The sequence below is a fragment of the Arachis stenosperma genome, chromosome 9 (genome assembly GCF_014773155.1).
Source record: "Arachis stenosperma cultivar V10309 chromosome 9, arast.V10309.gnm1.PFL2, whole genome shotgun sequence".
NCBI lineage: Eukaryota > Viridiplantae > Streptophyta > Magnoliopsida > Fabales > Fabaceae > Arachis > Arachis stenosperma.
This window is the reverse complement of record NC_080385.1, coordinates 9,004,189-9,148,367: the sequence shown is the minus strand read 5'-3', so window position 1 is coordinate 9,148,367 and position 144,179 is coordinate 9,004,189. Positions and strand designations below refer to the sequence as shown.

Genomic DNA, 144,179 nt, shown 5'->3' with positions numbered 1-144,179 from the left:
AGATAAAAAGAAGCTTGTTGTTCATTCAGAGGCAAGGAGAGAAAACCAGAATGTGAGAACAGTGTTCTGTAAAGAAGTTCCTCTACTTGGATAATGCTTACTTTCAAAGAAGTATTCGGCCAATACTGAAGAACTGTATCTGAGGTTTGCGAATCTGGTTATGCACATAGCAAAGAGGCTGCTGATGAAGTCAATCTCCTTCATGTTTTACTGATTGTAATGTACTTTTCTATGTTTATCTTTCTGTAATTTCTGTGAGAAAAGGCATTGTGAGAAAACTCAAGTAAAAGCCATGAGTGGAAAAAGGCTGAGTGAAACACTTGAGCTAAAAGCCTAGAGTTATTTTCTGATTTCTTTAGGTTGGTTAAGTGTCTTGTATCTTGTACCTTTTGGTACCCCTTCTTAGTTGGGTTAGCACTAAAAATGAATAGTTAGGTGTTAGCATAGCCAATGTCAAGTTAGGTTAGAACTTGAGAGTGAAATTGGTGTATGTAATACTGTTAACTATAGTGAAATTCTTCCATAGTTGTGGAGGAGACTGGATGTAGGTTGCATAGCACAAGGCAACCGAACCAGGATACATGCTGGTGTTCATTTTTTTTTCTGCTGAGTTCTATTTTCTGATTTTCATGAGACAAAAATAAATTGTCTCATAAATTTTCGCTGCTGAGTTCAAACAGAATCAGAATTGTAACTTCGTTTAAAAGGGTCGTAACAGCAACCATTAAAGGAAGGCATAGATTCAACCCCCCTTCTCTAAGCCTACCACAACCTTCAGAAGCAATGGGCCAGCATCTGGACATAGATCCCACCTCCAGAAGGCAGGGGTTACACGAGAGAAATTCTTCTGGAGACTTGCAGATTGGCCAATCTTTCCAGACTAAGGAGGAAGCAGTGTTGAGCGTTAAGGATTATAGCATCCGTCATGGAGTTCAGCATCAAGTGATGGAGTTAGATCATCTTAAGTTTTATGGGATATGCAAGGAGTTTGGGAATGGCTGCACGTAGTTGATTCGCATCACACTTCGACAGCGTAAGGGTACTTGGGAGGTTAGAAGGTACAACGAACCTCACATTTGCTTGGCAACTTCGATTTCGAGCGACCATCGACAACTCGATCACCATGTCATATGTGCCAGGATATTTCCTTTGGTTAGGGCGGATGCAGCGGTTACGATAAAGGTGTTGCAAGAAGTTACGGAGGCAACGTCTGGATTCAGGCCTAGCTATAGGAATGTGTGGATGACAAAACAGAAAGTAGTTGCACAGATATATGGAGATTGGGAGGAGTCGTATGCCGAGTTGCTACGTTGGATGCTAGGGGTACAAGCCACGATGGATGCAACCGTGGCAGTGTTGAAAACTTCTACGGTGCGTGTTGGTGATCAAGTTAATGAGTCTACGAGGTACTTTTATCGTCTTTTCTAGACATTCTATCCCTGCATTGCAGCATTTAGACACTGCAAGCCACTAGCATTTAGGCATTGAACCCCTACCACAGTTTCTTCCCAAATGCTTCATCAATGTAAACCGTGGAACCCCTCCAACGGTTTACGTGTATTTCAAATCCGTGGGATCCCTTTCACGGTTTACATAAATTTGTAGAAAGATGTATTTTCGTATCCAAATTGCAAAAGTTGCATTTCCATAATTTGAAAGCCAAATATTTTATTTTCGTAAATTGCTCAATAATTAATTACTAAAAAATATAATATTAAATTATAATATTATTTTTTAGTATATTTAATCTTTTTTATACTTCTTTTAGTATATTTTTTATATATTATTTTTTATAAAACTTTATTTTAGTTTGTTATAATTTTTTATTATTATAATAAAAATCAATATTCATTTATTAAATTAAAAATAACATATAAAATAACATATTTTAATACTTTTTATGAGTACTCTCAATAATCTTATTTTATTTACTATTTTGGATTCTAACTCTTTACTAATTATATTTTTATTATTATTTATGATTAATTTTTTATTTAATTTATCATTTTCAATAGGAATAATAATACATATTATAACAAATTAGAATAATAAACAGCGAACAAGAATTACAATAATAAATTTTATGTCAAACAAAAAGATATTCTATAATTTGTTTAGTACTCTTAGTATTTTTTATTTAGTATTATTTTGAACTATAAAATTTTATTACTTATGATTCTATTGTTACTTATGATTCTATTGTTATGTATGATCAATTTTTTATTTACTTTGTCATTTTTAATAAGATCAACAATTCATATTATAACAGAATTATGATAATAAATTTAATAAAAAAATCAAAATATAAAAAAAATACTAAAAGTTGAAATTTTTTTTTAAATATTTGAAATGGCTTGAAACAAACCTTGAAGTGAATGCAGAAGCAACAATTTTTTGCTTCTAGTAAGTGCACTTTTAGGTTGCAAAATCGGAGAAAGGTTACCAAATCTTTTCTAAGTGATAAGACTCGAGTTTATGAACAAATCACTGTTTGTTACTTGTTTCTACAAGACAATCAAGTTCATATTAAGAAAATAAAACAATAAAATGCTACTCCTTCCAAATTAAACTTACGTGTACGATCGTGTTGGCTGAACATTATATTAATAAATAACGAAACTGGTCCAATGCCGTGTCATGCTTAATCACACAAGGACAGCTTATGCAACAATCAATTAAAAGTTAAAACTGATAATTACTAGAACTCATTTGATAGTGCTTCACATAAATCTGGTCTAGGTATAGCAGGCAAACATGTTGCAAATTAGGGGCTTCGCCAAACGCAATTAACTAAAGCCACACCCAAATACCTTATTAACGAATTACATCATAATACAGTTATTTGAATGCATTTACAAGCACAATACAAGTGCAACAAAATTGCCATCAGTGAGATTCATCATTACAAAAGCAAATCATGAACCTTGATTCACAAAAACAAGTGATAACGCCAAATGAAACCAAAAGAAACAAAATATAAAGCTTAGTAAACTTCACATAACGGACAGGAATATCTTGAGATTACACCCAGCCGTGCAGCAAAAGGGACAAACTGGAAACTGTAATTTTAACAAGTCAGTAAACAACATCCCTCACCAAGTTTAAGAAGAATGAATCGTATCGCAAGCAGCAGCACAAGCAAATGAAACCTACTTGACACCAACTACCTACAATCAAATTGATATACCTAGTGTTTTCCATGAGATGAATTTCGTGTGGCAAGAGAAGAGAAGAGGTTCAAACTATAGCTGTGTGTTCTTAATCCTCAAAATCCCTCCCCTTCATCCCTTCTTCCCCATTAGATTAAACTCCCAAACACACCCTAAGAGAATATTGGTGGAATAGCCATCTAAATATCAAGGAAATACATGGAATAATGATATGAATAACTCCTAAACTCTAGCACTGCTCAGAAAACATCAGCAATATAAAAAGCTTTATGATTTTAAAGACACTTATTGAGAATCAAATTCATTCAATGCCCTCCAGACACCCACCAAGTTGATCAAAAGGGCATTTATGATAAATCCATATCCGTATAAGCATGCGGCTTCAAAAAATTACCGATTTTAATTGGTTCAAGTTCCCCTTTGCGGTAGGTGTTTTTCTAAATCAAGCAGTGTATGACGGGCACATAGAGTGCCAACTTCAATATTCATAAGTTATTATCCGCAAGTCATCTTCAATCCATGTAGCTGCTACCTTACCAGCACTTACATGCATTTCCCCATAACAATGCAGAGGCAAATGGTCTTCCAAGGCCATGCCACAGGTGATAAACTAATTGCATACAATAATTTCATTGCAAAATGGAAAACCATGAAGTCAACTAGTCAACAAGCAAAGAAAATATATTAATTCTGCTTTAGCACTGTCTCGTACTTCCCCTCAGTAGAAATTTGTAAAGTAAAATTCACTCTGGCAACAGATATTACCAGTATGATGCTGATTAAGGGTAACATCACAAATCCCAAGATTTCAAGTGACAAATCCCAATATGATAATCTTTGACTTTAATTACTGTTGTGCATATTACTTCTAGCTCAACAATTAGTTCACTTCAGTTCTGACCATAGCACTCTAAAGAAAGTAATCCAGCGTAATTGAACATCTTTTGGAGATATAAAAAACAAGTACCAACTTTGATAAATCCACTAAGCCTTAACCAAACAAGTAGGCATCTCTAGCCATGGTCTCTGTCCAAATGAAAGCTAGATGGAGCAGTCTTTAACATTATCCATCAGGTAAGGTATAATTACACATCACTGCTCACTACTCTTTCCATCTCTTATTTACTTGTCCATAAAGTACAAATTCAAAAACTGATAACATCCCATCCAGAGGATAACCAAGTGCTTGAAATGACACAACCATATCGAGATAAATTCCCAAACTATGGTATAGTAATTAGCAGAGGTCCTTTCTCCAAATTGTAGACATCATAACCTGCATAAGCTTCAAAGCTCATCCTATGCAGCCTCTTTAGTATATCAGATCTGTTCATAGACACGTACACTGGTGACCAGTGTGAAGCCTTTCGCCAGTCCTTGTAGAAAAAATAGAGATGCCATTTTCGAGGAAATAATATTCTCTCAGACATAAATTTACTTATATGTAGTATCCTCATGTACTCAACAAAATGCAATGCCAAGAGATTTCAGATAAGTTACCTAATAATAAGAGCCAGAGCCACCTCCACCACCCATGTAACTGCTACTACCACCCACACCCCTGCCAGAATACATAGTTGAGTATGAGCTGCCTCCAACCTGCACAGGCACAATAATGGTCCATAAAGAAATGCAGACAGACAGACATATGTAAGATACTTCCTATTGAGAAAGGTCAGGAACATTACATCACTTCCTCGTGAAATGTAATCACCACCATAACTTGATGAGTACATCCCACCAACATCATTATTACCAAAGGAACCTGACATGGAACACACAATATGTAAGGAGTTAGGACCGCATAAACAAAATCCTAGTGTTGAAAATACTGAATCAAACTATTTACAACAAAACCCACCTCCACCATAACCCATGCCTTGTCGACTGCTATACATCCCATGGGAATCCTGACTAGACATTGAACTTCTGCTGCTTCCACCATACCCCAGACTAGATCTTCCCAGCCTACATATCAGAATGTAAAGATTGAATTACAAAACCATAGCATTCAGCTTAAGAGAGGAGAAGAGCCACATTTAAGATGAAACTAACCTGTCACCATAAGCATCTCCATATTGAGAACCACTACCACCATATTCATAGTCCAAACGAGCTCTTGATTGACGAGCACTAGTATCCGCATATCGTGAAGGAACATCATCCTAATTAGAAATAGAAATAATATTATTTACAAAGTCTTTTTATTTAGAACTGAAGATTATTCAGATTAAAGAATCAATGCTCAGAGATAATACTAACAATGGAAGCATAAGAACGTTTTGAGCCAGAGAGGGCATCATAGTCGCGGGGTCGTCCTTCACGGTAACTCATGTGTGCAGACGGTGGCGGAGGGGGAGGCCTCTCAAATCTTTGGCCATAGCCATCATCCACGTAACCTCTCCTTGGTGCAGCACGAGCCGTACTTCTTGGAATATCAGAATATGCAGGACCACGGGCTGGATAATCCCTGTATGATGGACGTCTTTCAGAGGCCATCCTTGAACCATAATCTGTAGCAACTCTACTTCTAGGAGGCGGTATGTCCTCACGTCGAACATAATCTCTCTTCGTACTAACTTTAGGATATGTAGGAGCTAAAAAGAAAATGTAGCACTTAATTAATCATCAAAAGATAAAACTGTAGATACATATCTTCAAAAATATAAAACCTTGTACTACATACGAGGAGGTCTCCTCTCATAGGATCTGGCTGGAGGAGGCATAGGCCTACTTCTTACTGGCACTGACATGATAGGACGTCTATCTCTCACACTAACTGGCCTGACTGGTGGAAGACGACTTCCAATTCCCCTAACCGTGCGAGGGGGAGGAAAACTACGTGGTGCAGGTCGGCTCCATGAAGGTCTGGCCATTGTTGCAGAACCACGACCAGGGCGGTAGTCCCCACGACTGATATGTTTTCCACGGCCTCTCTGAAGTGGTCTTGACAACCTAGCCCTAACTTTTGCCTGAAAGAAGCTGAGAGCATTATAAAAAGCCCCACATAACTGTTGAAATATCCAAACATAATTAAAAGCTAAAACAGACCTTCTTGTCACCTTCACCCAACTCTGTACCGCTAATACTTTCAGCACATCTTACTGCAGCCTCATGTGTGGCAAATGTAACAAATCCATAGTCTTTCCTACGGGCAGCTGGCATGTTCCTGGCAAGTTCAATCTTTTCTAGGTCCCCAAATTTCTTAAGAAGATCCCGAACATAATCTTCATCCCATGAAGGAGAGAGTGCATCAATAAAAACAGTTTTGACCTGCAACTTAGACATACTCGATGAGTTTCCTTTGTGGAGCACGACGGGCATATTTATTGCAAAATAAAGACCACTTCAAAGTTTCTCCACTCGAAAAACACCAAAGTGATATTCAGTCAACCCATCTAAGTACAGTTCAATTTGAAGCAATAACCAATTTAACAATCGAATAACATAATTACAATGTTTATAATATAGAGATAAAAAACTCAGGCTCTTGGCATTTGAAGAAAACAGAAGTGTCTAAAAGAACTGAGAATATTTGGCACCCAAAAAAAAAAATCACAATGGTTCCTTTAATATCCCTCATGAAACAAATGAATCTAGATTTAGAAAATACCTGTGCCATAATTTCATCACCCGGGTCAATAAAGGAATCTGCAAAGGAAACCTTTGCAGGCTTATCTACTCCAAACACAACATCTCTCTTTTGAAGTCGTTTAAATGCATCCATAGCATCTGACCGAGAGGAAAATTCCAAAAATGCAAATCCTCGGTTCTTTCCTTCATCATTACTATCTTCTACTAGTGTTATATCCTCAACATTTGTAACTCCATAATGCTTTAACTTTTCCTTTAACTGAATCATAAGTTGCATTTTATAGTCAGAGACTCATCAAACTTCTATAAAGAGGTAATCACTAGCAAATACAACTCAGGCCACGAAGGTCAGAAGGTACAAAAACTATGCCCAAAGGAATTGAACTTACAGCTTCCTTTGTCCATGTCTTGCATATGTTTCCCAAATAGAGGGTATCACTATCCTGACTTGGTGTTACACCACATTGTTTTCCGTTAATCTGAAATTGCAGTGATTAAAACATATGATTCCATACAATAACAGATTTAAATCCACTCTAACACTGAGAAGATCAACAATTACCACTGGATTTTTAAGCTCTGCTACAGCTCGTTTAGCTTGTTCCACGGTTTCAAAGCGCAGGAATGCAAATCCCTTATTTTTTTTAGTCTGAGGATTCATCATCAGCCTGACTTCAGTGACCACCCCAACTTCACTGAACACCTTCCTCAGATCATCTTCAGTAGCATCCTTGTCAAGGCCCCCAACAAATACTTCAAATTCTTTCCTCTTTTTTCTCTCCTTTACAACTTCACGGTGTTCCTCTTCCTCCACATCAACCAAATCAGCATGCTCATGCTCCTCATCTTCTTCACCCTCAATTTCATCATGAACATCTTCAACTTCTTCCTCACCTGTGTCACCCTCTTCTTCACCGGCATTATCCTCTGCTTCTTCCTCTACTTCATCAACCACCTGATGAACCTCGTCTTGTTCAATTTCCTTCTCATCATAATCAACTGCAATATATTCCTCCGGTTCATATTCAGGATCATTATCCTCCAAATCTAACCGTTCATCTTTTTCATATTCATCTATAGACTCCTTAACCTCCTCTTCCTCGTCTGTCATAAAATAACGATTTCAGATTATCCCATCAAAGCATTCTTAACTTTTCCATCATAATTTTTGTCAATTAGGGGTTTATGAATCCTCAGCATTGCTAGTCACATGGCGCACATGTAGTATAGCAGAACGCACAAGTCAACTGAAAAACAACTTAAACCTAGAAAAAAAATACTCACAGCACAAGCAACCCATGAACTACAACTCTCCCACAAGCTACCAAAAGGATGACTATGACCAAATTGCCAGTAACATGAAAACATATCTATCAGCCAAATGTTTTTCTCCCAACAACCATGGAAACATAAGCCTTACAAACATTCAGCAAGCGCAGGGAAAAGAAGTGATACATAAAAATAAAAAACACTCACAATGTTTTTCCCAAAAAAAATAATAACACAGAGAAGACTAAGATATTCCCAACAGAACTAATAAACAAAAAACTTGACATGCAAAGAACCCCAACACCACACTCATGACCAACTTTAAACTCAAATACAATCCAAAACCTTTAATCTTAGCCTCCCAATATGCGAATAAAAATGTACCAAAGAAATCTCATACATTTACAACATCAGCCAATTATTTTCAAATTATGTGAAACTACCACATATATCAAATTTTAACTAATTTTCAAAGGTATAATCTTCAATTTTAAAGAATTTCGGAATTGATGATAACAAAGAAATAAATCAGGCACTTACTTTTCGACACAGCTGATCCATTATGCACGTGTGTTGTCGCTGCTTCTTCTACAGCTTCAGGAGCCATTTGATTCATATCAATCGCTTGTTCCTCAACAAAGGGCTTCTCCTCTTCAACAACGACAGGTTTCTCTTCAAGAACAGGGTTCACTTCGGCTTTTGGCTCATCCTCCATAATCGGCTTCTCCTCGAGCTTCCCCGCTTCCTCCACAGCTTCAGGGTTCGGCTGCTGCTGCTGCTGCTGATTCTGCGCGGCCTTCGAGGGCCCCCGGCCTCCTCTTCCACCCCTTCTTCCCGGAGTGCCGCCACGCTTCACCGTTCTCGGAGGCATTGTTGAAAACCCTAGTTTTCACAATCGGGAAATTGATTCCCTTTATCCTTATCGGATCGGGAAAAAAAAAACACCCTAAACTCAAAATTCCTAATTAAACAATTGGAAAAATTATCGGTTGTCTTCAATCGACGTCAAAATCGAAACTTCAAGGGAAAATGAGTGCAGAGTATGAGAACAGCGAGGAAATTAGGAATTGAAAGGGATCAATAAAAACCCTAGTGTGCGAATCAAAGGGAAAATATGCAAAGTTGAAAAAAAAAAACACAATAAATAAAAATAACCTGGATAACAGAAACAATACGGAGTTCCAACCTGGATCCCTAGTGTCATATTTATAGTAACGATGAATTGCATTGTAACCCCATAAGTTTTGGGTTTTTTCGTTGCAGTCCTTCCTAAACTTATGTGATTTACATTTAGGGTCCGTTTGATAAAAAAAATTAATTAATTTTTTTTTAAATTAAAATATAAAAATTTAAATTAAAATTTAATTTTTTAAAATTCAATTAAATGCTCTTTACAATTCTTAGAACATCAAAACTCAAGAAAGTTGTATTTTATTTGTTTTTATTATTATTATTTGTATTTATTTTTGTATTGGACAAGTATACTAAAAACAATCGAATTTGGACCAAGGATTTTTTATGTTTTTGTGTGGTAAAAGAATCTAGGCAGTTGCCAAATTAGATTATATTACTTTATTTTGAATTGATATTAGATTATCGTAAAATTATAAAAAAATAAAAAAGAGAAGAATATTCTTTTAAGATTAATAAAAAATTAAAATATCTTTTAAAAGTAACTGAAAATTTAATTTAATTTCAAAAAGAATAAAATAAGTTTGTAATAAATTTTAAAAAGATAAAAATATTTTTTTAAGATTAGAGTTATTTAATTATTTTAAAAATTATAAAATTTATATTAAATTTAAAAAGATAAAAGCACTCTTTTTGAAGAGTAACGTTAAAACTTAAAAGTCTAAAATATTTATTTAGTATTAATAGTCTTTTCAAATGCTTTAAAAATTAGAAATTTGTCCTAAATATTAAAAAATAAAAATATACTATTTAAGATTAATTTAAAAAAGACTAAAATATTCTTTTAAGATTATTGTTGTTTAATTAAATTATAATGTTAAAATTAAAATTTGATTTTAAAAAGATTACAATACATTTTTAGATCATTTTAACATGACAAAAATACTAATTATCCAATCAAGGTTGTTTTATTCATTTAAAAGAAGAAATTTGTATTTGATTTTAATAGATCCAAATATATTATTTAGTATTCATTTTAAGGTTAAATTACTTTATTAGTTTTTATAGTTTCACTAAATTTGTAGTTAAGTATTTATAGTTTAAAAATTTTTAATTGAATTCTTACACTATTTTAAATTTATCTCGTAATTAGGTCTTTTCTGTACCAAACTCAACAAAATTAAAATCTAATCAATCTGATCTAATTATATTAAATTTTGTACCTAACGAATAATCGTGTCAAATGAGATTTTACTGATTATACCCCACCTTAATTGGTTTAGATATCGAATTTAAGGTTCCACAAACTCAAATTGACTTGATTACCTTACATATTAAAAAATAAAAATATAAAATTTATATAATTTTTTCTAATCCTAATCTCACTTCAACCATCATTCACCTATTTTTTTCTTTTATTTATTTATTTTTTGTTCGTTTTAGACTTTTTTCCTACAAAAATTATTTTATATTTAGATAGCTTTTTTTAAAAAAAAATTTAAGTATTAAAAACGTCTTTCGCTTTTACTTTTTTTAAAAGCAAAATATTGTTAATTTTTAGAAAAAGCAAATAATTTACTTTTTTTAATAAAAATATTTTTTAAAAAGACATTCAAATAGATTTTAAATTGAATAAAAGTATTTTATTTTAAATATATAAAAAAATTAAAAGACCTGAAATTATAATTATACCCTTTTAGAGTTAATTTTAAAAATTAAAATATCTTTTAAGATTAAAGTAATTTATATTGAATTAGAAATATGATATAATTTTAAAAAATAATAAACTATTAAAACAAAGATATAAATTTAGAAAATTTGAAAATACAATTATACCGTTGTAAAGTTAATTTTAAAATTTAAAATATCCTTTAAAATTAAAGCGGTTTATTTTAAATTAAAACTATGGTGTAATTTTTAAAGGAGTAAATTACACTTTTGTAAATTTTAAAAAAGATAAGTCCTTCGAGAATTAGAATTGTTAGATTATTTTAAAAATTCAAAATCTATATTTGAAGTTAAAAAGATACAATTACCCCCTTCTGAGATTAATTTTAAAATTCTAAAATATCTATTTAAAAGTTAATTAAAAATATAAAAATATTTAATTAGTATTACTGTTTTTAAAATTTAATATTAAAATATATAATTTTGAACTAATTATAGAAAGACCAAAATATCCTGTTAGAATTAATGCTGTTTAATAGAATTAGAATGTTGAAATTTAAAATTGACTTTAAAAAAGTTACTTATACTTTTAGATAATTTTAAAATGATAAAAATATTCCGTATACAATTAAGATTGTTTTGTTGAATTAGAAAAAAGAAATTTAAATTTAGTTTTAATAGGTCTACGTACAATATTTAGTATTAATTTCGAATAGTAAGAGCTCTTTTAGAATTAAATTGTTTAAATAAACTAACTATAGAAAATAAATTTTTTATTTTAATTTTAATTTAAAATACTTAAATATTGTATTAGTTACTTTTAAAAAGACATAAATATATTTTATTAAGACGAATGACAAATTTATAAGTTTGAACAACTAATTCAACAATAAATTATATAATGGTTGGTTATAATATTTAGTGTCTAAAAAAACTTTTCTTTAATAATTTTAATTTTTAATAAATTTTAATCTTTTCTTCGATAATTTCAATTTTTTTAGGATAAATAATTACTTAATTTATTTTTTAATTTTGCTCTTAATAAAAAATAAATTCAAAAAAATAATTGAATAATTATCTACCGTAAAAATTTGATATTATTGAATATTAAAATTAAAAATAAAGTTTAACTAAATTAAACATTAAAGAATTTCGATGCATTAGAGATAAAAGGTACAATTTATACTTCACTATATATGTATCATTTTTTCTTTTTCGCAAGTTTATGTACTAGTCATTCTACCAATATTTCATGATGAATAAAAATTTTTAAGAGTAGAATTATAAAAAAATAAATTTATTTAGAATGAAAGTAACGTGATTAAAATAATTAACTAACTATGTATCATAAAAAATTGATATTATTGAATGATAAAATTAAAATTTATTTCTATGTATCGTTTTTGTCCCAACGTTTTTGTCATATTTAAGTCCCTAACGTTTCAAAATCGCCTTAATTTTGTCCCACCGTCAATTCTATTAACAATCCCTCAAGGCCTCAATCCCTCAAGGTAGGATAATATTGAGCCAATTTTAAAACATTAGGAACTTAAATAAGACGATTTAAACATTAGGGACAACTTTAGGACTTACACCAAACACCGAAGAAAAAAACCATCCTTTATTTCATTTTTTTTTCTCTATTGTATCTTTGTTTAACACAAAAAAATGGGAAAAGAAACTATTCTTAAAAGGTAGATGTTACAATACTCCCTTAATGTTTGGAGTTTTAGGGTTTAGGGTTTAGGGTTTATATCTTTTTAATTCTTTTAAATTTTTATTTTTATCATAATTTTATAATAATTTAATATCAATCTAAAAATAAAATAAATTTAAATTAAACCAAAAAATTTAACCCAAATAGAATTTAATGCTAATTCTTTTTTCTTTCTTTAATAATTAAATGATGATTCTTCTCTCTCTTTTTAATTAAGGAGTAGTAAAACTCCAAATACGTTAACTTTTGTTTAACTCTTTAAAAAGAGTTTTAATACTCCAAACCTTTCAGGAGTATTGAATCAGGCACCTAGATAATTCCATTAATAAAGCTTTTAATGTATATGGACAAAATTATTAATTAATTAATATATTTTTTTTGTAAAACTACTAATACATTAATTATAACTTTTAAAATATATTTTTAATAAAATAACAATTATGATTATTACAGAATTTTTTATTTTGATGACATACTATTGAAAATTTAATATATTCTATTGGTATATAAATTATTAAAATTATTAAATTCGTTTATAAATTCTAATTAATTAATAATTTTTATTTTTATTTATTTTAATTATTTGTTTGATATTATAACTTATATCATAAAATTTGAAATTTTTTAAATAATAATTTAATTATTTTAATTACCAAAATAAATAATTTGTAGCGTACTTACCAATTTACACTATATTTATTTATTTCATTTACATATGTGTATTTTTTCAATTTTCACATGTCTTGTTTACACATAAAAAATTATCTCATTTATAGTATAGAACGATATATATGTATTTATAAATAATTAAATATAATTTTTAAAAATAATAAAAAATATTAATAATTTAAATTAGACCAAATTTTGTAAAAATGGAATGTTTCAAATAATAGAAAAGATAAACGATTTTAAATAATAGAAAAGATAATCCGTGCATTTTAAATAATAGAAAATATGGACACGTTAACACATTTACTGTAAAAGCACATAAGTGCAACGTTAACTGCCCATTGTTGACACAGTTATTAAGATAAAATTAGTTAGAGTTTACCTAAAGCAATTCAGATAATATTTCAAATTTTTAAATGACAAAATTTTTAAATTTTTTATGCACTCTCTTGAATATTAATTTTTAAATTTAAATTATATATATTTCAAATTTTGTTTGTCACATGAGAGTGTATAAAAATTTGAAATATAATTTAAATATAGGTGATTTATTTGATGACACAGTTAATGAAGATCACGACTCTATTGGCATAGAATATAAAATTTTTTCTATTTAAGTTGGTTGTACAAAATTTGTTACAAAGTTTAATCCAATTTAAATTATTAATATTTTTTATTATTTTTAAAAATTATATTTAATTATTTATAAATACATATATCTCGTTTATACTATAAACGATATAATTTTTTATGTGTAAACAAGATATATAAAAATTGACAAAAATATACATATGTAAACGAAATAAATAAACGTAGTGTAAATTGGTAAGTACGCTATAAATTATTTATTTTGATAATTAAAATAATTAAATTATTTATTTAAAAATTTCAAATTTTATGAGATAAATTATAATATCAAATAAATAATTAAAATAAATAAAAATAAAAATTATTAATTAATTAAAATTTATAAATGAATTTAATAATTTTAATAACTTATATACCAATAGAATATATTAAATTTTCACATGTTATTAAGCTGATTCTATCACTAATCGGATAATATTAATTGCATTTTGTTCCATCAAATGATCAAAATCTTGAACATGATGAAAAATGAAAAGGATTTCGTTATTTGATGTGTCTCCAAATATGACTTGTTTCAATAGATTGATCTTCGAAGAATCGTCCGAAGAACTCGAGGATAATAACAATGCAAAAATATACGTGTTTTTTATTCTTTTAGAAAGATTAAAAGAAATAAGCTGCATATTTGTGTTAATAAGTTAAGAAAACTTGTTTATGAAAACATAACATAATCTCTTAAAAAATATACCAAAGAATCGTAATTTCTACGAAAATAACATAAACCTCAACGGTTTGAAGACAAATTTGGAGTTTCACTTCCCTAAACAACATAATATCTATTCGTGAAACCATAAACACATCCCTATATAAAATTACTTTCATCAATAAATTCTGACTATTTCTCGATCCTAAAAAGGAAAAATCCAAATATTCCATGTCCGGCTATCAGTCACCATCACAAGCAAAAAAATTGCACGACTACTGGAAGGCATAATTTAAGCAAAATTCATAAAAAAGTAATATGACAAGCATCAATATAATCATAGACCAGATATTCATCGATGCAGAGACAAATAATTCAAGTACAACAATCTCCGGATCAAAACCAGAATAACAAAACTTAAGATAACAGTTTTTTCATAGTTAGAAATTCAACTAAGGCCACAAAATAGAATGGCAGAAAACAATTTAAAGCTTGTCCTCGTACTCGGAGAGGGGGGTCATTTGCTCCTTCAAACCTTTCCTCTTGCGGATATCCATGACCAGTTGTGAAGCTTGGGATCCGGACTCCAATGGATCAGAAGACATCATGTCCCAATGATCAAAGACACATTGTGGGAAAGCTTGACCAGAAGTTGCAGCTCTCAAGGTGCTGGAGAATCCGAAGGACTCAATGACAGGGAGGTAGGCCTTGATATTGTAGAGCGGGGTACCAGGCCTCTGCATTTCCTCAAACACATGTCCACGCTTCTGGTTCAGAACACTGTAAATACCGCCAAGAGCTTGTTCAGGAGCTTGGATTTCAACCAAGTAGACAGGCTCAAGAAGCCTGGGCTTGGCGGTCAACTGGGAAGCATAGAAGACTCTCCTGGCAGTAGGAATAATCTGACCACCACCTCTATGGATAGCATCAGCATGAAGGACAACATCACAGACTTCAAAGCAGATAGCTCTCATGTTTTCTTCGGCCAGAGCACCTTCCTTTGAAGCCCACTGGAAGCCTGCAACCACGGAGTCCTTGATTTCATTCAAGTACTGGACTCCCTTACACATATCAACCACCATGTTGGGTCCAGTGGTTTCAGGGCCAAAACACCAGATTTTCTTGGCAAGATCCTTGTCCCAACCATACTCTTCAGACAAGATCTTGGAGCGGACTTTGGGATCATCTCTTGGTCCAATCTTGCCATCATCAATGGCCTCTGCAAGACCATCCTCCATTGGCCTAGCTTCCATATAGAGACGGTTGTGCTTGTTGGGTGACTTGCTCATGACAGTGCGGCATGACCTCTCCAGAACAGTCTCACGGAAAGACACAACAGGGTCAGACTTGATGATCTCAGCTCCTCCCATGAAATCTTCTTGCAAGTCCTTCAAGCAAATTTCTAAATGAAGCTCACCAGCACCAGCAACAATGTGCTCTCCTGACTCCTCAATAGTACAGAGAACCATAGGATCTGATTTGGCCAACCTCTTGAGACCTTCAACAAGCTTAGGAAGATCAGATGCAACCTTACACTGAACAGCAACACGCACAACAGGTGAGACAGAAAACTTCATGGCTCGGATCGGATGGGCATCCACTTCCTTCTCATTTGTCAATGTGGCATTCTTTGTGATAAATTGATCCAAACCAACCATGGCAACTGTGTTACCACAAGGAACATCCTCCACTGTTTCCTGCCTCTTTCCCATCCAAATGACAGTCCTCTGCACACTTTTCACGTACAGGTCTTTCTTCTCACCAGGAACGTAATTTGGTCCCATAATTCTGACCTTCAGACCGGTTGACACCCTCCCAGAGAAAACACGGCCGAAAGCAAAGAACCGACCCTTGTCAGATGCAGGAATCATCTTAGAGACATAAAGCATTAGAGGGCCTTCAGGATCACAGGCTCTAATTGCAGCAGCATATTGATCATCCAGGGGACCCTCATACAAATTCTCAACACGATACTTTTGGGCCTTAGCTGGAGAGGGAAGGTGAAATATCATCATTTCCAAGAGTGCAGTACTTGCTGGGAGCCAGGTTTGCATGACACGTTTCATCAATGCTTTACCCATCAAGTCCTTCTCATCAGACTTCATGGTAACTCCCAACTTCTGCAACATAGGCCAGAGTTTATCCTTCTGGTCATTCATACAAGTGTTGATTATTTGCTTGATGGGCTCATAACAGAACTGGACAAACCCACGTTTACATGTAGCACTACCAGTGTTCTTGCTGGTCCATTTCTTTGTAGCAGGATCAAAGAAGTTTTCACCCCAGAGCCTTTCCATCATCTTTGATTCATCAACACCGAATTTTGAGGCATACATTTTTGCGAAGTTCGTCAAGGTAAAAGCCCAGCCGTGCAAACCAGCAGAGAAAGCAACTGTTCCTTTCTCTGGGTATACCTGGCAATCACCAAGCAATGGATCTTCATATGTAGCCATGATCACATTGGCATTCTCAATAACCCTTGAGAAGGTCTGGTAAGCCTCCTCTCCATCCACCTGGAGCTCCAGGAAGCATCTGTCCATCTTGTTGACAGTCAGAACAGGCCTAATCCTTTCTCCAAGGGCCTGTCGCAGCACAGTTTCAGTTTGCACACAGACACCTTCAATACAATCCACCACCACTAGAGCTCCGTCAGTAATACGGAGAGCAGCAGTAACCTCTGATGAGAAATCGACATGCCCGGGTGAATCAATGAGATTGATGAGATACTCGTTTCCTTGGCGTTCTCCTTTGTAATTCTTGAGGGCTTCATCAGTCATTTCATAGTAGAGAGAGATACCAGTAGACTTGATTGTAATACCACGCTCAGCTTCATCTGCCCGGGTATCAGTCATTCGGACATCACCTGCCACTTCTTGTGCAATAATTCCAGCAGCAGCCACCAGAGAATCGGTGAGAGTTGATTTTCCTGCATTTAGTTTCAAAAGCCATATAAAAGTGTTGTTCAATTAGATAAACCATAGAAGCTAATATAGTAACACAAAACATTACAATGCAACTCTGATAAACAGGAAAAACAGTAGTAACAGTTGTAACAAAAGCATTTGTTGATGTTAAAAAAATAAATAAATAAATGTCAGGAGCATTAATAGACTGAAATAAATAATCAAAACAATTTTCTCTATCAAATATCCAACAATAAAACGTTAAAAAGTGTCACTACATATGTTTGTGTTTGCGACAATATGTTTTAGTTAAAAACTATATTCCTTACTTTTTGTAGAAAATAATATTTTTGGTAAAACAAGCCTAAAATAGAAACTCTTAGTGATTTCCGCATGAGTAATAGAATAACTTCGTAAAAAAAATGGACAAATTTCATATATCATGAAAACAACTTTTTCAACTTCATCAAACACAAAATACCAATACATGTTACATACAAATAGAGAGAACATCATGGAAATCTCGAAAGTGCACTACAGAGAATGTAAACAAAACAAGGTAAACTAAAGTCTAAACAATACATACCGTGATCGACATGAGCAATCACAGACATGTTACGGATATTATGCTTGTAGTCCATAATACGACGGAGCTCTTCAGCTGTGAACTTCACCTGTAAATACATAAAAGAAATCACACATAAGATATTAGGCAAACTCATCTGAGAAAATAAATAAACTGAACGTAAAAACACGTTAGTAATCAACTTACCATCTTGTCTAGTCTTTATTTCCACACACAGAAAATCCTTCAAAGCTGAAATGCCAAAATCACCAAATCATTAGCTAAACAGTAAGACATCAGAGGCAAAATACCAAAGAATACATTAATTTATAGAGAAAGAAACATCAAAAAGAAATTACAGGAAAACGGAAAAAGTTGATCGTTCACTGCTGCAATCTAACAAAACATATTATACGCTTAACACAGATAAAGGAACTATCCCTAGTTTCAAACATATACGAAAAAAAAGTCATCGATTCAAAAAGCGCGAGTAAAAATACTTTGTCAAAGGCAACATCGAAGCTCATATAGTATATCGAACCACAATCTATCACTCAAAATAGAAAAAATAAATAAATAAGAAAAAGTATTACTAATCAAAAGAGTGAAATTACAACAACAAAACCAGATCTTGAAAACTACAGAGAGCTTTTAAGAACGTCACATCGGAAAAACAAAGATAACAACTGAATCAAGAGAGACAGGTCAATTTAACACGCAAACTATAATCAAAACAACTCGGAAGAGAAGAAGAACAATAATAAGAAACTCAGAATAAATCGAGTATTGGGCTAAAAGCACAGATCTGTAGCAAACCGAAGAGAGAATAAAAAAAGCAACAGAGAGAAACAACGTATACCGATCTGTTTGGATGAAAACAAGTAACAGAAATAATGGAGAAATTTTGAAGGGAATAACGAACCTGAAAGAGCAAAAAGGAAAAGGAGGAAGAAGAAGATAGTGTGGCGGCCAAGGGTTACGGCTTGGCCTCTCTCTAAATTGGGTTGAAAATGAGAGAATACTAGAATAGTGTGAATTGTGAAGTGAGGCGTGAGGAGGCTAAGATAGCTAATTTAATTTGCGAGAAATGATAGAATGTGATTCCAATTTTTTTTTTTTTTTCAGACAGTTCTCTTATTTATTGTGTTTACGTGTCGTAGATCTTTCGAATATTCGTTTGATAGGTATATTTTTTATGTTAAATTTTGTCTTAAAAAATTTTATTTTATTATAATTAAAAAAATTCTTGTTAAATATACTTTATTTTGGTGTATTTATATATTTTTGGAAACGATAATAATAATTGTCATTGTTAAATATGACTTATTTTTTAATTTATAATTTAAAAATTTTTTTGAAGAAGTTATACTTGTTATTTGTGTATTTTTGTGTATTCCTATGTACTATTTGTAGATCTATATACTATTTGGAGATGATAATAATAAATTAAAAACGCGAGATTGAAAAAAATTAAAGAGAATTTGCGGAGTTAGATGAACTTACTCTAAAAAAAATCGTATTTGAGAAATTAAAGTTCAAAAATAATTTTGGGGAAATATAAATTTTTTTTAATTCCGAACAAAAATTCTTAAATATCATTATATAGCGGGATATTTAACTTTATTTTTAATATATATTTTAAAATAAGTTTAAAAATAATATATATTATTAAAATAAAAATATTTAAAATATTATTATAAATTATCTAAAAAATACTGTATATATACGTTGTGTGCCCGTATCTTATAAGAATTTTAAATTTAAGTGTCTATGTATAATGTTTTGTGTCGGTGTCCGTTACATAGATTTTTGGCCATTATTTTTAGAGTTTAATTTTTATGTATAGATAATGTAAAATATTTTAGACAACAACTCATTTTATGCAATTAAATGCACATGTAAAAAGATTTTATAATGATAGTGAATCAAAATTAAATTCTTATTTATTTTTAACTATTAACTTAATTTTTATAGTATGATAATCTAACAATATATTTTAATTCATACTTTTAAATATTAATTGATAATGGCCCAAAATAATAAATTATGATGACGAGGCTTGCTACACATACAAGTCTTTTTGACTTACAAGTTTTACAAGTTGCTACATATTAGAGTCTTTTAATGCGTTATTTAATTTCCAAAGCGCTACACTCACCGTGAATTATGAACGACTCCTCTTCCTCTTCCTCTTCCTCTTCCTCTTCCTCTTCCTCTTCCTCACCGTGAATTATGAACAACTCATCTTCATCTTCCTTTTCCTCTTCCTCTTCCTCTTCTTCTTCTTCTTCTTCTTCTTCTTCTTCACTCACCGTGGATTATGAACAACTCATCTTCCTCTTCCTCTTCCTCTTCCTCTTCCTCTTCTTCTCCTTCTTCTTCTTCTTCCTCCTCCTCCATGTATTTCTTCGTTATTCTCTTTGCCTTTTCATTAGTTGTTTTATTTGCGTTTATTACTGGTATTCTTGCTTCGTTTTTTTTCGATTTTCATGGTTTCTGAAATCAAGCTTTGAAATCGTTTTGAAGATAATGAAACTTCAGAAATACACCCAAACGATTATAGAAAATACACCCAAACGATTATAGAAAATACACCCAAACGATATTTCTTCGTTATTCTCTTTGCCTTTTCATTAGTTGTTTTACTTGCATTTATTACTGGTATTCTTGCTTCTTTTTTTTCGATTTTCATGGTTTCTGAAATCAAACTTTGAAATCGTTTTGAAAATAATAGAACTTCAGAAATACACCCAAACGATTATAGAAAATACACCCAAACGATTATAGAAAATACACCCAAACGATATTTCTTCGTTATTCTCTTTGCCTTTTCATTAGTTGTTTTACTCGTTTATTACTGGTATTCTTACTTCTTTTTTTCGATTTTCATGGTTTCTGAAATCAAGCTTTGAAATCGTTTTGAAAATAATGAAACTTCAGAAATACACCCAAACGATTACAGAAAATACACCCAAACGATTATAGAAAATACACCCAAAGGACACTTATGGATAATTCAGAAACTCTTCTCTTTCTCCTCCTCATATTCTGCTGCTTCTTCTTCTTCAAAATGATTTCAGAGCTTGATATCAAAAAATAATGGAAATCAAGAATAACGAAAAAAGAAAACAAAGAGAAAAGCACGTAAATGAAGAAGGAGAAAGAGAAGGCAAAAAACGAAAGAAAAGAAGAAGAAGAAGAGGAGGAAGAGGAAGAAGAATTGCAGCAAGAAGAAGAACGATGCAGTGAAATTGTGCAGTAACGGTTGAAGAAGGAGAAAGAGAAAGTAAGAAACGAAAGAAAAAAAGAAGAAGAGGAAGAGGAAGAAGAACGTGCAGTAACGTTCAAGCGCGTTAATATAATAACTTGTAAAGACTTGTATAAAAAAATGCTTGTATACGGAGAATTTCTAACATTTTGCTTAATTTATTATGAAATATGTTAGGGATTATCAAAATTTATTATTTTTTGTCATCATTTAGTCATCAACTTAATTCATTTAGTCTAATTTATTTAATCTAGTAATATAATAACATACTTTATCCTATACTTTTAAGTATTACTGACTAATTAGTGGCCAAAAATAATAAATTTTGATGATTTTTTAACATCTTTCGTTTATTATTTATTCATAAATAAGCTTAATCATAAAAGAATAAACATAATTAATTAAGTTTTAATTAGTTCATATTTTTGTATTAATATTATTTTAGTCTCGCTTTTTAAAAATTAGGGATTTAAAATAAAAAATTAAAAACAGTAACTAATATTGTAAATACAAATATTTAACTAAAAATGTTATAGATAAAAGTATTAATCTAACAATAATAAAAGCAATTTTATTGGGTGAACATCAAATAATTTTTTATTTATAGACATTTTTATAATAATAATAATAATAATAATAATAATAATAATAATAATAATAATAATAATAATAATAATAATTTTTGAATAGAATTAACTTGAATTGTATTTCATAATTATATAATTGTATTTAAAATTAGGATAAATCACACATTTAAAATAATTTGGCTTTAATGTTACATAATTGTCCTATTTTAAATTAGGTTACGAATTTGTCTTATATAAATCATTCTGAAGTAGTAAATACTTGTAATATTTGATAGACATCTTAAAAATATAAGACAAATATATGATTTAATAAAAAAAAATATGGTAATTTTTTCGTATTTATAACTTCAATTGCCCAAGAGATGCATTTATTTTAGGGTTATGTATTGTTTTTTATATATTCGACAATCATAAACTTTACTTTGTTGAGTAGTTAATTTTAACGGATTGTTTTATTATGATTTTACTATTTATTTATTTTTATTATGTTACGTGTACATTAAATTTAGACACTAAAATTAATATTAATATAAAATATATATTAAAATATAAATACATATTAAAAATAAATTATATTATATATATATTATATATAAATATATTAGTGATTGATTTTGGTATTGAAATAATATTTTTATTTTTTTACACTCCATTCCTTTTGGATCATTAGATGTTGAGTATCATAATTTTTTTTTTAAAAGAATCTTAGCATAAATCAACATCTGTTGTGATAAAGATATGGATGATCACGTAGACTAACCTTTATTCTCAAGAGAATGAATTTAATAAAGATTGAAAAGTGATGATAATTTGTGTGTATAAATAAGAAAAGCATCCATATGAATAAAGTAAACACACAACAAGTAATAAAACAATTCTCTCTCTTTTCTTAGGTTACAAATATTTTTCTCTCTCTCTTATTTCTGTGTGGTTTTAAACTACAATAATTATAATATTTATAAATATATAGATTACTTATTATAATGAGATAAGAGCATATTTATATTTCTCTATTTTATATTTATCTTCCTTAATTATTTTACAACATGTTATCAGCACGAGACTCTGGTCTAATTTTAGGAAGATTCAGGTAACAAATTTTCATTATGTCGAAACTCTCTCATCTTAAATTCAATGCTTTTGATATATCTGGAAACAAGTATTTATCATGAATATTAGATGCTGAAATCCATCTTAATTCAATGGATCTTGGAGATAGCATTAAGGTTGAAAACAATGCATCTCAGAAGGATAAAGCCAAAGTCATGATTTTTCTTCGTCGTCATCTTGACGAAGGCTTAAAAAATGAATATCTTACATTAAAAGATCTTGCAGATCTTTGTATAGACCTTGAAGAAAGGTATAATCATCAAAAGACTGTGATACTTCCTCAAGCCCGATATGAATAGATGCACTTGCCTCTACAGGATTTTAAATCCATAAATGAATATAATTCGGCAATGTTTCGAATCACCTTACGAATGAAATTATGTGGGAAAAAGATATCTGATAATGATATGTTGGAGAAAACTTTCTCAACCTTCCATGTCTCGAATGTGCTCCTGCAGCAGTAGTATCGAGAAAAATGGTTTAAAAAATATTCTGAGTTAATTTCTTGCTTTTTTGTTGTTGAACGCAACAATGAGTTGCTTTTAAGGAATCATGAAGCGCGCCCAACTGGCACCGTCCCATTTTCTTAAGTAAATGCGGCAAATTACCTCAGAAGAGGTAAATGACAAGGTTTTAGTAACAAGAAAAATTATGGAAAAAAAAAGAATTATGTTCAAAAAAAAGGATCTCACCAGAAGTGAGATAAAGAAAGAAACTCTGGGCAAAATAAATTAACAGAGGATAAATGTTTCCGTTGTGGTAGAAAGGGACATTGGTCACGTACCTGTCAGTACCCCAAGGCACCTAGTCGATCTTTATCAAATATCTTTGAAAAAAGATGACAAAGGAAAGGAAACGAATTTTGTTTCAAATGATGCAGAAAATTTCACCACTCATTATGATGTATCTGATTTCTTTGAGGATCCTGAAGGAAATATTGGTCATTTGATCAATGATGGAATAATTTAATATGTGAGATTGTTAGTATTCATGTAAATAAATAATGTAAAGAACTTATTGTTAAGTTCTATTTTCTATGTATTTAAGTTTTAAATATGATGTATGTAAATAATGAAATATTAATGTTCATAAATTTTGAAATCATTAAATGTGTCAAATTTTAAAATAAAATTTTAGTATATGACATTATTTTTATGTACAGTGTTTTTTAGAAAAATAATTTCGATCAAGTATTTAATTTAACTGTGCATATTACTCATTTTATTATTATTATTTATCTTTGAAGAAAATGGTAAGGATATATAATGAAGAAGTATGCCTTGCGGATAGTGCAAGTTCGCACAGCTATCTCAAAAGTGATATATATTTTACCCACCTTGTGTCAAAAGAAGAATACATTAATACTATTATTGGCTCAAGCAATGTGATAGAAGGCTCCGGAAGAGCTATAATTTTGTTTCCTGGAGGTACAAAATTCATAATAAATAATGCACTATTGTCTACCAAGTCTCTAAAAAATTTGTTGAGTTTTAAAGATATTCGTCGAAATGGATATCATATTGAGACTATGAATGAGGGAGATCATGAGTACTTATATATCACAACTCATGATTCAAATAAAAAGGTTATATTAGAAAAGTTACCCTCACTCTCATCTAGGTTATATTATACCAAAATTAGTGCAATTGAATCACATGCCATTATAAACCAAAAGTTTACTAACCCAAATGAATTCATAACTTGGCACGACCAATTGAGTCATCTGGGAACAACCATGATGCGGAGAATTATTGAAAACTCCCATGGATATTCACTAAAGAACCAGAAGATTTTTAAATCTAGTGAATTTTGTTGTGCTGCATGTTCTCAAGGGAAGTTAATTTTATGGCCATCACCAGTAAAGATTGGATTTGAGTCTCCTGAATTTCTAGAAAGGATTCAAGGTGATATATGTGGACCTATTTATCCACCATATGGATCTTTTAGATATTTTATGATCCTGATAGACGCATCTTCAAGATGGTCACATGTGTACTTATTATCTTCTCGCAACCTGACGTTTGCGAGATTAATGGCTCAAATTATTCAATTAAAAACACAATTTCCAGAAAATCCAATCAAAATAATTCATCTTGATAATGCTGGTGAATTTACTTCCCAAGCCGTTGATGCTTATTGTATGGCTAATGAAATAAGTGTTGAACATCCAGTATCCCATGTTCACACAAAAAAATGGGTTAGCAGAATCACTTATTAAACGCCTCCAATTAATTGCTAGACTCTTACTTATGAGAACAAATCTCCCAACTTCGGTTTGGGGGCATACTATTTACATGCCGCAGCACATATTCGATTGAGGCCAACGAGTTACCATCAGTTCTCTCCTATGCAATTAGCTTTTGGCCAGCAGCCAAATGTTTCCCATTTAACAATATTTGGGTGTGCGATATATGTTCCTATTGTACCACCTAATCGCACCAAAATGGGACCCCACAGAAAATTGGGGATATATGTTGGATATGATTTCCCCTCTATAATGAGGTATCTTGAGATACAAACTGGAGATGTATTTAAAGCCCGGTTTGCGGATTGTCATTTTGATGAATCAAAATTTTCAACATTAGGGGGAGAGAATAAGCTTCCTAAAAAGGAACTCAATTGTAATGTATCATCCTTGATGCATTTAGATCCTCGATCAGGGCAATGTGAATTAGAAGTTCAAAAGATCATACATTTGCAAAGAATAGCAAATGAATTGCCTGATGCATTTTCCGATACAAAGAGGATAACCAAGTCGTATATTGATGATTAGATTTTTGACGGTTTAGAATTTCACTAATGAAATCTCGTTGTAAAGTATAGTTTCTAAACCAACAATAACCCTTTCATACAAAAGATTGTTTGTCACAAGTAACAAACCCCTAATTTTATAAACCGAAGTATTCAAACCTCGGGTCGTTCTCCCTAGGGATTACAATAAAGTGTCTTGTTATTGGTTATGAGTTATTTTGGGGTTTTGGATAAGAAGCATGAAAAGTAAATGACAATGAAAATAAACTAACAACTAATAAAACTCTTGGTAAGATATGAGAACTCGAAATCCTATCCTAGTTATCCTCCTCAATTGTGATGAGAATTGTTCATTGCTACCACTTAGTTAACCTCTAACCATGGGGGAAGTCAAGTGGATGAATCAATTTGATTCCTCAAGTCCTAATCAACTCCTAGAGGAATGACTAACTTTAGGGGCATTCAAATCAATTAGCAACTTCTAATTATCAATCAACAAAGGGATTAGATAACTCAAGAGTCACTAATTACTCTACCTAGGCCAAGAGGAACAAAACCTACACTAGAACCCAACCAAGCATTTCATCAAACACTTGGAAGGCATAAAAGGAAAGCATAGTAATTCAACAACAAGAATGAAATCTAGCAACAATTATTGCAAAGAATTAACAACAACAAATCAAGAAAATCACAATTATCATGAATTACCTCAAATTGCATTATTGAAAGAAAACAAATGAACAACAATCTATCCAAAACAAAATGAAGAATTACAATTATTAAAGTGCATAACTAGAAAGGGGAAGAGGAGAAGATTAAGACTTGATGAAGGAAAAGTGAATTGAGGCCAGAATTAAACCTAGATCTACGAAGAGAGATTAATCTAATCCTAATCCTAATTCTAGAGAGAAGTGAGAGCTTCTCTCTCTAAACTAACTCTAAACTAATCCTAAGTATACTATATGCTAGAGTTCATGCCTTCCCCTCAATCCTTGATCCTTTTATTCCTTTCTCTTAGCAATTGGCGCCAAAATGGGTTCAGAAACCCTCTCAAATCGCCAGGCACGTGTTGCATTAATGAAGTCATGTGCGGTCATCGACGCGTGCGCGCACGGTACGCGTGCGCGTCCCTGGCCGATTCTGCAATGTGCGCGCGAGCGCCTTGTGCGCGTGCGCGTGCTTGGTCGAGATCAATTCTTTGGTTTTTGTGCTTCTCTCCACTTGCATGCTTTCTTCTTTGCTCCTTTGATCCATGGCTAGCCTATTTCACCTGAGATTACTAGCAAACACATCAAGGCATCTTATGGAATCAAGGATGAATTAAAATTATCAAAATAAGGCTTAAAAAGTATGTTTTTACACTTAAGCACAAATACGGGAGAGATTACAAAACCATGCCAATTCATAGGTTAAATGCGAGAAAAGGTTATCAAAATACTCTAAATTCAATATAAGATAAACCCTAAAAATGGGGTTTATCATATATACCAGCAAAAAATGCCTTAATTCGAATTAATGTCCCAGTTGGACAAATTGCCACTGAAGCAAATACACGCCAAAAGCGTTGCAGGCCTGTCGGTTCCAAAGACAAAAATTCTCGAAAAAGAAAAGAGGTAAATATTATTCCTGTTGAAAACGATATAGTAAAGACACCTGCAGTTGTCCAAAATTCTGATATAATTTTAACACCAGAAGACGTTCAGGTACCTAAAAATTGTGAAAACGACGAGATCTTGATAAATTATGTCTTTACAGGAGAAAAATGAGACCAAAATAAGACAATTGTCAATGAAATATTTGCATATAATGTGGCATTAAATACCATGCATAAAAATAAGGATCTTGAGCCAAGATCAGACAAAGAATGTCGACAAAAAAATGATTGGCCAAAATGGGAAGAAGCCATGAAGACTGAATTAGACTCACTTGCAAAACATGAAGTCTTTGGACCTGTAGTCCGTACACCTGAAGATGTAAAACCTGTTGGATACCGATGGGTATTTGTGAGAAAACGAAATAAGAAAAATAAAGTTGTACGCTACAAAGCCCAACTTGTGGCATAAAGTTTTTCACAAAGGCCCGGTATAGATTATGAAGAAACGTATTCCCCTGTAGAAGATGGGATAACATTGCGTTATTTGGTCAGTTTATCTGCATATCATAAACTGCATATGCATTTAATGGATGTGGTAACAGCCTACTTATACAGCTCATTAGATCAAGATATCTATATGAAAGTCCCTGAAGAACTAAAGATGTCTAAATCATTCAATGAATATTCGTAGGGGTTATACTCAGTTAAATTGCAAAGATCTTTATATGGTCTAAAGCAATCTGGACGAATGTGGTATAATCATCTTACTGAGTATCTAGCAAAAAAAGGATTCAAGAATGATGATATCTGTCCATGTGTTTTCATAAAGAAATCTGCATCGGGATTCATTATAATTGCTATGTACGTTGATGATTTAAATATCATTGGAACTCCTAAAGAGATTCCAACAATTATAAAAACTCTAAAAGAAGAATTTGAGATAAAAGATCTTAGAAGGACTAAATTTTGTCTCGACCTACAAATCGAGCATACAAAAAAATGGGATTTTTATTCATCAAGCGACATACACAGAGAAGATCTTGAAAAGATTTTATATGGATAAGTCGCATCCATTAAGTACTCCAATGATTGTAAGATCCTTAGATGTGGAAAAGGATATGGGATTATTTTATCCCTATGGATCCAAGTCACAACTAGTTGGCTATGCAGATGCTGGCTACTTGTCTGATCCACATAAATGGAGATCTCAAACAGGATACCTGTTTACATATGGCGGAACAGCTATATCATGGAGGTCCACGAAACAGACGATTGCTGCAACATCCTCTAATCTTGCCAAAATACTAGCGATTCATGAAGCAAGTCGCGAGTGTTTTTGGCTCAGGAGTTTGATCCAATATATTCTGTCATCATGTGGACTGATTGATCATAAGATAGCTCCAATTGTCCTGTTTGAAGATAATATATCATGCATTATTCAACTTAAAGGTAGATACATCAAAGGTGATAGAATAAAGCATATTTCTCCCAAATTCTTCTTCACTCATGATCTTCAAAATCAAGGGACAATTGATGTCCAACAGATCCGCTCAAGTGACAATCTGGCAGATTTATTCACAAAGTCACTCCCAAAATCTTCCTTTGAAAGATTGGCACATGAGATTGGGATGCGTCGATTTCGAGACATTAAATGATGTCGACAAGAGGGGGAGACTATACTCTTTTTTCTTTGGTCAGGTTTTTTTCCATTGGGTTTTTCTTGACAAGGTTTTTAATGAGGCAGTTCCCATCACTAAGGATTTTGTACTCTTTTTCTTTCACTAAAGTTTTTTTTTCATTGGATTTTTATTTAGTAAGGTTTTAATGAGGCATAATCCCAAATGGTCATCTAAGGGAGAGTGTTGTGATAAAGATGTGGATGATCACGTAGACTAACTTTCTCAATATTAAAGGAATCATTCTCAAGAGAGAATGAATTTAATGAAAATTGAAAATTGATGACAATTTGTGTATATAAATAGGAGAAGTATCCATCTGAATAAATACACAATAAGCAATAAAACAATTCTCTTTCCTTTTTTACGTTACAAATATTTTTCTCTCCCTCTCTTTTATCTCTGTGTGATTTTAAACTACAATAATTATAATATTTATAAATATATAAATTATTTTTATTATAATGAGATAAAAGCATATTTATATTTCTCTATTTTATATTTATCTTCCTTCTTTATTTTAGAATAAGATGTAAGGTGCATGATATTTCTCAACCTGATAAACACAAAAATAAAAAAAGTCATCCTAATATTCTTTTTTTACATTTCAAACTTTAAACTCGAACACATAATATCAAACTTGAATGAGATATGTAATGTAATAAATTATGTTTTCAACTGCTAACTAAGGTTTTTCAAATTAATGTTGCATGTTGACATCAGAATATATTCAGAGGGTGGAGTGGAGTTGCCAAGGCAAAACTTGCCTTTGTGTTTCAACACGTATGCTCATGGTTGCGTATACATTAAGCTGCTTTGGGTCACTCTCATCAACTTGCTATCCATGTTTTTCTGCTTCTTTTTTGGGGCATCAAGCATCTGTATCCTATTCATTTACCAAAGAAAGAAAAAAAGAATTGGGATTGTTATTGGATTTCAATGGGCACTTACGTTTTTTTTAATTTAATTATTTTATTAATTTTTTTTATTTTTAATTAAGTTTTTACGGTGTAAAAGTATATAATTAGATCTTTATGTTAAATAAAAATATGTAATTAAATTTGTACTAGTTGTTATTTTTTCAGAAAAAAATTATACTAATTCTAAAATATGTTATCTTTAGAATATTTCATAATATATCTTACATTTAACACAAAAATAAATATTTAAACAAAATTGTACTTTAGAAAAATAATTATAAAATACTTAATTGAAAGTTAAAAAAGCTTTGGTCTTCTAATTTCATAGAACAAATTCGAGTTAAACTCTATTTTAGTCTCTAAAATTAGTGAATTACACTTATTTAATTTTTGATTTTTTAATTGATATAGTTTAGTTTTCTAAATTAAAAAAAATACATTAATATAATCTCTTGCGCCGTGGTCAGAATTTAATGTCATTAGTGATATGGCTCAAATTTTGTTACAACCGGATATATTAAGATAACGTCATTTGAGAATTTAAACAATTAGTATTATTCAAAAAGGAGGGATATAAAATTTTAGTATTGTTCAAACCAGCATCTTTTAGTACCCTTTTTAATTTAACGCCAAAATACATAGAACATCGTTTTAATATATCCAATGTAATAAAACTTGAGTCATGTCATTAAGTTATGGCGATAAAAGCTATAAGAAACTATATTAGTATATTTGTTTAAATTTAAAAAATCAAATTATAGTAATTAAAAAATCAGAACTAAATCAATACAATTCACTAGTTTTAAAGACTAAAATAAAATTTAATTCTACCAAATGCTGTAATCATGGGATAGAAATTTAAAAAAAGTGATTCGAAAACTCGATTAAGGCAAGTGGATTATCTATTCTAGCAAATCTGATTAGCAAACAACTCTTTAATATTCAAGAGTCATCGAATAGATTTTGAAAAAGTTCTACTCCAAACTCTCAAACGGTATGAAGAATTTAGAAGATTGGTTACTATGTCATGGATGATGTTTTTTTTGTGTCTATGTCATAGATGATGAAAATGAAAGAAGCACTTTTTCCTTTTTCTTTTTTAAGACTTTATCTCTTAAATTTGTTATTGTTATTTATTTGGGAGTATCTCAATTTATGTCTTATTAATTTTGATATTGAATTGATAATAGTATTTTTTAATAATATATAAAATTTGGTGTGTTTTTTTATATAAAAATTATAAATTTGATTCTCTAATTTATAAAGTTTGACTTTTTTAAATGTTTTTAAAACACAAAACTGACCTTTTAATTTGTAAACTTTTACAAAATCAATTCTCTAATTTGTAAACTTTAATTTTTTTAATTTTTAAAACACAAAATTCATTCTTTGATTTGTGAACTTTCGAAATTTAAATTTAACTTTTCTCAAATTGTACTATCAATTTTTCTCCTCCTCTAATTCAATGTCTCCGATTTATATTTTGAAATAAAAAGAAGTCGGTTTTATATCAATTAAAAATATACGAATTTTCCATAACTATGAATAATGCATTCAAAAAATCCATATCTAAAAAAATGAGCTAATTTATATTTGTTGCTAGTGCATCCCTTTTGTGGGAATTAGAATCCAACCCTTTTGATTGCAATAAAATTATTACCTACCTTGACAAAAAGAAGGTATTTAATTATAAGTTTTTAAAGTATAAAGACTAATATAAATAATAAGGATAAAGAATAATTAAATCTTTCTTTTAAAATGTCACTCTACCAAAAATAAGAAGAAATAAATGAGTTGATATTTAAAATGAATAAATAATCATTTTTAGTTATTAAAAATTTGGATGTCCGACAAAACTATCATAAAAAAAATTAAATTAAAATTATATCTGTTCATACCCTGACCCAATGTTAAAGGCCCAGGTCCAATCGAAAGGCCTGATCCAATAGATTAAGCCTAGTAAAGCACCGACCTCCACTTAGGAGGTCGGTGTCCACCACGACTCAGTACGAAGAAGTCGGTTATGAGATTAGCTGGCAGATAAATACTCATTCAAATGAGTAACCGCCCCTGAAATCTCTCTAACCACTTCATAAAGCCATATCTTAACCTCCCCAAGATAATGGGACGGTTATTATCCTAAAGATACGGCACTACTCCAACGGTGGTTATTGGCTCACCACTATAAGTACACTGACACCAATCAGGTATTTCTAAGCCCAATACTCTCTAGACCTGCTCACACCCTTGCTAACTTAGGCATCGGAGTGTCTTTGCAGGTACCACCCCCCATTCCTGCACGCGAGCAAGTCGGACGGAGCCTCCCGAGTTGCAGACACACCCGGAGTTCTCCTCCTTCATACACTTGGGCCATCAAACGTCATCCATCTTATTAATCTCCGGTTACCCACCGTAACATTGGCGCCGTTGCCGGGGACCCGAGAGATCATCCATCGATGGCGGATAGATCCCACGAGGAAGTCCGTGCGGAAACGGATTCCGAAGAAGAGAATCCGAACGCGGGTAACGACAATGTGGATTTAACCTTCCACCAGGAAGTTAATGATCAACATGGAGAAGGCACCTCCGGGGTAAAAAACCCGAAGGCAAACCCCTCAGATGAGCGAGAATCGGGAAAAGGTGGACCATCCCACGTAACTGAACTAATGGGTTTAGTCCACAGTCGCTTAGAACAATTGGAGCAAGAACGGGAGAAGCAGAAAGAAACTGAAAGGTACCTTAAAGAGGAGATGGAACGGCGAAAAGAGTTAGAGAGAAAACTCTTACAGCTAGAGTCCTCCCTCAAGGGTCACAACTCCCGTGACGACCAAGAAGATCAATTCCCGGGTGGAGAGGATCCCTTCAGTGAGGACATCATGAGGGCAAAAGTTCCGAGAAACTTTAAAAGCCCTGATATGGACCTCTATGACGGGACCACGGACCCAAAGCGTCATCTAAGCAACTTCAAAAGTCGGATGTATCTAGCCGATGCCTCCGACGCTACGAGATGCAAAGCTTTCCCGACCACTTTATCAAAAGCGGCAATGAAGTGGTTCGATAGCCTCCCACCAAGATCAATCACCAGCTTTGAAGACCTCTCAAGGAAGTTTTTGATGAGGTTTTCAATTCAGAAAGATAAGGTAAAACATGCACCGAGCCTCCTGGGAGTAAAACAGGAGGTCGGAGAACCTTTGCGAGCCTATATGGAAAGGTTCAATAAGGCGTGTTTGGAGATCCAAGACCTGCCCACAGAGGCAGTCATAATGGGGCTAGTCAATGGGCTCAGAGAAGGTCCTTTCTCACAGTCCATATCTAAAAGACACCCCGTTTCTCTAAGTGATGTACAAGAAAGAGCCGAGAAGTACATCAACATGGAAGAGAATGCAAAATTAAGAGACCTGAGCTGGCGACCTGGACCCACTTCCTCATCTAAGGAGAGGGAAAGGGAAGTCAAGAAGAAGGAAGAAATCGGTCTCGAGAGGCCCAGGAAATATCACTCTTATACTCCGCTAAAAACTTCTATAGTGGATGTATACAGAGAGATTTGCCACACTGAAAGGCTGCCACCCCCAAGACCTATCAAAAATAAAAAAGGGGGAAGCCGCAGTGAGTATTGCGAGTACCATAAAATATATGGTCACTCCACCAACGACTGTTACGACCTCAAAAATGTGATAGAAAAGCTGGCTAGAGAAGGTCGGCTTGATAGATATCTCATGGAGAGGTCGGATACCCATGGGAAGAGAAAGCGAGATGATATGGACAGGAGAGATCCGCCACCACAGACCCCAGAGAGACATATCCATATGATCTCAGGAGGATTTGCGGGAGGCGGGATCACCAAATCTTCTCGCAAAAGACATCTCAAAAGAGTTTACCAAGTCGAGGAAGAGACACCCGACTTCCCCACTATCTCATTCACAAAAGAAGATGGGCAAGGAATAATCCCCGGGCATGATGATCCCGTGGTGATAACTATGATCCTAGCCAATGCCCATCTCCACAGAACCCTAGTGGACCAAGGAAGCTCGGCGGATATCCTTTTCAAGCCCGCCTTCGACAAGCTAGGGTTAGATGAAAAAGAGTTGAGAGCCTACCCCGACACCCTATATGGGTTAGGGGACACGCCAATAAAACCACTGGGATTTTTACCCCTTCACACCACTTTCGGAAAAGGGGAAAAATCAAGGACTTTGAGCATAGACTTCATAGTCATCGATGAAGGGTCAGCCTACAACGCCTTAATCGGCAGAACTACCCTTAATCGCCTGGGAGCAGTGGTATCGACTCCTCACCTTTGCATGAAATTCCCGACTCCAGGAGGAATAGCAACGGTCAGGGGAGATCAGAAATTGGCAAGGAAGTGCTATAACGAAAGCCTAAATCTGAGAGGAAGGGGCAAAGAAGTCCACACCCTAGAGCTAGGCGGCACGAGGACCAGAGAAGAACTGCGACCCCAACCGGGAGGAAAAACCGAGGAGATACAAGTCGGTGAGGAGGAAGGAAAAAACACTTACATAGGAGCCAACCTAGGGGAACCCTAAAACAAAGGTTGGGAGAGCTCCTAAGAGCTAATTCCGACCTTTTCGCATAGAAGGCTTCCGACATGCCCGGGATCGATCCCGAGCTCATGTCTCACAAGCTCTCGGTTTTCCCAGGGTCCCGACCTGTACAGCAAAGAAGACGCAAGCTCGGCCCAGAACGAGCCTCAATAGTAGAAGAACAAGTACAGGCGCTCTTGGAAGCCGGCTTTATTAGAGAGGTCAAATACCCAACGTGGCTAGCCAATGTAGTGCTAGTCAAGAAACAGAATGGTAAATGGAGAATGTGCGTCGACTATACCAACTTGAATAAGGCATGTCCTAAGGACCCTTATCCTCTACCGAGTATTGATACCCTGGTGGACTCCAGCTCGGGGTACCAATACCTATCATTCATGGATGCCTACTCGGGATATAACCAAATCCCGATGCATGAACCCGACCAGGAGAAAACATCATTCATCACGCCAAAAGCCAACTATTGCTACGTGGTCATGCCATTCGGACTAAAGAATGCAGGAGCCACGTATCAAAGGCTGATGAACAAAGTGTTTTCCCCCCATTTAGGGAGCCTAATGGAGGTATACGTCGACGACATGTTAGTAAAAACCAAGCAAGAAAACGACCTCTTAACCGACCTCTCACAAGTCTTCAACACTATAAGGTTGCATGGGATGAGACTAAATCCCGCAAAATGCGCCTTCGCAGTAGAAGCGGGGAAATTTCTAGGCTTCATGCTAACACAAAGAGGGATTGAGGCCAATCCCGACAAATGCAGAGCCATCCTAGAAATGAAAAGCCCGACTTGTTTGAAAGAGGTTCAACAGCTCAATGGCCGACTTGCAGCCCTCTCCAGATTTTTGGCGGGATCGGCACTAAAATCCCTTCCACTATTTTCTTTATTGAGGAAGGGATGCCAATTTGAATGGACTTTGGAATGCGAGGAGGCATTCCAAGAGTTCAAAAGATTCCTAAGTCAACCTCCTATCTTAACACGACCAGTACCGGGAAAAGACCTTATCCTATACCTATCCGTGGCAAACAGGGCTGTCTCATCAGCTCTGATCAGAGAAGACAAGGACGGGCAACACCCGGTTTACTTTACCAGTAAGGTCCTACAAGGCCCTGAACTAAGGTACCACAAACTAGAGAAGTTTGCCTACTCCTTAGTAATAGCCTCACGAAGGCTACGACCTTACTTTCAGGCTCACACAATAAGAGTCCGTACGAACCAACCCATGAAGCAAATCCTCCAAAAGACGGATGTTGCAGGGAGAATGGTTCAATGGGCAATAGAGCTCTCCGAGTTTGATTTGAGATATGAAACTCGGACAGCAATTAAAGCCCAATGTCTCGCCGACTTCGTCGCAGAATATGCAGGAGAACAAGAGGAAAAGACGACTACATGGGAACTCTATGTAGACGGATCCTCCAACAAAACAGGGAGCGGCGCAGGCATAATACTGGTAGATGAAAAAGGAACCCAAATAGAGGTCTCCTTAAAATTCGAATTTCCGGCTTCAAACAATCAGGCAGAATATGAAGCCTTGATAGCCGGATTAAAATTAGCGGAAGAAGTTGGCGCTACAAAGGTGATGGTATACAGCGACTCACAGGTGGTGACCTCCCAAATAAGCGGAGAGTATCAGGCAAAGGACCCCAATATGAAGAGGTACTTGGAAAAAACCTTGGAGCACCTTGGGCACTTTGCGGAAACCGAAGTTAAGCATATAACTCGGGATCTAAATAGCAGAGCTGACGCCCTATCCAAGTTAGCAAGCACCAAACCCGGAGGGAACAACCGAAGCCTGATCCAAGAAACCCTCCGAGAGCCCTCGGTATCAAAAACAGAGGATGAACAAGAGGTACTTGAGGTAGCCGGCCTAAACCTCGGATGGATGAATCCCTTAGTCGAATACCTGAAATTCGACATCCTCCCCAAAGAGGAGAAAGAAGCTAAAAAGATCCGAAGGGAAGCACAACATTATACTTTGGTGAGAAATATCCTTTACAGAAGAGGGATATCAACACCATTGCTGAAGTGCGTACCGACCTCAAGAACCACCGAGGTGTTGGAGGAAGTACATAGTGGGATCTGCGGAAACCATCTCGGAGCAAGGTCACTGGCCAGGAAAGTAATCCGAACAGGATTCTATTGGCCGACCTTGCAGAAAGATGCCACAGACTTTGTGAAAAAATGCCAGCCGTGCCAGATGCACGCAAATTTCCACGTAGCTCCACCAGAAGAGCTCATCAGTATCACTTCCCCCTGGCCTTTCGCAAAATGGGGAATGGATTTGTTAGGTCCTTTTCCCCAAGCACCAGGGCAAGTCAAGTATTTGATCGTGGGAATAGATTACTTCACAAAGTGGATAGAAGCAGAACCATTAGCTTCTATCACCGCTCAAAGAAGTCGCAGGTTCCTCTACAAAAACATCATCACAAGGTATGGAATACCTTATTCCATCACCACAGACAATGGAACCCAATTCACCGACGCCACCTTCAGAAATCTAGTAGCCAGTCTGAAAATCAAGCACCAGTTCACCTCGGTAGAACACCCACAAGCCAATGGGCAAGCCGAGGCAGCTAACAAAGTCATACTGGCAGGATTAAAGAAAAGACTACAGGAAGCAAAGGGAGCTTGGGCTGAAGAGCTCCCTCAAGTATTATGGGCTTATAGGACAACTCCCCAATCCGCCACAGGAGAAACGCCCTTCAGATTAGTCTATGGCGTAGAAGCCATGATTCCAATAGAAATCAATGAGCAAAGCCCAAGGGTAATTCTCCACGATGAGGTCGGAAATATACAGGGGCACAAAGAGGAGCTCGATTTGCTCCCCGAAGTCCGAGAGGGAGCCCAGATAAGAGAAGCTGCACTAAAGCAAAGAATGACTACAAGATACAACAAGAAAGTCATTCGAAGAACATTTGCTACAGATGACTTGGTCCTAATCAGAAATGACATTGGAGTCAACAAATCGGGAGAAGGAAAATTCGCCGCAAATTGGAAGGGACCATACAAAGTCAAAGAAGTCTTAGGAAAGGGTTATTATAAAGTAACCGACCTAAATGACACTGAGCTACCAAGGTCGTGGCATGCTTGTAATATGAAAAGGTACTACAGTTAAAGGCGAACTCTACTCCCTGATGTACTCTTTTTCCAACTTCACGAGTTTTTTCCCAAAGAAAAGGGTTTTTTCTGGAGAAGGGTTTTTAATGAGGCATCATAGTAGAGGCTAAGGGAAAATAGGCTATCAAGACCCTTAGTAGCAAAAAGGTACCTTCCAAATTAATAAAGATCTTTTTCAATATCTCTTATAGCATCCTTCTTTATTCTAAGTCTTTCTACGAAACGCGCCGACTTAAGCTCGACAAAGCGTAAAAATCCCATGAACCGACCTAGATGGTCGTCAGGATAAAACGACGAGGTACAAGTCGGCGTAAAGAGGTTATATGAGTTGATCGTAAGAATTCAGGAATCATCCGACTCTCAAGTCGAAATAAAAATCCGAGTAAAACGAACTCGAAAGAGCTCCGAGTAAAAGAAAACCGAGCTCCGAGTAAAGGAAAAACGCATCACAAAAATAACCTAAGTCATAGAAGCTCACTAAAGTAAAGTTGAGTACAAAGGATAACAAAAGAGATAGGAAAACCTGGAAAAAGTTTAAAGGCTGCATAAAAGCCCTTGAACGAAAAAGGCTCGAAAAAAGCAAGCCAACAAAGAGGTTTCTTCAAAAAAAAAAAAAAAAAAAGATCAAAAAATATATCAAAAAAGCATGCACGCACGAAGTGACTTAGAACCCTTATCCAAAAAAGGGCATTTATTTTTCTACGCCCTTGTTTAAAAGGGGCAATCGCCATAAATATTTTTGTTTACGGCCTTAAAAGGCCAAAAAAAAATTGTTCATGACCACCAACAGAGAAACAAAGTTTAAAAAAGAGGGGACCCACAGGCCGGGCCCCCATATAGCCATAAAAAATAAAGAGTCATTTCTTCAAAGGAGTCGAGGAATCACCACCGCTAGGCTCAGGAGGGGCGCCACCAGGACCGGCCGGAGGAACGGAGGAAGAACCCGAGGCATCCTTAGGACGAGGAGGAGACTCTATAATCCTCTGCCCCCGAGTCTTCAGGTCTGACTCGGAAATGACCTCGGGGACAGGAGGATCCACGATGGCGCCATCAATAACTACCTTGTCGGGATGTAAAGGAGAAAGGTCCAAGTCGGGAGCAATAACTCTGACTTGTTCCAAGAAAATTCTCCAAGACTCCTCGGCACCATCGGCGATAGAGTCCTCCAACTCGGCGTATGCGTTCCGAGAGTTCAGCAAGTCCTTCCTCACAGCAACAATATCTTGAAATAAACTGTGGTAGCTGTCTTGTGCTGTTTTCCTCAAATTTGCCTCCAAAGTGCATTGAGCCCGCAGCTTACCTACCTCCTCCCTAAGGTGATCCCTCTCCTTCCTCAATTTATCCCTCTCCTCCTTCAACTCCTTCTCATGTTTTTCAAAAAGAAGAAGCCTCCCCTCCAACTCCTCAACTTTTGAGGTTGCCCCCAAAGAGCTGAGGGGAGTCTTCTCAAAAATGTCCAAAAGTTTGCCACAAACACCCGCCGTCCTAAAACTCTCCTCGGCCATGGTGGTAAGGTGGTTTCGAACAGAAACATCATCCATATTTATAAAAGGATAAATGTTCTTTCGGACGAATGCAAGAGCATCCGCCTTAACCCCACCATCAAAAGAAGAAGGGCCAGACTCTAAAGTCTTGCGCTTCTTCTTCTCGGGCTCGGAGAGAATTTGGGCATAAGGGGGTGGTCGGGGCAAACTCGAGGAAGAAATGACAATGGGTTGAGAAGGAGTGCCAGTGTTCTTAGGAGGAGGAGGAGGAGGAGGAGGAGAGGTGATCGCCCTGGCACCCCCGGACCTGGCCCGGGACTTCGCCTTGGCTTCCTGGACCCTTTGGTAGGCCTCCTGAGCGTTCCTTTTTGCCATATCTACAAAAGAAAACAAATAACAAAAATTACAAGTCGGTAGAATGCAAGTCGGCAGAAACAACTCGGAAATTAGGAATACATGCACTACCTAATTGAGATTGAACAAAAGTCGGCGTTCCCTGGAGGATTTTTCGGGTATCCAAGTATGGGGATTTCCCCCACGCTTCTCGGAAAAACCCCACAATAGCCGCCTCCACCTCGTCCAGGTCATCTGGACCATACTTTTCACAAGAGGAAGGCGGCGACCAATAAAGGGGGAAGCGGGGAGAGGAATGCTCATCCAGGAAAAAGGGGTGGTAACCCTCTACAGCTTGAAGTTTGAAAAAGAAGTTTTTGAAGTCGTGAAAAGATTCGTCGAAAAGGGTGAAAATCCTCCGACCTTGTATGGCTCGGAAGGATACCCACTGCTGTTTGTTGTTTAGCCCACTAAAGGGCTTGGTCATATGGAAAAGAAAGAAGAAAATCCTCAAAGAGGTCGGAAAGTCCAGAGCATGGCTAATAAACTGGTAGATCTTCAAAAAACCCCAAGAATTGGGGTGAAGTTGAGTAGGGGCAACTCTACAGTGATGCAAAACAGATATCTCGAAATCGGAGAAAGGAAGAAAAACACCCAAACGGGTGATCATGCACTCATACATAAAGAAAAAATGAGGGGCCACCTCATTTTCTCTCCCAAAACAGACCCGGTCTTCAGGACCCGGGATTATTAGTTCATATTTTGGCTCGTCCTCCTCCGAAGTGCAGAGCCTGTGATGAGTACGAAGATGAGTGATGAACTCAGCATCGACCAACGGTTCCTCCCCAAGGACCGTAACGTCAACCCACTGAGAAAGAACGTCTACGGAAGCCATTTTTTATATAAAGAAAAGTGGCAGAAACCTACAAAAGGAAAAAAGAAAAAGAAAAATCAAAAAACACGGCCCCTAAAGAGGAGAGATACGAGGCTAGAATCTACAGGCCAACCTATCCACTCACGAAATAAAACATGCAAACATAAGGCATGACATGGAAGAAATAAAACTAACCTTTATCCAAGAAATGAAGGTTGGAGAGAGCAGAAATCTTCGAACACAAGAATGCAGCACGAACAAGGGAAGAAGAAGTTTGAAAGTTTGCAGAAACGGAAAAACGAAAGAGAGGGAAAGCATTTATAAACACGCTAAGGGGCATAATGGTAAAAACGAGGCTGTCATTAATGCGATTGCACCGTTACCAAAGCCCTCAATCCCTAAACGCTTCCCCAACGGACACGACGCTTGAATTGACGTAACTGTCAGAAACAAAAGGTCGCGAAAATCACGTCGGTTTCAAAATACGTGAAGGTCGGCTACGAACCCGAGTTAAATACTTGAACCCAAGCCTTAAAAGGATCTCGGGCTCAAGTAGGGGCACTGTTCATACCCTGGCCCAATGTTAAAGGCCCAGGTCCAATCGAAAGGCCTGATCCAATAGATTAAGCCTAGTAAAGCACCGACCTCCACTTAGGAGGTCGGTGTCCACCACGACTCAGTACGAAGAAGTCGGTTATGAGATTAGCTGGCAGATAAATACTCATTCAAATGAGTAACCGCCCCTGAAATCTCTCTAACCACTTCATAAAGCCATATCTTAACCTCCCCAAGATAATGGGACGGTTATTATCCTAAAGATACGGCACTACTCCAACGGTGGTTATTGGCTCACCACTATAAGTACACTGACACCAATCAGGTATTTCTAAGCCCAATACTCTCTAGACCTGCTCACACCCTTGCTAACTTAGGCATCGGAGTGTCTTTGCAGGTACCACCCCCCATTCCTGCACGCGAGCAAGTCGGACGGAGCCTCCCGAGTTGCAGACACACCCGGAGTTCTCCTCTTTCATACACTTGGGCCATCAAACGTCATCCATCTTATTAATCTCCGGTTACCCACCGTAACAATATCCATAAAGATAATTTTGTCTCACAAAAATATCTAATAGTTAATTTTTTATTGAATCTATTAAAAATACATAATAAATGCCTAAATCACCGCTATAATTATTATCAACTTTTGAAAAATTCAGAAAATTATTCTCTTTTAACTCTTTTCTATTATCACTACTTTTAACATCACAATTATCATCTTCCTCTTCTAAAATTCGCTAATAATCACCACCATTAGCATCACTATTATCATCTTTTTTTACATTTTTCTTACACTTTATTTAAAAAAAATAATAAAATAAAATAAAACTCTATGCTAACAATTATCATCAATTTATTAATATTTTAATCAAGTTTTAACCATAACAACAGTAAAAATTAAAGGTTACATTCATTGAAAATTTAATTTAAATTATCGGTAGACGAGTTACCATCTATAAATATATCGAATATAATTAATTTTAATCATTTTTCACTAAAAAGCTAAAACGGATTAAATTATAGTAGAAATAATAAAAAGAAACAAATTCAAAAAAATTAGTAAAGATTAGAAAAGTGTTTTAAATTTAGCTTAAATCTCTTAAGAGCTCAAGATTTCGTATGAATTTGACAAATGTGTGTTCACTAAGTGCACATCAATAACATTGAGAGTTGGAGACTCCAATGAAAAATAAAAAACAAAGAGATCCTAGAAAAGAACTAATCTAGAAATATAGAATCAGACAAAAAAAATAGTGTTCTTGCCATTTGTGCTCTTCTTCTTCAGGCTATTAACGAGTGCAGTGAAACGTTGATGCTGTTCGGGAGATGTGTGAACAGTGTTAAGGTCTAAATGTTTGATGTCTTAGACTCAGATTGTTAATCTGATTTGTAGCAGGTAAGATAGGGTGGATAAGATTTTTATGTGAGTTAGGTAGGGTGATGGGTTGAGTCTCAGTCTTACCCAACCAACTCGCACTTTACCCAACCAACTCGCACTTTATATATAAATGTTATATATTTATATAAAAATATATCTTTATATGTTGAATTAAAAAATTTTCACTAAATGCAAAAGATTTTTAACTAGTAAAAAAAAATTATTAATTGATAATTTAATACTTATTTTTTTAACATAAAAGTTGGTTCTATTTTAAATTATTATCAAGTTATATAATAATATTATATCTTTTCTGTAATCCATGAGTTGAATTAGGTATCCGCAAATTAAGAACAGTAAAATTAGGGTTAGAATATTCTCAATCTATAAATAAAATATGATTAAATTTATATAAAAATTTCAACCTACAAATAAAATTAAGATTGACTCTAAATTCTATCTTACTATATCCATTGCCACTTTTATCTATAAAGAATTTCAATACAGGTGAGAATGAATTGAAAAAACACCTGAAATATTTATAGAATAAGAATAGTGGAATTAGTCATTTCTTGAAAAAGACTTGAAAATCATGGATGATTATTCCCTTGTAACGTGGGGATATAACTTGAGAGTAGATTTTTTTTAGTGAAAAAAAAATTAGATGGTGTTTAGTATTAAATTTAATTCTTTATTATTATTTTTTTATTTTTAATTTTGATCCCACTTATAAAATTAAAGATAAAAGATCACACTTTATTATCTCAAGTGTTAAAAAAATTAGAAAAGATCCATTTTCGATATAACTTCAGGGCAGTTATCCATCAGGGATGGTAACCGAAGTAGTGGTCTCTGGGGGTGATTGGGCCGGTCTGGGCAAACCCAATTTTAAATGCAGTCCGTATGTTGATCATGAAGTGGGCTGGACAAGTAAAGTATAGGTCCAGGTATGCACAGTAACTCACTGTCAAGACCTTCATTTCCACTATCCATCGTGATACAACAATTAAAGAAAGAAATATTTATGGATGATACGGGAACTAATTTAATTGTTTTTATTTTTCTAAAACTAATTTGAAAATCAGATAATCGAGTATTTTGAATATTAACACAAAAACAAATACAATTCAAACAATATATTATTACAATTTGAATTTAATCTAAATTTTGAATCAAAGTTTATGTGATCCAACCTCATTCAGCCATCAAGGACATGGAGATGTATACTTGGATTAGCTGTAGCACCTGTCATGGTGCGATTGCTGCTAATTTTTTCTTTCTGAATTACCTGTTGACTCTACTAAAAGGGAAGGAAGATGAAGCAAGATTTATCAAGAAGAGAGTTTGGTTGATTTGAAGGTATATGATTTGTTTGGGTGAATTTTTAAGATATTTTTTTGAGTTATCTCTTTTTAAAATATTTTATAGAAAAATAAAAGTAATTTTATGTTTGGGATCTCATGTAAAAAGATTTTTTTATCTATTAATTATGTTTGGGTATAATAATATAAAAGTACTTTTTTGTTTATTTATTGTATAAAAAACATCTTTTTTATGAAAAAAAAAGATATTTAAAAAAAAGATGTAAATTATAGATTTTTTTATTTTTCTATTACTTTTACTTTTACTTTTACTATTAGAAATTTGTTAAATACGTTAAAAAATAAAAAAAAATTTATTAAAATAATGACGTCTAAACAAATACATAAATCTTAAGAAATTAGTTGAATTGGAAGAGACTACATTTAAGGGATAAATTTAAAATTTTAAATATTAGTCTTAGAAATGTAAAATGTATTAAGTTATGTTTAAATATTATGTTTTGTTTAAAATAAATATAAAGATGGAGGAATAAATTAAAAATTTTAAATTTCAGTTTTAAAAATTTTAATTTTCACTTTATGAAATAAATTAATTTAATTGATATTTATTTATAGAGTATATTATTATTCAAATATATATACATATATAACAACTTTATAGTTTATATAATACATTTTTTTAAAGAATTAAAATTTAATTATTTAACTTTTATCAGGATTTGCTTGAATGAGAAATGTAATCAATTATGTAATGGGATATGATCTATATTAGAAGAAGGCACAAAATTTTGTTTTTATAATTATTTCACTATAAAAATGATCTTAGATTTCATTTCTTACTTGGTTGTATTTAAAATATAAGTTTTATTTTCGTAAATAGAAATACCTGAATATCTGATAATTTTTTATATATATAACTTTAATTACGTAAATTTAATTTAGAGCAATGTCATTTTTTAAGGACTTCGAGTTTATACGTTATTTCTTATATATTTGACCATCATAAATTTTATCTTATTGAGTAGTTAATTTTAAATGATTATTTTATTATGATTTAGTTTTGTATTTTTTTATATTTCGTTTTTTTTGGATGTTGAGTATTAATTTTTTTAAAAAAAATTAGAAAGAATCAAAATGGGCAATTTATACCAATAAAACAATTAAAAAAAAGTTTATGCAAATACAACTTTACAAATTATCAGACGCAATTGCAACATTTCAATTTGTATGTAATTTGCTGTATGCCGCGAATTTTATAAAATCGCTACACTTTATAAACGAATAAATGCACAGGTAATCCACGATATCCTGTAGCGGATTATGAAGGAGTTGTCTCACTATATAAACCGCGATACCTACAGCGGATTCTTTAAAATGTGACTGCTTGCAAAATGTCTATGTGTTTGGTAAACGTGTTAGAAAAAAGAGAAGTGATTCCACCTCTAAATACATGTTCTCGTGAAGCTAAAATTTGTTGCTTCTGAGTTTATGTGCATGGTGGATGATGATTACTGTTGAAAAATTAGATGAAAAATTTAATTTATAAATTATATTTACATAAGCTTTTTTCTTAATTATTTTATTTGCGTGAATTGTCCAATCAAAATCTAAGATACATGATATCCTCAACCTAAATAAAAAAAATAAAAATTTGCATGTAATTGTGATTGTGTTTATGTGAAGTTGAGATCATCTAATCTAAATTCTGAATCAATTATTTAAACAATGGCAGTTTGAATTAGATTAGTTTAATTGATCTTTATTTATAAACTATAGTATTATGCAAATAAAATAAATATACAACAACTTTAAGAGTTAAATTTTAGCTAGTTATTTAAATTTGATCAGGATTTGCTTCATAAATTTACGTTCATCTATTTATAGATTATTTTGATCATTCAAATTAATTATTTATCTTAATTTTATCTTTTTCATCTCATTGAAATTTTGTTTGGTTTAAATTAAAAAAAAAAAAGAGAGAAAGTATGTTGAGTTCTTTTAAGATAATGTTTTATATCATATGTCTACAAAAGCTAGAGGATATGAAAGATAAAGTTAAGATAAATAATTAAGAGTGAATTGAATTACTAAAATAACCCATAAAAAGTGGAAATAAATTTTATTCAATTTAAATAATTAAATTTAAACTCTTCAAAATTGGTTGTTGTTGTATAAAGTTTAAAATGTCACAAAAAAATGTTTAAATTGTGGTTCACTGGAAGGCAACATTAGAGTTATCTTAGGCGGATTTTATACCCTTTAATTTTATTTATATAATAAAATCGAACGTTATATTAATTTTTAAATATATTACTTATTTTTGTCAAATTTAATTATAAAATAATATTAAACTAATTTAAATATTAAAAATTAAAATAATATTTTACTCTTTTTTATGAATAAAAAAATTTGATGTTGACATAATATGATTATTTTTTATTGTTACATTAATACTTTTACCTATAACAATTTTAGCTTTGAGTTTAATTTCCTACCCTATTCATTTATCCCAAAAAAAAAAAAAAATAGCATGTTCGATTTTCATATAGTAAGGAATTATCATATATTAAGGGATTTTCATATAGTAAGGGATTATCATTGAAAATAAATCCAATCCAAGCAATGTGTGGGTTTGGACATAATATTTATTTAATCAATTTTGAATAATTACTCAAACAACAGCAGTTTGAATTAAATTAGTTTAATTGATACCTATTTATAAATTATATTATTATTCAAATTAAAAATATATATATACAACAACTTTATACAAAAAAAATAAATAAATTTAAGAGTTAAAATTTAGTTATTCTTTAAATTTGATCAAAATTTGCTTCATAAATTTACTTCTATCTATCTATAGATTATTTTGATAATTCAAAATTATTTATCATAATCTTATCTTTTCTATCTTATTGAATTCTATTTAGTTTTAATTTTAAAACAAAAATATTAAATTACTAAATAATCTTTATTTTTTTAGCTTTATAAATACACTGAACATAACATAATCTCAACATAATACAAGAAAATTTTAGAATTACACTACTATCAGTGCTATAGAGTTCGAGCCACTACTACCACTCTACCAGTTAAGCATCAGGGATGATCAACCAAGCCTCCTCCGAATTTTATTTTCGCTCTTAGTGCAATTTTGTTTCTTAGTCTTTGGAATGTTTTCTTCTGTAGTCTTTCTTTCTTTTCTTTTTAATCCTTTTCAAGCTTCGTTTGGAGTCTCTCTCTATTACTATTTGGTTAATGAAGGCGGCGATCAATTTATCTTCAGGCTCTGATTTTTTTTTTTCCCTTAGAAAATTGTACGACTTGTATTGCTATACATTTTTTTGTTAATTACAGATGAACATTGTTTCTTGTGGCTAGTTAGCTTTGTTTCCTTGGGCCTTTGAGCCAATTGATTAAAAAAGAATTATTAGTTTCTTAATATTTGACTTCATTTTAAATCCAAGAAATATCATAATCGCGCTTTTTTTTCAATAATAAAATAAAATAATTATTATTTTCTCAAATATGATTTTTGGACTTTAATTTTTCAAATACAATTCTTTTTTTTGACATTTAAGTAAATTTGTCGGACCTAACAAATTCTATAAAAATGGGTAAATTCGCCTAACCCCGGCCAACTCCACTCAAGTTTTTTAAAACACGCACTTTTAATCCATATTATTGTCTAGAAAATAGTATATAGATCTATAAATGATATATAGGAGTACACAAAAATATACGGACAACAAGCATAACTTCTTCAATGATTTTTTTAATTATAAATTAAAAAAAAGTCATATTTAACAATGGCAACCATTGTTATCGTCTCTAAAAATACATAAATACACTATAATAAGTCATATTTAACAAAAAAAATTTAATTATAAATTAAAAAAATAACTATTTCTCAAAAATAATATACTTCAAATATATCAGATTAAAAAGTTAACAATAATAACCATTATCATCGTTTTCAGAGTACATAAGAGTACACAGAAGTATACAGGAATAACAATCCTTGTTATTTTTGAAAAATAGTTATTTTTTTAATTTATAATTAAAAAATCCTTGAAGAAGTCATACTTGTTGTCCGTGTATTTTTGTATACTTTTATATACTATTTATAGATCTATATACTATTTGTTGGATAATGATATGGATTAAAAGTGCGTGTTTCAAAAAATTTGAGTGGAGTTCGCCGACTATATAAAATTTATAGAATTTGCCGGACCAATTTTTATAGAGTTCGAATTGCTTAAATGCAAAAAAAAAAGAAAAAAAATCATATTTGAAAAATTAAAGTCCAAAAATTATGTTTGGAAAAATAATGTTGTGATAAGGATGAATGATGTGGATGACCATTTTTCATGAGACTTAGTTTACCAAGGGTGATTGTATTTAATATAGTTTGAAAAAGTAAAGCCTTGCACATGTATAAATAGGGGCATAGGCTGAAGCTTTTGATACACACACAATCAATAAACTATTCTCTTTCTCCCTTACGTTGCAATACTTCTCTCTATTTACATTTCTTTATTTTATATTTGTTACATCTTCCTTATTTATTTATTTAGTTATTTTATAACATGTTATCAGCACGAAGCTCTAACAAAATTATTAGGAAGATTTCAGGTAACAAATTTTTATTATGTTGAAACTCTTTCATCTTGAATATAATGATTTTGATATATCTGGAAATAATTATTTATCATGGATACTATATGTTAAAATCCATATTGATTCAATGGATCTTGGAGATACCATTAAGGTTGAAAATAATACATCGCAGAAGGATATAGCCAAAGCTATAATTTTTCTTCATCGTCATCTTGAAGTATGATTGAAAAATGAATATCCCACATTAAAAGATTCTATAGATCTGTGGAAAGACCTTAAAGAAAGGTACAATCATGTGATACTTCCTCAAGCCCGATATGTTAGAGAAAACTTTCTCGACCTTCCATGCATCGAATGTGCTCCTATAGTAGCAATCAAGAAAAAGGATTTAAATTTTTTTTGAGCTAATTTCTTACTTTCTTGTTGCTGAACGCAACAATGAGTTGCTTTTAAGAAATCATGAAGCGCACCCAGCTGTTGCCGCCCCATTTTCTGAAGCAAATGCGGTAAATTATAACCCCAGAAGAGGTAAATGACAAGATTTTGATAACAAGAAAAATTATGGAAGGAAAAGAAATTATGTTCACAAGAAAAGATCTCACCAGAAGTGAGATAAAGAAAGAAACAATGGGCAAAGTATATCAATTGAGGATAAATGCTTTCGTTATGGTGGAAAGGGCCATTGGTCACATACCTGTCGTACCCCAAGGTACTTAGTTGATCTTTATCAAACATCATTGAAAAAGGATGATAAAGAAAAGGAAACAAATTTTGTTTCAAATGATGAAAATTCTACCACTCATTATGATGTATCTAATTTCTTTAAGGATTCTGAAGGAAATATTGGCTATTTGATCAATCATGGAATAGTTTAATATGTGTTTGCTAAGTATTCATATGAATAATTTTACTGTGCATGTACTTCTACTCATTTTATTATTATTATCATTTATTTTTTTGAAGAAAAATGGCAAGGACATATTTTGAAGATATTTGTCTTGCAGATAGTGCAAGTTCGCACACTATTCTTAAAAGTGATATATATTTTACCCATCTTGTGCCAAAAGAAGAGTATGTTAATACTATTATTGGCTCGGACAATGTGATAGAAGGCTCCGGAAGAGCTATAATTTTGTTTCCTGGAGGAACAAAATTTGTAATAAATAATGCACTATTATCTACCAAGTCTCTGAGGAACTTGTTGAGTTTCAAAGATATTCGCCGAAATGGATATCATATTGAAACAATGAATGAGGGAAATTATGAGTATTTATGTATCACAACTCATGATTTAAATAAAAAGGTTATATTAGAAAAGTTGCCCTCACTTTCATCTGGGTTATATTATACAAAGATTAGTGCAATTGAATCACATGCCATTGTAAACCAGAAGTTTACTAGTCCAAATGAATTCATAACTTGGCACGACCGATTGGGTCATCCGGAAACAATCATGATGAGGAGAATTATTGAAAACTCTCATGGACATTCACTAAAGAACCAGAAGATTCTTAAAACTAGTGAATTTTGTTGTGCTGCATGTTCTCAGGGAAAGTTAATTTTAAGGTCATCACCAGTAAAGATTGGATTTGAGTCCCCTGAATTCCTAGAAAGGATTCAAGGTGATATATGTGGACCTATTCATCCACCATGTGGATCTTTCAGATATTTTATGGTCATAATAGACGCATCTTCGAGATGGTCACATGTGTGCTTATTGTCTTCTCGCAACCTGGCGTTTGCGAGATTACTGGCTCAAATTATTCGATTAAAAGCACAATTTTCAGAAAATCCAATCAAAGCAATTCGCCTTGATAATGCTGGTGAATTTACTTCCCAAGCTTTTGATGCTTATTGTATGGCTAATGGAATAAGTGTTGAACATCTAGTAGCTTATGTTCACACACAAAATGGGTTAGCAGAATCACTTATTAAACGCCTCCAATTGATTGCTAGACACTTGCTTATGAGAACAAATCTCCCAACCTCGGTTTGGGGACATGCTATTTTACATGCTGCGGCACTTATTCGTTTGAGGCCAACGAGTTACCATCAGTTCTCTCCTATGCAATTAGCTTTTGGCCAGCAGCCAAATGTCTCCCATTTAAGAATATTTGAGTGTGCGATATATGTTCCCATTGCACCACCTAATCGCACCAAAATGGGACCCCAAAGAAAATTGGGGATATATGTTGGATATGATTCTCCCTCTATAGTGAGGTATCTTGAGATACGAGCGGAAGATGTATTTAAAGCCCGATTTGCGGATTATCATTTTGATGAATCAAATTTTCAACATTAGGGAGAGAGAATAAGCTTCCTGAAAAGGAACTTAATTAGAATACATCATCGTTGATGCATTTAGATCCTCGATCAGGGCAATGTGAACTAGAAGTTCAAAAGATTATACATTTGCAAAGAATAGCAAATGAATTACCTGATGCATTTTTCGATACAAAGAGGATAACGAAATCTTATATACCAGCGGAAAATACCCTAATTCGAATTGATGTCCCAGTAGGACAAGTAGCCATTGAAGCAACTTCACGCCAGAAGCGTGGCAGGGCAGAAAATGTCCCAATTCGAATTGATATCCCAGTAGGACAAATAGCCATTGAAGCAAATACACGCCAGAAGCGTGGCAGGCTTGTCGGTTCCAAAGATAAAAATCCTCGAAAGAGAAAAGAGGTAAATACTATTCCTGTTGAAAAAGACATAGTAGAGACACCTGCAGTTGTCCAAAATTCTGATATAATGTTAATGCCAGAAGACGTTCAGGTACCTGAAAATTGTGAAAATGATGAGATCTCGATAAATTATGTCTTTACAGGAGAGAAATGGGACCAAAATAAGACAATTGTCAATGAAATATTTGCATATAATGTGGCATTGAATATCATGCACGAAAGTAATGATCTTGAGCCAAGATCAGTCGAAGAATGTCGACAAAGGAATGATTGGCCAAAATGGAAAGAAGCCATGAAGGCTGAATTAGACTCACTTGCAAAACGTGAAGTCTTTGGACCTGTAATCCGTACACCTGAAGATGTAAAACCTGTTGGATACCGATGGGTATTTCTGAGAAAAGGAAATGAGAAAAATGAAGTCGTGCGCTATAAAGCCCGACTTGTGGCACAAGGTTTTTCACAAAGGCCCGCTATAGATTATGAAGAAACGTATTCCCCTGTAGTGGATGCGATAACATTGCGTTATTTGGTCAGTTTATCTGCATATCATAAACTGCATATGCATTTAATGGATGTGGTAACAGCCTATTTGTACGGCTCATTAGATCAGGATATCTATATGAAAGTCCCTGAAGGACTAAAGATATCTAAACCATCCAATGAATATTCGCAAGGGTTATACTCAATCAAATTGCAAAGATCTTTATATGGTCTAAAGCAATCTGGACGAATGTGGTATAATCGTCTTACTGAGTATCTGGCCAAAAACAGATTTAAGAATGATGATATCTGTTCATGCGTTTTTATAAAGAAATCTGCATCTGGGTTCATTATAATTGCTGTGTATGTTGATGATTTAAATATCATTGGGACTCCTGAAGAGATTCTAACAATTATAAAAACTCTAAAAGAAGAGTTTGAGATGAAAGATCTTGGAAAGACTAAGTTTTGTCTCGGCCTGCAGATCGAGCATATAAAAAGTGGAATCTTTATTCATCAAACAACATACACAGAAAAGATCTTGAAGAGATTTTATATGGATAAGTCACATCCATTAAGTACCCCAATGATCATAAGATCTTTGGATATGGAGAAGGATCAATTCCGTCCTAAAGAAGAAAATGAAGATATCATTGGTCCTGAAGTACCATATCTTAGTGCCATTGGAGCCCTAATGTATCTTGCTAATAATACACGACTCGATATATCATTTGCTGTGAATTTACTAGCAAGATATAGTTTCTCTCCAACCAGAAGACATTGGAGTGGAATCAAACAGATCTTTCGATATCTTCATGGAACGGTTGATATGGGATTGTTTTATCCCTATGGATCCAAGTCACAATTAGTTGGCTATGCAGATGCTGGATATTTGTCTGATCCACATAAAGGGAGATCTCAAACAGGATACTTATTCACATACGGTGGTACAGCTATATCATGGAGGTCCACGAAACAGACGATTGCAGCAACATCCTCTAATCATGCTGAAATACTAGCGATACATGAAGCTAGTCGCGAGTATTTTTGGTTGAGGAGTGTGATCCAATATATTCTGTCATCATGTGGACTGATTGATCAGAAGATAGCTCCAACTGTCCTGTTTGAAGATAATACAACATGTATTGCTCAACTTAATAGCGGATATATCAAAGGTGATAGAACAAAGCATATTTCTCCCAAATTCTTCTTCACTCATGATCTTCAAAATCAAGGGACAATTGATGTCCAACAAATTCGCTCAAGTGATAATCTGGCAGATTTATTCACAAAGTCACTCCCAAAATCTTCTTTTGAAAGATTGGTACATCAGATTGGGATGCGCTGATTTCGAGACATTAAATGATGTCGACAAGAGGGGGAGACTGTACTCTTTTTTCCTTAGTCAGGTTTTTCTTCCCACTGAGTTTTTCTTGACAAGGTTTTTAACGAGGCAGTCCCCATCACAAAGGATATTGTACTCTTTTTCCTTCACTAAAGTTTTTTTTTCCATTGGGTTTTCTTTAGTAAGGTTTTAACGAGGCAATAATCCTAAATAGTCATCCAAGGGGGAGTGTTGTGATAAGGATAAATGATGTGGATGACCATTTTCCATGAGACTTAGTTTACCAAGGGTGATTGTATTTAATATAGTTTGAAAAAGTAAAGCCTTGCACATGTATAAATAGGGGCATAGGCTGAAGCTTTTGATACACACACAATCAATAAACTATTCTCTTTCTCCCTTATGTTGCAATACTTCTCTCTATTTACATTTCTTTATTTTATATTTGTTACCTCTTCCTTATTTATTTATTTAGTTATTTTATAACAAATAATAATTTTTTTATTTTATGATTGAAAAAAAATCCTATCTTAATCATGTGAAATCAAAACAGAGTAAAACAATTGTGCTACATGTGTTTTTCTTTTTAACTAGATTTTTATTAACATGAAAAAACCTCAGTCAATAGATTAATAAATTGAGAATGTAATGGTTTAATTACAATTTAATTTATATAAAACAGTACAATTGTTGAAATAGTAAAAGCGAAAGTAGTTCTAATATTATGTAATTGTAGATGTTACGGTGGGTAACCGGAGATAAATGAGATGGATGGCGTTGAGTGGCCCAAATGTATGAAGGAGGAGAACTCCGAATGGGTCAGCAACTCGGGAGGCTCCGTCCGACTTGCGCGCGTGAATGAATGGGGGGTGGTACCTGCAAAGACACTCCGATGCCTAAGTTAGCAAGAGTGTGAGCAGGTCTAGAGAGTATTGGGCTTAGAGATACCTGATAGGTGTCAGGGTACTTATAGTGGTGAGCCAATAACCACCGTTGGTGTAGTGCCGTATCTTTAGGGTGTTAACCGTCCCCATTATCTTGGGGAGGTTAAGATATGGCTTTATGAAGCGGTTAGAGAGATTTTAGGGGCGGTTACACATTTGAATGAGTGTTTATCTGCCAGCTAATCTCATATCCGACTTCTTTATACTAAGTCGTGGTTGACACCGACTTCTTAGGTGGAGGTCGGTGCTTTGCTAGGCTTAATCTATTGGATCAGGCCTTTTGGTTGGACCTGGGCCCTTAGCATTGGGCCAGGGTATGAACAGTGCCCCTACTTGAGCCCAAGATCCTTTTAAGGCTTGGGTTCAAGTATTCAACTTGGGTTCGTAGCCGACTTTCACGGGTTTTGAAACCGACGTGATTTTCGCGACCTTTTGTTTCTGACAGTTACGTCAATTCAAGCGTCGTGTCCGTTGAGGGATCATTTAGGGATTGAGGGCTTTGGTAACGGTGCAGTCTCATTAATGACTGCCTCGTTTTTACCATTATGCCCCTTAGCCTATTTATAAATACTTTCCCTCTCTTTTCGTTTTTCCGTTTCTGCAATCTTTCGAACTTCTTGTTCCTTGTTCGTGCTGTATTCTTGTGCTTGAAGATTTCCGCTCTCTCCAACCTTCATTTCTTGGATAAAGGTTAGTTTTATTCCTTCCATGTCATGCCTTATGTTTGCATGTTTTGTATTGTGAATGGATAGGTTGGCCTTTAGATTTTAGCTTCGTATCTCTCCTCTTTAGGGGCCGTGTTTTTTGATTTTTCTTTTTCTTTTTTCCTTTTGTAGGTTTCTGCCACTTTTCTTTATATAAAAAATGGCTTCTGTAGATGTTCTTTCTTTGTGGGTTGATGACACTGTCCTTGGGGAGGAACCCCTGGTCGACGCTGAGTTTATCACTCATCTTCGTACTCATCACCGGCTTTGTACTTCAGAGGAGGACGAGCCAAAATATGAATTGATAATCCCGGGTCCAGAAGACCGGGTCTGTTTTGGGAGAGTTAATGAGGCGGCCCCTCATTTTTTTTCATGTATGAATGTATGATCACCCGTTTGGGTGTTTTTCTTCCTTTCTCGGATTTCGAGATATCTGTTTTGCACCACTGTAGAGTTGCCCCTACTCAACTTCACCCCAATTCTTGGAGTTTTTTGAAGATCTATCAGTTTATTAGCCACGCTCTGGACTTTCCGACCTCTTTGAGGATTTTCTTCTTTCTTTTCCATATGACTAAGCCCTTTAGTGGGCTAAATAACAAACAGCAGTGGGTATCCTTCCGAGCCATACAAGGTCGGAGGATTTTCACCCTTTTTGACGAGTCTTTTCATGACTTCAAAAACTATTTTTTCAAAGTACAAGCTGTAGAGGGTCACCACCCCTTTTTCCTTGATGAGCACTCTTCCCCTCGCTTTCCCCTTTATTGGTTGGCCGCCTCCCCTTGTGAGAAGTATGGTCTGGATGACCTTGACGAGGTGGAGGCGGCTATTGTGGGGTTTTTCCGAGAAGCGTGGGGGAGATCCCCATACTTGGATACTAGGAAAATCCTCCAGGGAACGCCAACTTTTGTTCAATCTCAGCTAGGTAGTGCATGCATTCCTTATTTCCGAGTTGTTTCTACCGACTTGATTGTTACCGACTTGTAACTTTTGTTAGTTGTTTTCTTGTAGATATGGCAAAGAAGAATGCTCAGGAGGCTTACCAAAGGGTCCAGGAGGCTAAGGCGAAGTCCCGGGCTAGGTCGGGTGGTGCCAGGGCGATCACCTCTCCTCCTCCTCCTCCTCCTCCTAAAAATACTGGCACTCCCTCTCAACCCATCATACTTTCTTCTTCGATTTCATCTCGGCCACTCCCTTCTGCCCAACTTCTCTCTGAGCCAGAGAAGAAGAAGCGTAAGACTGCAGAGTCTGGCTCTTCTTCTTTTGATGGTGGGGTTAAGGCGGATGCTCTGGCATTCGTCCGAAAGAACATCTATCCTTTTATAAGTATGGATGATGTTTCTGTTCGAAACCACCTCACCACCATGGCCGAGGAGAGTTTTAGGACAGCGGGTGTTTGTGGCAAACTTTTGGATCTTTTTGAGAAGACTCCCCTTAGCTCCTTGGGGGCCACCTCAAAAGTTGAGGAGTTGAAGGGGAGGCTTCTTATTTATGAAAAACATGAGAAGGAGTTGAAGGAGGAGAGAGATAAGTTGAAGAAGGAGAGGGATCACCTTAAGGAGGAGGAGGGTAAGCTGCGGGCTCAATGCACTTTGGAGGCAAATTTGAGGAAGACAGCACAAGACAGCTACCACAGTTTATTTCAAGATATTGTGGCTGTGAGGAAGGACTTGCTGAATTCTCGGAACGCATACACCGAGCTGGAGGACTCTATCGCTGAGGGCGCTGAGGAGTCTTGGAGAATTTTCCTGGAACAAGTCAGAGTTATCGCTCCCGACTTGGACCTTTCTCCTCTACATCCTGACAAGGTGGTTATTGATGGCGCCATCGTTTATCCTCCTGCCCCCGAGGTTGTTTCCGAGTCAGATTTGAAGACTCGGGGGCAGAGGATTATTGAGTCTCCTCCTCATTCTCGAGATCCTCCGAGTTCGTCCTCCGTTCCTCCGACTTCCTCTTCAGCTCCTCCGACTGGTCCTGGTGGTGGTGATTCCTCTACTCCTCTGAAAAGATAACTTTATTTTTTATGGCTATATGGGGGCTCGGCCTGTGAGTCCCCCTTTTTTAAACTTGTTTATATATTGTTGGTTGTGTGAACAATTTCCTTTTGGCCTTTTAAGGCCGTAAACAAAATATTCTGCTCTGTGCCCTTTTTTTTGGATAAGGGTTTTTAAGTTACCTTGTGCGTGTATGCTTTTCTGAATTTCCCTTAGCTTTTTCTTGAAAACCTTTCTTTTTGGATTGCTCGTTTTTTGTTAAGGACTTTCGGGTCGTCCTTTAAACTTTTTCTTAGGTTTTCCTATCTCTTTTTGTTATCCCTTTGTACTCAACTTTGTTTTTTGATGAGTTTTCACGACTTAGGTTATTTTTGCGATGCGTTTTTCTTCTACTCGGTTTTATACTTCGATCTACGGATCGAAGTGTTTCCAAGTTTTCCTACTCGGGGTCTCGTTCCGACTTATGAGTCGGGTTGGTTCCCGAGTTTTTACGATCGACTCATATAACCTCTTTACACCGACTTGTACCTCGTCGTTTTATCCTGACGACCATCTAGGTCGATTCATGGGATTTTCACGTTTTGTCGAGCTTAAGTCGGCGCGTTTCGTAGAAAGACTTAGAAAAATAAAGGAGGATATTGTAAGAGATATTATAAATGAAAAAGATCTTTATTGATTGGGGAGGTACCTTCCTTTGCTACTAAGGGTCTTGATAGCCTATTCCCTTAGTCTCTACTATGATGCCTCGTTAAAAACCCTTCTCCAGAAAAAACCCTTTTTTGGGAAAAAATCATGAAGTTGGAAAAAGAGTACATCAGGGAGTAGAGTTCGCTTTTAACTGTAGTACCTTTTCATATTACAAGCATGCCACGACCTTGGTAACTCAGTTCCGCTTAGGTCGGTTACTTTATAATAACCTTTCCCTAACACTTCCTTGATTTTGTATGGCCCCTTCCAATTTGCGGCGAGCTTTCCTTCTCCTGATTTGTTGACTCCTATGTCGTTTCTGATTAGGACTAAGTCGTCTAGGGCAAATGTTCTTCGAATGACTTTTTTGTTGTACCTGGCAGTCATCCTTTGTTTCAATGCCGCTTCTTTTATTTGGGCATCTTCTCGGACTTCGGGGAGCAAGTCGAGCTCCTCTTTGTGCCCCTGTATGTTTCCGACCTCGTCGTGGAGAATTACCCTTGGGCTTTGCTCATTAATTTCTATTGGAATCATGGCTTCTACGCCATAGACTAGTCGGAAGGGTGTTTCTCCCGTGGCGGATTGGGGAGTTGTCCTATAAGCCCATAGCACCTGAGGGAGCTCTTCAGCCCAAGCTCCCTTTGCTTCCTGTAGCCTCTTCTTGAGTCCTGCCAGTATGACCTTGTTAGCTGCCTCGGCTTGCCCATTGGCTTGTGGGTGCTCCACCGAGGTGAATTGGTGCTTGATTTTTAGACTGGTTACTAGACTTCTGAAGGTGGCATCGGTAAATTGAGTTCCATTGTCTGTAGTGATGGAATAAGGTATTCCATACCTTGTGATGATGTTTTTGTAGAGGAACCTGCGACTCCTTTGAGCGGTGATGGTGGCTAGTGGTTCGGCTTCTATCCACTTTGTGAAGTAATCTATTCCCACGATCAAGTATTTGACTTGTCCTGGTGCTTGGGGAAAAGGACCTAACAAATCCATTCCCCATTTTGCAAAGGGCCAGGGAGAAGTGATACTGATGAGCTCTTCTGGTGGAGCTACGTGGAAATTTGCATGCATTTGACACGGTTGGCACTTTTTCACAAAGTCTGTGGCATCTTTCTGCAAGGTCGGCCAGTAGAATCCTGCTCGGATTACTTTCCTGGCGAGTGACCTTGCTCCTAGATGGTTTCCGCAGATCCCACTATGTACCTCCTCCAACACCTCGGTGGTTCTTGTGGTCGGTACGCACTTTAGTAATGGTGTTGATATCCCTCTTCTGTAAAGGACATTTCTCACCAAAGTATAATGTTGTGCTTCCCTTCGGATCTTTTTAGCTTCTTTTTCCTCTTTAGGGAGGACGTCGAATTTTAGGTATTCGACTAAGGGATTCATCCATCCGAGGTTTAACCCGACTACCTCAAGTGTCTCTTGTTTATCTTCTGTTTTTGCTACCGAGGGTTCTTGAAGGGTTTCTTGAATCAGGCTTCTGTTGTTTCCTCCTGGTTTGGTACTTGCTAACTTGGATAGGGCATCCGCTCTGCTATTTAGATCCCGAGTTATGTGCTTGACCTCGGTTTCTGCAAAGCGTCCAAGATGCTCCAGGGTTTTTTCTAAGTACCTCTTCATATTAGGGTCTTTTGCCTGATATTCTCCACTTATTTGGGAGGTCACCACTTGCGAGTCGCTGTATATCATCACCTTTGTAGCACCGACTTCTTCTGCTAATTTTAGCCCAGCAATCAAGGCTTCATATTCTGCCTGATTATTTGAAGCCGGAAATTCAAATTTTAAGGAGACCTCTATCTGGGTTCCTTTTTCATCTGCCAATATTATGCCTGCGCCACTCCCTGTTTTGTTGGAAGATCCGTCTACATAGAGTTCCCATGCAGTCGGCTTTTCCTCTTGTTCTCCTGCATATTCTGCAACGAAGTCGGCGAGGCATTGGGCTTTAATTGCTGTCCGAGTTTCATATACCAGATCGAACTCGGAGAGCTCTATTGCCCATTGAACCATTCTGCCTGCAACATCCGTTTTTTGGAGGATTTGCTTCATGGGCTGGTTCGTGCGGACTCTTATTGTATGAGCTTGAAAGTAAGGTCGTAACCTTCGTGAGGCTATTACTAAGGAATAGGCAAACTTCTCTAGTTTGTGGTACCTTAGTTCAGGGCCTTGTAGGACCTTGTTGATGAAGTAGACCGGGTGTTGTCCGACCTCGTCTTCTCTTATCAGGGCTGACGAGACAGCCCTGTTTGCTACGGATAGGTATAGGACGAGGTCTTTTCCCGGTATTGGTCGGGTCAAGATAGGAGGTTGGCTTAAGAACTTTTTGAACTCTTGGAACGCCTCCTCGCATTCCGGAGTCCATTCGAATTGGCATCCCTTCCTTAATAAGGAAAATAGTGGAAGGGATTTTAGTGCCGAGCCTGCCAAAAATCTGGAGAGGGCTGCAAGCCGGCCATTGAGCTGTTGAACCTCTCTCAGACAAGTCGGGCTTTTCATTTCTAGGATGGCCCTGCATTTATCGGGATTGGCCTCAATCCCCCTCTGCGTTAGCATGAACCCTAGAAATTTTCCTGCCTCGACCGCGAAGGCGCACTTTGCAGGATTTAGCCTCATCCCATGCAACCTTATAGTGTCAAAGACTTGTGAGAGGTCGGTTAAGAGGTCGACTTCTTCCTTGGTCTTTACTAGCATGTCGTCGACGTATACTTCCATCAAGCTCCCTAGGTGGAGGGAAAACACTTTATTCATCAACCGTTGGTATGTGGCTCCTGCATTCTTTAATCCGAATGGCATGACCACATAGCAATAGTTTGCCCTTGGTGTGATGAAAGATGTTTTCTCTTGGTCGGGCTCGTACATCGGGATTTGGTTATATCCCGAGTAGGCGTCCATGAATGATAAGTATTGATACCCCGAGCTGGAGTCCACCAGGGTATCAATACTTGGTAGGGGATAAGGGTCCTTAGGACATGCCTTATTCAAGTCGGTATAGTCGACGCACATTCTCCATTTACCATTCTGTTTTTTGACTAGCACTACATTGGCTAGCCATGTTGGGTATTTGACCTCTCTAATAAAGCCGGCTTCCAGGAGCGCCTGTACTTGCTCTTCTACTATTAGGGCTCGTTCCGGGCCGAACTTGCGTTTCCTTTGTTGCACAGGTCGGGACCCCGGGTAAACCGAGAGTTTGTGGGACATGAGCTCGGGATCAATCCCGGGCATGTCGGAAGCCTTCCATGCGAAGAGGTCAGAATTAACTCTCAGGAGTTCACCCAACCTTTGTTTTAGGGTTTCCCCTAGGTTGGCTCCTATGTAAGTGTTTTTTCCTTCCTCCTCTCCGACTTGTATCTCCTCGGTTTTTCCTCCCGGTTGGGGTCGTAGTTCTTCTCTGGTCCTTGTGCCGCCTAATTCTATTGTGTGGACTTCTTTGCCCTTTCCTCTCAGATTTAGGCTTTCGTTGTAGCACTTTCTTACCAATTTTTGATCTCCCCTCACCGTTGCTATTCCTCCTGGGGTTGGGAATTTCATGCAAAGGTGGGGAGTAGATACCACTGCTCCAAGGCGATTAAGGGTAGTCCTGCCGATTAAGGCATTGTAGGCTGACCCTTCATCGATGACTATGAAGTCTATGCTCAGAGTTCTTGATTTTTCCCCTTTTCCAAAAGTGGTGTGAAGGGGTATGAAACCCAGTGGTTTTATTGGCGTATCCCCTAATCCATATAGGGTGTCGGAGTAGGCTCTCAACTCTTTTTCATCTAACCCTAGCTTGTCGAAGGCGGGCTTGAAAAGGATGTCCGCCGAACTTCCTTGGTCTACTAGGGTTCTGTGGAGATAGGCATTAGCTAGGATCATAGTTATCACCACGGGATCATCATGCCCGGGGATTATCCCTTGCCCATCTTCTTTTGTGAACGAGATAGTAGGGAAGTCGGGTGTCTCTTCCTCGACTTGATAGACTCTTTTGAGATGTCTTTTGCGAGAGGATTTAGTGAGGCCCCCTCCCGCAAATCCTCCCGAGATCATATGAATATGTCTCTCTGGAGTCTGCGATGGTGGATCTCTCCTATCCGTATCATCTCGCTTTCTTTTCCCGTGAGTGTCCGACCTTTCCATGAGATATCTATCAAGCCGACCTTCTCTAGCCAGCTTTTCTATCACATTTTTGAGGTCGTAACAATCGTTGGTGGAGTGACCATATATTTTATGGTACTCGCAGTAGTCGCTGCGGCTTCCCCCTTTTTTGTTTTTAATAGGTCTAGGGGGTGGCAGCCTTTCAGTGTGGCAAATCTCTCTGTATACATCCACTATAGAAGTTTTGAGAGGAGTATAAGAGTGATATTTTCTAGGCCTCTTGAGACCGAGTTCTTCCTTCTTCTTAACTTCCCTTTCCCTCTCCTTGGATGAGGGAGGGGGTCCAGGTCGCCAACTCAGGTCTCTTAATTTCGCATTCTCTTCCATGTTGATGTACTTTTCGGCCCTTTCTTGTACATCACTTAGAGAAACGGGGTGCCTTTTAGATATGGATTGTGAGAAGGGACCTTCTCTGAGCCCATTGACTAGCCCCATTATGACTGCCTCTGTGGGCAGGTCTTGGATCTCCAAACATGCCTTATTGAACCTTTCCATATAGGCTCGTAAAGATTCTCCGACCTCCTGTTTTATTCCCAGGAGGCTCGGTGCATGTTTTACTTTATCTTTCTGGATTGAGAACCTCATCAAAAACTTCTTTGAGAGGTCTTCAAAGCTAGTGATTGATCTCGGGGGGAGGCTATCGAACCACTTCATCGCTGCTTTCGATAAAGTGGTCGGGAAAGCTTTGCATCTCGTAGCGTCGGAGGCATCAGCTAGATACATCCGACTTTTGAAGTTGCTTAGGTGATGCTTCGGATCTGTGGTTCCATCATAGAGGTCCATATCAGGGCTTTTAAAGTTTCTCGGAACTTTTGCCCTCATTATGTCCTCACTGAAAGGATCTTCTCCCCCCAAGAGTTGATCTTCTTGTTCGTCGCGGGAGTTGTGACTCTTGAGGGAGGATTCTAGCTGTAAGAGTTTTCTTTCTAACTCTTTTCGCCGTTCCATCTCCTCTTTGAGGTACTTTTCAGTTTCCTTCTGCTTCTCCCGCTCTTGCTCCAATTGTTCTAGGCGGCTGTGGACCAATCCCATTAATTCAGCTACGTGGGATGGTCCGCCTTTTTCCGATTCTCGCCCATCTGAGGAATTTACCTTCGGGTTCTTCACTCCGGAGGTACCCTCTCTGTGTTGATTGTTATCTTCCTGGTGTAGGGCCAGGTCTTCATCGTTATTACCCATGCCTAGGTTCTCTTGTTCAGAATCTGTTTCCGCATGGCCTTCTTCGTGGGATCTGTCCGCCATCAATGGGTGATCTCTCGGGTTCCCGGCAACGGCGCCAATGTTACGGTGGGTAACCGGAGATAAATGAGATGGATGGCGTTGAGTGGCCCAAATGTATGAAGGAGGAGAACTCCGGATGGGTCAGCAACTCGGGAGGCTCCATCCGACTTGCGCGCGTGAATGAATGGGGGGTGGTACCTGCAAAGACACTCCGATGCCTAAGTTAGCAAGAGTGTGAGCAGGTCTAGAGAGTATTGGGCTTAGAGATACCTGATAGGTGTCAGGGTACTTATAGTGGTGAGCCAATAACCACCGTTGGTGTAGTGCCGTATCTTTAGGGTGTTAACCGTCCCCATTATCTTGGGGAGGTTAAGATATGGCTTTATGAAGCGGTTAGAGAGATTTTAGGGGCGGTTACACATTTGAATGAGTGTTTATCTGCCAGCTAATCTCATATCCGACTTCTTTATACTAAGTCGTGGTTGACACCGACTTCTTAGGTGGAGGTCGGTGCTTTGCTAGGCTTAATCTATTGGATCAGACCTTTTGGTTGGACCTGGACCCTTAGCATTGGGCCAGGGTATGAACAGTAAATATACAATATAGTAAGTCAAATATGTTATTAGTTTCTTAAAATTTGATTCAATAGGAATCCAAGATACATGAAAATGGTGTGAATTTGAAAGAATGAATTGATATGTGCTAAGTACAACTACATACATACGTTAATAATTGTACAACTCATAACATAATAATTTTTTTTTAATGTAAAGTATTATTTTAATCTGTGATGTTTGGGTAAAATTCTCGTTTGATCTATAACATTTTCATCGTTCTTATTTCAATTCAAAAAAATTTTAAACTTTCTATTTCAATTCCAAAAAAGTTTTAAGCTCGATTTTAGTATATAAGAAAAATCAATTAACCAAAGATCACTAATATAAAAGTTTTTTTTTTTAATTTTAAAGTGTTGATAATTGATGGTTAGAATTTAAAATTTTGTAAAAAAAAATTTGAGGAGAAGCATTACGAATCGTTATATTTTTCTAACACATGGAAGAAGATATGACATAACTAGTAACATCTACTAATTAGTATCAAATTTGATAGTAAGACAATATTAAACCTGTTTAAAATTTGTAGAGACAAAAATATAACTTTTAAAATGTTAGAGACTAAACTAAGATTTGGTCCAAACATTGAAGATCAAAATAATAATTTACCAAAAAAAATTATTAAATCACTTTTAACTCTACTACTAATAACTTCCTAATGTAGTACTAATTTAATCTCCTACTATCATAAAAAAAAATTAAAGAAGATAATAATAAGAATTTTCTAACACATGAAAGAAGATATGACTAAACTAGTAACGTTATTAACGTCCACCTTCACTCATTTTATTAATTATTAGTTTTAAATTTGATGATATGATAATACTAAATCTATTTAAAATTTTTTGAAACAGAAATAAAATATTTAAAGAATTAGAGGACAAATTAGAATTTGATTCAAACCTTGAAAATCAAAATAATATTCTATTCTAAAAAAATATTAAATCACTTTTAACTTTACTACTAGTAACTTCGTCATGTAGTACTAATTTAATCTCTTACTATGACAAATCAGATTAAAGAAGTTTTTTATTGAGAAAGCTTAAACAATTTAAATAATTTACTGTGAAATTTCTTCTGATCATTTCTTAACTATAATCAACACATAAACTCAAATGTTCACTATTAACAAAGGCCTATATATTTGGAATCTCAAAAGTAATACCATCATTGAACTATACTTAAGTGATGCTTATTACCCTTTTGTGTTGTTAGATATTCTCCATGAATGCCAACAATGCCCATGCACACTCCACTTAATATCATTCACCATAGAATTATTAGACTCTTCTAATCTCTTAAATTGCATCCAATCTCTCAAAACAGCCTTAAGATCTTTCACCTTAGCAAAGATGCTCCTACAACAATTAGCATGCACTGTAGTAACCTGCCTAAAATCCTTGCTATCTTGGCAAAACCCGCTAAAATAAAGTGTATCCAAGAACCTAACCCTAAGACCCAATTTTCCAATTATGCCCTCATTTCGAATCATGTTAAGGAGCACATCTTGCTCTTTCATTCCTGTGGAGTTGTCCTTTTTGGCATACCATGTCTCAAATAAGGAGATGGTTTTGTTGTTTGATCTAGCAAAGTAGAATCCAGTGTTGATTAGTTGAATTTCTGGTGACCAACTATTGCCATTGAAATGATCTGTGCTTATTTGGAGATCCTCTGTCTCATTATTGCTTAACTTGGTAAATGGATTTCTAAGCCACACTACATCTGTGTCCTGTGAAAATCAATAACATGCCAAGTGTGTTACTACCTTAATTACAAAGGGAGTTAATGAAGAAATCAAGATTCAATAATACTTGGAACTCACAAAAGAATAAACCATTTTCCACTGAAACTATATAATGGGCCAATATTTCCATACTTTAGTTTTGATGAATTTTTAGTGAAAGATAATTTTACACATGCATCTAATAAAATAATAGTCATATTAACAAAAATAATTGTATTTTATATTAATCACGTGAATAGTCATCCAAAAGAATCGATATAATTATACAAATATATAAAATATTTTATACTGTATCAAAATTAAACTCGTATTTTCAATGTAAATATAGTTTTTATAATCCTTGAAACCATCATTTATTTGAATAACTATTTTAGCTAGTAGTGAAACATAAAATATAATTATTTTTGTTAATATAATAATACATTATTAAATATTTATGTAATTTTTTTATATTAAAAATAAATAAATAAAAATAAGTTCATATATATATTTTGTATACTTCTTCAAACTATAATAGACAAATATCCCACTTAATTTTTCTATCTCTATTTTAAATTTTTTCTGTCAAACATAAACAGCCTAATTAACTAATGGTAAAATTCACATATAAATATTTTCATATAAAATATTTAAAAATAATTAAATAATTTAATAAATTTAACTAATTTTGATTCTTAATTATCAATTTTAAATAAAGGTTATATGTAAATTTTCGGCTAAATGGATAATAATGTGTTGGTACTAATGAACAATTAAAGGTAGAAAACTTTGAAAAGATTCATGAGATTGATGAAATATTGAAATGTGTTTCAAACCACATGCACACATTCTAATTGGGTGCCAATTCTCTTGATCCTATGGAAGGAAGGAAAACCGTGGTAAACGCACTTGGGTGCACGTAAACATTAAACAACATGGAAAAGCACAACATGCATGAAATAATAAGTGAAGTGATGGTGGTGTTAGTTAGACACATCCAAAGATCGTGTTCAGCAAATCATAAAAATAAAAATGTTTCCCTAACCCAAAGTTCTCACATTCCACACTTTGACCCTAAATATTATTTTAAATAGGTAAATTATGGATATTTTTAATATTAAGATATAAAAAAATGTAACTAAATATTAGTTAAGAAGATTATTGAGAAATAAATAAAATTTTATCCTTATTTTTTAATATTTGTTATGGGTCCGCTCTTTGTTTCTTAATGGCCTAACAGAAAGAGAATGAAAAAACGGGTGATTTTATTTTAAAAAATATTAAACACCTCTAGATTTGTATTCTGCCTTTCTTAAACCAATATACACAGGCTGTATATTTTTTTTCTAATTTATAATATTTATTACCTTTAATTATTTGCACACAAATAATTACAATACTACAAGTTTAATTTAGAATTAATTAAAATATTATTTTTTATTGTAGTTTAATAAATACTAGTATAAATATTTTATTACCATGTTCAATATTTCAAAAACAATAAATATATAGTAAACTAAAAAAATTATTTAGAAGACAAATATTATGATTCAAATGGAGTAAATATATTAACAAACCTATTTGATATTACATATATACCTATCAGCAAATACGTTTAGTTTTTTTCTTTTTTTGGGTAGAATCCGAGTATTTAAAATAGTTGAAATTGATGCTTGGACTTTTTCATTGAAACATAAACGACTTTTATGGACATTGGTTAAACATGATTCCCTCACTTAATTGGTGCTTATCTCTTAAATAACACTCAATAATCCTATTCGGTTATTCCAAAGATAGGTGTAACCGTGTAAACTACTACCTTCTTGATAAAGAAAAGATCAAAGTTAAACGTATTATCTTCTTCAGTTACTCAAAGATATAAGATCCAAATAAAAATCAGTAACAATTTAGGTGAGTTTAATACTCATTAAGTTATTCCAAAATAAGATTCAAACAAGATTTATCACTTGGTGTTTTATCTTTAGAAACTTAAAAGAAAAAAGAAAACATGGTAAAAATTCATATGCTGCTTTCATACGACATTAATAGTTAAAAATTATTAGATGATTTAATATGTTTGACTAAGTGTTTGTTTGGGCGCTATTATTTTGTTAATAAAAGTTCATTTTTTAATGAAAAAAGATTTTTTTTTTATTTTTTAGCGTGTTTGGCAAATTTCTAATAATAAAAGTAAAAACACTAGAAAAATAAAAAAATCTTTTTAAAAAAACTGTAATTTACATTTTTTTTAAAAGATCTTTTTTCTTTAAAAAAATATTTTTTACGTAGTAAATAAACAAAAAAGTACTTTTATATTATTATACCCAAACATAATTGATAGATAAAAAGATCTTTTTGCATGAGATATCCAAACATAAAATTACTTTTCCTTTTCCATAAGATCTTTTAAAAAAAATAACTCAAAAAATGATTTTTTTAGAAGCTTACTCAAACAAGCTCTAAATTGTCATCTAATTATTCTCAATTATCAATTTCATATTAGCGTAAACAGCGAGTTTCTACCAAAAAACATATCTGGATGTTAATTTTTCAAAAAAATTTGGTTTGCTTTTTAAATTTTATTTTAAGAATAGTGCTTTTTTTATTCTTAATTTTTATATAATTAAATACTAGAAAAAAAACTCATCTAATGATCCCATCAATGCTGCTAATTTATCTTATTTTAAAAGAAAGAATTCAACCCAATAAAATAGAGTTTATTACAAACTAGAAAAATAAAACAAATCCTATGAAATAAAGACTAAAAAAAACACTCAATAAAGTATTATACTCCTAATATGTACTTTACTCCTACAATATACTTGAATATTAATTACATTGAATAATTAGATTAGTTCGAATTACATGTATTTTTAAAAAACATTTCTAATTCAACATGGCCATATATAAATAATGAATTTAAATTTGATTTTCCTTTAAACTTATGCTAACTGTATATAACCATATTGATCTAGCTACGTCACGCTAATCAATAAGCTAAGTTGATTTTTTTTTTTTGAAAAAGCCAAGAAAACTAGGTTTTTTTTTTGTTTTTACTTTTTGGTTAGGAAAGCATATAAATATAAAATTTTAAAAAAATAAACAAATCAAAACCTAATGCAACACATACAACAAGCATGCTATCTACTAGAACCAGCTGCTACGTTTTCATTGGAGACTACCAAATTTTGTTGTTCACAGTTAAATTCCATTCTTGGCAAGTTAATTAATATCAAATAACAAGATTTTTTTTTATCTTTTTAATACCATGGTTTTTGTTTTTTATTCATATAAAGATTAGGTAGCAACAATTATTCAAACGAGTGATTATTACTTAAATTTCTTATAGTCAACATCTGGTGATAGCTCTTTAATTTTGGTAATGCTATTTCCAGTGGTTTAAAGATTCTATATTTTTAATACTACCTGGTGCATACATTTTTTTGTTTTGAAGTGCTATAAATTATCATCTGAATAGTTAAAACAAAATATAATAATTTCTTAGGTAGTTAGGTGTGATATTTCTCATTTTAAAGACCAGTAGCTTTTGCAATTTAACGATTTTTTTTTCCTATTTTGAAAGGTCACTTCGTTCTTTCATACTCCTAATTGGGGAATGAAGTGTGCAAAGTAATTATTTATTTCCTTAGAATTTTATTCTCTATAGTTGACATAAATATAATCATAATGAATTATAAATTATTTATTGAATAGCAACACTGTAAAAAGTAAAAACGCTTCTACCATTAATTCTTAATTTTGAGTCCATACTTAATGTAAAAAATTAACTATCAACTTATCCGACCTTATTTTTGATCATATCTGAAATGAATTTAGAAATAATATATTATTAACTATTAATAATAAAAGTTATTTAAAATATTTTACATATTAAATTATATCAACTACATGACAAAAATAATACATATATATAGTTTTTTTTGGATAATAATATTCTCACCAAATTCTAATAATTTATCTTGTGTATGACATTTACACATGCATGTTCAAGTTTTAACAATAATAATAATAATAATAAATTTTCCGGATTTTATACTAATACCAGATATATGGATTTTAGCTACATACAGAAATGGAGTGTAAACCTTGATATATATGAACCAAAAAAAAAAAGGTCATTTATTTTCGTTTTTTAATTATAATTTGTATGATTGTATGAATATTTGTTAAACAACTCATTGGTGGCGGTGGGTGAAATTAGATATATCATGCATTCCACACCCAACAACACAAGAAAAATAAACCAGAAAGAAAAGAAAGGTAAGTAATAATTAGTTAAAACTTAAAAGCAGTGGGAATGGGTGCATACCGTGAAGATGAAGTTGTAACCCCGTTTAAGAACATCCAATAAGAAACGAGTTCTTGTCCACATCATCTTGATAAAATCATTAGACATGTAAAGCTTCTCTCCACCAAAATCAACCCCGTCTGTTTCCAGCCTGAAGCAGTTCAACCGCATGAACCTGCACCTATCATAGGCGGTTTTGTCAACCGCCACAATCAGAAGGTTATCCACCAGAGACCTTGTTCCTTCTCCTAACCAGAAACTTCTTAAGAATATGTTAAGCATTGTGCTCTCGCCGTCAACGTTATCTTCTTCTTGCTCCACATATGCTTTGTTCACTATTGCAATTATAACCGTTTTGTTTTCCGTCGAAGCTTTTGCCAGAGCTGAATCCAGCTCGATATTATCCTGTTGTCCTTTATGGCCATCAATGGCGGTGCTCTATAAATATAGAAAATTATTGAAAATAATAAATAGGACGATAAATTCTGATTACGATATAATCAAAAAACTTTTTTGGAAGTTTAAACTAATTGAAATTTTCTGTTTTTGAAAAAAGAAACTCTTCAATTATTTGATAAAATAGACTAATCCTAAACCTAAAATTTTTGAAAGTTTATTTTATCCAAAATAACAGTCAAAATTTCGTTTGTTAAAATTAAAATCTTTCGAAAATAAAAAAGACTATTTATTCTCAAACGAAATTAATTACATTTTTTTAAAAACATTTGTTTCAAAACGTCATGATTTATTTCATCCGTCAAACAAATTACATATAATACTCCAAAAGTACTCCATCCATTAGAATTGCTCTTAATCTGCAGCTTTTTTTTTTCAAAGACATTAAACCTATAAAAAGAATAAATTTTTCCTTTTGCATCTATATTTAAAAAAAATCTATTAATTTGATAGAAAATGGCTGAAGAATTAGAGAAGTGTGCATACCTTAGTGCAGAGGGATTGATTGGAAGGTAAAAAGAATGGATTAGGAAGAGTGAAGGAGGAAGAAGACCAACAGTAGAAGAGAAAAAGGGCTGAGAAGAGTAGCGTTGCGACAGCGATGTTGCCAATAATGGTTTGCTTCTTAGAATTCTTATCCATCTTTTCTTGTGAGGAGTGAGAGGATAACTGAATTGGAGTGCAAACTGAGAAGCAAAATCATGTTATGTGCGTTACTCAAGAAGGCTATTTAAACAAGCAAACGTACGTATCCTTTTTTTTAGAACTTTCTCATTACTTTAGTGTGTCTTTGGTTTTCTTTATAAAATTGATTTTTATTCAAAATTTTTAATTGAAGCAATTTATGTTTGATATTTGTTTCTACAATTGATTTTTACCACTGGGTGCGTAATTGTATTTAACAAACAAAAAAGTTTTAATTATTTTACTAATCTTTAATATTTTATTAAATATAATATAGGATAAATTTTAAAATACTCTATAAGAAAATATTATAAATTAGAGTTTAATTTGTCAGTATAAAATGTTTTATATAATCTTTCAATTACATTTATTTTTTTAAGTAATCATTCATGTGATGAATATAAAAGGTAATTATTTTTATTACGTTAATTAAATAAAATTATTTTACACTTACGGTGTATCAAAATTAATTTTTTAGTATAAATATCCAATTACAAGTTTTCAAATTATAAATTTTATTATTTTTTAATTTCAAAAATATGTTATTGATGCTGATGTCATTATATGGAATATAATTTTTTTTAGAAAACATATTATAAAGGATATTAAAAAGATTTAATTATTAAAAAAAATTCTTAATACGGAAATTATTAAAAAAATTAATTTTTATAGCATTTAGAGAGAAGGACCCAATACTCTTTTAGATAGATAAATATATCTTTAGATGATTTTTTATTTATTTCTTTCTTGTAAATATATTTTTTTATTCTCTATTATATTCAAATCTTTATTTGCACATTCGTTATCTATAACAATAATTTATTGTTGTAAACTTCTAAATCTCTAATAGTGCATTAGTAAGTCTTTTTTTTATTTTCCTTGTTTATTTTTATTTATTTGAAATGGTAAAATTTGAAAATATAACATTTTCACCTTCTTATTTTAAGGCTTGGTTTGATAAAGTTTTTTAAATAGGTGTTTGTATTTTTTAAAAATTCAAACTTTTCATTTTGTGTTTGGTAAATAGAAAAGATTATGTATTTGTACTTGCAGTTTTTAAAAAATCGAAATACTTTTTAAAGCATTTAAGATAGAGATTTTTAAAATTAACTTGTACTTTTTAAAATTTAAAAGTCTAATATAACATCATATGTTAACTAATTTTTAAATTTAATTATTATATTTATGTCTATTATAGTATTTTTAAATTTTAAAAACTATTATATTAAATACAATTGATATTGCTTGTGTTTATTAAAAATTATTTTTAATTTAATTTACCAAATATAAATGCTATAACTTTTAAAAATTTATTTTTTTAAAATTACCTTTTATAAATTACTTTTGAAAAGTAAAAACTTTACCGAACTAAACCTAAATATATCTCTCACGTTTTAATAAGAACTATGAATGAGATTTCTTTAAAAAAAAATTACTTCTCTTAATCCTTGAATCCTTGTAAGTAACAACAATCATTCATTTATACATGATAATTTTTTTCAAAAGATCATTCTTAATATTCTTTCCAATTGAAATATTAAAATTAAACACTTAGATCGAAGAATTATAGTATTATATTCTTTATAATTGTTTCTAATATTAATAACAATAACTCATTAGTATAAGTGTTTCTAATCATATTTATGCTCCAACTCCAAATGAGATGCTCCATGTGTGCGATCAAGAGGAGGCACCAAAAGTGCAATCAGAACAACCGATTAAGCTACTAATTACGAATTCTTCTGACTCAGATTCTTATTAAAGTTCTTCTGCAATAAAAATAGCTTGAACCATGTATATATGATATAGATGATTTGAGCGGATCTAAACTGTTTTTTTTTTTTTGGTCAAATTAGCATAATAAATAAAGATTTTTTTTGGTGACTATAATAAATAAAGATTTGAATATAGTGGAAGTGTTTTGGTAAATATTATAAATTAGAATTTAATTATTTTTTATTTTTTAATAAATACAGTGAAAGTGTTTTGGTAAAGAATTTTTTTTATGTCTCATAAATAGAAATTTGAATTTAATACTTATTATTTTTATTAGCAAGCAGCGAATTTAATAACTATATAAATTCAGTTTGGATAAATAATTTAAATAAATTATTTAAAAAAAATTAAAATATAAAATTTTTTATTAATGTCAACTTATTAATAAACTATTTTGGTTTGAATTTTAGTTACTGACATACTTATTTTAAAATTGTAGTCTTTGAGTAAATGATTCAAATTTCTTTTAGAATTTGTCACTTTCATGAATTTGTTAAAAAAATATTATCTAAATTTTTTTATTAGTTTAATATTGATGGTAATTAATTATAATAACAGTACATAAGATTTTTTACTTTTCTATTTTTTTTATTCAAAGAAATCAAAGAAACATTTCGTATACGAAAATATACATAAAAAAGTGGAACAAAATATAAAGGAATGATCCTATAATTATTACAAATAAATAAGGGTGTTCTTGATTGTGGTGAATAGTAAAGTAATATAATTCTAATTCACAGTAATCTTGATAGTAATATCAAAAAAATTATTGTGTAGTTAGTGTTTAGTGTTTTATGGTATATGATACGGTAGGTGAAAATAGAAAACAATAATCTTGTATGTGATGAAATGTGTATCATGTATGTTTTGTGAAAATGATGGTGGAGAGTCAATACTTCAAGTAAACAAAACATTGTGTGAAAATAATGGTAGAGTATTTTCAATAGAAATAAAAAATATTTTTTTACAGAACAAAAAAAATGAAAGTTGCATAATGGACAATAGTATCTTTTAATTTAAAGTCAAAATATTTTTTTAATGAGAATAATAAAATAATTTTAAAAAAATAAAATAAGTCATATTTATTTGTGTTTTGGTATGTACCAATTGAAATTAATTAATATTAGTGTTATTGAACTTTATTTAAAATTAAAACTAATAATTTAATATAAATGTAACTAATTTATAATTTAAAACATTTTGTTTTTACAAAATATTCGAGGTTTAGCATAGCGACTTAAACCTGTTTAACAGAGTTGTAAGATTGAAGGGTAAAATAATTTTGTGTAGAAACAAACTCATTAAGATCACAACTTTGACACTCATCATACAAAAGTGATTCATATAAAATGTACGATCCATTGAACATGTTTATTTGTTATAATTTTATTTATTTTATATTTTGATGACAATTTTTATCGATGGCCACAATATACCAATAAAAATGGTCCAATTTTACTTTTTTTTTTAAATATTTTAAATTTTAATTTTTTGAGAATAATTTATTCTCTTAAATAATTTTTTTATTGAAATATAAAATGTTATTTTTCATAAAAAAATGTGGGCATCTGATATTATGATCTCAAGAAAACAAAAAGCAAGACATAGAATTATTATTATATTCAATTATTATGTTTATTGTCAAATAGCTCATGCATCCTTTTAATTTATTGGTATTAGAATTATTTCAGAAATAAAAAATTTATTTCTAGGAACATATATAATAGAACAACCCTAAGCTAATTATTCGTGGAAATACTAAAAGTAATTTCTAGCTATTTAAAAATTTTAAACAAACAAATTTTTATAATATTTAAATATATTATTTCCTAGCATAATATTCCTTAGAATATAATTGCATGTAATATATTTATCAACTATTTTATATATACATAAAAAATAATTATTAAATTAATCACTCATATAAAATATATATTAAAATATAAAATATACATTAAAAATATATAAATAACACTATATTTTCTTAGTATATATATATATATATATATATATATATATATATAACAATTTTTATATTTGTCAACCTTAAAATAAGTGCTCACTTATTAAAAAAGATGCAATTTTTGAGTAATTATTACTATTTGAAAATAATTTGTTTTAATTTGTCTTTAAAATATTTTATTAAAAAATTATATTTAACTTATTTTTTTCATAAAATTTTATACATTCGTATTTAAATCGATCTTTAAATTATATATAATTATAAGTAAAAATTCATATGTTGTTTTTATCTAAATAAAAAATTAAAAATCGTTAAAAAATAATTTAGTCAAATTTATTAAATTATCTAATAATTTTTAAATATTAATTTTATAAAAAGATAAATACATGTGAAATAATTATACACTTTTATTGATTTTTTTTGAAACTCTTTAAAAAGATTTGGCAGTTTGGCTCTGATCCTTGTATTCACGGCGGTGGTTCCAACAAACTCTTCCATTTCTCGTGACTGCCAGCTCTGAATTTTGCGGCGCAAGAAACACCTTTTTTTATTGAGGGAAAAAAATTAATTACTAAATACTTTAGCAATAGATATACTCATATCCTATTATCCTCTTCTACAAGATTACGCAAAAATAGAATAAAATAAGATAAGATAAAAATGCTCTTATATCACACCCTACTACTGCATAGTGATAGGCTTTTGGTAGAACTAGCAACTGCATATGCCAACATTCTGTTGAAATACCTTGCTTTGTACTTCAAAAGTCTTCAATATAATCAATTCAAGAATGGGTTAATCAATTTACAGTGAAACCATTAAATTCTTTGACAGTTCACCTTCAATTATTTCAGCGTTATTGAGTTACGTTACACACACAAAATTGTAACCACCTAAGAAATGCTATTGACGCCGAAATTCCGAAATTAATTTTAGTATTATATATATATATATATATATATAAAGAAAGCCTGATTGAATTTATGTATAAGTTAGTTTATATATATTATAATAGTATAGGTTTAGTACACAAATTTTTATTTCTAAAATACTTTTCATTATACATATTTAGAAATAAGAATTTTGTTATTTGTATGACTTGATTTCAAATTTTTTTAATTAAATTATAAAAAACCTTATCATCTTAACCAGCTCACATTTACAATTATTATACACATTTAGTTTAATAAAAAATTATATTAATAGATATATTAGTATTTATTGATATATATATATATATATATATATATATATATATATATATATATATATAATTGACAAAGGACCAAGCATATTTGAACAAATAGATAGATATATAAGCAAATTAATTTGAGTTAATTTAGTAATTAATTTATTAATTTATTTAAATAAAGGTCAAATTTTAAATTTTGAATTGTGCATACAACAATTTATTTAAAAAAAAAAACAAATTCTTATATGACCGATTAATTTTTTATGGTTAGACCGGGAGATACTATGGCCTATATAAAAGCAAAAGTAAAATTTTAGGGCTGCCAAAGCCCCATGCGGCCATGCCCCTTCTCTTCAGGACTCAATTAACAATAAGTGCCACCACTCGATAGCGTGTTAAAGGAAGAAAGAGAGGCGTTATTACTTATTATTAGAGGGATTAAAATTTAAAAACCATACCTGTGGGCTATGGCTCTATACAAACGCTTTAAAAGTTAGTAGCTAATACAATCATGTTGCTATGTGTATATAAAAAGTTAAACTGCTAAATTAGTTACTCGCCATGTAGTATAGATATGGTAATGTTAGATACAAAAAAAAAAAAAAAAAAACTAGAATTATAGTTATTTTTTATTTTTTTTTTTGTTATCAAATATTTTTATTATGGATATTTTATTGAATTATTGTATTTATGTAGTAGATATAGTTTGAATATGATACTCATCATAGTCATCAATATTTATTCGATATGTGTGTCTGTGATATTCAATCGTATTTTAATAAAAAATATTTTTTTTAAATAACGTTTGGATATACTTAAATACTATCAAATGTATCCCGTCTTATTCAATTATTCTTAATATATTTTTAAAATAAATTTAAAAATAGTATATATTAGTATTTATTACAATAAAAAGTATTTTAAATATTTTATATAATTAAAAATATTTATATTTTAATATTAATAAAATATCAAAATATCATTATAATTTATCTAAAAAATATTTTATTTTTTATATATACATATTTTCGTGTCTGATAAAATTTTAAAATTCGTGTGTCTACATGTTTTGTTCTGTGTGTCCGTGCCATTATTTATGCATCATAGGTTACTCATATAAAATGTAGATTAAATTATAAAATATATATTAAAATAAATTAAACAATTTTATCCTATAATAAATCACAATATCTATGATTAATTAAAATGGTTAATTTTTTTACGTTTAACATGTATTCTAGAGACATATTTTAATAAATAAATAAATATTTTACTAAAACAAATCTTAAAAAAGATAAAGTTTTTATATCTTTAATGATTTAATCCATCAAAATTATTTTCTTTATTAATAATATTCTTAAAATATATCATTATAACATAAAATAACTAAATCCTTAATTATAAGCATGAGATTATAAATAAAAAAATTCCTTGTTATTACATAAATTAAAACTATATTTTACATTTGTGCATTAGTATTCGGTCATATTTATGAATATTTCAACACAAATTATCTATTGGAATGATATTTAAAAATATTATTTATATATCAAAATGAGTTATGACGTATTTATAATACATCTTTATTTAATTTATTTTTAATGTATATTTTATATTTTAATATATATTTTATATTAATAACTTATTTTAATAATTAATTTTAATATATATATCTACTAATATTATTTGTATATTAAAATAAGTTATTATATATTTATGTATAAATATACAGTTAATATGCATACACTTTTTTCTAAGATATCTTCATATATGCCTAAATTTTCAACTACTTTGACACAAATATAAATAGTGAAATCTACTCTTTTACCTCTTATCTTTTAGACAAGTTAAGCACAAATTTTGTAAACACCATAGAATTTCTCTTTTCCTAATCATATCAATGGTTTCAAGTTCTAATTATAAGACGGAGATTTGGTGTTGACGAGTCTATTAGTCTCTCATGATCAGATTTATTTCAGTTGAAAGAGTAAAGTCTTGTTTCTTTGTACTTTTAGGATAAAAAGGTACTTTTTTGTTGCAATAATAAATATTTGGCCTAATTGTTTATTTTATTTTTGAATTGTTTATTTGTGTTTTTAGAAAAAAATTTAGGTAAAAACAAACAAACTTTGATGCAATTTTTGAGATGTACTTATGTATTTATCGTGTCAAAACAATTTGACTGCTTCTAATTCAAAAGTATTTCTATAAATTATAAATATATCCAAATATAAAATATTTTCCCACTTCAACTTGAAAAAGAGATTTTTTATTTTAATAAATAATTTTTAGAGAATTTACCGATTTAAAATTTCCTGTCATATCTCGTTTATAGTATAAACGAGATGACAATGTGTATATTTCATTTACACTGTAAACGAGATATACGCAATGTCATTTTGTTTACACTATAAACGAGATGTGGGCCGTACGCACCTATATATAGAAGTCGTTTACAGCTGACTTCTGGGCCGCAGTTTCACTTTGTCGACATCTTTCTCTCCTCTTTTAACCCTTTTTGACTATACCTTTGATCCAAGCGGTGATGGCGCGCTAAGTGGAAAATGACGGGGACATAAATAGGCTGAATGAGACGACACATTACGCCGGGGTGGCCGACTTCGAGATTAGTTTCATTATGGTTGTTAAATTTAATGATGTTGCCATTGTTAGAGTAGTAATGAAGATTTAGGACGTTGGCATATGGGTTAGGAGTTAGGTCTTTAGACTTTATTTAGAACTCTATGCGCTTGTACTAGATTGGTATGTCATTAGTTTGGAACGCTGTTATTGCTGTGGTATGTTGTTAGTATTTATAAATTTAATGCCATTATAATAGTATGACACTGTTTACGTTAATAAATTTTGATATTTTTATTGTATTAGAAATTTAAGACTTCATTTTGTTGTATTATATTGTTTAATTTGTAATAAAAGTGATAATAAAAATAATTATTCTTAAGACTTTTGAGAGATAAATATTACCAAAAATAAAATCAATTTTTTAAAATGGTAAAAAATAATTTATAAGTTATAATTGATTTTATATAATTTAAATATTATTTTTGTTTGTCATTATTCAGAGGCCTCGCCTCCGGTTGCTCCAGCGAGCAATGTTCTGAAAACCGGTTCGAACCGGCCGGTCAAACCGGTAGAACCGTGAACCGGATGCTAAAGTGGTTTGGTCAATAAAAAAAACCACAGAATTTGATAACCGGCATTGAACCGACGAACCGGCCGGTTACCGGTTGGTCGAACCGAACCGAGACCTGGCCGATTTTTTAACCTGGCAGCAAAACGCCGTCGTTTTGCAATGTGGGAACCCTAATTCCCTTTTCTCCTTCGTCAGTTTCGTCACTTCGTGCTTCACTCCAGCCTCCAGCGTCCCACACTCCCACTCCCACAGAACAACACCGACGAGGCCACGAGGCCACGACCCACCACGACCCACCGGCTACTGCTGTGAGAGACAGAACGCCTGAAGCCTTCAACTCACTCACCTCTGTCACGCCCTCAGCAGCGTCAGCACGGTCAGCGCCCTCAGCCACTTCGCTGTCAGCGTCTGCCTCTGAGAGAAAGCAATAAAAAAGCGTCAGCAGCGTTGAAGAACTGAAGTCCTCATTTCCAGGTAATTTTTATTTTTTAATTTAGTTATGAACATGATTTTGTGATGAAATCTGATACTCTGTGAACTCTGTGAACAAAGAATTTTGATGAAACTCTGAGTCTCTGAAACTGTTATGAACTGATAGTGATATGTGAACTCTGTGAACTGACTGAACTCTGATGAAGTCATGAAACTGTGATGAAATATGAACTGATTCTGTGATGAAATATGAATTGATTTTGTGAAATCTGATTGTGTGAACTCTGATTTTGTGACATGATTTTGTCATTGTGAACTCTGGTTTTGTATACTCTGATTTTGAGAGATGATTTTGTGAATTGAATTCTGAATTTTTTGAACCTGAGATGTTGTTTGTATACTCTGATTTTGGAATTTGGATGTTGTTTGTTCATTTGCTGTGAACTTGAGAGTTGAGATTATTTGGTTGGATTGTTGGTAATATTTAGGTATGGAAGAAAGTATCAACCAAGACCTACCTAGGAATAATAATGCTGAAAATAATTCTGCTTTGAATGAACGTTCTCTTCCTCCCGCGAGTAACGAAAATCAGTCACAAACTTCTAGTGTTCGGGGAAAAACTGATCCTGCTTGGAGATACGTTGCTTTACAGAATATAAATGGAAAGCCGCATTACCAATGCTTATTTTGTCTGAGTACTTTTGGGGGCGGGGGAATTAATATAATGAAAAAGCATTTGGCGAAGATAGGTGGAGACATTAAGAAGTGTTCTAAGGTCCCCTATGATGTAGAAAAACAAATGGAAGGTTTGTTGAAAGAGATTCAGAAAAGTAAAACTAGTAAAAGGAAAGTAAGTTTCAACGAAGAGGGTACCGATGAGTGTGAGGATGCAATTGATGAAGCAATAGCGCAAGAGGAACAACAAACTCCGAGTCAGTTACCAACTAAGGAGGTTGTTGGAGGCGATCCAAAAAAGAAAGCAAAAATCATTATTCCTCCTATGTTTGCACCAAGAACAACTCCGGGAAGTCAACCAAGTCTGAAAAGCGTGTTTCAAAATAAAGAGGCGCTTCATGAAGTTGATAAGCGAGTGGCTAGATGGCTTTTGGATTGTAGGATTCCTTTCAATGCGGTTATGTCACCTTTTTTTCAAAATATGTTGGATGGTGTAGCTGGCTTTGGGCCTGGTTTTAAAAGTCCTTCTTATGACTCTTTGAGGGTTAACTTATTAGCCGATCTCAAAAGGGAGTGTCAAATGGTTGTTGATAGCTATAGGTCTGCTTGGAAAGAAACTGGATGTACTCTCATGGCTGATGGTTGGACAGATCAAAGGCAAAGAACATTGATTAATTTTTTGGTTTATTGTTCGAAAGGGTTGTGCTTTGTGAAATCTGTAGATGCCTCAAGTATGGTTAAAAATGCTTCTAGCTTGTGTGACTTGTTTTCAGAGGTGATTGAATGGATTGGACCTGATAATGTTGTTCATGTAGTGACCGATAATGCTGCGAATTATGTTGCTGCTGGTAGGCTTATTAATAAGAAATTTGAAAATATTCACTGGTCACCTTGTGCTGCTCATTGCTTGAATCTTATTCTAAAAGATATAAGCAGCATGCCACATATTTCTAGCCTTGCAACACGTGCTTCGAAGATTACCGTGTTTGTATATAATCATACGGTGTTCTTGTCCTGGCTAAGACAAAAAGAGGATTGGAGGGAGATTATTCGTCCAGGTACAACTCGTTTTGCCACTGTCTTCCTCACATTGATGAGTATCTTTGAGCACAAATCGGAATTACAACAATTGGTTGTTGATACACACTTTACCGGACACAAATTAGGAAGGAGTGCTAATGGGAGAGCTGTGAGTGCAATTATCGTAGACAATAAATTCTGGGATGATTGTTTTACTGTATGTCAAATTGTGAGTCCGTTGATTAAATTGCTGAGGTTGGTAGATGCCGATGATAAACCATCATTGGAAATTGTTTATGAAGGTATGCTGAGGTCAGAAAATGGAATCAAAGAAATGTTCAAGCATAGGAAGAGTGCATATCAACCTTACACAGAGATTATCAACTCAAGATGGGACAAACATTTGAAAAAAAATCTTCACGCAGCAGCCTATTTCTTGAATCCTGATTGCTTTTTTTCTGAAAATTATAGAGAATCACCTGATGTCATGCGAGCTTTACTTGATCTTGTTACATTGCATTGCAAGGTTAATAATTTAGATTCAGTTGAGGCAATGAAAGAAATACACTTATATAGAGATCGAAAGGAAAGCTTTGATAGGCCTGAAGCTGTTCCAGCTGCAAAAAAACTTCAACCTGGTAATAATATCTGTTTGATAATAAGCTTTAGTTATTTACTTATTTTATGTTTTGATTTCCTTAATTTGATAACTAATACTTGAGATATAGGATTGTAATTTATAGATGAATGGTGGAGGTTATTTGGTAGTTCTGCTCCATGTTTACAAAAAATGACAGTTCGCATTCTTAGCCAAGCATCTGCTTCTTCAGGGTGTGAAAGGAATTGGAATCTTTTTGATCAAATTCATACAGCAAGAAGGAATAGATTGGAGCATGATAGGCTAAGTGATATTGTGTATGTTACATATAATTTGCGTCTTAAATCCAGGTAATTTATATTTCATCCTTTCATTTCATATCATTAGATTTTGTATAGCTAATATACTAGGCTTATCATATATTGTATTTAATTTGTTAAGAATGAAAGAAAAAAAAGAAAGCAAAAGTCGCAATATGATCCAATCGATATTGAAACTATTGATAAGGTTGATTTTTGGGTGACGGAAGAGGTTGTTGAAAAAGAGCCTGATCTTCCAAGTAATATTGAAGACTTGCTTAGTGAGTATTATAGTTTATTGAACATACAATAAATTACAATAGCTTTGATCTTTAATTTATTGATAATGTGTTATATTTTCTTAAATGAGATTGATGCTGATTTAGATCAAGGTGGTGGTGGTGGTAGTACTAGTACATTTTATGCTGCACCACTTGCTTTTTCTGGTCCAAGTAGTGGAAATGAAGGTGATGAAATCAATGACGCAAATCTGCAACAAATTATGGAGGATTTTGATGGTTGATGACAAATTTGGCTCATTTTGATGCTGCTATGTTATGTTTGGTTGTTTGTTTGTTGACTTTTGAACTTTGAATTTGTATTTGAATGAGATTATAACATTTGGTTTGTGTAGTACTTTTAATTTGAATGATATTTTCAAGTTTAGATTAGACTATAATTATATTTTTATGTGCTTATTTATATTTTATTTATTATTTTATTATAAAACGGTTTTTACGGTTCAACTACGGTCGGACCGGTTGAACCTATGAACCAGTGAACCATTACCTAGAGCGGTTCGATAACCGGTTCGGTTTTCAGAACCTTGCCAGCGAGTGAGCCATACTTTACCTCCACCGGACGCCATCGTCCCATATCTGGCTGAGGCGACACCGTGCCCCTTAGAGATTTTACTTTTGACAATTCCCTGATTTCGGCACTGGTGGAGCGATGGTATCCAGAGACGCACACGTTTCATCTCCCGTGGGGTGAGGTCACTATCACTCTGCAGGACATGGTGTACCACCTAGGCTTACGCGCACACGCTAACCCTGTCGGGGAGTGCCTTCGTGACTTTGGTAGGTGATACCATACGCAGACGTGGGCGTTGGTGGAGCAACTTCTCGGCGCAAGACTTTCCGTGGCAGCACAGCAGGCGGCGCAGAGGAAGGAGTCGTTCATACTGAAGCTTGTGTGGCTACAAGATCGTGTCCGCCAGATGCCCCAGACAGACGATCCCGAGACCCTCCGACAGTACGCCAGGTGTTATTTCATGTTACTGATCGAAGGGTATTTGATGACCCGAAACTCCACACCGCCCTCCAGGTTGTAATTCACTCCACAGCTGTCAGAAACCGGGTTCTTCTCATGCCTGGCGTCCAAATGAAGATTGTGATAGTGATTTGGCACAGCCGATAGCACTGGAATCGGATGAGATGGAGGCAGCACATGGCACGGCACAGCCCCCGCAGGTGTCTCCGGCACAAACTCATCCTCATCGCCACCATCGGAAGACTCACTGTCCGCCACGTAATTCTCGTCCGACTCCTCCTCACCCTCCTCTGTCTCATGCTCCGGAATGGCGACATGAATGGGAGGTGGTGCGAGAGGTTGGTTGTCCTGCACGTAGGTTTCGTGTACGGACGACCCACTACCACCGTGACCCACCTCGGCAGACAGCTCCATTACCTGTTCACACATGATCCTCCCATGAATATCGAACATCAATTGCATGTGCTCGTCTCCGTGAAGTCGGAATATTCGAAACCGGAAAACTCCATTTTCTATGAGTGCCAGCAGCCTATACGCCACCCTTCCAATTTCCCTCGCTTATGTCCCACCGAGCTTGCTCAATATCAAACTCTTCAAATTTGACAACGTCTCCACATGCTGAGTGCGAAATAATATCGGATCCTGACACTTAAACGTCACTCCCGTTGTCGCCATTTCTCATACGACAATTGGGATAAAGAAGCACAACTATGAATAGATTGGTACTGACCATTTAGCTATGTTTTTGAGAGAAATAAGAGACCGAGGAAGGATATGAAATGTGTGTGAAGAATACTAAAGGTTACACATGCTTTTATAGAAGTTGAACTTCTGTCATATATATATATATATATATATATATATATATATATATATATATCGTTTACAGTATAAACGAGATGACGTTTTCATGTATCTCGAGATATATATATCTCGTTTACACTCACGTGTCCGTCTGACATGCCATATCTCGTTTACACTGTAAACGAAATACGTGAAAATTTATTTCGTTCACAGTATAAACGAGATATGATAAAGAAATTTAATTCGATAAATATTCGTAAAAATATTTATTTCGATAAATATTACATTTATAAAATAAAAAATCCCTTGAAAAAGTACTTCTCTTTATTGCACAAACAAATAAGACCCAATGCATGTATAGTTCCACTGCTGATAATATTAGTGGATTGATAGAAACTACTGCCTATTAATTCCTTAAAAATTGATCCAACATCTTGTAAAATTTAGACACAGAATAACCTCATTAGGATACTAAGGGTTTGTTTGATTAATATTTTCATTAAGAAATGAAATCAGAAAATATTAAAACTAAAATAAGAAAATATGTGTTCAAACCAGAAAGACTTGAGATTATTCCACATGTAATGACAAATATCAAAGCAGCAAGTTCTCTTTACTTTTCACTAAGAGTGATTTCACTTATTGTAAGGCAAAACAATACACTAATTTGTTTAAAGAAAAACCCAAAACAGAAAACAAGACAAATACAAAAGAATCATATGAACAAATAAAAGCAAAGAATTCAATTTCACAAACAATCGAAAACAAACTCCAATTTTCAGTTACTAAGACTTTCCTTGTGTTACTTGAGAAGAAGTACCACTACCACTCCCACTATACAAAGATCTTAACTGTCTACTTATCAGTTTGCTACTATGAATAGCCTGCTGAAGTTCTGCATCACTTGACCACCATTGCTCCAATCCATGAGCTTCATGGAACTTCTGCCTCTCCTTAGTAACAACAAACAGCTTCGCCGCGACCGGACCATTCCCCGGTGGTGCAACATTCTCCTTGTTAACTCCACCATCACCACCCGGATCATTATAAGAACAACAAATGTAGTCACTATTGTTTACATACAAATGAGGAACCCATTTGCCCACTCCAAAACCAGAGTTCTTGAAGCTCGATAGCCTCGGTATCCAACTCTTTAATCCTAGATTCTTGTTGGCATCTCCTTCCTCGCCGGCTCGAGATTCCTGGCCACTATAAGGAAGCATGGATTTCAGTTTCTTCCAAGCAGATTCTGCTTTTTCTCCAATGTTTCTTAAACTCATTGCTAGAGAAACCGAAGGTGGATTGAACAAATGTGTCTCAACATAGATTCCTTCTTTGGCTAATGCTTTTCCAACTTGAAGAGCGAAACCAGCACCCAATGAATGCCCTGCCACACAAACATTGCTTCCTCCGAAGGAATTCGAAGCCGATTTTAGTACCTCCAATGCCAATTTAAACCTGCAAGAGCCTTTCAAACTTTCCCAGGCAAAGAATCTAAGGTCATCTTCGATGTCTCTTCGCATTGTGGGTGATTTGAGTAGTGTTCCCCTGAGTGCTAGAACAGCTCGCGGCGCGCCACTAGGCCTCATTAAGACCAAGTCGGCCATAGCTGCCGACCGGTCCCATTCGAGTACTGCCCCGAAAATGGATCCATCCCTTTCGTCGATGAGAGTTTGTGTGAGCTTGTACTTGAAGGGGATCCACCAATTAGGTGCAAGTGCAGTCTCTTGTGTTCTTTTTTCTTGCCTATCTAGTTCAAGCAAGTAAACTGCTTGTATAAAGCATGCAATCACTGTTCTTTTGTAATTTGAATCCTTCCTGAATTCCACAAAAGATCAATGTTTTTATCATAAGATCAGATTCAAATTGGGATGAGGAACTTGAGAGTTATTGGTAACAAGACATTGCTCAAGCTCAAATCATGGTTATTAATCAAAGAGACACCATTATTATTATCCAAAATCAAGATAGAAATTGACTTTAAAATGGAAATAAAAAAGATCCCCCATAATAGTCCAATCAACAGGGAAATTTCATATTCAGAAAATTCACTACACAAAAGCAAAGTTAACGTTAAGCGGCTAACACAATAATGGAAATGCCACAAATCCAGGGCGAAGAAAATTCCACTCCAAATAATTAATAATTGAAACAAATAATAAATACTATGATAATAGGAGTGGATATATATAAACTTATTTAGCAATTCAGGAATTACCAATTTTAGATCACCAAAATCTAAAGCCACCGACATTAGTTATGGGAACCCTAGTTGAAGCGCGCTTTATATAAAGTTCAAATTCATATTTTTTATTTATTTTCTAAAAGCCTGTGCTTGAAGCCATAATCTAATCCTACCAATTTAGATCCAAATTTCAATAGAAATTTGAACAAAAAAAAGCAGAGTTTGAGTGAGATTGAGAGATGGGTACTGACCAAGTTGAATAGATGAGATCTCTCCAATTAAGGGTAGACAAATTCCTTGGTCCAGAGACATGAAAGGAATACGGGTGCGCTTCTTCTTCTTCTACTTCTCCTTCTTCTTCCTTAGACACAACCAAGTCTCTCCTTTGTTCTTCAGCTTCTTCTTCTTTGCTTACTTGGTTCGTTGTTTCCATGCTTCAATAGAAAGGAGTGTTGTGGAAGTGGAAAGTTTGCAGCTTTCCTTTTGTGAAACTGGCTTTTATCATTTATTTATTTATTTATTTAATGATTTAATTTGAAAATTTGCAGCGTGTAAGTTGTAACGGTCATATTTTTCCCTTCTAATGTCCGTTTCTATTTATTTATTTATTCTCTTTTATCATCATCTCTCTTCTTCTTCTTCTTCATCCTCTCACACACTTGGTTAAAAGTAACTGACAAAATGTTATGTTTATTCACCAAGTTAGTTGAGGAAGTGGATCCTCTCCAATGAAAAAAAAAAAACTGAATGCTATGTAATGTGTAATTTAATTTTTTTTTATTTTTTCTCTCCTATTTAATTTTAGTTCTACTTAGATAATTAAAGGTGAAAGATCACACTTTATTCTTTCAAGTATTTTTTTTACTGGAGAGGATCCATTTCCGTTAGTTGAAGAAAGTGGATTTTTTTTAGTGGAAAAAAATTAGATGGTATCAATTGTGATTTTTTACCTTTTATTGCTCTTTCTCTCTTATATAATTTTGGTCCCATTTATAAAATTAATGGCAAGAGATTACACTGCATTTCTTCAAGTGTTAAAAAAATTAAAAAGAATCTATTTCTTGTTAGTTGACCATTTCTTTCGTTTTTTCAATTTTCTATGTTCCAGTTTCCTTCTTTTATGAAAAAAATTGAAGTCTTAACCCTTATGCTACATTAAAGAATTATATTTTATATTAATTTTTTATTATTAAAAATTTTAATAATAATTCTTTAAATACTAATAAATCAAACAATAATTTTTAATAAATTTTTAAAAATTATTTATTATTTTATTTTAAATTTATATAAATTTATAAGAATATAGATTTTATGAAACCAAGAATGAATTTCGAAGAGAAAAAAAGATTTCACACGATTAAGGCACACACATTAGTCACCAAAAAAAAGCACACACATTTAACCGATTAGAAGGCTTCGAACGACAGACCCGAAAGAACCTCACCACAAGATCCTGCTACAGCAATTATGAAAGGCATTTCACCACCCGGCTTCCCTGTTATACTAGGATTGATTTCCAGACACACCTTCCACTATTAGACGGACAAAAATTATATTTCTATTTTTGTTCTTTTTTATTTTTTTTATATTTTATTTGAATTTAAATAAGTATCTTTTTATAGACATTTATGTTTAACAATAGTAAATGTAAATAATCTGTTATTAGTAGTAAATTGAATCTATTTGATTCGATTTACTACTAATACAACATATACAAGCTAAATCGAATTTAATTGATTTGATTTATATTAAAAAAATGTAAATCGAATGTATCATTTAGGATATACTTATAACAAAAATCAAAATAGAATATTAGCATAATTTTGAGGCTAAAATGGTTTATTAGTGTATTTTATTCTATTTTTAACATATTTTAAATATTTTGAAGATAATTTTGATAACGAATAAATAATTTGTGAACAATTTTAGTGATTATCTTTAGAAATAAAGATATATAATTTATTTAAAGATTTAAGTGAATAAAGATTAAATTTGAACTTAAATTTGACTTTGCATAATTATTTTTAGCGAATTAATTAAATTAATGTACTTGTTGCAGAAAAAGAAATTCTACTTATTATTCTTGTTAGTATGTTTTTTTTATAGCAATTATAAGAAAAAGGAACAAAGTAAATTCTTTTACAACAACAATAACAAAGTCTTGTCTTAATAGGTGAAGTTGGCTATATGAATAAACGACGCCATTGAGCTCTATCATATATTATATCTACAAAGAGATTGTTTATATATAGATTTTGTTTGACTACTTCATAGATGGTCTTCCTAGATTTTCCTCTGTCTTTCACCACTTATCCATATTCCATCTCATCCACCCTCCTGACTGGATATTCTGTCGGTCTTCTTCTCACATGTCCAAACCATCTGAGACGCGATTTTACTATTTTTTTCACAATAGGTGCTACTTCAACTCTCTCTCTTATATCTTCGTTTCCTATTCTATTCAATTACGTATGACCACTCATCTATCTCAACATCTTCATCTCTGCCACACTTAACTTATGTTCGTACTCTCCTTTGGCCGCCCAACACTCTGTACCATAAAATATAGCCGGTCTGATAGCAGTATGATAGAATTTATCTTTAAGTTTTAAAGGCACTTTTTTATCACATATAAAACCAGACGCACTCCTCTATTTTGACCAACCTGCTTGGATTCTATGATTTACATCCTATTGAATCTTTCTATTATCCTGTATGACGCACTCAAGATACTTAAGACTTTCGTAGGATGTTTTCTCCAATCTTTACCTTTGTATTAGAGTTTTTTCTTCGGCGACCGAACTTACATTTCATATATTCCGTCTTGTTACGGCTTATGCGCAGACCATACACCTCTAGAGTTTCTTTTCATAAATTCAACTTCTTATTTAGGTCTTCCCTTGACTCTCCCATAAGGATGATATCATTGGCAAAAAGTATGCACCATGACACAGGCTCTTGGATATGCTCTGTTAGTACTTCCAAGACAAATGTGAAAAGGTATGGACTTAAGGATGATCCCTGGTGTAATCCTATACCAATAGAAAATTCCTTTGTCACACCACCTTGAGTCTTCACACTAGTTGTAACCCCATCATATATGTCTTTAATTGCACGAATATATGCAATCCTTACTCTCTTCCTTTCCAAAACTTTTCATAAGATCTCCTTTAGTACCCTATCGTATGCTTTTTCCAAATCAATAAACACCATATGTAGATCTCTTTTATTACTATGATACCTCTCCATCATCCTTCTTAATAGGTATATCACTTCAACGGTGGATCTGCCTGACGTAAAACCAAATTGGTTATCTGTTACTTGTGTCTCTTGTCTCAACCTCCGTTCTATTACCCTTTCCAAAACTTCATGGTATGACTTATGAGCTTGATCCTTCTATAGTTTCTGCAACTTTGTATATTTTTCTTATTCTTGTAGATAAGTATCAATGTGCTATTCTCCACTCATCTGACATCTTCTTTTATCTTAAAATATCATTAAAAAGTTTGGTTAACCAACTGATGCCTTTCTCTTCAAAGCCCTTCCAAACTTCAATCGGAATATTATCGGGTCCTACTGTCCTTTCATTTTTCATGTGCTTTAGAGCTTCTTTTACCTCGAAGTCTCGAATCCTTCGATAGTAGTTGAAGTTTTGATCTTCTTCCCTCGTGCATAACTGACCAAGACTCGGAAGAGTTTCATGTCCTTCATTAAACAACTCATAGAAGTAGCTCTTTCACCTTTCATTGATATTCTCTTCTTAAGCCAAAACCTCTTTATCTTTATCCTTTATGCACTTAACCTGATCCAAGCCTCTCATTCTTTTTTCAAGGCTCTTTGTGATTCTATATATACATTTTTCTCCTTCCTTCATGCCTAAAGACTAGTAGAGATCCTCATATGCTCTTGTTCTTGCTTCACTTACAGCCACTTTTATCTGTTTCTTAGCCGCCTTATATTTTTTTCAATTATCTGCATTGCGGCACAAAGACCATTCCTTAAAGCACTCACTTTTTTCCTTTATCTTTTTTTGTATACTCGCATTCCACCACCAAGACTCCTTATCTCTTGGTCCTATCCCTCTAGATTCACAAAACTTTCTTTTACTATTCTTTTAATAACTTCTGCCATCTCCCTCCATATCTCTTTCGCGCTTCCATCCCCATCCCACTTTGCCTCTTCTTCTACCTGTCTTAAGAAGCTTTTTTGTTCCTCACCTTTCATCCGCCACTACCTCGTCTTTGGGTTCCTCATCCTTGCAAAAATTCATGACGAACATCCTATGTTGTGTTGTTAAACTCTTTTCCAGAATAATTTTACAATTAATGCAAAATTTTCAGTTGAATTTTCTCAACAAAAAGAAGTCGATTTGAGAGGTTGTCATACCACTCCTATAGGTTATAAGATGTTCGTCTCTCTTTTTAAAACATGTATATGTGAGAAGGTCAAAGGTTGAGAAAAAGTCCAAAAATAGTTTTATCCTCGGTATTGACTACCCTGAAACCATGGCCTCCGTGAATACTTCTATACGTAGTCACTTCTCTTTCAATATGGCCATTTAAATCTACTCCTAAGAAAATCTTATCTCCCGAAGGTATGTCTTGGACCAAACTCTCGAGATCCTCCCAAAATCTTATCTTGTGTTGTTCGTTTGAACCCACTTGCGGTGCATAGGCGCTAATTACATGAAAACTACTTCCTTCCACCACAAGTTTGATAGAGATGATCCGATCTTCCACCCTCTTGACATCCACTATGTCCTTCTTCCACAACTTATCCACGATAATACCTACCTCATTCCTATTCTTCACCTTTCTTGTATACCAAAGTTTGAACTCGAAAGTATCCAACTCCCTAGCCTTCGCACCGACTCATCTTGTTTCTTGTAGGCACATGATATTAATCTTCCCCCTTGTCATGATATCCACCACCTCCATGGATTATTCTGTTAAAGTGCTTATGTTCCATGTCCTATGTCCCAAATCTCAACCTTCTTCTGTCACTCCGACCTTTACCTTTATCTTTTTCTTTGTGAATTAGCTTATTTATCCTTGTTCGTTCACGAAAATGCGGGAATCTTTGCTCATTTAACACTACATTCGGACACCGATGCAGCGGCTCTTGCTCCTTTGACATTGTACGCGAGCCATACAGCACGTTGCTTTTAAGCAATGACCTAGCTTTAGCGCAATAACGTCTTTGGTCCATGTCATGAAGATTCGACTAAGTTTTTATGTTGACTGTCGAAAGTCTAACACAGCCCTCCTCCTTTATGTATATAACTAATAAAATTTTTGAGAAAAAAAAGTCACTCATACATGATGCATTCTAAGTAAAATAACTTTAAATTTTATTTTATGTACATTATTGAATTAGTGATGATGATGATAAGTATTATGAACCTAAAAATTAAACAAAAAAACAGCACTAATAAAGATATTAAAAAATAAATAAAATTTACAAGAATAATTTTCGTACCCTCTTGTTTATGTTTATAGATATCTCCCTTGTTATTTATACAAAATTTCTATATTGTTTCATTATAGTATTGGTGTTTGACTTTAAATGTTTCTGCATTGTTTTTATAGAATTTCTATGCTGATTTAAAAATTTTCTATATTATTTTCATAGAATTTGATTTTATATAAATGAAATTAAAATTAAAAAAATAAAGAAAACAATAACTTCTGTGTAAATAATTTTTATTTTACGTTTCGTTCAAACACCAAAATTTTCAAACATGCTTGCACAAATGTTAGAATTTACATACAAACGATGGTCAAAATATATCATTTGTATCAATAATTAAACACCATTTACACATTTGTCTTTTGGCACTTGTATCTAATTAAAGAAATAATATAAACAGGTAAAAGTCGTTAAATAGTAAAAAGGTTAACATCATGCTATAGTGAAAAGGAAAAATAAAGATATGGAGATTTTCTTTGATAGATAGTTAGATATATCTATCTAGGAGAATGTTTTATTTTATTTTTATTAATTTTTTAAAATAGATTATACACTCCTCTTGGTTCTCTTCACACAAAAATCTCTTCATAGTAAAATTGTCCTTGATGTTAATGCATAAGACCCCAAAATGAAAATAGAGAGTATACATGTACATTTACAGGGCAGCAAAGATGTATAACAGAACCCATTGATATAAAGGTTAAAACATCAATAACTGCAGCAAATAACAATCAAAACAAAGATTGCAGCAAAAAAATTGTCCTAATTATCTTTACCATTTAAATAGAGACTCAAATTTCATGTTGTAACTAGCACAAAAAAAAAAAAAAAAGAAGGGGGGGGGGGGGGGGTTACTATAAGTATACTTTACATCAGTATAAATTACAGCTACAATTAGACTATGTAAATAATGCAGTTAGGTTGAGAATTAACAGGAATGGATATAAATATGAAACATAAATACATTAAAAGACAATCACAGAAAACTAAGTCTGCGTTCATGGCAATACTTCCCAAGGTGATAACCTATGCACACACAAATAACAATTTAAGGACACTTCCTTTGGATATATGAAGCTCCATGCTCTTCATACCTGTGACAAGTGCATTAAAACAGTTTATTGTTGACAATCATGGTCTTTAATGGAAAATTTGGATGTGTAATTTGACAACTATATTTTCGTAATGACAAAAGTGATGAAGAGAATGAAAACGACAAAAAACAACAACAAAGCCTTATCCCACTAGATGAGGTCAGCTACATGGATCAAATGATACTATTGATCCCTATCATATATCATGTCAACATAAGAGAAAGAACGGAACAAGAGAAGGAATGTGAAATATAAGGGCAGCCTGGTGTATAAGCAAGGCATCCTAACCTGACGCATTGTTAGTGGCTAATTCTAAGGTTTGAATCCATGACAATGAGATCACATATGACGACTAAAACGTTGTTCATGGTTCCCCTTAAGGTAATGTAAAATTTATGCAGAGTCACAAGAAGTTGGGCAAGCAATGGACACTTACTCGGACTTGGAGAACCACATTTGCTGGAAGGAGCCAAGAGAAGCCAATATGCTACCCCCTATCCAAACACTGCACATAAAATCATCAAGAAACATGATTTAGAGGATACGATATCAATGATGCATGAACAATCATCACATTCTCCTATAAATCATAATCCAAGTCAGCCCCTAACTGATTTCCAAACCTAGTAACTAGACCACATAATGTATCCTAAAGGGCAGCTCGGCATACGATGATTGGAGTTTAAAAGCAATTTCATCCAGTGTTGATGGCGAAATGTGATCATCACACATGCAGAAAGAAACGCCAAAAGAGTTCACACAACTCAAAAGCACCATCCCTGAACAGGCTCACATTAGGTCTTTAACAGGCTGGCATTGTAGATCAGTCTTCAGCTAATATAGTGATTCGCTGATGCACCCAATAATTAATATATAATTCAAAATAACTATAGTAGTAACCTCAAGATCAAATCATACCACCAATTTTCCTATTATAGTTATACTAGACATCGTGTGAACCATTTTCTCAATCTTTAGAAGTGTATTTACAGATATCAAACCAATGATCAAGGAGCATGGAAATATGTACAGTAGTTAATCAAGCATCATACGCGACTGTTGAGTAGTATCTTGACTCGGGTATTACCTAAACCTTCTTTCAGTAGCGTTTCCACTCGCTAAAACTTTTACTCTAGCAGCTTGAGGGGATTCCTGCATCAGACGTGATATTGCAATCAATTTTTCATGATTAAAACACAAACAAAGAAAGTTTATGAATCATGATATATAAACTGAAATCTGACTCCTGAGAGAGTGTTTCACAAGGTCAATCAAGTTATTTTTATTGTCTTATAAATGTCAGAATGCAAAAGCTAAATGCAGTTGAAACCCAATCTTACACATCCAAACTCAAGAGTATTCAGACTCAGCACTAAAGCGCACTTTCGTTCAGTGCATTTAATAGATTTTAGACAAGAGCTTATTTATTGAATTTTACCTCTAGTAAATCCTTCTCAAGGCGTTCCTTCAGTTGTTGCATTGAAGCTGTGCCACCAGCAAGCTACATGTGATGAATGAAATCAATTTCAGTGTTGTCAGGTGATGCACTATAAGATACTTCCATCATATGTTTCAGGTCAATAGATGCATATGCTTAGATCAGATCAATTAGCCTACAAACATAACACTAGAAAGTTGGATAAAAAAATTGTTCCTCATATGCTTTTATCAAGTCCTCCAGAATTCTAGAAATCATTGACCAATCCACTCTAATATTCTGCCAAGTAGTAGCTCCAATCCTGGCTCTCTTATCCTCCATTACCTTCTATTATTCTTCTCTCGTCTTGATGAAATTCTTCTTTTATCCAAAAAAATTCACAAATCCATATGACATAATTATAATACAATTTAAATCTTTTATTTACTACAACACATTAAAAATCTTCATTAAAATATTTTAGTTTGAAGCAATTCATTAATATCTTATTATGAATTAAAACTTAAAATATTTTATCTATTTTTAAAATCCATGGATCACTCCAGTATGAATCAAGTTCCCATCATAAAGAATGGCCAAATATATATGTGTGAGGCTCTCATCATTGCTTGGTCAAGGGTGGATTAGAGGTTAACACCAAAAAAAGTCCATGCTGTATCCAATTGAGTTCTACATAGGAACTAGCTAAAGCATATAGACACAAGAAAATTACCAGTATGCTACTAAATAACTCTCTTCGAATGTCTACATCACATTTGTTAATGCTTTCTATAACCTGTAAATATTCAAAATTGATAGCAAAATCATCAGAAACTGGAAGAAGACAAGTTAGGGCACAAGGAAGTACTTAGGCTCATTGACACTGTACACCTACAAAAGAGAACAACAAAAAAAAGAAAGAAAAATCACTTCGAAGTAGATTACCATTTGAGGTAGGCCACGAACGGAAGGAGCAACTTCTGCAAAGCTCTCCATGCCAGGAATTGTCTTGATTTACATTGACACAACATATACAAAAAATGGGGAAAAAGCAACATCAAAACTTTAGTACATTGAAGAACAAACAGTTGGAAACATTGACTTTGAAGCAGTTCACTTAAGCACTGAAAAGACAAAACTATAAACCCAATGTGATCGCAGTACAATATTCTGCTAATGAAGCCTAATATATGGAATTCCCAGAAGCAAAAAGTATATACATATATAACAGGCTATCTGTTACAAATCTTTTATGTAAACAAAAAACAGAAACCAACATATTTTCCTTAGAGACTACACACCTGAACTAGGGATGGATTGAAAAGAACATCTGGAATCTTAAATCTATCTGCTCCAATTTCAATTGTCCTGTGTTATATTATATAAAAAGAAAAGAAGGAAAAATCATTATTAGAAAAACATTTCCATATAAACTAACAAGTAAGAGTGACTTCAACTTACTGGCCATCAGGGAGCTCATATGGGGTCATCGGAATGTTTGAATATGCACTATCTACAGTAAAAGATGAAGAATGACAGATGTCATATATGGGAACAACCTATACTCAATTCTGTTGGAGACAGGAAAATAGAAGTATATTCTCCTAAAATCAACAACAACAACGAAGCCTTATCTCACTAGGTGGGATCAACTACATAGATCAAATGACATCATTGTGTTGTGTCATGAATCATGTCTGAATTTAGTTTTCTACTAAATCAAATAATCAAAATATATCACCTATATTGGAAGCAAAAATGTAAAGCAAAGCAAATAGTGGAACATCGCAATAGGCATGAACGGATCAAGTTATTTTGAATTTTTTATGGAATACGCTCTTTGATGGATTGTGAGAGAAAGGTTGGAAGGAAAAAAGCGTAAACAAAAAACAAAGTGCAACAATAAATCAAAATTTAGGCATTTCATGCACATATGACTGCAAAAGAATAAATCACAGGATAAATGGGGTTCAAAACATTGTATGTGATGAAAACAGGTTGACCAACCATCATATGGAGTATCTGGAGCACGGCATACACATTCTTTGATATCACTTGCAATCACTCTCTGTCAGAAGAGAAAGCAGACATCAGATAAGGGGAAAATAACATATAACAAGAAATTCCATGATCACTCACGGACCTGAGAGTAGAGTTTGTAGCTTTCAGTTGTATTTGGAAAATCAATATCTACAGTCTGTAGGAAAGAAAAGTAAACGAGATTACGAGAGAAACACAATGAGATATGATAATCATTCAGTTTATTGAACTGTAGTCATAACCAACCTCAGACTGGAACATAAAAGCAAAGAACTAAATTAAAATTGGTTGGTAGCAAATAAATAAATAAAATTGGCCTCATGCTACCAATAAAGAGAACAGCCGACAATTTTCATTGGAATCATGAGCGTCAAAACTTCAAGATATACTTTGAAAATTGAAATAAATAATTTTTTTCTACACAACTATACCCCACTTTCTAATTTCAGTTCATTGTACACCTTGATAAATTATTCTATAACACCTTTATCTTCATCAATTTGCTTAATTTTTACAAGCTAAAGTCATGGAGCAACAGTTTACTAGCACAATTGATTTTTATAGAAATCTTTTGGTTTTTTTTAACCAAAACTCAAGAACCAGGATCAACCATCAGTTAAAAGATGAGAGAAATGAAGCACTTAAACCATCCAGATTCTTGCAGGCACAAACAAATTGCAAGATCCAAGGGCAGGAACTCCATATTGCCAAATTTCAAGTATCAAGATAGAGGAAACAAGGAAAATAATAGATCCTGAAAATTAGCGAGAAAACTATCTTACAACATACAGAAAACTTGAGCACAGTATACCTGAAACTCTCCAGGGCGTATTTCCTTTCTCCTAAAAGAATACCGTGGTTTTATCTGTTACAACAATACAACAAAGAAAAGGAAATGTCAGGCAGATAAATGCACAGCAACTTTGCTTCAGATGATCACTGGCAAACACAATAACTAATAATTGTCACCCACCACGATACCCTTGCTTTCCAAGCTTTTCATCAAGCAGTCTGTAAGAAATTCTCCTCCAATAGGAGAGGTTGCCACAGCCTTGTGTAGAAAGCATTATAGAAATTATCAGCAAAATGACACATTCAATGTTATTGAATATGATTGAAGGTGTGAAATAAGATCCTATAACAGAATAAAAGACATGCATATACAGTTCATATTCATATATAAAGAAATTAGCTCTTTATTGGTACAGAACTATAGATAATTTGTACATTTTAATGGACTAAATAACCTCAAATCTATATATCTTATAAGCAATATTAATATTTATGATCAGAGAACTTTACAATTGCACTAATTGTCATGATTTGCTTCAATCTATTTAATGTGTATATTTAGGCCATTATTTAATTAATTTATAATGTCAGATATGTCAACCTATAAGTCTTATAACCTCTATATAAGCAATCCAATTTCAGAAACTATGGAGTATTTAGAATTGAAGATAAAAGAAACCACAAAAATATTACATATAAGAAACTGGGCATGAAAGTAAATACTAAAAGTAATGGCAAGCATCTAGTGATATGCAGGGTCCGGGAAAGGACTACACCAAAAATGTGTAATGTAGGTAGCCTAACCTGACACAAATGTCAGTGGCTAATTCCATAGTTTGAAACCTTGGAGTCACATGGAGACAACTAAACGATTGCCCCAACGCTCTCCTTCAAATTAAATACTAAAAAAAATATATATATATATATATTGAAAAAAAGGCATGGATTGATTCAGTTAGGTGACAATAAGTGAATACCTTTTGAAGAACATAGCCATCATGTACCGGTGCAACTGTAGTTGATCCTCCACCACTGAGCACAATTAAAAAATAACGTAAACCTCTCAAATTCATTTGCAATGCTTCTAGCCTTATATTCTGACATATTTGATACAATAAATGTTAAAATAATACTGTAAATCACAAAACGACATCATATCAGTTCCCCAACTTAATTTTCTCTATTGAGCTCTCATGTTTTAAGTTGTTCAATTTGGTCTCCCCAGTAGGCACTACTGGACACCTAATGTTTTCTAGACTAAGACTTTAGTATTAGTCGTGAGTGAGTTAAACTTCCATTATGATCAGCCTCCTCCATCTCCTAGAACATAGGCAGTGCTTGTTTGTTGTTCATGTCCACCAGAGACAAAGACCCGATGACACATGTCTAGCATTTGTTTTGCGAGCTACAAGTTTAAGGAGAACACAGTTACACACAATTACATACAAGCTTACGCACATTTTGTGTGTCTCCAAAATGATGAGATAAATTTTTAGTGGGCACATATTGTGTATAAATTGTTTACAATTTTTCCCTTAATATTTTTCAAAACACCCAAATCTTCCCTCCCTCCTACTTCATCACTCAGACAGACCTCACTTCCCTCTCTCCCTCCTTCCACACTCAGATCCACCGCCGCCACCGTCGCCATCACTCGGATAGATTTGTATCCTTTGCTGCGTGCTTAGGTACCAAACCTAGAAAATCAGAGTCTTGTGCGTGTCTATCTCTGTCTCGTCTGTCTCCACCCACTAACCGAATGCAGCCATACTACACAAGACATTAATAAGTTTTATGGAGGACCATTGGCATTTTCACATTCCACAGGACCCACTGAAAATGAGAACGTTACAGTGGTCAAGCAGAAAAAGGATAGCCTGACCAGTTGAAAAATTATGCAACCGAAATTACAAGTTCATTAAATAATGTTTGCTTCAGAGTAAAATCTCTGGTAATTTGATTTCTCATAGTTATGATAGTAAAACTGCAGACTTATTCAGTTTCACTCTTGACTTTTTTCTTATTGTATTTATAACATACATAAAGTGTCACTTATCCTGAAACTAAAGCAAATTCAAAACACTCCACAACTGTATTAAGCACCAGCAGGACATCAAAAAGCACGACAAAAAAGGATGACAAAGCAATTACCAAACTCAAATAATCAACAGTAACATAAATCTTCAATATACAATACCTAAAAATTTTAACAAATATACAGAAATAGAAAAATGAAAATAATAAGAGGAAAAGATCATTTGCAAACTCTTACCAATCAACAACTAATGACGTAGCACGCCCTGATGCAAAAGATGTCAAAACCTGTATGTTATGAAAAGGAATCAGATTCCAATATTTTTTCATTCTCACTCCAGAACATACATCTCTCCAGTAGAACATAAAAGTCAGTAAACTAAAAAGCATGGGCAATCATTAGGTGTTGCACCCACGTGTCAGTCAAGCAAGCACCAAAGCAAATAATTATATGACACACCACACATTAATAGTTGAGGCTTTTTTAAATTATTTTTTTGAAACCAACAAATCAGACACAATATAAGCAAGCCGTGTACCAATTTTTTTATTAAAAAATAATATATTCTGTAGTGAAGCTTGTACATGATATTATGGGCAATGAATTTTTTTTGCCCAAAAGTTTAAATTATATATGTGTCATGTCCATGTCCTACGCTTTCAAAAGTTGGTTTTCCATGTCAATTTTTGTATTTGTGCTGCTTAGTTAGTGATGGTAAGTACTATTCACTTACAGCATTCTTTGCCAAAAACAATGCAGGTGCTTTGTACTTCTCAAACATAAGCTCTGCGGCCCTGGAAGAATCACAAAAAACTTTACACGCTAATGTTTTAAATTGAAGTCTATAATTGTATATTAAAAATTTATATACAGCCACAATACATCAATACCTTTCTCTCTGCTGTTGAGTGTTAGAAGAAGGTTCTGCAAGTAGCATTGGATGCTCTTTAGGATCAATCAAGAGGCACTCCCTAAGAAAAAAGAAAGCACACCCCAGTTAAGAACAAAGCAAATCCCTAGACATGTATTAAGCAATTTCCACTCAACCACTTCTGAAAAAATGACATCCAATAACAATCAACAAGCCCTATTTACATCCAATTATCTTCAATTTGATCCAGTTTCCTCACAGCCTAATGCCTCTACCGGTCGTGTCATGTGACCAAATCACATTATTTATATGATATTCTCAGCACGTGTTACTCTGAATTTCTTCCAATACATGTTAGCATGTCTACTACTCCACCTAAATCAACTCAGCTGTACATATCATTTGCTCTTGATGGCACGTTTTTGTCTAATAATCACTATCATATCACATTCTACTCTAATGGTTCAGTAGAATTTCCTGAGATCAATAGGGAACTTAAGATCACTAATCATCCATTTCAAGAATTTTTGGATAAAATAAGAACTTTATTAATAAGAAAAGAAGAATGCAAAGTGATAAGAGCACAACAGGTCCTACTTAAAAGCAAAAGATTATGCGTGAGTATTATCCATTTTAGGAACTCAACTTCTAATAATAGTCGTTCATCCCCTTGATGTAAAATAGATCCATATTCCCTATATTCTACAACTTGTGGGTTGATAAAAACCCCGCCAGACAATGCTATTCAAATCATGTTAATTGTGTCTCTATCATGCTTCATTGCCAATCCTTGCATAGTTGATTCCAACCAATAAGATGTTAAAAAAAGAGGATTTTTTAGTTAGGACTTCAACAACAATGGAAAACTTTGATGAGTCTTTATGGCTTCAATCAACAATGGTGAGTAAAGAAAGATCATTATTACCATATCTCACCTAGTGACTACTGCTACCAGAATTTCTAACATCCTTTTATGCTTTAACTATGAATAACAGGTTACATACATACTCCATGAATATTGCTTTAGAATAAAAAATATCAGATATTTTGGATGATAGACAGAATCACCATGAGCTGCCCAAGCATCATTACAATTATAAACTCCAGCAACATATGCCATAAAATGAAACAACTGTATAAAAGAAAACAATAATCCAATGCAGTTCAATGGAAGCAAGTCAGAGCACTTATTTTATGGATCAAAGTCACATGATTACTTTATTAGTTTTCTTTGTTATTTATTACTATTCTCCCCTCTGCATATATCACTCAAAAAATTTCAATTTTCTCACCTAAAAACACTGAACCTCTATGTTAGCCTCACTTTGGTAAGCCTCTGTTTTATCCTCACAACCACCTCTTCCACCAATTGAATCTAAGAGTCTAAATTTCTGGTCTGTCAATATCCATTGCAAATATATCCTTCTTACTCTAAAAGCCATAATTGGTACGACATAGAGGAACTTCAAAGCCCCCTGTCCCTACCAATTAAGTTCTCAGTCTTCTGTGGTCATATGCAAAAGGTCAAAAGCTTGTTCACAATTGCTGGTCTGCCAAATACAAGCCCCCACCCACCCCTGTTTCAACTTTTTCTTAGTAGCTAGCTCCTATTTCTGCAAGTTTTCCACTAGGCTACGCATATTTCAAACTCTTGGCACTCTGTCAAACAGCTTCTTCCACTATTTTGGCTATCTCCTGATAAATCAATCTCTTTCCTGCTTTGTTATGATTTATTTATTAGCATGCTTAACCTAAGAATTATCATGTCCACAGACTACAAAATGAATATTAATGGTAGGTATGAGAAAGGGATAAAAAGACAATTTTGGTGGTGGGCGGGAGGGGGGGGGGGGGGTTGTGTTGGGTTCTCTGTATCATATAAGCCTTGTCCATGCTACTATTCAAGTCTAACAACTATGCTACACAGATGAAAGACTGATTGGATAATCAATACCAACCTGAAGGCATGATCCCATATGTTGTCAACAATGTCCCAGTCTGCAACAATTCCATCCTTTAACGGAGACAGGACCTGACAGCATGGAAGAAATAGATAAATAACCTAAACCCATTCATTACAGTAAAATCTGTAAATTAGTAATCCAAGCTTAGTCTAGAAGGCCACTAGATAAAGTGCACCTCCATATGGTCTCTGCGGTATCCCAAGGACTGAGATCCCACATACAACTTTCGCTTTCCCTTGGGTTTGTCATTGTTCTTCGCATCCGCAGTAGACTCGGAGTTCTTTTCACCATTCTCAGCTTCATCAATATCCATTTGATCAATTGCCCCCACAACCTAAATTCACATGACAAAACTTATCACTAGCTCACAATAGCAAGTATCTATCAAAACTATTCACAGTATTTATTACAGCTATTATAGTAACAAACTACAATTTTCGAACATGCTCCCAACTGTACTATCAATCTAAGAGCTTCCTATAGTGTAGCACACTAAGATTAAAAAATTAACATTGAAAATTTACATTTTTTTAAGATAATACACAAAAAAAGAGTAGCTAGTACACTTACAGAGGGAAACACAGCCTTGGGAGCATCTTCACCAGCATAACCAGCTTTACATGTGTGTGAGCCCAAGTCAATTACTATTGCAGACACTTCATCTGTTTATCCAACCCGAAAATAAGTAAATTTCAGAAGATGGAGGGAAAAAAAATAAGAGTTTATAAAGATAATTCACTTCACACTCACCACCACCATACATGGCTGCAGCGATTCCACGAGCTCGAAGATAGATTAGGGTTTTGAAAGGGTTTGAGAGTTTGCGCTCTCTGGTTTCTCAGGAACAACGAGGGAGATGAAAACTCCGGTAAATGGAGCGCCGCCGGAGACGTTTCCGGTGAAGTCGTCGGAGAAAGCGACGACGGAGGTTGAAGAGGCACTGGGTTTGGTGATTGAAAAAGAGAAGAATAGGTTAAAGTTCAGGGGCTACTCCATAATTTTATGAAACCGTGGAATGGTTAATTTTGTTGAGTATAGACGATGATAGGATTCTCACTTTCTTCCTTTATTTGCCTCCATTCTTAATTTTCAAGGATCTTTTAAAAAAAATACTAAATCAATTATCAATATCTATATTAAATATTTAAATACACATTAAAAATAAATATATATATATATTAAATATATATAAACATATTATATCTGTTTTCTTGGTATGTACATAATAGTTTGTTTAATATTATAATATAAATAAGTTTAGATTATTAGTTTTTGTAATAAAGATACATTTTTAGGAAGATGTTTTTTATTCAAAAAATCGTATGACAATAAAAATATAAAAGTAAATTTTTAATAAATGTTTTATTAAAAAATATTTGAAAAATAAAATATTCTTTTTATAACAAAAATATTTTTGATTTTTTAAAAATATATCTAAAAGATAATAAAAATTAAGTTTTGTAACATACATGGTGAATTAATAGAAATTGAAATAGTACCGTTTGATTTATTATTTCAAAAATTTTTAAAATTAAACATAATAAAATCCAACTATCTAATTTTTAGATTGTGAATAGAAAAAAAAAATAAAATGTACCCTCCAATCTTTCTATTTTACAAAACAAACCTGAATTTGTGTAAAATACTAAAATACAAAAAACACTAATTATTATGTAATATATAGTTTTATACGTTGCCCTCCTATATATACAAAATTAATCCACTTTTATAATTATATAAAATTATTTTTAAAAAAGTTCCAATATATATATATATATATATATATATATATATATATATATATATATATATATATATAAAATTTATTGTCAAAAAAAAAAGAAAATATCACATTTAATAATATCTGGATGAAGTAGTTTAAGAGGTTAAGTAATTTTAGAAATTATTTAATATCTTTTATGATAAAATATTGTGTTTGGTATTTAAATAGAAGGATTTTTAGATTAAAAACTTCAATAAGATTTTTAATTACGTTATACAATATTATGTTTCGATCAGATATTTTCAAATTCAAATATTTTATAGGCATGATAATTTAAAAGAGATTTCAATTATATTTTTTTCGATTACATATTTTTTTATTTTGATCAAATAAATATATTATTTTTATTTATAAAATATTTATATAGATAAAATAATTATATTACAATAAATTATGCGGTCAAATAGCTTTATCAATTAAGTCTTAACTAAATTAGATATGCGTGTTTTTTTTAAATGTAGTCATCATCATTCTCTTTTTTAACATTGTCATTGATGTCTTTAACTTCTTTTTTTTAATCGTTTTCGAAATTCTTTTTCTGTATGTTTTTTCAATACTATCATCGTCATCTTTTTCTTTTCTTCTTGTTCTTTTTTAACAACATCATCATTTTTTTTTTCTTCTTCTTTTTTTAAAGTCTTCTTCTCTTATTTGATTTTTTCTCTTTTTTTTTTCCTTCCATCCTACTTCATTATCATCATCATTATTATCGTCTTTTTCATTCTCTTTTTTTTTTTATATGTTCAACAAATTATAGCACACAAATTTTAATTTACAACATATAAATTTTGATGCAAAAATTTTGATATACAACTAAATTTTTAAAAAGCCACATACCCAAAATATTAACATCAACTAACAAAATATGCTTGACAGATAAATTTTAGTACATAAAAAAATTTTGGTGAACAACAGAAAATACAAAAATATTTAAAAGATTACATATCAGAATTTTTGCAACTAACTAATAAAATACATGTAGCATAAAAATATTTAAAGAACTACAATTGACTTATTCAATTAACAAAATATATTTATAATAAAAATTTATGTGTTATATATAAAAAAATTTATATTATAAATAAAAATTTGTGCTAAATATATAATTTTTTATATTATATTAATAAAAATTTTATTATGTACAAATATTTTTATATTATGTATAAAAATTTATGTATTATATCAATAAATTTTTGTATCCTCAATAAAATTTATATGCTAAAAAAGTGAAACGAAGTAAAAACAATAATACATACTTATATTTTTTTTAGATTTGTATCGGTTTAATTAAACTCTCCTATAAAAATATTTATACGCGTGTAGCATCACCAATTGTATTATTTGCATTCACAAAATGTTTTATTTTCACTCCGCCAATGCAACTTTCATTTTTCTTTGTCAATAAATTTTAGTTCAAATGATATAATTTCTCTATATTTATCTAAAAATTGCGAGTTCAAATATTATTTTTTTATTATTAGTTTGAAGTGTGATAAAAATAACAAATATTATTGAAAAAATTTCAAATGTACCTAAAACATTGGTATTCCACTTTTTTAACCGTTAATTTCAATTAATATATATTATATATTTTTTTTATAATTCAAATCAACGGTTAAAACAATTAAAATATCGATGTTTCAAGTACACTAAATACTCTTCCAATATTATTTAGATTTCTCTCGGGTCTCTCGAAAAGAAGTGCATTTTTATAAGTAAAATGCCATATTTTATTTATACCCATTATAAAAAGAGTCGAGGGTATTTCATTTTTTCATTCTTTTGTCTCCCTCACATTTTTCACATAATTTAGTAAACATAATTCTAAAATATTTATTGTGAGGAACTAAATATGATCTTTTGATATTTTTAACGAGTGAACTATAATTTTTTATTTATCGGGTTATGTAAAAATTAAAAAATTGGTCTAAATGCCTAATTGATAACACCTTTGGTATATTAAATTATGAGGAAGTTTAGGAATCAGAGATTTTTGCATTTTGTGGTCAGCACTTAATTATTAAAAAAAATAAGTGATCTTTTATTATTGGATATAATCTCACACCATTAAAAACACTATTGATAATCAATTGATGATTATAAAACATAAAAATTGCTGATTTCTAACACTCCTCTTAAATTGTTAACTCCATGCATGTGCAATCTCTAACACCATATTTAGTTTGATAGAAAATGAGTAGAAAAAAATAAATAAAAAATAATATTTTTTTTGTTTGGTTATCAAAAAAAATAAAAATTTAGTTATAGGTCTCACTAAAAAATTTTTCTTTCCATCATAAATAATAAAATAAGAAAATACTATATTTTTATATTTCCAGTACTACTCTTTGTTATATTATTATTAATAATTATTAATATAAATTTAGTTTAATATATTATTATAATAGAATTTTATATTTAAATATTATATGTATTAGACAAATAATTTAAATCAAATATATAAAATTATAATATTTTATAATATTTATAAAATATAATAAAACATGAAGAAATAAAAATATTTATACTTTATTGTATGATAAGAGTATTAATGTAATTTTATATTATTATGATTTTTTTTTCACTTTTCTTTCCATAAAAAAAATTCTATTTTTTTCATCTATTTTTTATTCATTCAAACAATACATAAATAACTTAATTTTTCTTTTCATTTTTTTTCTTCTTAATAAGATTTTTTCTTTCATTTTCTTTCCACATCCAAACAAAGTGTAAGTGAGTATGAGAATGTTATACTATTTTTATCGCATTCGTAATAGTAATTGGTAATAAAAAAATACTATTTATATATTAAAATCGATTATTAAAATTAATTATTATATATTTATGTATACATATATTTAATTAAATTATATATCTTATTTTTAATGTATATTCTATTTTAGTAATTAATTTTATTAGTTAATTTTGGTATACATTGTTAAAATTAATTTAGTATCTTCTCTCATTATAAATATATTCTTCCAATTCACATTATTGCATAGCTTTAATTTCTCTTGTCACCCCCACAAAGCCACCATGGCTGCTATGGCTTCACTTCATTTGTTGGCTACTCTTCTTCTTATTCTTGGCTATGGTAGAAGTCTTATTGCTCATATTATTGATGAAGCTTCTCATCAAACTACTCACTATTCTTCTAATAACATGATAATTCCAAACCATACATATAGACCTTCTTTTCACTTCTTGCCTTCAAAGAATTGGATGAATGGTATTTCTTTAATTTAATTTCTTCTTTTACTTGTTAGCTTTAACCTCCTCAAATGCTCTCTATTTTACATTTAATTAATTGTTCTTCATTTTTTAATCTAATTATGGTTTGGCTTTGGCTTCTTTCATCTTTTGTGCTTTGGCACATGAAATGGTGAAATGGACTTACAGATCCCAATGGTTAGTTCTCTACTTCTTGATCTTTCGTTTCTCTAACAATTCCTTTAATATCTTGATTCGAGTATATTAAAAGTGATTAATTATTTATTTATGTTAATAAACGTGTGTAATAATGGAAAAAATATTTAGTTTGATCCTTGAAGTTACACTCGAACTTCAATTTAGTTTTTAAAATTTCAATTGCTTCAATTTAATTCTTAAACTTTTCATGTTACTCCTTGTGATGATTTCCGTCACAACAGAGTCAATTGAAAAATTTAAGGACTAAATTGAGACAATTAAAATTTTAAAGATTAAATTGAGACTTGAGTGTAACTTTAGAACCAAACCGAATATTTTCTCATAATAATGTTAAATATAAATTTAGTTAAGACGATGAGTATTTTATCTTTTAATAAACAGTTTTAGGTATAAGTTTTAGAATTAGTAAAGTTTTATTATTCTTAAAAAAAGGATATATATATGGTGCATTTTAATATGATTGTGTTTTCGTAATTGTGCTACTTAATGTATTTTAAAAAATGTTGCTAAAAATTAAATAATGTATTTTCTTATTTAAAATTGTTTTTAATTAAAAAATTATTATTAAAATATAAAAAAAATATAATTTTAATTTTAGCAATAAATTTAACAATATTTATATTGTCATTGTAGTCACTGAAATATCTTCATGTTTAATCCACCTATATAATAATAATAAACACTCAAATTAAACTTTAATAAATTTTAATAAGATATTTTGATGTTTACCTAATTATTATTATTAAGAAATATATGAGAATAATTCTATTAAATAGATTAGTTCTTATGTCTTTTAATAGAAATTTAAATATTTGTGCTGAACAAATAATAAATCTATAACAAATTTTGTTGTAAAATAATTAACTCCAAACAAATATTATGAGAAGACAAATTAGTCTAATTACTAGTCAGTCTGATGGGGTAACTCTTGGAAATATTTTAAAATTTTATTAAGAAGTAAAGTGCTCATATAAAATTTCACCAATTTGGATAATTACCTATAAAAAAGAATTACATTGAAAACGTTATATTTGGATTCAAGCTATATATACGGAAGCCAAGTTTGATAGCGGTTAAATTGAAGGTGGAGTCTAACTAAAAAATGGTGGAGTTTAACTCAATAATGTGTCACCGTATTAATATATCTCAGCATGTAAAAATATGTTACAAAACAAAAATGTTATTTGCAGTCATTTTACAATCACCCTTATTATTCACTTTAGGAGATTCACTATTCTGTCCTCGGATTATTGGTTGAGGGGAAAAATGTTTTTTTTTTTTAAGTTAGGAGTGAAACTTAAATCTGTGATCTCTAAAGTAGTATTTGGTGGAGAGACAGAGACGAAAAAGTTGATATTGAGAGACAGAGACTAAGAGACAGATATTGAAATAAATATAAGTATTCTGTTTGGTACAAAGTGAGAGACAGAAATTAAAACAAGAATAAAACTCTAATTTAATTTGTACAAGGATAAAATTGAAATTAATTAATTGAAATGAGGATATTTTAGGTATAAAATGTTATTAAAGTTTCAGTTTCCATCTCTAAAAATTTTAATCCCCTGTATACTTACTTTTTGGAGGTACTGAAATATTGAAGTTTTAGGAATAAAGACAGAAATTTTAGTACCAATCTCTGAACTAACAAACATAATAATGAGTCTCAGTTTTCAATCTCCGTTTCAGTACCTCAAAACAAACACTACCTAAATAAGTATGGAGAAACTATACCATTTAAATTATAGTTAGTTGGCGAACTAATATACTGCTCTTAATTATTAATTAAAGAACCTCTTAATAAGTCTCTTGAAATTAATCATGATAACTTTACCCATTACAAAGCTACAAATTAGAAAACGACAAATAAAAAAGTTTAATTACTCTATAACAATTTTTATAATTTCATCCGTTTTTAATTAAATTTTTACTATTTAAAGAGTTCTTTTTATTGAATTTTGATACAAAATAAAAAATTTCAAGATCTTTGATCACTACTTTTTGTTAAAAAAAATATGAAATATTTTTAGAATATTAACTTTTGTATTTGATATAAAATAAATTGCAGAATAATTAAGTAATACATATTCTAAAATTATTGCATTTAAAAAACACTAATAAATGTTTAGTTAAATAATTATCCATAATAAAAAATAATTACATTTTGGACTTAATAATCAAATCCACAACCTCTTAGATGAGTATGAAGAGACTATGTCATTTGAACTATAACTCATTGGCGGTCAAAAGAAGTAATAATTGGTCAAATATATGTATTTATACACGAATACATAGTGATTTGAATTATAAAAATTTTATGTTGACAATATTAAAAATTAAATTACTATTTATATGTTTATTTTATAATATATTATTATATTAACAAAAAATAATTATTGTTTATCATTTTATTAGTTACTATATAGTCATTAAAAAAATAAATGTAGTTTGATGAATATATAAAATGTTTTATACTGTTATTAAAAAAAATAGTTGTGAGGTATATATATTGGTGAAAATTCAGGTGCAGTTGACTTCACGTGAAATTGATAGCTAAGAGTCGTTAGATAAAAATTTAGTCAAATTAATCAAATCATCTAACGGCTCTCAGCTATTAACTTCACATCAACTTCACATGAAGTTGAATTTCCACCTTATATGTTTGGTGTTAAACATGCTTAATATATTATCCTTTTTGCATGTTAGGGCCAATGAGATATAAAGGAATGTACCATTTGTTCTATCAACACAATCCAAAAGCTGCAGTTTGGAATACCGCTATTGAATGGGGCCATTCTATATCAAAAGATCTTGTCAATTGGTTTCCATTACAACCTGCTCTTACCCCAAATCAACCTTATGATATCAAAGGTTGTTGGTCAGGTTCAATCACTATTCTCCCTAATCAAAAGCCCTTCATTTTATACACAGGAATTGACCATAACAATCACCAAACTCAAAATTTAGCCATGCCCAAAAATTTATCTGACCCATTACTTAGGGAGTGGGTGAAATTACCAAACAACCCTCTAATGAAACCAACTTTGGGTAACAAAATAAATGTGACATCATTTAGGGATCCTACCACTGCTTGGCTTGGCCATGATGGGTTTTGGAGAGTGATTGTGGGAAGCCAAGAGAATGAAAAGGGGATTGCAATTTTGTACAAAAGTAAAGATTTTTTGCATTGGATTAAGGCCAAACACCCTTTAGATTCAGCCAAGAAAAGTGGAATGTGGGAGTGCCCTGATTTCTATCCTGTGTCCACTAAGGGCAAAATTGGAATTGAAACATCAGTTGATGGTCCTCAAGTTAGGCATGTTCTCAAGGTTAGCTTGTATGACACTTCACATGATTACTATCTTATTGGAACCTATGACACCACCAAGGATGTTTTTGTTCCTGATGAGAAGGGATTTGATAAGGATGAGTTGTACTTGGTCCAAAGATATGATTATGGGAAATTTTATGCATCTAAGACTTTCTATGATGATGCAAAAAAGAGAAGGGTCTTGTGGGGTTGGGTTAATGAATCTTCAGTTCAACAGGATGATGAAAACAAAGCATGGTCTGGAATCCAGGTAATAATTTAATTACTTCTCAAATATATGTTTATTTGATGAACATCTATTAATTTTTGTTTTAACATTCTTTTTATTATTTTTAGATTTTTATATGGCTCTTGTTTAACACTTCAATTCTTATTTTAATTTATTCCATTCAGCTAAAAATGTGTTTGATTTGTATTCTTATCATTTAACTTTGATTACATAATTATGAATATATAATATATTTAAATATATAATTATTTATTTATTTTTAAATTCATTACCATTGAATTTTGTGTCGAATTATCCAATGATAATTATTCATATTTATTTTAAAAAAAATTCTTTTACATATTAGTGTCGAATTTAGTATGGAATAAATTTGACTAAGTTGAGTTTCTAAAGATAATTAATTAAAAGTGTTGTTAATGAGTTGAAGGCAATTCCTAGAAGTGTGTGGCTTGATGAATCTGGGAAGCAACTAATTCAATGGCCAATAGCAGAAATTGAAAAACTACGTGGCCACCATGTCAAGTTGCATTCCAAAGTACTAAAGCCAGGGACATTGCTTCAAGTATCTGGTGTCACTGCAGCACAGGTGCATGCCTCTTAAATTCTTAATTGATTTATTACTACAATTTTAACTTAGTTAATTGAGCTAAATATATTTATTTATGTGATCAAGAGTGTGTGTCTTAAGAGAGAACATGTTAAACTTGTAACTACATTCAAAATCATTCACATTTATTCATTTAAACCAAAGTTTAATTTTCTGTTAATCATTATAATTTCACTAAATTTATAATTAGATTTTTATATTTTTTTAAAAATTAACTATGAAATTTTAGTTAAAATAGTAAACATATTATACTAAAATTAAAAAATTATGGATTTAACTCTTATAGTTAACAAAATATTTTATTTATTAAATATATATAAAAATAATAAAAATATAATTAATTAAGATGATAAATTATGTATAACTTAATTAAAAAGTCTTCATGAGTAAATTTTGGAAATAACAAATAAAATTATAAATATATAATAAAAAATTAAAAAATCAAATTATAATAACTTAATTTTTGTACATATGGATGATTTTAACGTGAAATACGAAAATATTTAATTATTTTAATATTTTACACTATTATAATAATAAGTAATAACAATATTTTTTAATTACCAAAGACAAAATTAAACATCAATCATGTTTGGTAAAAAATATTATTTTAATTATAAAAAAGTAAAATATTATTGACGTTTTGTAAAAGCTCATAACAATGTATGACACATAATTTTAGGCCATTTTTAAAAATTCATTCTTAATAATCCAATATTAGAAAAAAATCGTACTTAGTTTTCATTACATGTGTCAATTGAAACCACCATTCATATATCAAAAATATAATTCGCACACTAAAATTATCTACTAAAATCAGTCACTAATGTATTTATATATAAATATATGTATAATTTAATTTATTTTCAATATATATTTATATTTCAATATATATTTTATATTAGTGGCTGATTTTAGTGTACACATAACATATATAATCGTACATATATAGGGGATTCCAGCACAATTGGAGATAGAAGATGTGAATGGGCGTGCAAATTATGTTCAATTACATTGTCACATGCAAAATATAAAAAAAAAATTTGTGGCAGCAATTTTTTAAAAAGTTCAACAGTATTTAATTATAAAAAAAAAATTGAATGACCTCATATCATTGGATTTAATTTCATATCATTAAAAATATTATTAATAGTCAATTAATGGTTACAAAACACAAAAATTGTTGGCTCCTTAACACTCTTTCTATATATATATATATATATATATATATATATACTCTTTTAATTAATTTTCATTGCAGGCAGATGTTGAAATTTCATTTAAAGTAAGCAAACTTAAAAATGTTCAAGAACTGAACTCTAGTTGGAAACTGGACCCCCAAATTGTATGTAGCCAAAAAGCAAAAGGAGGATTTGGTTTGCTAGTTTTGGCTTCAAAGGACATGCAAGAATACACATCAGTGTTCTTTATGATATTTAAAACCAACAAAAAATATGTAGTGGTCATGTGCAGTGACCAAAGCAGGTATATGTGTCCCTCCACTTTTTCTATCCATCAAATTAAATTCTTACCAAATTGCTATTCATATTGATATTTATATACATAATACTCATTGATATATAGGTCTTCCTTGAATCATAAGAATGATTTGACCACTTATGGTGCTTTTGTGAATGTGGACCCTGCTCATGAAGAGTTATCACTAAGAATCTTGGTAAGACAATGAATAACTAATATTTTAAATCACTCTAGTGAATTTTGAGTTGAATAATTTAATTTTTAATAAATTTTAATTATTGAAGTAGTCTTTAATTTTTATTTTATTATACAAATAAAATTTTATATTAAATTTTGTTAAAAAATTAGACAAATTAATTTTTGATATTATTTGATAAAAATATAAATAACTTTTAAGAATTTTTTAAATTTTTTATATCAATTCTTTTATATAAACAAATAATCTGATATAGAGACTAATTTGTCTAACAAAATTAAAATTTGAGTATTAATTTATTAATTAAAATTTAATTAAATAACCTATTTTTCTAAAAGTTTAGGTTATGTGTGTTTAAGGGTCAGTTTGGATAAATAACTTAACTAATTTTTTTTGAAAGAAGAGTTTAAAACATAAAGGCTTATATTAAAAATAACTTATAAATAAGTTATTTAATAATTAGTTTTTTAGCTTTAAAAGTACTTATTTAAAAAAATAATAAAAAAAATTATTAAAAGAGAAGTCACTTTTTTTAACTACTTCTCTATAAGTACTTAAATAGTTTTTTAAAAAATTATAAATTAATTTTAAAAATTACACAAAATATTAATATTATAGTTTTTTATAAATTAAAAATAAAAAAAAGTTACTTGTGAACTTTTTTAAACTGATCCTAAATCTTAAACTAATTTATTAATTAAAATTTGTTAAAAACTAAAATATTCTACTAAAATTTTTTAAAAACTAATTTAAAATAGATAAATACTATGGCATTTAAAAATTTAGTGTTTAAATATTAAAAAAAGTTAAAAAGTTAATATTTAATTTTAAAATATAAAAATTAATAAATTTTAAATATTTAAATTTATTATAAAAATAAATTAAACAAAAATTAGATACAAAATAATAAACACCACCGTAAAATTTACCATTGAAATATTACTCGGAATGAATTTACAACATGCATATGCATTGGCATTGGCAAGAGAGTGGTTATTACTTTACTCATTTGTTTGAAGATTCAAAAGGTTTACAAATCTATCTATCAAAAAAATGTATAATATGATTAATGATTGTGAGAATCTGTTTAATTTGCAGATTGATCAGTCAGTAGTGGAGAGTTTTGGTGGAAAAGGGAAAGCATGCATCACATCAAGAGTTTATCCCACGTTGGCAATCAATGATAAGGCACACCTCCATGCATTCAATAATGGAACACTCCATGTCAAGATCATAAGACTAAGTGCTTGGAGCATGAAAAAAGCCAAGGTCAACTGAAATAATAAAAGCATGTAATAAGGATAATAAAACAAGAAGCTAAGAAAACTCTCTTTACTCTTCTTGTCAAGCAGTTGAATCATGTATGTGTCATGTGTGCATCGTTAATTTGTTCTAATGCTGGAAAAGAAAACAATAACATTGTTTGAACTTATCTTTTGGGATACCTTTAGATATTTATGCATTTATATTGTTATAAAAAACTTAATTTCGAAAAAAAAATGTTGTCAAGTTTTTAGGTTTTTTTATATAAAAATAAAAGTAGTGATATATTTTAATATTGTAATTTTTGTTTTTTTTTTTAAATAAAGATAACTCAACACATTAAAGTGGAGCATGAAAGAACAAAACACAACAAGAACTAAGACAATATACATAGTAGCAGTGACGGACCCAGAAAATTTTAGAAGTGGAGGCAAAAATATATACACTAAAATAAATTTTGTTAAACATTATTAATTATATAAAGATATAAAATTAAAAAAAGTTAATGAACACTTTTATTTTTATAAAAAATATTTTTTTTATTTCTAAAATTTGAACTTAAAATATTTTAATTAACTTATAGATAATTTATTATCTTAACTAATTCTTTTATACACATTTAATAATAAAAGACTGACTCAATTGCTACATTAGCAACTAATGACACACTAGTATTTATAATTTAAAACTAGAATTATATATAAATACTAGAAAAATTAAATCTGTATATAAAAGTATGTTTATATAAAATAATATAACCTTAATTTACAATTTTTTTCTTTCATTCTTTTTAAAATAATTAAGTTTGTTATATATTTTTTAATTTAATTTTAATATAATAGTAGATGAAAGATTTTATTTATCTATTTAATTATGTATTGTAATTAAAATATTTTATTTTTATTATTTTTAAAAATAAAAAATATATTCTAAATTAGTAAATTAATTAATTTATTTTAAAATTTTATATGCAACACAGGTACATATAATAGAACAAAAGATAGAAAATAAGTAATAAAGATGAATTAATTGAGAATAAAATAAAATATATAAAGTCATGAAGAGAAATATTAGATTAATATATAAAATATAATTGTTTGAATTAAAATTTGTTATTGAAAATATCAAAAAGAAAAATAATGAAATTGGAAGATACATAGAGTCATAGAAAGTTAAATAAAAAAAATATAGAGAATTTAAAATTTATCTTTTGATGAATAGAAAATGACTACTAGACAAGGAATAGAAAAAAATGTTAAAAATATAAAAATAAAAAAGAGTTTAAGAGAATAAAAGAGTAACGGTACCAAAATTAAATTTAATTAGGTTAAATAATAATAAAAATAATAAAAAAATAAAAAAGTTAATTTTGAACTTTAACCAATTAAGTGTAATTTATTTGTAGTGTGATCATTTAAAATTTAAAGTAGAGATACATTATTATATATAACTATTTTAGAAAAAAAATGAAAAAGCAGTGGGGGCAAGTGCCCCCTCATTGCCCTTACTGGGTCCGTGCCTGCATGGTAGAAAAACTATATAATCCGTTGTCATCTCCGACATTGCCATAAACAACCAAACGGATCACTACCACTCCATTCCCTGTAACTCAAAAATGTCTTATTCTTGATCTCCTCAACACCTGTCTCAGAGTTCTGGAATATTCTGTTATTTCGTTTCAACCAAATGTTCCAAATAACTGCAAAGAACCCTACCAACCATTTTTTTCTCAGTGTTACGACCAGGCACTTCTGTCCAACTCTCAAACAGTTCTTTGACTGTCCCCGGTAAAGCCCAAGCTCTATCAGCACTATTCAACTAAGAGCACCACACCTGCCATGTAAACTCACAGCCAAGAAACAAATGATGCACAAATTCTGTTTTCTTTTTGCACAAAACACAAATATTATCAATATGATATATAATTTCTAGTCTACTTAGTCTCTCTTTAGTGTTAACTCTGCCGACCAGGACAAACCATGCAAACAGTTCAATTATTGGAGGAACCAAACCTCTCCATATGGTACTAGTGAAGCTGTAACTTGTGATGTCCTCCGAGAGATTCTCTTTCTGCAACACCTGCATAAAAGAATTAGTAGAAAAACACATGTCCTGTCAAATTTTCATATAATTGTATCCTCTCTGTCAGATGATAGTTTAACAAGTCGTAGTCGCTCATGAAGTTGATTTAGCAACTCTAGCTCCCATTGGAATAACTCTCTCCTCCACTGAAAGTTCCATACCCACTCCCACCCATCCCAAAACCCACAGTCCCCAATAAGAGATCCTTGTTGATTTGAAACAAAGAAGAATCTCGAAAAACTATCTTTTAACGTACCACTTTGTAACCAATCATCTTCCCAAAATCGAATACGTCTGCCATTTCCAACCTCCATAGACAAACCACTAATCATCAATATTTTTTAAAATTATAGAAGGTACACAAATTGGATGGTCCGATTTTTGTACTTCTCTCAAATCAGATGGTCCGATTTCTGTACCTCTATAAATTAGACAGTCTGATTACTATATCTCTAATAAATCGGATAGTCTAATTTTTACTTCTCTAATTAAACAGTTTCACATTTGAGAATAACACTTCAACAATCCACATTTAATAAAAAAACACCATTGCCACTCCAATATCAAAAACAAAAAATGATTTTTTAGTGGGTTGACCAATTTGATACCCAAATTCAACATACCCCTGTACAGCCTTTTCATTGGTTTTCTTCTTTTTTTATTCTCTGAAGATTTCTTCTATTACTTCAGTTCTTACACCAGTTCTGATAGTACATACAAATGAATATGTTAACAAATAATATTTTGATGATAAAGGGTTAGATAGCTTTACAACGTATCCTACACATCATAGGATTCAATTTATTCTTCAGAAGACGAATCCTCAACAACGTGCTATCTTTTTTTGGATTGCGTCCTGGAAATAAAAAAAAGTATGAATCAGACAAACACAACAAAATTGATGATAAAATACTCTGGAAAGTAGTGCATACTCTTTGGGTGGAGTCTGAAATTTTTTTCTTTGATTTTTGTTTAATTATTGGTGACGATTCTTCACTTCTGAAATTAATTTAGAAACATCCTGTTAATACATCGAATTTGATAATAAACAGAAAAGAAAGCAATGCAATCACAATTTCAGAATCTTACTCATCATCGGATTCACTTTCACTTTCTGAAGTGGAATCCTCCAAAATCTGTTTCCTTTTTCTAGATACCATTTTGGAGAGCAAACAATCATTAGAAAAAAATACCTTAAAAATGACAAAATACACCCAAAAATAATACTTACTTTTTAGTTATCTCGGTAGGTTGTTTTCTTCTTTTTGTTGCTTTCTCTAAGTCTTGTTTAGACTCAGACTCAGAGCAAAAAGCAAATTCATTCTCCAATGAATCACTCTCGGATGAACTTATCTTCTTCTTTTTTTCTTTCCTTTCTTTCTCTTTTATTTCCTTCAATTGCTTCTTAGCTTCTGCTCTCTTGACGATGCCCTGAAACAGTCGAAAACATTAGTTTACACCATCTACATAAATAAAATACACACAAATTAAAGAACGTATTATGTTCAGTTACCATATGACCATCAATTTTCGCTCTAATCCTTGCAACCAGTAGCTCCCTATTCCAATGGCTAACCCAGGGCAGTCCAGGGATTGCTTCTCCTTTCTTGTCTATGTGTTTTGTTAGATAAAAATAGACTATCATCAAGGCATAGAGGCAGTCATCAATCAATTTTTTCTTTTTCAAATGGTAATTGGTTATGCCTTTGATGATGAAGTTGAGGACATGGCAGCCCCAGTTGCACTCCGTTATGTTATCCATTCGAAAAATTGGAGCCAGGTGGACAGGAGATACTTTGTTTATCGTAGTTGGCAACAAGAACGCCATTTGAATATAGAGGATGAAAATCCTCTTGAACATTAGGCGATCTTGATCGTTGTCAACACTGATATCCATCATCTGATCGGTCAGATTTTTTAATGTTTTTTTCTAAAACCTTCTAAAAATCTCTTTGTTCTCTTCAGAAAGTTCCTTAAAACTCACTTTTTCAGGAAATAGGTCTCCTATGAAAAAGAAAACTAATTACACTCTAAATCACTTGAAATATACCCAAATATCAGCCATATACAACTAAATTTATTTCTTGATTATATGAGATCAGAATAATATATTAGAAAGAATATATTACAAAGAATGTAATTATAAAGATTTTCTGTAATCAGTTACCTGATGCATTGGGGCCAAGGGCAGCTTCTATTTCTTTGGGTTTAATTTTCTATGAACCATGCCTTGTGTCTAATTTGTTTTTGTTCAAATTAAAGGAATTTGCCAACTCCTTCGACAGTTTGTGTGGCATATTCATTGTGTGTGTGTGCGCTTACATTGTATTTTTTTCTACCTTTGCTCTTGCTTGTCATTTTTATTGTAAGGAATAAAAAATATTGTTAATAGATAAAAATACGAGCCAAATAACAGTCACATACCTAAATACCAGCAACATACACCCAAATCCAGTCACATACACATTTATTATTTTTTCCATTACATGACATTATATGCGTTCAAAATGATATTCAAGTCAACCAAACATGCATACAATAATATTATATGCATACTCTTGAATACACTAGCACAAGTACAACAACACCAGTTTGAATACTCTTGATATATATACCAGTCACATACACCTGTATTTTTTTTCATTGCATGACATTCTATGAGTTCAAGATGAAATTTAAGTTCAAAATTAGGTCATATACATACAAATATGAGTTTCCTTGAAATACAGTACAAAGTTTATATGTATACAAACTCAATTCAAAACATGCAAATATGCACAAAAACAGATGAAAAAATACGTTAAACCATTCACTAAAAGTATGTAAAACAGTATAAACAACTTGAACAGTTTCACCAGAACAGTAATATCAACTTTAAACCAAGAATACATAATGAATCTACTTAATAAAAGAGAAATACGACGATATAATGCTTCGCCTTCGAAATCAGAAAGAGAAATCTAAAAAACCTAGAAGATCAATGAAACAGTACCTTCAATAATGTTTCTTCTTTCTTTTTGGTATTTTTATGGAGATTTTGATGTTTGCTTGTTGATTTCGTCGAATGTTGGCAAGGAGTTCAAAAATTTCTTCAGCGTTTTCGAATGTGCCTTGAATCTTGACGCTTTAGAAATGTAAAACCCGAGAAATTAGTAAATGATTAGTCAATAAATTAATTATTAATCAAGATAATTAGAAATGTGATTTTTATGGTTTAATATGATAGAGAAAATTAAAATAAGAATTTCGATACTAATTTCAAAGAATTTAGCCCAAGATTAGACCAAACGGATCGAACCAAACAAATCGGGTTCGTATTGGACCCAAGGTCCAAACCCACTTACTCCACCCCATATAAAACCGTGCTTTCAGCCACTCTTCCCTTCAAGAACAGGGAATCACGCTGAAATGGGGGTATGGGGGAGCAAATAAGAACCCTAAACCCTTCCTTTGATTTTAATTTGCCATAACTTTCAATCCGAAGCTCCGATCGTCGCACCATTTGTGTCCACGCGTCATCACTGATGAGCTCTACAAAGTTCGGTACCTTTCAAGGTGAGAAAATCACATTCTCAACTCCTATTCTCTCTTCTTCATTTTGAAAATGTTAGGGTTTTGGGTATTGAGATTTTGGTTAATTTGATATTTTAGGATCAAATTGATTTGAAGAATTGATACGTTTTGGCTTAATTGAAGCGCATATACGGTAAGAATCACTAACCCTAGTTAATTCTTTGAATTTGTGTATTGGGTATTGAGTTTGGGTATGTATGTGTGATATATGTAAATTTAGGTGTATATATGTATATGTTGGAGCTTGAATTGTGAGCTTTGGAATTCGGTGGAGTTTGGGTGACGTGTGTTGGTGATTTTGGACCTTTTGGGACTGTGTTTGGTACTTTGGTGATGTCTCGGATTATACGTGAAAATCGGTCAAGGTATGATTTAGGTTTTATGTATGTAATATATAATGTTCTGTGAAAACTTAGGCTAGATGACCATAGGATAGACTGGATGTATGATTGTGCCTAATGTTTAGTAAAACTTATCGAGGATGTTGAATGAGTGTGAGAAAGAAAATGATGACTATTGCTTGTGGTTGATGGTGATTTAGTGAGGATGTTGGAAATGAAATTGTTATTGTTGTTTCATTGATATCTCATGATTGCTTTGGATATGGATTGATTGGTTTTGAGTAGTGGAATGATGAATTGAATGTTGCGGAAAAAATGAGAATGTGGAGAAAGTAAATTGGGTTGTATAATGTTGCGAGTATGCCAGAGATGCATATGTAAGTTAAAGATTAAGTAATATTGAGTTTGGGGTGTTGTCTCCCCCATGTCAGCTTGGGGTGTCGTCTCCCCATGTCAGATTGGGACTCGTCCCATGGATAATATTGAGTTTGGAATTCTTCCCATGCTTAATTTTTAAGCTTGGGGTGCTGTCTCTTATCCCATGTCAGCTTGGGACTCCTCCCATGTATATTATTGAGCTTGGGGTGTTCTTTCCCCCATGTCAACTTGGAGATTCTCCCCATGGTGTATTTTGAGCTTGAGGACATGTCAGGCTGGCTACATAACCGACCGTTGATATTAACAGCCATAGGACAGGCATACATCATGTGCATATTGTATGATTTGCTTGCTTGTGAATTATTTGGGATTGCTTACGTGATCATACTCTACTATTTGTTATAATTATATGTATTAATTGTGAATTATTTGTGTTTGCTTTTATTTGCTTGTTTGTCCTTGTAATTTCGTCGGAAACAGAGGAACAGAGGAAAGACAAAGAGATTTAGGGTTCTGGTTAGGTTTAGTCAGATTTAAGGAAATGGTTAAGTTTAGAAAGTCTTAGAGAACCACCCTTATTCATGGTTTCTGTTTTAGTTATTTAAGTTTTATAATCTGAGTGTCGGCATTCTAGGATTGCTTCTGGCATTCTTAGGACCTTATATCTTATGTGCGTGGCACCTTTACCATGTTGAAAACCTCCGGTTTTCATTTCATACTGTATTGTTGTTTTTCAGATGCAGGTCAAGAGGCTTCTCGGTAGGCATCTGGACTCCTGTAGCGGAGCGATTTTCTAGGTTTTATTTTGATGTACAATTTATGTTTATATATGTACTTAATTCTCCGAGCAGCTACTTTATTTTGTACCTCTGAGAGGTTTATGGAGAATTAGGGTTTATCTTTATATTTTGAAACTTTGGGGGTATGTATATATGTATGTAAATACTCTCCGGCCAGCCTTACTTTCGCAGACTGAGTTAGGAGCTTGTTATTCTGTATCCTTCACTCTCTGCTCTTACTTTCTATATAGTTAGGTTTATGAACTTTAGTTTTCTTCGTACGCAAGTTTTCGTTTACGTGAGCATTACGATTTGTGTTTTAGACTTTTCTTCACAGGCTCCTCGATATGAATTCCTTTCAACTATTATTATTATATATTTATACATTTTTACTTTTAGAAGTCGTAATACCTTACCACCTTAACTTTATGACTTAAGCATAATATTATGTGTGGTAGGGTGTTACAGGAAACGGTTGGGTAACATGCGTGTTTAACACACTTGAGTTGGGTGAGAGTAATTTTTGTTGAGTTTGGCCCAACTTGTAAGACTTGTAAGCCAAAAAAACTTGTATGTGTAGCATGACTGTAGAGTATACTGGCCTAAACTTGGCCCGTAGCGTGGTATAGGATTTTTAATGAGTACTGAGTCTGACCTGTTGTTATATTTGGTCTGACATGAAGCCTGTCAATAGGCCTTTTTTTTAAATAAATAATTAAATTTAAGATATAATTTAGAATTATTTTATTTGATTGACTTTTGATATTTCAGCTTAAAAGATTAAAAATATTAAAAAATACACATATATAATTAAAGAAATAAATGACTTAGTGAATAAAAGTATTTTAATATTATAGAATATTCAAATTTAAATCCTTCCAATTGCATTTTTACTTTTAAAGAACATAGGCTTTTTTAATAATTTGAGTTTGGGCCTATTTTCTATTAAATCAGGCCAAATACAGGCCAAGGTCCACACTAGCCTAGTAAGTCAACTGACATTTTTCCACCCCTAATAAAAGACAATTCAATCATTCTCTTTGGAGGATCTCATCAGTTACAAAAAAAAAAAAATAAAACAAGATATTGTTATATAACTAACCATGCGACATGTTGATTTGTTCAAACAAGTGATGGAGTAGAAATCAACTAGCCAACAGCAAAACTTTACATGAATCTCAAATCTAAGGCAATTATGGTCTCCTCAGCTCATGTCCTCACCAAAGGCTTCATCATCTGGGGATTACCGATCTTATTGTTCCCTACATTGTTGAATAAGGACACTGAAATTGAATATCCTCCATGTTTGATTGTCCCTTGTACACATAAGCTCCACAGTGACTTACATTAGACATTCCAACCACATCATTTAAAAGCAAATTGTCACATTCATATTTAACCTCCACATAGTTCCATTCATAGATTAGAAAGGTATCGAGGAATCTCCACTCCTCATCATCCTTAAACAAACTGCGTAGGTCAAATAGCAACACATGCTCTGCATTAACGTAAGGGCAATAATAGTTATTACTAATAAACTGACGAGCGTTGCAACCATTAATGTACAAATTTGCGGAGCCCATGGATGCTTTCTCCTTCAAGATAAACGCTACAGCAAGAACAGGAAACTTTTGACGAGCCCAAAATGACACAACTCCCCCTTCATTACAGTGGTCAAACCAAATTGGAATCATTGTTATTTTTGGCATTATGATTTCTAGCCTGTATACTTCCTTTAAAGCCTGTCACATTCGAAAGGAAAAAAAAAAATAACAGTTAGTCATTGTCTACCTTGTATCATAACTCGATATTTCTCGATTAAATGCACATTTTTTCTTTTCCCCTTTTTTTGACTGAGTAAATATAAATGTAATTCCACATCAAATTTCATGAGTTAAGCCCACTTTAGTTATTGAGATTGGCGAATTATATTGATTTGGTCTCTTACGATAGAAGATACACGAGAAACTATATTAATGCACTTTTTTTAATTTGGGAGACCAAATTATAGCAATTAAAAAGTCGGAGACCAAATTAGTGCAACTCGCCAATCTGTAAAACTAAAGTGGGGTTTAACTCCAAATTTCATACATAATGGCCAAACGTCCCATCTTAACTTATTTCATATACAAGAATCAGTAGTGTTAGAGAGCCAACACATTTTGTAATTTATAATCATTATTAATATTTTAATGGTGTAAGATTATATCTAACAGTATGAGATTACATACTATTTTTCTATTGCTAGCTAGATTTTAATAAAAGTACTGATCTCTTAGACTTTTTCTATAAAAATTCTAAGAGAAAGTACATGGATCAACAATTTTTTGAACGACATAAACAATATGTTAAAGAAAAAGTCTAAGGGACCAGCACTTTCGTTAAAATCTAGCTTACATTTAACCATTAGAAAAAAGTGTGTAATTCCACATTATTAGATGTAATTTCATACTATTAAAAATATTAATAATGACTAATTAATGACTACAAATCACAAAATATACTAACCCTAACACTATTAAATACTAATAATAACTAATTGATAACTAAAAATCATAAAATATATTAACCTCCTAAGTCCTAACACTACTGTATGTTAAAATATAGAACTTAATTTTAATTTTAAAATTTAAATTTTATATTAATTAAATATAATTTTTATTTTAAATTTAACTTTCAACAACCATAAGTCCTTCTTCCACACCCCCATCGTATCCCACCCCTACTCCTCGCAATCCCTGTCATTACTTGCAAACCACCGCAAATGTTCTGGCTTTCTCGTGCTTCTGTCCCATCGTAAGTACTTATTTCATATATAAAAAGAAAAAGTATAGATAGACAATGAAAATATTAAACAATGTGAACAATAGATACATCGGATGTTCAATTCACTAGGTATGCGAATAGTTATTCTAATATTAGAATTTATGTAAGTAATTTGGAGGTGTAATGTCTTTTACTTGAATTGGACCAATTTTAAAACTCATTGTTCATATTGTTTAAAAAAATCATTAATTACCTATCATAACCCATATAAAAGTTCTAATGTACTATAACCCTTTTTTCCCCCTCATCTCTCTTCATAACCATTAGTGACTTTAGTTTTCTTTTATACATTATAATATTGAAATTAAATATTTTAAACTGTTTCTTCTAAAAGTTCAAATAGTTAAGTAAAGATGTGTACTAATTATTAAATTAAAGAACTTATGATCTTAATTAATCTGATACTTCTCATTTTGTTAAACTACAAGATAAGTCAACATAAAAGAAGTAGTAGTACATACCATTAATCTACTAATAATAGTAATAGAAACTACAAAATATATAACAGCTGATTATTTTAGTTATTTATCCTAAAATATATATTAAAATATAAAATATAAATAAAAAATTAAAGTAAACTATATATATTTAAACATAAATATATAACAGCTGATTTTAATATGTAAACAGTATTTTAGTGGCATTATAATATGTAGGTGATATGTAAATTCTAATATCGACAAATTTAGGTCACGTTATTCAATGTGTAGGTGATATATAAATTTTTTGTTTGCCAAATGACTTAGGACAAACCTGGTTTGCTAGGATTCGGGAATGGATTGTCTTCAGTGAAAAAAATACTTGAGAGAATAAAGTGTGATCTCTCACTTTTAATTCTATAAGTGGGACCAAATTAAATAAGAAAGAGAAAACAATAAAGAGTTAGATTAAACACTTGACAATATCTAATTTTTTTTACTGGAGAGGATCTACTCCCCTAAGACTCGACCTGACTTACGGCTCAAGCCAGGTAGGCCTGGACACAAGAATCTCTCTCCAAGCTTGGGACCAAGCTTTCCAGCCCCATGATCTAACATAATTTGGTTCCCAATCTAGTAATTGCTTACATTTCTAGAAAGAACTTCTAAGAGTTCAACTTGGACTAGGATCTAGCCTCTAAGTTTTTTATAAATTTCCGTAACAGTAGAAAGAATGATTTAAACTCATAACTCCTCTACCTGACTTTCTTATTTACTCAAGTATCGGAGTCTTTACAAAAATACCGCTAATCACACACGTTATACGTAGATCATGGTGATTCGCATACAAAAATAAATAAATTAAATAAACAAAAAAAATAAAGTTTTGTAAGAAGAAAAATGTTACGATAGTTTAATAGAATATTCTAACCTGAGACCATAACAACTCAGATGCTTTTGAAGACAAGATCGGGCAATCTTTTGCTTCTACATTTTTTATACTTGATGGCAATTCTGGTATTTCCGAAAGCTTCTTGCACTTAGTTACACAAAGATATCTCAATTTAGAAGATTCCTTAATGATGGTTGGGAGGCACACAAATTCATTCCAAGGTACATATAACTCTTCCAAGTTGCGAGAACAACATAGAATAGCGTGAAGATCTTCATCGGTTAAACCACAAGCACTACAATTCAACAATCTCAAAGGAGAATAGCATCCTGGTTTATCTATTAGGAATCTTTTGAATGATTCTCCGACATTAGGAGAATCGAAAATAGAGAAAGATACCATCTCTAGCAACATGAATAGATCCTTTGGTAAGCCTCCAGGAACAAGCCCTTTGAATCGTATGTATAATTTTCTAAGTCCCATTAGATTACTAATGGAACTTGGAAGCTCCTTAATTCGATCATTTTGCATGGTGATTTCTAGTGGCTCATGCATTGGTTTCTCTGTTTGTGGGAAGAACTCAATACTTGTGGAATCAAGGTTGAGATATTGTAGAGATGGCAACCACATTGTTGGTGAGAAATGTTTGAGATTCATGCAATGACATGCGCTTAGATGTTTGAGCTTTATAAGAAAACCAACTGAGGGATGAATGGCAATCAGATTTTGACAGTAGTTAAGCTTAAGTTCTTTCAAGTTCGGAACACCAGACGCATCAGGAAAATGGGTTATGAATTGGCACATTGACAAATTCATGTATGTCAAATGCAACATTTTCTGCAACAAAATAAATTAAACTCGTTAGCAACAATCACATATGATTTAGAATGTGTTATGGGTGGATTTTAGTGTGACCATGTTACTATGACTATAGTGTGGTTAAAATTAAGGTTGTATTTTTTGTGGAGTTATGCTAGGTAATCAATGATTTTCTTGAACAACATGAAGAATTACCAATAAAATAAAGATACACTAAACTTCTAAATTATCCACCTAAATCTTAATATTAGAATAACTATTCGTACACCTAGTGAAATGAACATCCGATATATCTATTGTTCACGTTGTTTAATATTTTCATTATTGTCTACCTATACTTTTCTTTTTTTTGTTATTTTAATAATATTTTTTAAAAAGCGTTATTTTTTTGACATTATATTTAGGGTAAGTTACTAAAATAAATTATTTGTCTTCTAATATTAACAGAATACAACATTTATACATTGAAGACGCAAATGTATTTTTTTTATTTCTATAAAAACCGCAATAGGAGTATGGTGGATTATGATTTGAACGAAAACCGCGGTAAAGATGTAACGGTTTAGCGTGTAAGAAGAAATCGCTACACCCTCTAGCGGTTTCGGATGGAATGCTTAAAAGGTACCGCAATTTATGCCTTTTAAGCATTCCATCATAAACGCTAGTGGGATGTAGCAGTTTCTTTTCACACTCATATCCAATGTAAACTGCTACACTCTTATTATTATGGTTCTGAAAATCGAACCGAACTGGCCGGTTCAACCGAATTAACCGGAAACCGATCACCTAGCTGGTTCGGATAAGACTAGAAACCGCTTGGCAAAAAATCGAAAAAAAATCGGTTGAATCGGCGGTTAACTGGTGAACCGGTAGAACTGTCCGATTTTTTAGCGAATTTTTGGTTTGAAAGTAAAACCCCTAAACAGCGTCGTTTTGTCTCTTTAAAAAAAACAAAAGAAAGGCTAAAGTAAACGAAGCTGAACTGCTGAACCCTAATCACCTTATCACCCAGAAGAGGAATCACCGAAACAGTACCCACAGCAACTCATCCCTCCTCTCTTCGCAGTCGCATAGCCACCACCACCAATCGAGCAACCCACCGCCATCGCCACCGCATCCCACAGCCACAGCAGCGACGAGGATCAAGCAGTCGCATAGCCACCACCACCGCGTCCTCTTTCGTCGCCGAGCTCGCCTCCTCCTTCGTCGCCGTTACTCGCTGTCGGTAAGTAATACTCTGATATTCACTTATTCCTCCTCGCTGCCTTCTGATTTTTTGTTCATGATTTTAATTTTTAATTTTCTGAGGTTATTTTTTCATGATTTATTTATTTGCTGTTTCATAATTTTAGTTGCTAAGTTATTTATTTGTTCATGGTTTTCTAAGGTTATTTTTTCACTATAGATATTGCATCCAATTAAGCTAAGGCACTTTGTTAGCATAATGATAACACTCAGAGTCTGATACCAAGACAGTTACTAGAGTAGAATTTGATTTGAGAAATAACTTCTTATCTGAACAAGAAAGGACAGAAACAATGAGATAAAGACACAAACAATGAGATGGCAATCTCTCACATTGTTTATTTTCAAGTTCAGTAATTGCTTAAAATCCCCATTATGTATCTGCTGTAACACTCTACTTTGTAAGTATTGCCATTACTTTAAAAATTACCTAAAGGATCAATTTTAAGTGCTTAAAAACACCATTTAGTTTTTTTTTTGATTTTCTGACTATTACAGATGGAACAATCACAAAGTAATTCACAGCCATAAGATAATACTGTTCAAGTCTCTTCTTCTTTGCTTCAAGCCTTCAATCCTCTCAGGTTTCAAGTCTCAGTCTCTAACTCTTCCTGATTCTATCTCTCTGACTCTATAACTCTGAAATTTGAATTTTATTCTGAATATGCATATGTATTATTGATGATTCTGTTGAATTGAGATATTAATATTTTGAATTTTTATTTGAATTCAATCCGTTGATCTTGAATTAATTCTATTGATATGGAGTTATAAATTCAATTGTATAATTTATTAATTTATTAATTCTGCTGAGATTATTTTTAGATCCAAAATGTTATATTTGTTTTGGTGAATTGTTGTTTTACTGTTATTGTTTCAAAATAAAAATATTGCTACAATTCTGCATTGAAATTATTATATGGCTTCATATGATTTGATTGAGTATGATTCTTAGGTTGGGTACATGGTTTGGATGTTCTGGAGAGTGACTTGAGTGACTTACAGAGGTTTACATATGGGGAAGTTAATTTTTTAAAAAAATTTATTATATATTTAATTAAACCGGTTGAATTCCGATTGAACCATTTAACCAGTTCAATAACCGGTCCGATTTTCGCAACCTTGCTTATTATGTCTAAATCATAATCCACCATATCCCAGTCGTGGTTTCTATAGAAATAGGAAAGATGTATTTGCGTCTTCAATTTACAAATGTTATATTATGATAATATTGAAAGATAAACAATTTATTTTGGTAAATTATCTTTATATTTATTTTTTTATTGAATAAAATATTTCTATTATTTATGGGAAAAAAGTTATTTTGCTAACTAAACTTTTAATCAAATTGATTAAATAACTTAAAGAATTGATAACAAAAAATTTTAATTGAGAAAAAAAGAAAGACATAAAAAAAATTTGATTGGACTAGATTATATTTATTTACCTGATATTTTTTCTTTTAGAAAATAAGGATTTTCTCATAATTTTTGCAAATTCTTTTAATAACTGATAATAATTCAATTATAACATTTTTTTAATTTCAGAATTATAAAAATAAGTAATTTATAACTAATTTCTCATAAAATTAGTTATCTTTTATGATTTATTCAATAATTATTAGATAAATTTAATTGTGCCACTGTAATTAACACTAATAATTTATTTAATGAGTTTTAAAAACTAAGTTATTCAACTATATTAAAACTTTTTCTATAAAGTACAAAAGTCTAAAAAAAATCTTAATTTTTATTTTTTTTTTTCAAATCATCGAATTTATTATTCAATTCCAACTAAAAAAAATTAAAAAACTAAAAAGAACATGTATGTCAAGGAGGTTGAACGATTCACATCTCTTGCTTGCTTTCCCATGACGATATAGAACATATGCAAAGGTAAATAACACTATAGTTACAATAATTGGGATAACATGTGCTAGAACTACTTTAATATGATTCCTTGCACCAAACAAAAATCAATACAAAGAATTCAAATTTGTAACTATTAATGAGCATACATATATATACAGCACAACAATACGCGACTGTTATACCTGAAAGACCAGATTTAAGAACTCAGAGCGTGATTTGGTTTATGTTTGTTTTTGTTCGGGTGTCGGGTTTCGGACAGATCGGGTGTATAAGTGAATGGGTGAGGACGCCTTAGCTTTGGTCGCGTTGGTTGCGGGTTTGCCGAGTAGACGAGCACTTGTCCTAGAGAGGTGATAAGAGGGGGGTGCCACCTGCAAAGACACTCCGACGCTCAAGTCAGCTGGTGTGCAGGCGGGGGAAAAATGACATGGAAAGGTGACGTACCTCGGGGGAAGAGCCAATCTTCCCTTTATATACATGTCAGTAATGGGCCCCTCATGAGGACAGGCCCGTATTCTCAAGGACGCTGTCCTGCGGCCGCGTGTGGGTCGCATAGGACACGTGTCCGGGTCGTTTGAAGGACGCGGAACCGGGTCGGGTGGAGCTCGGGCCGGATCGACCCGTCGGTTCCTTGGGCCGGGCCGTAACAGTGCCCCCACGCGCCAATGGTAGTTGTGGGAGCTATCAATGGCGTGTTGTCTCGCCTCTCATCCGGGATCGTCTGGTCGGCCGTTCGTGATAAGGATATGCCCCTAACGCGCGTGTCCTTTGGTTGTACAAGCAACCGTTTTGTCGCATCGTTTCCAGTGCCGAGCATTAAATGCTCATAATGGGGTGGAAAACCCTTGCTGAAAAGACCATTCTGCCCCCAGACGTTTCGCGCTTCCTGGGGGGGTAGTTTTTAAACAGGCCAGTTTTGGTACTCCTTTCTTTCTTTTGTATCTTCCTTTCTCTGCCTTCTTCTCGCTCTCAAACCTCAACATTTCTTTGCAGCGCTGTTGTGTGCCTCTCCCTTCGCACCTTTCTTTATCAACTGCTCCGTCCTCCTTCCACTAATTCAGGTAACTTTCGAATCATTCTCCCTTTTATGCATTATTTTTGCATGTTTGTTGTTTGGTTTTTTGCTGTTGTTGCGTATCTTTTTAAATTGTGACTAGATGTGTTAGGGGGGAAAGTACCATTCCAGGGTAGGTTTTTCTTGTCCTTTTCGTGCTTTAGTCTCGTTTGGCCTTAGTCGGGGAGTCGTGGGGGGTAGTGTCTGTATTCGGCCTGAGCAACCGATCTCTTAGACTGACTGGATGGTCCCCCCATGTAGGTATGGCTCGCACGGTTTCCCGGGCTTCCGTTAACCCCGCGGCGTACGATCCCTATGCTTGGGTCGTTTCCGACGTGAAGGATTCGCCTAACCAAATGGGCGAGGAGGAGCTCACCGAGTTCCGACAAGCCGAATACTTGTGTGGAGGGACCGACGAGGAAGCCAATTATGACGTTTTTGTCCCGGCTCCTCACGAGCGATTGTATGAAATCAACTTCCAACACCCCCGAGTCACCGACTGGATTTGGTTCTACAAGTCCATGTTCACCCAAGTCGGAGTTCGTATTCCGTTCTCAGCCTTTCAAATGGCGCTTTTGAGTCGAATTTCCGTGGCGCCGTCGCAGTTGTATCCGAACAGTTGGGCCTCGATTCGCTGTTTCGAGATGGTTTGTGAGTACCTCGAGCTGCCGGTGTCCGTAGATGTTTTTCTCTTCTTTTTCAACCTCACAAACCCTTCAAAGGAGGGGAAACACAAAAAGGGGTTCATGTCCTTCCGGTCTGCCCAGGGTTGGAGGATTTTCGGTTTGTTTGAAGATTCCTATCATGGGTTTAAGGACAAATATTTCAAGGTCCGCCCTGTCAAAGGTCGTCATCCCTTTTGGCTGTCATTAGAGGGGGTACGCCTTATTCCGACCTATTGGAGTTTCGGAGCAGGGTCAAACGCCTTTATTAAGGTTACTTATGGAGGTATGTCGGCGGTGGATAGGCAGATTGCCGAGGTGTTGATGGCAGTCTTTGGGAAGAATCAAGTAAATCCCCATCTCCTTATGGGTGACCGGGAGGCCGGTCGTAATTATATTTGTGAGAAACTTTTACTTTACCCTTTACGTTTTTACTTTTATTGATGTTTTGTGGCGATTGACCGACCTTCTTTGCTTTCCTGCAGTGGAGATGTCCGCGTCGGTGACGGGTCTTCCCAACTTATTCCAAACTTTCCTCTGTACCAGTGACGACGAAGGGGACAATGAGGAGTCTGCCGCCGAGAAGTCTACAATTCCATCGGAGGACAAAACTACTTCCGTGCAGGAGGCCACGGTTGACGGGACCGGGACCTCGACCCAAGCTCCCCAGGTCGAGGGTGACAAAACGGCTCATGCCTTTCCCTTCCGCGAGGTGATAGGCACCGGGGGTTCGACGCCTGCCCCTGATGTCGATGACGGGGTGGAGGAGGTCCCTAACCCTAAGAGGAAAAGGAAGATGTCCTCCAGTCCTGAGGGGCCCTTACCGTCATGGAGAGGAATTTTGATGCCGGGAACTTTATAGATTCCCAGCTGATCCCTGGTACTGAGGAGTATTTCCACGAGTCTTCCCTTGCCGGGCAGGCGAGGTGGATGTACCGCACTCTTTTGCGGGGCGCCGTGATAGCCCGGAAGGCCGAGTTTGAGCTGTCCGGGATGGAGTCCCTCCGCAGAAGGTTGGAATCTAGTGGGAAGGCTAACAATTAGCTGAAGAGTGAAGTCGAGACTCTCCGGGAGCAGTTGACCCAATTGAATGAGAAACTTGACGCCGCGGAGAAGAAGGCCACTGCTGCCGAGAAGAAAACTGCCACCGCTGAGAAGAAGTTAAAAGACTCGGACGCCACGGTTTCTCGCCTTGTCGAACGTGAGATGACTTTGGAGAGCCAGGTAGGCGCGGCGCAGAAACGGGTGGCCGAGGTGGAGAAGGAAAAGCAGGCCGTGGAGGCCGAATTGGCAACGTGGAAGGCTAAATACAAAGATGTCTTGAAGCAGGGTAAGGGTGCGATTTTGGCGACCGACGAGGCTCTTAAGGCTCAGGTCAAAGTCATTGCTCCCGAGTTTGATACGTCGGCGATTGGTGTTCTCAAAGTCATTCAGGATGGCAAAGTTGTCAACGTCCCCAAGAAATGAATCTTCTGTTTAAAGTTTTTGTTTAGCCGTTTTGTTTTGGCTTGTGAACAATTTTAATTTTAGCCGTTTTGGCTTATGACGATTTGATTTTAGCCGTTTTATTTTGGCTTGTGAACAATGACCTTTTTAGTCGTTTGCTCGTGTTGTCGTGATAAGCTTTTTCTTATTCGTCTGGTCGTGTTATCGTTTCTATTAACCGTTTTTGGTTTGTTGTCGCCATTTATATTAACGGCCCGTGGCCTTTCGCGTAGTCATGTTACAACGGTGGTTGACGGGTTCCCGGGGTGATCAGTCCCGGGGTCGCGCGTCGTCGTTGGTCGTGGTGGGATGGTTTATCTGGAGAATTGAGTGACAAAACAGAAGAGAAAATTTGCACAAGTATATCTTATTCGGTAATCGTGTAAAGGACTCGTAAGTCGCTATGAAAAGTTCAAAACTTAAATTTGCAAATTAACAACTTAGCTAGATTGGTCGGTTTGTCGGGCCATCCTCTAGGAGTAGAATCTTCTTAGGTTGTCCGCGTTCCATGTTCTCGGGACTTCTTTGCCGTCAAGCCTTTCTAACTTGAAGGCTCCTTTTCCCATCACTTTTTTGACCCTGTAGGGGCCTTTCCAGTTCGCCGCTAGCTTGCCTTCTCCGGGGGTTGGTAGGCCGATATCGTTTCGCCTCAGGACGAGGTCGTTCGGCTCGAATTCCCTCTTGAGCACTTTGGTGTTGTAGCGCAGAGCCATTTTTTGTTTAAGTGCTGTTTCTGTCAAATGGGTCATTTCCCTGGCTTCATCTATCAGGTCTTTTTCCACGGTTTCTTCCACTCCTTTCAAAAGTAACCGTGGACTCGGTTCACCGATCTCTACGGGTATTACTGCGTTCACCCCGTACGTTAGTCGGAAAGGAGTTTTCTTAGTGGAGGATTGTTCAGTTGTTCGGTAGGACCAGAGAACCGATGCTAGTTCGTCGGCCCAAGCACCCTTTTTATTGTCCAACCTCTTTTTTAGCCCTGAAAGGATAATCTTGTTGGCGGACTCCACTTGTCCGTTCGTCTGAGGGTGTTCCACCGAAGAGAACCTTTGCTTTATGCCCAGGCTGTTGAGGAATTCCGTGAACTTTTTGTCAGTAAATTGCGTGCCGTTGTCCGAGATGACGACCTCCGGTATCCCGAATCGCGTTATCACCTGCCTCCACATGAATTTCCTGCAATTGGACGAGGATATGCTGGCTAGCGGCTCGGCTTCCATCCATTTGGTGTAGTAGTCGACTGCGACTATGAGGTATTTGACTTGCCCCGGGCCGACTGGGAAGGGCCCTAAGAGGTCGACTCCCCATTGAGAGAATGGTCGGGAGGTCGTCAGCAAGCTTAACTCGGAGGCCGGCGCCCTGGCAAAGTTGGCGTTCTGTTGGCACTTTACGCATTTTTTGACAAACTCTTTGGAGTCCGCCATCATCGATGGCCAATAGTATCCGGCTCGGATCAGTTTTCTCGCTAGGGCCTTGCCTCCGATGTGGTGCCCACAGCAGCCCTCGTGGACTTCCCTGAGGACGTAGTCCGTCTGATCGGGGTGTAGGCACTTCAGTAGGGGTTGGTTGAGCCCTTTCCTGAATAACTGTCCTTGGATGACGGCGTATTTGGCCGCTTCCCTTCTCAATTTCGCCGCATCCTTTTCATCACTAGGGAGTTTGCCGTGTTCTAGGAAGTCGGTGATGGGGTCTAGCCATGAAGGACCTAGGCTTGTCACGTGCAGCGTGATTGCTGGTTCTCTCGTCATGCCTTGGATGAGAGACCGGTTCCCTTCTCCCGGCTTTGTGCTGGCTAACTTTGATAGGAGGTTTGCCCGTGTGTTCCTTTCTCTAGGTACGTGGTGGACCGTGACCTCTTCGAACTTTTGGCTCAAGCTCTTAACCTTTTCCAAGTACTTTTGTAGCAAAGGGTCTTTGGCTTGGTAGCTGCCGTTTACTTGGGAGGTGACGACTTGGGAGTCGCTGCATATTTCTAGTCTTCTTGCACCGACTTCTGCTGCTAGGGTTAAGCCTCCTATAAGGGCTTCATATTCTGCCTGGTTGTTCGAGATGGGAAACTCGAATCTGACCGACTGTTCGTATACAACCCCAATCGGGCTTTCCAGGATGATCCCGGCACCTCCGAAGGTCTGGTTGGAGGCTCCGTCCATATGGAGCTTCCACCGTGTACTCACCTCTTCGCTTGGATCTCCCGTTACTTCTACTAGAAAATCCGCCATCGCCTGCGCCTTGATGGCTTGCCGGGGTTCGTATCGTATGTCATACTGGGAGAGTTCGATGGACCAAGTCATCATTCTTCCCGCCAGATCGGGTTTTTGGAGTACTTGCCGGATCCCTTGGTCCGTTCTGACGACAACTTGGTGACTCTGGAAGTACTGCTTTAACCTTCGTGAGGAAGTTAGAAGTGCTAAGGCTAGCTTTTCCAACTTGCTATACCTTAATTCTGCCCCTTGCAAGGCGCTGCTTATGAAATAGACTGGCTGTTGAGCTTTTCCGTCCTCCCGTACCAGAACTGCGGCCAGGGCTTCACTTGTTATGGCGAGGTACAGGTATAGTGGTTCCCCGTCCTTCGGCTTCCCGAGGACGGGTGGTGTCGCCAGGATTTTCTTGAAGTGCCGAAAGGCCTCTTCACATGCGGGCGTCCACTCAAACGCCATCCCTTTCTTCATGAGGTTAAAGAATGGCAGGGCCTTTGTTGCCGAAGCTCCGAGAAATCGGGATAATGAGGTCAACCGCCCTGCCAACCTCTGGACGTCTTTGATGCAACCCGGGCTCTTCATCTGGAGTATTGCCTGGCATTTCTCCGGGTTAGCTTCTACCCCTCTCTGAGTTATCATAAATCCCAGGAATTTGCCGGCTTCCATGGCGAAGGCGCACTTGAGGGGGTTCAGCCTCATACCGTGTTGACGGAGGGACGCGAATACACCCGCCAGGTCGTTCAAGAGGTCGTCAGGTCGTGTTGTTTTTGCCAGGATGTCGTCCACGTAGACTTCAACTGTTTTCCCTATGAGGTCGTGGAATATCCTGTTCATCAGCCTTTGATATGTTGCCCCCGCATTTTTCAAGCCAAATGGCATTACCTTATAGCAGAAAGTTCCTCCCGGCGTTATGAACGCCGTCTTGTCTTCGTCAGGACGGTGCATCGGTATCTGATTGTAACCGGAGTAGGCGTCCATGAAACTTAGATACCGATATCCCGCCGCGGCATTGACGAGTGCATCTATGTTAGGGAGGGGGAAGCAATCTTTGGGGCATGCTTTGTTAAGGTCAGAATAGTCCACGCACATTCTCCACTTGCCGTTGTGTTTTCTCACCAATACCACATTCGAGAGCCATGTCGAGTAGTCCACTTCCCGTATGAAGCCTGCTTCTAGGAGGCTGGCCGTCTGCCTGGCCACCTCCTCTGCTCTTTCCGCCGACATCTTTCTCCTCCGTTGGGCCACTGGGCGTGCTTCCGCCTTGACGGCTAGATGATGTGAGATGATTTTTGGGTCTATGCCCGGCATGTCGGCTGGAGTCCAGGCGAACAAGTCCTTGTTGGCTCTTATCATTTCGATCAAAGGCTCCTTCAACTCATGTGGGAGGTTCCTGTTAACGAATGTGAACTTTTCCACGTCGTCACCGATTCTAAACTTCTCCAGATCCCCTTCTGGTTCTGGCCTCGGCTTGTCGTCCACCCTGGCATCAAGGTCGGCTAGGAACACACCGGATGCTTCCTTGGACTTCCTTCTAAGGGAGAGGCTGGCGTTGTCACAAGCGACCGCCGTCTCGAGGTCCCCCCTTATGGTCCCTATGGATCCGTCATCGGTAACGAACTTCATGACTAGCAGCTTTGTGTTGATTATGGCTTCGAAATCGTTGATTGTTTTTCTTCCCAAGATGATGTTGTAGGCAGTGGAATCTCGAAGGATTACGAACTCGGCCATCGCCGATCTTCGGCCTTGGGCTTGCCCCACCGAGATTGGTAGGGATATTACTCCGTCCGCTTTGATAAAGTGGTCGCCCAACCCGATAACCCCGTGCTGGTGAGTCGTCAGGTCGGCATCCTTTAGCCCTAGTGCGTCGAACACATTGCGGAACATGATATTTGAATCAGCTCCTGTGTCGACAAGGATCCGCTTGACGAGGCCGGTTCCCACTCTGGCCGTAATGACCATGGGGGGGTTTTTCGGGGCGTCGTTGAACCATTGGTCTTCCGGGCCGAAAGAGATGGAGGGAGGCTTCTTAGAGTTTTGCACCGGCGGGGATGAGACCGTCAGAACCTTAGCGTCTTTCCTGTGTGCCGACCGGGATTTCGGCGCGGCGTTTTTGGCCGTTACCACGTTTATCACAGTGAGGCCGTGGTCTCTGTCTTCGGGTTCTTGTCGCCGTTTGGCCGATCGGGTTTTGCCTTCTTCGTCTTGATCTCGATAACGTCTTCTCGGCTCCCTGATGAGGTGGGAGAACGCGGCTAGCTTTCCTTCCCTTATCGCTTGTTCTAGTGCATCCTTCAGGTCAAAACAGTCCTGTGTTTGATGGCCATAACCCTTATGATAATCACAATAGAGGTTCTTATTTCCTCCCGTACGGTCCTTAAGTGGTCGGGGTTTCGGTAGGATTCCCTTCTCAGCTATTTGCTGATAGACTTCCACGATGGGGAGAGTGAGTGGAGTGTAGTTAGTAAATTTCCCGACCCGAGGGAACGGTCTAGGTGCCTTGTTTGATGCCTCCTCCCTGGCTTTTTCTTTTGATCTCTCTCCGTCACCTGGTTGCCGAGCTTGGCTGTACCCGGACTGCCGCTTATTAGCAGCCACGACTCGGCTAACTTCCTCGTCGTTTATATATTCCTTGGCTACCGTCTGGATCTCATGCATCGTCCAAACCGGTTTCGTGGTAAGGTGTTTTCGGAAGTTCTCGTTGAGGAGGCCGTTTGTTAGGCAGAGACTGGCCACCGAGTCGGTTAAGCCGTCGATTTCCAAGCATTCGTCGTTGAACCGATCTAAGTACCTCCTCGTCGGTTCTCCTTGTCTCTGGGTTACCCCTAGAAGGTTGATAGGGTGCTTGGCCTTCGCGATCCGCGTTGTAAATTGGGCCAGGAATGCACGGCTGATGTCTGAGAAACTGTATATGGAACCTTGTGGGAGGCCGTTAAACCATCTGATCGCTAGCCCTGCTAGGGTTACCGGGAAGGCGCGGCATCTTACTTCGTCCCCAACTCCTTCTAGATTCATCCTGGCCTCAAAGGCCGTGAGGTGTTCTAGAGGGTCTTGAGTTCCGTCGTACCTCATGTCCGTTGGTTTGTCGAAGTATTTCGGCAACCGAACCTCGAGGATAGATCGGTGGAACGGGGTGACGCCCATTATCACGGGTTGTCGTGTTCTCTCGGACCTCCCTTCCCCGTCTTCGCGACCTCTTGCCGCTCGGCGGGTCGGTCCGCCGCGGGAGTAGATGATCGTGTCATTTCGTCTTCTCATTACGGGTGACTTCTCCCGCGTGCTCTCCGCTTCCGTCCGGGATGCGGATGCACGCCGCGGGCGGCTTCGGTGAGAGTCTTCCTCCTCGCTCCTGGGAGATGGGGTATAGCTGGGGTCGGTAGACCGTCCATCCCGCTCCCGGTCGGCCAGCTGTCGTTCTAGGTTCTGGACTCTGTGGCGTAGCTCCTGCATTATTATGGCGCTATCGCCGCCCGTCCCCCCGAATGGTCGTGTTCTCGTGTGTTGTTGTTGGGGGGACCTCCGCCGCCCCCTTAGCGAGGCGACGGAGGCTGCCCCCTCCGCTCCGGCTGCTCGAGCTTGGTCGCCAGGACCCAGCACGACTTCCATTTAGGCAGGAGTCCCCACAGACGGCGCCAATGTTCGGGTGTCGGGTTCCGGACAGATCGGGTGTACAAGTGAATGGGTGAGGACGCCTTAGCTTTGGTCGCGTTGGTTGCGGGTTTGCCGAGTAGACGAGCACTTGTCCTAGAGAGGTGATAAGAGGGGGGTGCCACCTGCAAAGACACTCCGACGCTCAAGTCAGCTGGTGTGCAGGCGGGGGAAAAATGACATGGAAAGGTGACATACCTCGGGGGAAGAGCCAATCTTCCCTTTATATACATGTCAGTAATGGGCCCCTCATGAGGACAGGCCCGTATTCTCAAGGACGCTGTCCTGCGGCCGCATGTGGGTCGCATAGGACACGTGTCCGGGTCGTTTGAAGGACGCGGAACCGGGTCGGGTGGAGCTCGGGCCGGATCGACCCGTCGGTTCCTTGGGCCGGGCCGTAACAGTTTTTATCTTTTTTATTTTTTTTTCTAGAACTGATTAATAAATTAAATAGTTTAACAAAAAGTTAAAAATTATACATTGTGATTTATTTAAAAAAATCGATTTTGCTAAGTAGACACTAACTTTTGTAAACAATGTGAACAATGTGTTCTAGAATTGACTCAATAAAGTAAAAAATACTCTACCCCAAATTACCTCATAAACCTTAACATTATGATAACCAGTAAATTGAACATCCAGTCATTGTTAACTGTGTATGAATAAATTGAATCAAAAAAATAACCATCTAATTAAAAATAATGAATATAATCATCTGCATACCTATTGAATTAAACATCCGACATATCTATTGTTCACTATTAAACTTTTCCTAAAAAAATTTATAATTATGTGATTGATTTTTAAAACTCAAGTTAAAGAGATATAATTAGTGTTAATTATGATAACATAATTAAATTTTTCCGATAATTATTTAACATGTCAAAGAGGATAACTAATCCCTTTCCTTATCTATGAGATAATTGGTTAGAAATCAACAAGAAATCAATTACCTGAAATGATTGTTCCATCTTCAAGTTGAGTTGACTGCATGGTAAGCTAAGGTCAACAATATCCTTAGGATGAAAATTTGATGGGAGAGATTTTGATGGATACCTATCCCATTCGAGTAACCTTAGACTATTCGGCAAATAACTAGGTTCTGGTATAAAATGTGTATTTCGAACAATCAGAATTCGAATATTATTCATCTTCTGAAAGGCAGTGCCGCTCCATATTACATTTTCTTCTTTAGGAGGGTCCAACATTATTCCTTCAATGTTACTGCTTCCCTTTGAAAAAAAAGCAACAAGAAATTTTTTTTTTACATTAGTTAATAAATTTCTTTTGTTCTATATAATTCATCTTGTAAACTCAAACCTAAATGTTGCATTATTCAAAATACATAGTGGCTTAATGAGGTTATGTTTAGCTTTTTGGCCCCTGCAGTAATATATATAATATGTTTGTTTTAAACTCCTAAAATAATATGATAATTTGGTTTAAATGATTTAAAATAAATGAAAACTTTATATGAAGTTGATAGTTGAAAGTCTTAGATAATAATTTAGTTAAAGAGAAATTTTTGAGGGCCAGCAATTTTTAACATTTTTATCATCATTTGGCCAGCACAAACACTAAATTATCTTTAACAAATAAATTTTATTAATTTATATGTGCAAACTCTAAAAAATTTGGGTACAAACTATATTGATTTATGTGTGCAAAATTCTGATAAATATATGAGCAAATTATATGCTTGTTGTGTGCAAAACGTTTGTAAACATAGGTAAAAATTATTGCTGCCCAAATGCTAGTTAAAAATAATAATATTTGCTTATCATATAGCATTATTTTTAGTCAAATATGTCAAATCATCTAATAATTTTTAACTAATAGTCTTACATGAAAACAATTACATGTGAATTTTCACTTTTAAAATAAGGTGAAAACTTACCTGCAGTTGTTTTTGTGTAAAATTGATAATAAAAAACTGTTAGATAACTCAGAATTGACTAAATTATCTTTAAACGATTTTTGACTATTAATTTTATATAAAAACAGTTGGATATAAATCTTCACCTTAAAGTAATGGTTCTCCCGATTCTGGTTTGATTTGTCTTTTCGCGACGGTTTTCAGTTACCGCTAACAGAGATTATCTGCAGTGCAGTTAGATAAAGGGACTTCAAAATCATCTTAAATGTCGTTATGAAAGACAGTTTCGCAAACCACAACAGAAGTTCTGCCTCCGGTTTTCCTTTTTCAATGTATTAACACCAAATTATCATAAAATTTTGGGGAGTATAACCAAGTATTTTTGAAATTTTAATTTATAATGTTTGTTGAGATGTTGGACTGAAAGAGACCTAGATTAAAATTTACATGGACCAAAATTATGTCAAGTAAAAGAAAAGTAACAAGAATTCATCATACATATATAGGTGTAAAATTCTTACCGAATCTTCCCTCAATACTCTAAGAACATCTTCATAAGAACATAATCTGCTGCGTTTACCAAGTTTTGATGGTGCTTCTTGCCTAACAATTTCTATGCCCATGTCTTGAATGAGATCATGCATTATTAAGCAATCATTTTCAATAGCTAGCAGAGATTTATCAACAAGTCTTCCTATATTATATGATGGGAAAAGGTCACATTTCTCCAAAACATTCTCAACATATTGCAAGCTAGCCCCTTTAAAGAAGCAAGCAATGTCAAGAAATACACACTTTGTGGCATCTTCTAAGCAATCATAACTGACCTTGAGTATGTCATGTATGTTCCTCTGTTGAATCCTCTTGAATTGTTTCAATGCACATTCACATTCCCTTATGGATTTATTAGCAAAATGAGACCCTAATACTTTTAGAGCTAATGGAAGGCCCTTGGCATAATGAACTACATGATTAGACACATTTTTATACTCAGGTAAAGGATGATTCATTTTGAAAGCTTTTAAGCAAAAGAGTTGAAGAGCTTCATGATCATGTAACCTTTTTATCTCGAATTTCTTTTCAACCTTACCAATGTTTAGCACATGTTTATCCCTCGTTGTTATGATGATTCTACTCCCTGAACCGAACCAGTTGCGCTCGCCTGCCAAATTTCTTATTTGATCCTCGCTATCAACATCGTCCAGTACCAAAAGAACTCTCTTATGCTTCAATGTATCTTTTAACTTAGTGATGCCATCATCAACATTCTCCAACTTTATATTTTCCCCTTCATATAGCTTAGATATAATAGCCTCTTGGAGATTTACTAGGCCCATATAACTGTTTGATCTTTCTCTAACACCTTCAAGAAAGATTGAACATTCAAATTTATGGATAATTGTGTTATAAAGAGCCTTGGCAAGTGCTGTTTTGCCAATTCCTCCTGTTCCATAAATTCCTAGCATGCAAACTGTCCTTTGGGATTCAATGTCTAAAAGTGACCTCAGTTCTTCTATGCGAGACTGGTGTCCAATTAGGTGCTCTCCAAGATTTACTTGTTCATGCTGTAACTTAGTAGTCACCCTTTTCACAATCTCATGTATAAATTCATATTCATACCTACAAAAATACAACTAGCCTTTTATCCACATTTTTATTTTCTTTTTATGAAAACAAATAGGTTGGATAATTGTGTCGGATGGAGTTATTATTGCAAATAAAGTTCACATGGAGAGATTTCAAAGTGAAAACTCTCGTGCAGTGACTTTTATGTGAAGTTGATAACTGAAAATCGTATAATTTAGTCAAATAGGTCAAATCAAACCGTTTTTAGCTATCAACTTTACATAAAAATAAATGTAGGTAGAACTTAACTGATTTTAAATCAGTGAAAAAGTGATTAAAAAGTATTAAAACTGAAATGTACCCTGTTTGGTAAGACCATCCTTTCAAGTTAGCAACTTGAGATAAAGCTGATCTCCATTTGTGGACCTTAACAGATCCATTTCCGAACCTTTCTTCATGTGCAGCCATGGCTTCAGCGTAACTCTTTCTCTGATGCCTCACATCAGACGGTGCCACTTTGTAAAAGATTGGCCAAACCAACAATCGCTTCTTCAACTCCATACACTCAACGATCTCCACTAGTTCATCAAGGCACCACCTTGAAGTTGCATAATTCTCAGAGAAAACAACAATCGAAATCTTTGATTGCTGGATCGCATTCACCAGAGATTGCGCGATTCGGTCCCCTCCCTTCAACTCTTCATCATCCATGAACACTCTCACTCCCTTCCTGAATAGAGCATCGTAGAGAAAACCTGTGAAAGAGTAGCGTGTGTGAATTAGCATCTTGTTGCAAGTTTATTATAATAATTGTAATTATTTATAAATTATTAAGACTTAATCTCATTCGTTAATGTTAATATTTGATGGAACGTATTAAATTACAAGATAATAACACATATAAAGATGACTTTTTCTCATTCAAAAATATAAGACATTTTATTGTTTTTATTTCATCGAAAATACAAAACTATCATTCTGATGAACATTTAAAAGAAGGAAAAGAAAAAAAAATCTTTAACCAAGATTCTATTATAACAAAATTTATTATGGCAATCAATCTAAAAATAAAAATCACAATTTTTAAAATTTTAATTAATTAATACTTCCACTTAAATTAAGTTTACAAACCTGTGAAGGAGTAGCGTGTGTCTTCTCCCCTAAAACTAAGAAAAACATCGTACGCTAATTTATCGGGATCATAGTCGTTGGTAATAATAGTTTTATCTTGATTTGACATCATGGAAGACGGTAGGAAAATTAAAGTGCTGCAAAATTGTGGACTCTGATCTTATGAACTTGTTAGGATGCTATCTTGAGAATTGGTCACTGGTCAGAATAAGTTAAATAATGAGAACCAAACTTGTACCTTAAGGTATCCCATGTGTTAACAATGATATTCGGTCACTTTCCTCTCACCATCCAAGGCTTTGCGTTGATTAGCATAGAGTAGTTGAAATATAATTAAGAGTTCTAAGTTATTTTTTAATTATCTTTTAAATTTTTAAATTTTTTTACATTTATAAAAATATATATATATTTAATCAATGATGTTACATGCTCAAATTATTTTGATAACTAAGTTCAACTAAGTTGATTTAATAACTTAAAGATTAATAACAACAAATTTTAATTAAAAAAAAAAGAGAAATGCATAAGAAAAAAATAGACTTAATTAGACTTAGTTATAAAAATAATTTATTTACTTAGTAGTTAGTATTGTTTAAAAAAATTATTCATTTAAATATTAATAAAAATTTAAAAATATTCGAATTATTATCTTGTATAGTTAAATCAACGTGTCTAATTAATGAAAGTATGCCGAGGGAAATATAAAGGGATTATATCTAATAGTCATGCTACACATACAAATCTTTTTGACTTATAAGTCTTATAAATTGGGCCAAACCCAACAAAAACTACTCTCACCCAACTCAAGCGTGTTAAACATGCGCATTACCCAACCGTTTCCAAGGCGCGCTACTCACCATTATGAACGATTCTTCTTCTTCCTCAATCAAATCCACAATTGTCCAGATTCAAAGCACATTCGAAAATGCTGAAGAAACTTTCAAATTCTTCGCCATCAGTCAACAAAATCAACAAGCAAACATCAAAATCTCCATAAAAAAATACCAAAGAGAAAGAAGAAACATTATTGAATGTACTATTTCACTGATCTTCTAAGTTTTTCATATTTCTCTTTCTGATTTCAAAGGTGAAGCATTTTATCCTCGTATTTCTCTTTTATTAAGTAGATTCATCATATATTCTTGGTTTAAAGTTGATACTACTGTTTTGGTGAAACTGTTCAAGTCGTTTATATTGTTTTACGTAATTTTGGTGAATGATTTAACATATTTTTTCATCTGTTTTTGTGCATGTTTTGAACTGAGTTTGTATACATATAAACTTTGTACTGTATTTCAAGTGAACTCATATTTGGGTGTATATCAATCGAATTCGAATGGACTGTACTTCTAGTGACATTTTCAACTTAAATTTTATTTTGAACTCATATAATGTCATGTAATCCGAAAAAAATACAGGTGTATGTGACTGGTATATATATCAAGAGTATTCAAGTGTAACAAGTGCTGTTGTGCTTGTGCTAGTGTATTCAAGAGTATGCATATAATATTATTGTATGCATGTTTGGTTGACTTGAATATCATTTTGAACTCATATAATGTCGTGTAATGGAAAAAATAATAAATGTGTATGTGACTGAATTTAGGTGTATGTTGCTGGTATTTGGATGTATGTGACTGATATTTGGATGTATGTGACTGTTATTTGGCTGGTATTTTTATCAATTAACAATATTTTTTATTTCTTACAGTAAAAATGACAAGCAAGAGCGAAGGTGAAAAAAAATACCATGTAAGCACATATATATATCTTAGACCAAGTCAATTTTTCCTAGTATAAATATAGCTCATTTAAATGACTCTTATTTTGTTTTGTTTACAGCAAACCAAGGATTTGAGGTGCTCCACGCGACTATTGAAT

General features: G+C 33.5%; 8 protein-coding genes across 13 annotated transcripts; 2 read left to right on the top strand and 6 right to left on the bottom strand.

Moving 5' to 3' along the window:
* Positions 1-2,438: 2,438 nt before the first annotated feature.
* Positions 2,439-9,197, bottom strand: LOC130948264 (uncharacterized). Of its 3 annotated transcripts, none has more exons than XM_057876974.1 (12): positions 8,574-9,197; positions 7,327-7,868; positions 7,154-7,243; positions 6,784-7,023; positions 6,222-6,443; positions 5,857-6,142; positions 5,433-5,767; positions 5,226-5,335; positions 5,032-5,138; positions 4,859-4,935; positions 4,671-4,769; positions 2,439-3,059 (listed from the first exon to the last, which is right to left on the bottom strand). In XM_057876974.1, exons 1-11 carry the CDS (start codon positions 8,902-8,904, stop codon positions 4,671-4,673), a joined length of 2,439 nt encoding a protein of 812 aa, XP_057732957.1. In that variant the 5' UTR covers positions 8,905-9,197; the 3' UTR covers positions 2,439-3,059. The 3 variants fall into 3 exon arrangements, with proteins under 3 accessions (XP_057732957.1, XP_057732955.1, XP_057732956.1); XM_057876972.1 differs by lacking the exon at positions 2,439-3,059 and adding an exon at positions 4,122-4,546; XM_057876973.1 differs by lacking the exon at positions 2,439-3,059 and adding an exon at positions 4,122-4,496.
* A 5,618-nt stretch (positions 9,198-14,815) lies between these two features.
* On the bottom strand, positions 14,816-19,102 carry LOC130950702 (elongation factor 2). 2 transcript variants are annotated; one of them, XM_057879263.1, is made up of 4 exons: positions 18,900-19,102; positions 18,185-18,229; positions 17,999-18,086; positions 14,816-17,435 (listed from the first exon to the last, which is right to left on the bottom strand). In XM_057879263.1, exons 2-4 carry the CDS (start codon positions 18,185-18,187, stop codon positions 14,995-14,997), a joined length of 2,532 nt encoding a protein of 843 aa, XP_057735246.1. In that variant the 5' UTR covers positions 18,188-18,229; positions 18,900-19,102; the 3' UTR covers positions 14,816-14,994. The 2 variants fall into 2 exon arrangements, with proteins under 2 accessions (XP_057735246.1, XP_057735245.1); XM_057879262.1 differs by lacking the exons at positions 18,185-18,229; positions 18,900-19,102 and having other exon boundaries at positions 17,999-18,098.
* Positions 19,103-64,064: 44,962 nt separating this feature from the next.
* LOC130951870 (uncharacterized protein At1g28695-like) lies at positions 64,065-70,083 on the bottom strand. Its single transcript, XM_057880620.1, has 3 exons — positions 69,896-70,083; positions 68,975-69,391; positions 64,065-64,650 (listed from the first exon to the last, which is right to left on the bottom strand). Exons 1-3 carry the CDS (start codon positions 70,049-70,051, stop codon positions 64,117-64,119), a joined length of 1,107 nt encoding a protein of 368 aa, XP_057736603.1. The 5' UTR covers positions 70,052-70,083; the 3' UTR covers positions 64,065-64,116.
* Positions 70,084-79,100: 9,017 nt separating this feature from the next.
* Positions 79,101-81,725, top strand: LOC130949015 (uncharacterized). The gene is made up of 4 exons (XM_057877855.1): positions 79,101-80,943; positions 81,103-81,253; positions 81,362-81,483; positions 81,589-81,725. Exons 1-4 carry the CDS (start codon positions 79,101-79,103, stop codon positions 81,723-81,725), a joined length of 2,253 nt encoding a protein of 750 aa, XP_057733838.1.
* Positions 81,726-83,892: 2,167 nt separating this feature from the next.
* LOC130951299 (GDSL esterase/lipase At4g10955-like) lies at positions 83,893-85,931 on the bottom strand. Its single transcript, XM_057879950.1, has 2 exons — positions 85,715-85,931; positions 83,893-85,096 (listed from the first exon to the last, which is right to left on the bottom strand). Exons 1-2 carry the CDS (start codon positions 85,894-85,896, stop codon positions 84,064-84,066), a joined length of 1,215 nt encoding a protein of 404 aa, XP_057735933.1. The 5' UTR covers positions 85,897-85,931; the 3' UTR covers positions 83,893-84,063.
* A 5,843-nt stretch (positions 85,932-91,774) lies between these two features.
* Positions 91,775-102,191, bottom strand: LOC130950873 (actin-related protein 4-like). Its single transcript, XM_057879474.1, has 20 exons — positions 101,896-102,191; positions 101,716-101,807; positions 101,321-101,479; positions 101,140-101,213; positions 99,201-99,281; positions 99,044-99,104; positions 98,548-98,597; positions 97,253-97,307; positions 96,457-96,534; positions 96,295-96,348; positions 95,587-95,640; positions 95,451-95,511; positions 94,905-94,956; positions 94,745-94,811; positions 94,389-94,451; positions 94,177-94,239; positions 93,465-93,527; positions 93,114-93,178; positions 92,463-92,531; positions 91,775-92,026 (listed from the first exon to the last, which is right to left on the bottom strand). Exons 1-20 carry the CDS (start codon positions 101,906-101,908, stop codon positions 91,981-91,983), a joined length of 1,320 nt encoding a protein of 439 aa, XP_057735457.1. The 5' UTR covers positions 101,909-102,191; the 3' UTR covers positions 91,775-91,980.
* Positions 102,192-105,973: 3,782 nt separating this feature from the next.
* Positions 105,974-113,489, top strand: LOC130951442 (beta-fructofuranosidase, insoluble isoenzyme CWINV3-like). Of its 2 annotated transcripts, XM_057880093.1 has the most exons (7): positions 106,058-106,157; positions 106,328-106,336; positions 109,061-109,935; positions 110,342-110,500; positions 111,783-112,006; positions 112,106-112,196; positions 113,295-113,489. In XM_057880093.1, exons 1-7 carry the CDS (start codon positions 106,091-106,093, stop codon positions 113,472-113,474), a joined length of 1,605 nt encoding a protein of 534 aa, XP_057736076.1. In that variant the 5' UTR covers positions 106,058-106,090; the 3' UTR covers positions 113,475-113,489. The 2 variants fall into 2 exon arrangements, with proteins under 2 accessions (XP_057736075.1, XP_057736076.1); XM_057880092.1 differs by lacking the exon at positions 106,328-106,336 and having other exon boundaries at positions 105,974-106,157.
* Positions 113,490-121,531: 8,042 nt separating this feature from the next.
* On the bottom strand, positions 121,532-142,493 carry LOC130948668 (disease resistance protein RUN1-like). 2 transcript variants are annotated; one of them, XM_057877507.1, is made up of 7 exons: positions 142,299-142,493; positions 141,529-141,922; positions 140,692-141,221; positions 140,123-140,565; positions 138,679-138,957; positions 124,789-125,586; positions 121,532-122,354 (listed from the first exon to the last, which is right to left on the bottom strand). In XM_057877507.1, the coding sequence occupies exons 1-7, from the start codon at positions 142,408-142,410 to the stop codon at positions 121,875-121,877; spliced, it is 3,036 nt and encodes a 1,011-aa protein (XP_057733490.1). In that variant the 5' UTR covers positions 142,411-142,493; the 3' UTR covers positions 121,532-121,874. The 2 variants fall into 2 exon arrangements, with proteins under 2 accessions (XP_057733490.1, XP_057733489.1); XM_057877506.1 differs by having other exon boundaries at positions 140,123-141,221.
* Between the last annotated feature and the right edge of the window lie 1,686 nt (positions 142,494-144,179).

Excerpts from the sequence above, each read along its gene's own strand:
- LOC130948264 (XM_057876974.1), bottom strand. The coding sequence starts at position 8,904 with ATGCCTCCGAGAACGGTGAAGCGTGGCGGCACTCCGGGAAGAAGGGGT. Across the intron at positions 7,244-7,326 it reads CAGAGCTTAAAAATCCAGTG|ATTAACGGAAAACAATGTGG; the intron begins GTAATTGTTGAT and ends CTGCAATTTCAG. Across the intron at positions 5,768-5,856 it reads CTATGAGAGGAGACCTCCTC|CTCCTACATATCCTAAAGTT; the intron begins GTATGTAGTACA and ends TTTTCTTTTTAG.
- LOC130950702 (XM_057879262.1), bottom strand. The coding sequence starts at position 18,098 with ATGTATTTACAGGTGAAGTTCACAGCTGAAGAGCTCCGTCGTATTATG. Across the intron at positions 17,436-17,998 it reads GATTGCTCATGTCGATCACG|GAAAATCAACTCTCACCGAT; the intron begins GTATGTATTGTT and ends AACTAAATGCAG.
- LOC130951870 (XM_057880620.1), bottom strand. The coding sequence starts at position 70,051 with ATGGATAAGAATTCTAAGAAGCAAACCATTATTGGCAACATCGCTGTC. Across the intron at positions 69,392-69,895 it reads ATCAATCCCTCTGCACTAAG|AGCACCGCCATTGATGGCCA; the intron begins GTATGCACACTT and ends CTATATTTATAG. Across the intron at positions 64,651-68,974 it reads GTTACAACTTCATCTTCACG|GACACAGATGTAGTGTGGCT; the intron begins GTATGCACCCAT and ends TGATTTTCACAG.
- LOC130949015 (XM_057877855.1), top strand. The coding sequence starts at position 79,101 with ATGGAAGAAAGTATCAACCAAGACCTACCTAGGAATAATAATGCTGAA. Across the intron at positions 81,254-81,361 it reads AATTTGCGTCTTAAATCCAG|AAAGCAAAAGTCGCAATATG; the intron begins GTAATTTATATT and ends AAGAAAAAAAAG. Across the intron at positions 81,484-81,588 it reads TAATATTGAAGACTTGCTTA|ATCAAGGTGGTGGTGGTGGT; the intron begins GTGAGTATTATA and ends ATGCTGATTTAG.
- LOC130951299 (XM_057879950.1), bottom strand. The coding sequence starts at position 85,896 with ATGGAAACAACGAACCAAGTAAGCAAAGAAGAAGAAGCTGAAGAACAA. Across the intron at positions 85,097-85,714 it reads GATCTCATCTATTCAACTTG|GAAGGATTCAAATTACAAAA; the intron begins GTCAGTACCCAT and ends TGTGGAATTCAG.
- LOC130950873 (XM_057879474.1), bottom strand. Across the intron at positions 101,214-101,320 it reads ACCGCAGAGACCATATGGAG|GTCCTGTCTCCGTTAAAGGA; the intron begins GTGCACTTTATC and ends CCATGCTGTCAG. Across the intron at positions 93,528-94,176 it reads AGTTATTTAGTAGCATACTG|CTTGCTGGTGGCACAGCTTC; the intron begins GTAATTTTCTTG and ends CATCACATGTAG.
- LOC130951442 (XM_057880092.1), top strand. The coding sequence starts at position 105,974 with ATGGCTTCACTTCATTTGTTGGCTACTCTTCTTCTTATTCTTGGCTAT. Across the intron at positions 110,501-111,782 it reads CTGGTGTCACTGCAGCACAG|GCAGATGTTGAAATTTCATT; the intron begins GTGCATGCCTCT and ends TTTTCATTGCAG. Across the intron at positions 112,007-112,105 it reads ATGTGCAGTGACCAAAGCAG|GTCTTCCTTGAATCATAAGA; the intron begins GTATATGTGTCC and ends ATTGATATATAG.
- LOC130948668 (XM_057877506.1), bottom strand. The coding sequence starts at position 142,410 with ATGATGTCAAATCAAGATAAAACTATTATTACCAACGACTATGATCCC. Across the intron at positions 141,923-142,298 it reads CACACGCTACTCCTTCACAG|GTTTTCTCTACGATGCTCTA; the intron begins GTTTGTAAACTT and ends ACTCTTTCACAG. Across the intron at positions 138,958-140,122 it reads GAGTATTGAGGGAAGATTCG|GGAAGCAGTAACATTGAAGG; the intron begins GTAAGAATTTTA and ends TTTTTTTCAAAG.